The sequence below is a fragment of the Ambystoma mexicanum genome, chromosome 1q, assembly GCF_040938575.1.
Source record: "Ambystoma mexicanum isolate Mex_15411 chromosome 1q, UKY_AmexF1_1, whole genome shotgun sequence".
In the NCBI taxonomy this organism is placed as follows: Eukaryota; Metazoa; Chordata; class Amphibia; order Caudata; family Ambystomatidae; genus Ambystoma; species Ambystoma mexicanum.
The window spans coordinates 411,637,525-411,781,703 of record NC_090922.1 but is presented as its reverse complement, the minus strand read 5'-3'; positions in this window follow the sequence as shown (position 1 = coordinate 411,781,703).

The window sequence follows — 144,179 nt, the reverse complement described above, 5'->3', positions numbered from 1 at the left end:
GTCGTCTGGTAGATGGGCAAACTCTTCTCGTGGCGGGTGCTTGGGCCGTGAACCTTTAGGCCAGGCGCGAGAGGGGGAAGATGGGAGCCTGTTTTTCCATTTTCCCACTTCAGACTATTATAAACATAAGGGGGGGATATATATGTAAAGGGTATGACATATGGTAATTGACCAAAAAACTCAAATTAAGAGTCAAACATGTATTTAATATTTACTTTTTGAGATATCATAAAACTTACAAATTTTTTTTACCTTGACAAACAATGAGAATACATAGTCAACAAGGAAATGAATTACACAAAGTAGTCTTGAAAAAATTACTGATACATATGCATACAAAAATACACATTAAAAGAATCCAAAACAATTCATACCATGCATAATGAACTTGTGCAAACAAATGTACAAAATACAAAATAGAAGTAAAAGAAAGAGAGTGGTTGTATTCTTCTTTCAGTACCTTCCATTGTGTAGGAGAGGTTGTTTTAACCTTGTGCTAACAACTTATCCAACTGTCTCCTAACATCCACTCTCCTGTATTGATTTATTCAGGTGCTGGGCGACTGTAGCCTTAATGTTTGCCACAGGTTATTGATCCTAAAATTCTCTAAGTAGGATAGGGGAGACTGTTGAGAACTGTAACCTGTCTTAGTTGGTTTAAAGAAGGTTGCCTATATTAGTGCAGAGAAAGTTGTCCGGGTCTTGCTTTAGCCAACGTGAGAGATACGGAACATATCTAGTTGGTTGTTGGTGAGCTACGTACTCCTGTCCCCGTTTCAGCCGTCTATGGACGTTCTATGCCGCCTTCATCAGGGCTCCTAGTTCAAGACCCTGTAGAAAATAAAGTGTGTAATTAGGAGTATACTACATTGTGTGCCTGGAACTCCTAGGCACTCAAAGCAATTCATTGACCTCTGGCTGCCGGTGGTAAACTTACCCGACGGTACTGTATGCCATTCCTTGGACCCAGGCGGACAGGGGGAGGGCGCTGCAGCTGTGGGAGCCACAGTGACCAATGGTGCTTGAAGAGTAATATCTTCTAGTACAAATGGGTGGTGTGCCTCTCTGCTGTAAGGTATATGATGCTGGTAAAGATAGTCCCTTCTCTGTCGATCCGGTGCTCCTTTGGGGTGTCAAATGAGGAATTATATCGTGCCTCCTATTGCAATGAAATATGCATATTGGCCTACGCCAAGCTGCTTATAAGTCGCTTGTGAAGAAATCCGTGTTGCAAGGTCCTGACCTTAAAATCAATGCAAGCCGCCATTTTAGGACAATCCGCCAATTTAGGTTCGCTTTGTAAAGTCACCCTGTGAGTTAAAATGGTGGACGATGTCTTTCCAAAATACAACATGGCTGTCTTGACCTCTGTATGTAGCAAAGATGTAACTTGCCTACAGGCCACTTGTTGAGGTCATGAACTGAGACCTTGTCCTTCATTGACCCGTGTGTAAAAGGATTACTCGTGCAATGAAACTAATCCACGAGCATATGTTAAAACAATGTATTCAAATACTGAACGTAGAACACTTGTTTAGCTACATTGTATTAATGTTTGAGGAGACTTGCATAGGAAATCTCGGAATATACAGTTGCCGTATAGGCTTGTTGATATATGTATTAAAAGCAAACCAGTTATATGCGGATATGTGAGACTTGGCATGAACCCAAGATCAGTAATGTATTAGAGGAATATTAACCCGAAGTAGGGCTGGACATCGTGCTCACGAAGAGTATAAAAAAACAGTGAATTGTAATGTACAGTCTCTCACTGAACACACTGAACCACGCTGGAGTTCGTTGTGTTGCACTGAGGGCCGATAGCTATCTGATTTTTGCTCTGTTCTTAGTAACTGGATTCAGTATAAAATGAAGTACTTTGTATGTTCCTTTGTAACCCGTGTTCGGTGTATTTCGTTTTGGGGTACTCAGCCTCGATATTTTGATTTTGTTTTCACAGGGGTGGATCAAACAGAGGGATGGGTTGCCATTACATTTGGGCCAGAAATACACTGGTAATAGCAAGAATGTGTACAGTAAGAAAGGTGGGTCCGGGTGGCTATTTTTCTTATATTTTTGTGGGTCTTTCATCCTAATTGGTATCAAATGGGATGGTAAGTTAGTGAGGCTTACCGTACCTCTTTGATATTTGGTGTGCTTTAAAAGGTTGTATTTATCCATCTAGCTCCGATGTTTAGTGTCTGTGGTGCTTCTGAATCCTTCCCATATAGGTCATTGCTGTAAGAAAGAAATTGCTTGTTAAAATGACCGATCACTTCCAACATTTGTGTTTGTTCTGGGGAGAGAGAGAGCGTTTTTTGCCTAAGGTAACTTCTTGTCTCCGTGGGCTGAGACTGCCCTTGTGTCACAGCAAAAACTGTTGTCGGTACCTGGTGTGGGTGTCCTTACAGTGGGGGGGCAAACACATGGGTGCTGTGAGGGTTCTAACATTCATGTGACCTACTTGATGCTTTTAGTGCATGGTGTGCTCTGGTCCACCGGCGCTTGCTTGCAGTTACAAAGGGCCGTTACGTGCAGTATCTTTTGCTATTAGTGTCGTCCTGGAAACAGGCTGTACAGCACTGTTTTAAGGCTCGCCACGTCATTGCTGGCCCTGTTACTATCGAAACGCTGTAGTGCCGAAGCCACAACATGTGTCCTGTTCCAGATCACAATTAATCAGGTATTTTTGTATAGGACTAGATAGAGGCCCATGGCCAACTTCAAATCAGTGTTTGGTTGAGAGATCTCAAGTGTTTGACTCTGACAGGCCCTACTGCTCTGTTTCAGACTAGCCACATCAGCTGCCGGTCTTGTTGCCATGGAGACACTGCAGTACTGAAGCCATATTGCACGTCCCGTCTTGGATCATACTCTACAGAATATTATTATGTGGGGACCTCGTGGAGGCCCGTGATCAGTACCAACTCAAACATAGGTATGCCCATCAGAGGGATTCTCATGAGCTACTTCCTGACTTCATGGTGCTCTCAGGTACCAGACCCGTGCCATAGTATTTTATTAAATAACAAAGGGCTCCTAGCTTGGCCCTGATCTATCCAGGTAGCCTTAAAACTATATAACAAAATGATCAGGGTGACTGAACTCATATACACTCATAAGAGTGACCCCAAAACAAAAAACATTGCTCTAGTTTGAAGAATGAACAATTAATTAATGTGTCCAATTATTTTAATGGACAAAACATCATTATGGAATGTATTCTTCAGAGCAGCACACAAATTGATAACAAAACAATATCTGTGAACAGTACAGTTATATTTTGTCCAGTTACATTAGCTGGATTCAAGTGTGGATGAACATGTAGATCCCTTACAGAATCTAGGGATTTCAGTGAACAAGAAACGTGTGGGTATAGTACAAAACAATACACAACTGACAGTGTTGACATTACAAAACTGGGGGAAAAAAGGAGTTCAACACTACTGTGTTTTGGCCATTCATGATATGATATGATATGGCATTTCTAACGCGCATATACACAAGTGTTTCAAGGCGCGACGAGGCAAGGAAGGGGAAACAGAGGCAAGACAGAAACAGCAATCCTACTAGCCAGGTGACATTGAGATCGCGCAAGTCCAGGGGTGGGGGTAGGGGAAAAGTGCAGGGGGAAAAGGGAGGGGGCAGTGCAGTACATAGGATAACAGTAAAATAAATAAAGACAATAAATAATAATAAAAGTGCAGCCAACTGGTGGCAGGTGCAAGGGTAAGTGCAGACATCAGCTGATCCACAAAGCTGGCAAGTGGTTTGCCTTCATTAGGACTGAAAACAAGTTGGATTGGAGGTGTCCTACTGCTTTCTGTCATGAAAAGAGATGTGTGATTTAGAGTTTATAGTGGTTCAGTGATTGGTAAAATTAATTCAAGGATGCATTTAAATGCTAGTTCATTTTAGTAATAAAGCGCCCTACTTCTCATCCGAAATAGGTTACTGGTTTTACCGTGTGGTCAATTTGCCACGGCGGGATCGAAAATTGGTCAAAGACTCCTGTGAAATCTAGACGAGCTGGAGTTTCTTATGTACCCAGATACCTCTGGGCAATGAGAAACAATGTTGCTTGGGATGCTATGCTGACCCAAAAATGTTCTATGTAGATACTGTATGGAGAGCATATAGTTGTAAGCATACTAGTCTTGCCATGTAAGGAAGATGCCTGCGGTGCAGATCTCGAAGTCCTATTGATGAACATGTTTGGACATAAATCTGCAGTGTCCGTTACTCTGCCAGAGTGGATCCCAATACTGTGAAGGAAACAGAGGTATTTGAGGTCCCACAGGGTCTTGCTGCCAGACCGGCCTGAATGGGTGCCTAAACGTGAGCCTACTACCCTTCGAGAAGGTTAATTATTACCCTTAGATCGATACTGTCTCAGTATGAACAACCCATCTGCCCCTGTGCGCTAGAGGGAGTGGAGGGCCTTTGGACAAGGCACCGGGGGGGGGGGGTGAGAGAGCCCACGGAAAGCTAAAAAAAGGAGAGCTGACAGCCTTTCTCGTATATTCATTGTGTGTGTTGCACGTAGTTCAATGTACAGCATATATATGAATGCAACTGACCTCCCCCAAACTATCCGGTGTGCTACAGCAATATGGGGTCCCATAGGGCTTTTGGTGTACCCTGGTTAAATTCTGTTTTGTGAACAGTGTGCTATATTCATAGCTAGAGGCCCACGGTCATAGTTGAAAAGCTGGTGTCTCAGTGTTGGTGTTAGTGTTAGTTTTGCAATTCACAAGGTCTTTGAGTGGCCATTGTCTAGACCCTATCTGGAATAATTGCATGTTTGCGGTAAACTGACATGCTGCACAGCTGCCACAGGGGGAGTGTCCTTTGAGTGTAGGTAAGTTACAAAGACTGTTGTTCCTTGTGTCCTGTCAATATAGGGAGTGTGATGTTTTTAGCTTGTTCATACGCAAACCATGGTATGGATTCTTCTGATAGGCTGAGTTTAACGAGAAGCCAGTATTTCTGTATGATTTCTTTTACTTTGAAAGTATGAGTCCCATGTGTGATGACACATGTCAGGTGATCACTGGTTTTGGTGGTTAGGTCTTCGTCTGGTTGTAGTAAGTGGTCCCGGTTTGTAAATCTTGCCCGTTTCTTCTCATGGTCCAACAGTTGTTTCGTGTATCCCCGTGTCTTTAGGCGTGTTGTTAAAGTTTCTGCATCTCTGTAGTAGTCGGCAATTCCTACGTATACATACAAATTGTCCCTAGGGTATGTTTTCTTTAGTGTGGGTCCGGTGGTTGCTTGTATGGTGGGTTAGAGTGTTTTGATCTGTAGGTTTAACAGATAGGTTGCACTCCAGTACTCCATTGTTGTGCCTGATAATTAGATCCAAAAAGTTGATCTCCAAATGAATGTGGTCCATTGTAAATTCTATGTGCTTACTGCGTTAATTTATCCATTCCCAGAATGATTGTAGTTCCACTTTAGGTCCTTCCCAAATTGAAATGGCATGGTCTATGTACCTGTACAATGTCTCACATATTGTTTGTATCTGTTTATGTTTGAGAAAATGAAGTCATTCCCAAACTTGGCCATATATAGAATTGCTAAACTCGGTGCGAATGCCGCATTCATGGCCGTTCCCTTAGTTTGCAAATATGTTTGATTGTTAAACACAAAAACATTTTGCACAGTGTAATAGTCATCAATTCCAAATTTAAATTGGCTGGAACCCTGGTCTGTAACGGTTCACTCGTAAACCACTCCCTGATGCAGTTGATTGCTTCTTCCTATGGAATACTTGTGTACAGGGACTTGATGTCCATTGTCATCAGCTCATATTGTTCCGGACTGAACTTCAGACCTTCAAATACCTTGATCGGATGAGTAGTGTCACGCAGGTATGCAATTGTGCAAATACTAAGGGGTTTCAGAAATGTATCAATAAACATACACATTGGCACCAGAATAGAGCGATTGGTCTCCCTAGAGGATTGAGGGGACCCTTTTGGATTTTTGGTAAGACATAAAAGCGTGTAGTTCTTCTTTGCGCTTTTATAAGGAAATTTGCTTCTCTGTCAGTGATCCAATCCTGCTGTAATGCACAGTTGACGTTTTATTGGATATCCTGTTGTAGTTCTTTTGTGGGATCTTTGCAGAGAATATAACTTTTCCTGTCACTCAGTAACAACGTTACCATCTGTTTATATTGTATGTCAGACATGATGACTAACTATGCCACCCCCTTCTTATTGCCTTGAGTGATGAGTATGTTTCTTTCATTTCTAGATAGATTGTGACGTGTCCTCATCCTAGTAGTTTGCAGTTTGTTGAAGTCATGTAGGATACATTTTTCGAAGTTGAGGAGATTGCCCAGAATTTGATTATCGGTGGGCGCGAAGGTCGAAGGTGTGTGTAATCCTTCATCTTCCTCTCCTCCTTCAGTGACATGCTCCTGAAAGAAGGTACATAGTCGTACTGTACGCAGGAAGCGGCGGACCTCCATTTCCAAATCATACCAGTCTGTCTGAGTGGTCGGTACAAAGGATAAACCATTAGTGAGGACCAACGTTTCCGCCTGCGAAAGTTCAATGTTAGCTAAATTAAATATTGGAATCCTTTCAGGGTTTTTAGGTTTATTCAAGACCTCGGTCTCCTCTTGCAGGGTTTTGCTCCCTCTGCTCTGTTGCTTCTCCCATAGCGGTGGTCCCCAAGGGGTGCCTCCCTGACCTCCTCTGCCTAAAAAAGGAACCAGTTGGGGAGGTGGGTAGGGGAAGTTGGATTGGAATGGTCTGGTTGGTACCTGGACTAGTCATCCGATGATGAGCCCCTGCTTGAGCCAGGGAAGGTGACCCACTTTCTCCGGTTTCCTGTCCCTCTCTGTGCTGGTGGATCCTGATTGTCTCCTAGATTTATTGTGGCGTAATTATCCATTATATATGGATACATTATTTCTAGTTTGAATTCTCTGATGCATTTTTGCAGTGTTTATGTCTGTCTACTTAATGTTGTGGATTTAAACTCCTCAAATTGTTTTGTAATATCCCTAAATTGGTCCCTAACATTGGTTATTAGGGTGCTTGTTCTAAAATTTTCTTCCTCCGCTTAATATATTTTTGTATGATTCTGCTGATTCTTTGACCTGCATTGATCTAGAGGACCATCAGGTCCCTACTGCATTTAATGAAAATGTGACTAAAGTTTGTTACATATTCCTTGTCTTCCAAGAACAGACATGGTTTGTTCCTAACTACTAGGCCAGCTGGTATTATTTTTGCCTTTAGATGGTCGCGGAGGAAGTGTCCATGTAGTTCTGTCCTGAAACACCTCTTTTTCAATTTTAGGATATCATCCCCCATGTTAAATGAATTTGACAGTTGATTAGTACCTGTGGGGTCAAAGAAATATGAACCTTGAATAGTATCTAATATTTGTTGTTCTGTGAAACTAAGGGTTGCACTTTCTGCCATGTTGTGGTAATGGGGAGAAAAAGATGTGTATTGGTCGTCGGCTCTCAAGCCGCAGCGCCCCACCTGTATCCTGGGCAAGGATAATTCTAGGTGGGAGAGGTTCAACTAAGAAAACGGGGCATAAGTAAGTGTGAGTTCCAATTATGCTCTATACAGTTACCCAAAGCAAACAGGTTGCCATGAACAGTAATATAGGAGCATAAGGAGTGGGCTTCGCCTAAACTGTCAGAAGTACTTAGGCAATTGTAAACGCATCAACATAAAGATGTACCTCTGTGCGTTTCTCAGGCAAATATGCTCTGGGACAGACCATTCAATTATGGCTGTCTTGTTCTTGGTACTGGGTCTTCTGAGTTATACATCCCAGATGAAACCATGTGTATATACTCCAAAATTATAAGATTTAAGAAACTAGTCTAAACCTAAGGGGGATATATATATGTAAAGGGTATGACACATAGTAATTGTCCAAAACACTCAAATTAAGAGTTAAAAATTATTTTAATATTTACTTTTGGGATATCATAAAACTTACAAGTAAATGAATTACACAAAGTAGTCTTGAAAATATTACTCATAAATAAAAATGTTTTGATGATCATTTTAGTTGGTTGATTATAAGCCACAATGTTTTAGCACCTTATTTATCGAGGCACCCATCACACAAGTTTAGAAACTCCGTTCTGAGAGTTAAATTGAATCTATACCCAACAAGTGATGTCTTAGGAGCTAGACCTAAAACTCAAAAATCTAGGAGACTGTCGCTTTTGTCTCCTGAATATTTAGACACTAAAACAACGTTGTACTGAATGCCCCGGTTTGGCCGTAATTCATTATGAAATATGTGAAGGATTTGGGAATAGTTCAGTTGGGGCCTTGCCTATCTGGCTTAGGATGGTTCCCAGTGATAGCCTGGACATCCAAAGCATTGTATGCAAAAGCTTAGAAAAAAAATGCATCGAAAAAATGAATTATTTTTTAAAATTAATGAATGGGGGGTTCCACCAACCCTAGTTTTTTTACCCCTTACGCCCCATTTTAATAAAAAACAACTTTACCTACGAATTTTTTTTTTCGATGCATTTATTTTCGAGGCTTTTAAATTTGATGCTATGTATTCGAGGGAATCACTGGATACCGCTTTTGGATATGTATCTTGAATACCAATGAGGTATCATTATTAATTGATGTGTTGGAGTTTCTTAACGTGAATATAGGACTGCATTCGTAAAATTTGTTGAATGCATTGTATTGTGATGATTTGTATAGGGATATTGAGTTTATACAGATTATATTAAAATGTGTATTTCATGTTTAATTGTATTATAGCATTGTATTATAATGTTGTTTTTTCAAAAGTGTGAAAAGCTGCATTTAGAAATAATATCACAAAATAAATTATAAAAATTCAGGGACAAATTGAGTCAGTTTAGCTTTGGGTTATGGGGTCAGCATTATAATTAGCTATACCAATTAAAATGGTTGTGTAGGCGAACAGAATGATTCAATACAACTCAGTGTTAGGTGTTCAGTGGCATATATTACAAGGTAAACAGTTGTGGTGTAAAGACTGTGACCTCAATGGGAGTGTCTGCCCTATTGGGCACAAGGACTCCAATTTCAATAAGGAACTCTTAATCCAAACCACACTTTCTGCCTATATGGATGTTGAAAAGACTTTGGTATCTCCTGTTATGACTATAATCAACAAAGAGCATTCTTTCACTCAATTGGCTTCAGGTAATGCAGAAAGTCCCTGCATGTCATGATCATGGAAGACAGACACAATTCTGTTTGTTCCAATGACGTGTATAATAAGAGAAACTTCTACGGAGGGAAGAGAGTAACCGCTAGGCAATACAGTCTTGGAGGGGCGGAGCCATATAGAGCGGCAGAGCCAGCAGTCATGTGAGTCATGTGAGAGCTGGTAGCTGAAGACTGCACAGCGGGTGCGTTGGCTGAGCAAGATGCTCCGGTCAGGGGAAGAGATATGATGGAAGACAACCGTCTTCTCTGGTGGAGTGACCACTGAAGAGCAGTGAAGCGCTTCGCACCCAGCAACCAACACCAAGCCCAGAGACAGCAAAGGAGCCAAGGTGCCCAAGCTCCCCTGGGCAAGTGCCTTTTCTGCCTGAGAGAAGTACCGACGGGGGAACAGACACTTCCAACTTGTGGATGCTAGTGTGGCCTACAATTGTTGGTTTGCAGGAGTGCCCAAACCAACGTAGGTACAAGGAAAGGAGGGATTGGACAGGCACATGGCTATGCTGAATCAGAGAGAACGAGATACGGGTGCTGTATCCCAAGGCTGGGAAAGCCAACAAAGCTTCTAAAGGTGGACAGGCATACATCCTAAGTTAAATAGTGTGATTGAGAACCAAGACACCTAACAACGAAACACATGACTTTGGGGAGTCCCAGTGACACAAAGGAGGAATACAATGACGTGTCTTTTACTTAATCCTAGAGTGATTTGGGCATTTGAAACAAAATCTGACAACAGTAAAGTAAGAAACACTTTTCTATGTCAGGTGGAAAGGGAATCACATACAGAGGATAATTGTAATTTTAACCAAGAAACTTGATATGAAGATTATGACGACTATACTATTACATTCTAAAGGAACTATGAGACTGAGAGCAAGTCAATTATGAGTTGGCCCAGACAGAAGCCCATACCAAGGCTATTGTGTAAGCCTCCCCTTTTCCTTTTAGTTAAGTGTTTTCTAGAGTGGTAGGACCAGTTAGGGGGTTAGAATTCAGACAGAAGATTTCATTAGATTGGGATTGACGTGCACCCTTAGTTTTGCTAGGTTGGGAATTTCCCTCATAGCGATAAGGCTAGTTAGGCGTTTTATTTTTACTTAAATAAAAATCTTTAACCATGACCGAGTGTAGTCCGAGTCTTTCTTCTGGTTCACTGCAATACACGAAAAGAAATGAGTCTAAAAAGGCAATGGGCCTCATTACAGTTTTGCTGGTCTGGTAAAATTGCTGGTATAATTGTCGGTAATTTCAGCAGTGGCAATTTTACCAGACTGCCAAAACACAAGCTTGCCGGTGGGAACACTGATTTACCTCCAGCAAGGAGCTGGAGGTAAATCAGGCCCCTACCGGCAAATAAACGCCATAATTACCAGCACTGGTATTACTGGTGCTGGTAATTCCAGCAATCCCCTTCATGGAGCCCTATGGACACACCCACCAGACCCCTAAGGACAAGCAGTGGACATTGTCACAGTGTTCAACACCTAAACAAGCATGATCATTCTCATTTGGTCATTCGAGAGCACAGTGATCAAGGCTTCTAAACTTTTAACTTTTAATTCAAATGCTTGCACATTATATTTAGTTTGGATACAATGTTCGCCCAACCGGAAAGCTGTGCAATTGTTCTTTGTTTAAACTCTTTCAGGATTATTTTACTGTCTCTTTTCAGAGCTGGGGTGTGCTATTTCCTGCATCCACCCCCATTTGGCTAATCTGGGAGCATTTCTTTGAAGACTTATGGGGCTTACCAAATATTAAAGAGGTCTCTCTGTCACAATGTTGAACCCTTTGCGATCTTTAGTTTACCTAAAACCATCAGACACTTGGTTCTGAGTGGCACATGTGTTTTTATAATGTAATAGGGGCCATCCTATTCACATTCCTTTATCAGTATGGACTGCAAGAATATGGATTAGTGAAAAAAGTGCCAACATACAGGCTTACAAGTCAGTGAATGTCTGGGCCTATGGGTCTTGCTGGTGCACACTCTTGCAAATTAGCTCAGACTCCTGATTCCTGTTGAGAGTGGAACACTGCAACTCATAGTTTACAAACCTTAGACAAAATGTCAAGTTTCAAAGTCAAAGTGGTACAAGCTCAACTGAAAGCAATATTCCTTTGGCTGAGTCTGTGATCAGGACTCTCTCTTACTGCTTGACTAATTTTGGCTTTGGATTAAATAAGGACAGAAACAAAATGCTGGCGGCCTCCTGACTTGACCCATGTCGAGCTACACATATTTGTCTATTTGTAGTGGTGTCTGCATAAGATGGACAACTAATTGTCCAGGTCTCTCTAGGAATGCTGGGGAATTCAAAACTCCCTCCCTGCACAGTGTTTCAAGATTACTCATGGTACGCTACTTTTTCTGTGCATCTGCATCACAACGCACAACCAAGACTGCATCAAAGTCAATGTGGTGGGTGGGTTGCATCTTCTAGTAGCACAATCATCTGTCTGTGTGCAAGAATCTTGTTCCTCCACTTTTGAAAACTATTGATAGGCCTTGTAATTCCATGCCTCCTAGAAGCAACATAAAAGCAGGAAGCCATACTCCTTGGTATTTTATCACATCGTAGTTACTTCAAATAATATTGCTGTATTAAAGGAAAACATTGAGAATGCTGTATTAAAACCAGAATCTCTGGCTATGTCTAAGGAAGTCCACTTGTGTATAGGTGCGTTATAAATGCCATATCATATCATGTAATTCATAAAAAGAATATATGAAGCAAAAAGATTGTGTTTGCAAAAGCAGATCTCTTTGGCTAAAAATAAACCTACAGACCTATTTTAATGTAGCTGAACTTTCTCAAAATCCTACATTTTGTAATTATACCTTGGAGAAAAACTTTGACAGGGCTGAGGACTTAATCTCCTTTTTCATTTCTCAACTAACTGAGACTATTCCATTTGTGGCTGCACATCAACATGCTGAGATTACAGTTACTCCATTGTGAAGTGTATCAATCAATCATTCCAAGAAGTAGAAATCCCAGGCCACATAAACAGTCAATTGTAAAACTCCTACTTTTCCTACTTGAAGAGACCTTCCTTTATCTGACTCTCATAAGAAATTATGGCCCGTTGATCCCTACCATGGCCTTCAAAGGTCTTTGAAAAAAGTAGTGACTTGCCAGGTAAGAATTATGCGAAGAGCCTTGCTGGTATAGATATCCTATAATAATGGTCCATTAGTCTTTTTATTTCCTGTTTGTTTACAGGTGTGTTTTGTCTGTCTCCTGCTGGATCAAAAGCCAAGTTGATGGCCAGTGCAGGAATGAGCTGCCAGCCATTTCCCAGCATTCAACCCCCATTCGACAACAATAGTGCTTGGTTGGGTTGTTTACTTTTTAAAGTGTAATACTCTTTAACTAGAAAACGGCAGTTGCTGTTTTGACAGCCCTTCAAAATTGTAAAATAAAACTTGTATGAATTGTTTTTAGATATAAGTGCATACCCCTGAGGAATTTCCCTTTACAGTGTGTGTTTTGAATGAGTGAGGAATGAAACATGTTGGGTTGAATGGGACGTAGAAGTGTGAAATTTGGTGTTTAATTGAGTATCGTATGGTTTGAAATCGGTCAACTTTAGTCATTCCAGTTTGACCGTAGGTAGTGATTTTTGCACATGCTCTTGTTCTTAAACCCGCTTCGTTCTGGTTTATTTACACTATCCACCCCTATGTGCTTTTTCTTTAGCTTTTTGTTTTCTCAATTTCAATTGTAATTTTCTGATGAATTGTATCCATATTTGAAGGTGTTTTTGGTTGATTTTTTTAACTGATGATTATTAATTATTTTGCTTTGTAAAAAATAAAATTGATATGTGAATATTTTCGTTGGTTTTGTATGGTGTAGGGGTATGTTTTAGTTACCCCAATAAAGATTGCCCACGCTAATAGCTCAGGAAAGTCTTCATTCTATTAAAAACAAGGAGGCGAGCATTATGCTTTAACTTCCTTTAATACTGCCATATCAGCACTTCAAAATGTCAACTTTAACTTTATGTTTTAGTTTTTCTTTGCATGTCATTAAGAAAACAAATCAATAAGTTACAAGTTCAAAATCCCATCAAATTTAAACTAAAGTTCCAGGGACCATGATTCCCATGATCCTGAGGCCCTCTGTAGTCCTGGCCTCCATCCATCCACCAATCAGTGCCTAGGTCGGGGTATAAGCACTCTCCCCTCTAGGTCCATTCCTCTGTCTTTGCCATTAGAGTTCTAGATCCATAGTGAGTCCAGTATATGTTCAACACAATCCATAAGGTCTGAATTAATCAGCAGCTGGCATAACTGGTCGGTCCAACGTGGACAACTTGCCACTACATCACTTTTCCATCGTCTAACTTTCTTCACAACGCCTTCTGGTCATCTCCAGCGAGAACAGAAAAGGTCACATGAGGGCGGGAATGAACCAAAAGATGGCACACAGTACATCACAATATTAATCCCTTTTGTCATTTCGGGCGGGATATAATGCTCGCCTCCTTGTCTTTAATAGAATGAAGACTTTCCTCCACTATTAGCGTGGGCAATCTTTATTCTATGACAAGACAGGAGGCTTGCATTATGCTTGTTCAAAGCTTGTTATAACTCTATTTGGTATATCAGATACTGGCTTGAAATAAAACATTTTAACGGTAGACTCAGAGGACCAATCTGTTGATTTCATAATGTCTTGCAGAGAAACTCCTGTCGCAAATGTTCTAGAAGCCATTGCTCCTCTAGCAGAATGTGCACCAAATAAGGATAAGTCTATCCTTGCCCATTGCAACACCTCTTTTACCCATCTCGCAATGGTCACTGTTACTATCACATAGTGGGGCTTCCTATGCGCTATAAGCAACTGGGTTACGCCGCGCGGTCTAAGCCGGGCTGTTGCTGCTTCGTAATCTTTAATGCTCTTTGCCACACATAACTTCTTATTGTCCGTAAAGTACGGGTAGGTAATTACTCTGGAGTCAGTCTTTGTTCTTTTGGTGATAGTAATCGCTACCCCTTCTGGATAAAATATTTTTCTATCAATCTCTAATGCCTTCACGTCCGATACTCTCCGGCACGCTACAAGACATAGGAGCATAGCTAATTTGCCTGACAATTGTGAACGGAACAAGGTCTCATTCTCCGGCCACCTAAGGAATAGGTGAAAACATCTCTGACGTCCAATACAACTGCATACTTTGGTTCCGGCGGTCTTCTCAATTCAATGCCTTTGAGGAGACGCAGGACTGCCGGACGCTCGCCCACATCACTGCCTTCCACCTTGTTGTGCCCTGCTGAAATTGCTGATCTGTAAACTCCTACCATTCTGTAGGCACAACCTTCCTGAAACCTTGAACCTAAGAAATTGAGGATGTGCACTAGAGGTTCTGAAACAGGATCCATACCGTGTTCTGTACACCACCGCGTCCAACTGTTCCATGCGGTGTTATAGCTCCTAAAGTGGAATGTGGCCAGGAATCTTGGATACAGTCTGCAGCGAGGTCTGAAATTCCTGGCAACTGCCATCTTCTCCTGAAACCCTACAGGAAATCAACTGCAAGGAGCCAGCTTCTATCAGCGGATGGACTCCACTGGTCGGGTCCAGTAGAAGGTCCGAGAGATTCGAAACTATCCTCGGAAAATCCGTAGAAAGTTCCATCGCTACTGGAAACCAGGCCTGCGCTTTCCAACAAGGTAGCACCATCACCACTTCAGCTTTGTCTCTGCAGACTTTTGCTAGGGCTCTCCTTATCATTACGAATGGCGGGAAGGCGTACTGGACTGTCCCGCTCCACTGTTGCAGAAAGGCATCTGTACCCACAGCTCCCGGGTCTATCCTCCAGCTGTAGTACTTCTGTGTTTGCGCATTCAGTCTGGACGCAAATAGATCTATGTCTAGAGGTCCCCATATCTCTTGTAAGCGTTTGAAAATCAGAAGGTGTAGCTTCCAATCACTGGAGTCTACAAGATATCGAGAGTACCAGTCTGCTATACTGTTCTGACACCTGGGAAGGTATTCTGCGGTCACTACAATATTGTTCTGGGGGCAATAGTGCCAGAAATCCTTCACTAGTTCTGCCAGCATTTTGGATTTCGTTCCCCCTAGCTTGTTGATGTAGCGGACTGCTGAGATGTTGTCCATCTTGAGCAATACGCAGCATCTTACCTTGTCTCTCATAAGCGCTCGAACTGCGAAGGAGCCTGCTAGAAGCTCGAGGCATTTTATGTGCAGACTCAATTCTTCATCTGACCATTTTCCTCCTCTCTGAATCTGTTCACACCTGGCTCCGCAACCTGACCTGCTTGCATCTGATTATATGAACAGCTCTGGAACGTCTCCGAAAATCACTCGTCCGTTCCAGGCTTCCATATTCTCCAGCCACCAATGGAGTTCTGTAATGACTTCCTGATCTAGGTTCACTAGCTAATGGTATCCTAAGCTTCCGCAGAGATGCTTGATTTTGAGCCTCTGTAATGCTGGATAATGCAACTGTTCTGGGAAAATGGCTTGTATGGAGGCTGCTAGTAGACCCACTACCCTGGCAAGATTCCGAAGCGAAATAGTTCGCTTTGCTATCACTGTCTTGAGCTCCTTTTTTAACGCTCTTACTTTGTGACCTGGGAGCTCTAGAATTGCTTTCACAGTATCTATGGTGAAGCCTAAAAATTCCACTTTCTGAACTGGTGCTAACTGAGATTTTTCTAAATTCACCAAGAACCCCAGAGAAGACAGGAACTTGAAAATACACTGTCCATCTCTCGTGAGTGTCTCTTTGCTGGATCCCATCACTAGGATATCGTCCAGGTAGATGATCATACGAATACCTCTCTCCCTGATAGATGCGGCTACTCTCTTCATCACTTTCGTGAAAGCCCAAGGGGCTGACGCCAGACCGAACAGAAGGCACGTAAAGTGCCAAATCTCTCCTTTCCATCGGAACCGAAGATACTTCCAAAATGCTGTCGCTATCGGAATCGTGAGATAAGCGTCTTTGAGACCTACGCATGCTAGCCAATCTCCTGAACCCAATAGGTCTCGGAGGAGGTGCATGTCCTCCATCTTGAAATGGTTGTACTCTACCAAGCTGTTTAAGTTTTTTAGATTCATGACGGGTCGAATCTTTTCTCCTCTGCGCACTAGAAACATGTTGCTGAGAAAGCCTTGACCACTTAGGTTTTTGTGCTCTATTGTGTTCTTTTTTTACCAAATTGTCTAACTCGCTGTGAAAATGCGCGTTCTCCTCTTGTGGCATGCAGATGGGGGGGTGGCTCTCTCTCCTGCCTTGGAATGCCTATCAAATCTAGCTGAAGGCCCGCTACCACTTGCAAAACCCAAGCATCGCTTGATAAAGCTTGCCATTCTTTCACAAAGTGGAGAGTTCTCCCTCCGATAGGAACATTTGGTGTGCTCACCGCCTGATGCACTGGCTGACGGAAGGAGCCTCTACCTCTGTGACCTCTTGGATGCCTCCCTCTGGCTGGGAAAAAGGTGTCCTGTTGGCAGCCTTCCCAATATTGTGCGCATGGACCTTGAGTCCTTCTTTGGTAATTGAAGCGACAGGACAAGTGACCTCTGAAGCGTCCGGTCCCAGCAAAAACACATCCCAGAAATATCTTTCTTATGGAACTCTGTGGGAACATACTCAGCGCTCGAAAAAGCCCAAACTGGGACATATCCTTCGCAAAGGCTTCCCCGAAAAGAAGACCTTTGGCGCCCTCACCTGCCTCATAAGTGGCTAGGTCGCTGAGCTTGCTGTCGATCTTCAGGAGGACGCCTCTTCTCCTCTCTGAAGAGAGGGCACAGTGGGCATTTCCCAAAGGCATACTGCCCTGTGTGCCCAATTACCTAAAGCTTGAGTATCTACTGGGGTACCAGTGTTTTTCGACTTCTCTACTAAATCCATAATTTTAGCAAGCGGTCCTGCCAAGTCAAGGAGCTTGTCCTGACATCTTTCCAAGCGCGATCGACACCTTTTCTAATGTCTTGTGCAGATTTGGTAACAAAGGTGACAATCTTCGGGTCCAGATCTGGCGTATCCGCTAGCTTCCCAGGCAGCTCAGGCGTTGGGCATTCTGACCGCATGCGGGATCGAACTTCCCTGTCCAGAGGCTTCCTAATATGTTGTGATATATATAACGCCACTCTGGGCGAGGGCACCCATTCAGATGACTTTGGATGCCTAATGGCCTCTGGGTCAAGCATATCTATTATGTTGTCTTCCTGTATGGGAACATTCTGTGGAATGGGCTGAGGAATATCTTCTTCTTCGCCACCTTCGTCGTCGGGGGCATATCCTTCTTCATAATCCCCTAAATTGTCCACCGCTGGGCAAAGGGTCTGTTATGGCGATCCGCCACTTTCGCTAGAAAGGCTTCTTTCAATCTGGCAACTGGGTCGCTCTGACTTTGGGCAATAGAGTTAATCCTTTCATTTGTGCCAGAGGGGGTCAAAGAGTCTGCGCTCTTTCGGGCCTTCTTACACCCCTTTTTATCAACCCTGTCATGTACAGGCGTGCAAGCAGGGCTAAGCAACGGATGCATGGCCCTTTAAGAACACTACAACCAGGTGCTTGGAAGTTGGCATGGCAACGCTGGCGTCCTCTTGGTGTTTCCCACGGTCGACGCTGGAAGCCGCGGAACGCTGTCATGTGACCTCTCCTTCTTAGTCTCCGCCTTCACTTCGCATTGGTGCTTCTGATTGCGAGTGGTGTCCCCTCGTACCTAGCTCATTGTAGCCTGCTCCCTTGAATCCCGGTCTCTGTAACCCTTCCCCCCCCGTTTCCTCCTGTATACCTGATTGCCTCGTTTCCTCGACCCGGACCGTTACCTGGCCTTGATTTTGGACTGCTTGGTTCTTGTCTACAGCCTGCATCGTTCTTCGACCTCGGACTGCATACGGACTTCTAGCCTTCACCCTTCTGTTGTGGTTGCTCTTCGTTTTTGTCTTCTGGATCCTCACTCACCTGGACTGCGTGTGGTCAATATTGTGGAACTTCTGAAACTTTCGAAATTTGGATTCTTGACCTTGGAACACTTGGAGTTTTGGATTGTTAAACTGTGGAACTTTTCGAACTTCCTTGCAACGCACTCTAACAAGTGTGCCCTAGGCGTCCTCGTGCCGGCGGGATAGGTGGTTGGGTTCTTCTTGGACTTTGCATCGTGGACTTCGGAGTTCCTTCCCTTCCATGTCCCATCTGGTTCTCCCCGGTGTTGATTCGGATAAAACACGGTAAGCCATAGTCTCGTAGGGGAAAGGGGTGGTTATCAGAATTTGTGGAACGTATTGCAATTTGTCACTATTGTTCGGGTCTTGTTCAGGAGGGCGGTTGGTTATACTTTCTGTATTGTGTTAACTCCTCACTTGCAGATCCAACGCCTGTCCTCGACTACCCGTACCACCCATACTTCTGCATTTACAACTCCTGCGGCACGTGTCTACTTCTGGGTCATCTGGGTCTCATCAGGTATCCTTTCTTTCCTCTGATTGATCGCTCTGGCTGTCCATTTCTGGAGCCAGAGGGTTCCATCAGGTGGAAGAAGTCTTCGGCTACACGACGTGGGCAACTGGATTCTGACATAATCAGAAGCCTTTAATATGGATACCAATGAGACGCTGTCCACTATTTTACAATTGGTGGCCGATTTACGTAATGACATGACTGCGGCTCACTCAGCCACGCAGCGACGCATTGATGAGTTGCAGGCAGGGTTCCAACCCCTTGGGGCAGCAGCGCCTTCCTTGGCTAGTGTCTCTGGGGCAGGTGCTGGTCCACCCCAACAGGGTGCTGGACCGGTTTATATGACTGCCCAGTTCCCTTTGGCTCCGCCGGAACGGTTCAATGGAGACCCCAAGACTTTTAGGACCTTTTTGAACCAATGTAGATTGCAATTTCTGTGCCGTCCTGCTTCTTTTCCGGATTCCACTACCAAGGCGGCATTTCTGTTATCCCATTTAGGGGGTACCGCAGCTGCTTGGGCTAATCCGTTGTTGGAAGACGGCAGCCATCTTCTTTACAATTGTGATGCCCTAATTGAGGCTATGAGTCGTGTGTTCGACACACGTTATGCCACACAAACTACTGATTTGGAACTGCTCGGTCTCCAACAAGGCAGTTCACCTCTTTTGTCCTACCTAGCCAAGTTCAATCAGTTGGTGGCGGAAACCAGTTGGCCCGAAGAGAAGAAGGCCTCTCTCTTCTATAAAGGGCTATCCGATTCCCTAAAAGATACACTGGCCACCGTTCCGGTAATACCTACAGCTTTTTCGGAACTATTGGATTTGGTTCTCCAGATTGATTCCCGACAAGCAGCACGGAGGGGTGAGAAGAGAACGGCTCCCCCTGTTGCTCTTTCCGTCCCTTTACCTGCCGCCGGGTCTTCGGAGCCCATGCAGATCGGGGCACTTAGATCTCCTCTGTCGGCTGAAGTTAGGGAACACCGGAGAAAGAATGGTCTATGTTTCTACTGCGGAGGATCCGACCACTTACTCCGAGAATGTAGCAAAAAACCTACTAAGAAACAGGGAAACGCCAAAACCCGGTGACTGGAGGGTCCAGATGCCGGGTATTTCTTCAAGAGACCCCACAGGTTGCAGTCCTTATTGTCTTTCTGTTTCCCTGTCGTTCCCCGGTTCTGAGAAATGGGCCGTGATGATGGTCCTGGACTCAGGAGCCACGGGGAATTACGTGGATGCCGCCTATGCCCGGGAGTTGGGTCTGCCGGTTATGCACAAAACATGTCCTGAAGTGGTGAATTCGGTGGATGGCTCTTCCTTGGTCTCTGGGTTAGTGACGAAGCGAACTACTGACCTCACCATGATCACAGACTGCGGTCATCAAGAGGACATATACTTCGATCTCATCGCAGCACCACAGTTCAAGTTCGTTCTTGGCTTGCCATGGTTAAAGTTGCATAATCCCTCTGTGGATTGGCATTCTGGGGAGGTATGTTTTCCGTCAGAATACTGTGAAAGTAATTGCCTAACTATCAGCTCAGTGATCACCAGCCCTAGGCAGGCTCTTGCTGAAACCACCCGTACTGTGGGGGCAGTAGTCAACACTGTCCTTCCTATGGTGTACAGGGATTATCATGACGTATTCGAAGCGCGTGGGGCAGAGATACTTCCACCACACAGGCCCTATGATTGCCCTATTGAATTGATTCCTGGAGCCAAGATTCCGTCTGGGCGCATATATTCCCTAACCCCTCAAGAGGACGTGATTTTGAAGGAATATATTGACAAATCCTTGAGTACTGGCTTTATTCGTCCTTCTCGCTCACCTGCTGCCTCACCCATGTTCTTTGTCCCTAAGAAGGAGGGGGACTTGCGTCCTTGCATCGATTACCGTGCTTTAAATGCCGTCACGATCAGGAATCAATATCCGATACCTCTGATTTCAGTCTTATTGGACCAATTGGGTGCAGCTAAGGTATTCACTAAATTGGATCTGAGGGGGGCCTACAATCTCGTACGGATTCGCAAAGGCGACGAGTGGAAGACGGCCTTCAAAACCAAATATGGCCTCTTCGAATACTGCGTTATGCCCTTTGGCCTGTGTAACGCTCCAGCGACCTTTCAATACTTTATCAACAACGTATTTCATGACATGCTAGACCAGTATGTAGTCGTTTACTTAGACGACATCTTGATCTACTCTCCTTCAGTTGACACTCACGTCGTCCATGTATCTAACGTTTTGCAACGTTTAAGGGAGAACCATTTGTATGCCAAGTTGGACAAATGCAAGTTTCATGAAACCGAGGTGGAGTTCCTAGGCTATGACAGCACTAGCCGGGGAGTGCAGATGAGCCAGTCTAAGATTGCCGCGATATTGGAGTGGCCTTGTCCTAGTACCTTGAAGGCTCTGCAATCCTTTTTAGGCTTTGCGAATTTCTATCGGCGGTTTATCCAAGACTTCTCAGCCATTGCCTCTCCACTCACTAAACTAACCAGCACCAAATGTGTGTTTAAATGGAACAAGGACGCTCAACGGGCTTTTGAGACCTTAAACTCTGCCTTTACCACTGCTCCCGTCCTTCAACATCCGGATCCGTCTTTGCCTTTCATTGTAGAAGCAGATGCGTCAGATGTTGCACTGGGAGCTATCCTGTCCCAGCTTTGCCCAGAGTCCACTGGTTTACATCCTGTTGCGTATCACTCCAGAAAACTCACCTCTTACGAGAGGAACTATACGATCACCGAACGGGAATTGTTAGCAGTGAGGGACGCCTTTATGGTGTGGAGACATCTTTTGGGGTCCTCCGAACCGGTTCGAGTGTTTACTGATCATCGAAACCTCTTGGCGCTGCAATCGGTGAAGTGTACCACGGCGCGTCATGCCAGGTGGCATGAATTCTTTGCCATGTTCAACTTCACTATTACCTATCGCCCCGGTTCCCTGATCTCGAAGGCGGATGCTCTTTCCCGCATCCATGGAGTCCCCGAACCATCCGAGCTTAAGGGCGCTCTTCTACTGCCCAATCAAGTGGTGTGTGGGTGTACCTTGCGCCCCTCTCTGAAAACAAGGATCCAAGACTGGGTGAGAACCAACCCCTCCGAGATTGCTGGCCTGGGATTGGAGATCATCCATACATTGCCTTATAAGAAGGATAAGATATATGTACCTGATTCCGACACAAGACACACAGCCATACAATGGTGTCACGATTCAGCGATAGCTGCACATCCAGGTACTGGGAAAACTATTGACCTTTTGAGAAGGTGGTGCTGGTGGCCCTCCATGTCACGCGACGTTAGGGAATACATCGTTTCTTGTGCCACTTGTGCACAGTGCAAACATCAACCGGGCAAACCTGTGGGCCTACTTCAACCCATGCCTATACCAGAGAGACCTTGGCTTATGGTTTCTATGGATTTCGTAGTAGAGCTTCCAGTGGTCGACGGCTACGACACTATATGGGTGGTCGTGGACTATTTCACTAAATCAGCCTTGTTTGTACCCTGCCAGGGGATTCCTTCTGCTCCGGTGTTGGCGGAACTGTTCTTGAAGAACGTCTACCGAAGATTCGGTCTGCCCTCCATTCTCGTTACTGACCGGGGACCACAGTTCACTTCTCGTTTTTGGAGAGCAGTGACTTCAACGTTGGGTATAGACGGCAGGTACTCCAGTGCTTACCATCCACAAACCGATGGGCAAACTGAGAGGCTTAATGCCACCATGGAGCAGTATCTACAATGTCTTACCCACCAACGCCAAGATACGTGGGTTTCCGTTCTTCCTCTGGCTGAGTTCGCCTACAATAACTCTATGCACACAGCGACTGGTGTTTCTCCGTATTTTGCCCTGTATGGCCAACACCCCCGTTCTTTGCCCAGTATTGCTGATTGGCCGTTACACAATCCGGCTGCCTCTGGTTGTCTTAGGAATCTATCCGATACCCACACTATGGTCAAGAATCAGCTGTTACTGGCCCAGTCTCGTACTAAGTCTTCTGCTGATGCACATCGCTCCCCGGCTCCTAGCTACCGACCGGGGATGAAGGTCTGGCTGTCCACAAGGAACCTACGTTTGACTGGTCGACGAGCCCTGTTGCCGCGGTTTGTGGGTCCCTACAGCATCCTGCAGGTTATTAACCCTGCTGCCCCCCGATTGGCCCTTCCTGCTAAATGGAAGGTACACCCGGTATTCCATGTCTCTCTAGTGAAACCATGCCACCCATCTACCAGACTACCTGCTCGTCCCCCGCCGGTTAAGGTGCGCGGTTTTGATGAATACGAGGTGGGTGCGATCTTGGATACCAAGGTTCGAAGGGGCAGGCGACTCTATCTGGTCGATTGGAAGGGCTATGGTCCCGAAGACCGTACGTGGGAACCTGCGGTAAACATCCATGCTCCGGCCCTTCTGTCTCATTTCTGGTCTGCTCGGGGGGTGAGACCCCCTTTGAGGGAGGATACTGTCATGTACAGGCGTGCAAGCAGGGCTAAGCAACGGATGCATGGCCCTTTAAGAACACTACAACCAGGTGCTTGGAAGTTGGCATGGCAACGCTGGCGTCCTCTTGGCGTTTCCCACGGTCGACGCTGGAAGCCGCGGAACGCTGTCATGTGACCTCTCCTTCTTAGTCTCCGCCTTCACTTCGCATCAGTGCTTCTGATTGCGAGTGGTGTCCCCTCGTACCTAGCTCATTGTAGCCTGCTCCCTTGAATCCCGGTCTCTGTAACCCTTCCCCCCCCCCCCGTTTCCTCCTGTGTACCTGATTGCCTCGTTTCCTCGACCCGGACCGTTACCTGGCCTTGATTTTGGACTGCTTGGTTCTTGTCTACTGCCTGCATCGTTCTTCGACCTTGGACTGCATACGGACTTCTAGCCTTCGCCCTTCTGTTGTGGTTGCTCTTCGTTTTTGTCTTCTGGATCCTCACTCACCTGGACTGCGTGTGGTCAATATTGTGGAACTTCTGAAACTTTCGAAATTTGGATTCTTGACCTTGGAACACTTGGAGTTTTGGATTGTTGAACTGTGGAACTTTTCGAACTTCCTTGCGACGCACTCTAACAAGTGTGCCCTAGGCGTCCTCGTGCCGGCGGGATAGGTGGTTGGGTTCTTCTTGGACTTTGCATCGTGGACTTCGGAGTTCCTTTCCTTCCATGTCCCATCTGGTTCTCCCCGGTGTTGATCCGGATAAAACACGGTAAGCCATAGTCTCGTAGGGGAAAGGGGTGGTTATCAGAATTTGTGGAACGTATTGCAATTTGTCACTATTTTTCGGGTCTTGTTCAGAAGGGCGGTTGGTTATACTTTCTGTATTGTGTTAACTCCTCACTTGCAGATCCAACGCCTGTCCTCGACTACCCGTACCACCCATACTTCTGCTTTTACAACTCCTGCGGCACGTGTCTACTTCTGGGTCATCTGGGTCTCATCAGGTATCCTTTCTTTCCTCTGATTGATCGCTCTGGCTGTCCATTTCTGGAGCCAGAGGGTTCCATCAGGTGGAAGAAGTCTTCGGCTACACGACGTGGGCAACTGGATTCTGACATAATCAGAAGCCTTTAATATGGATACCAATGAGACGCTGTCCACTATTTTACAATTGGTGGCCGATTTACGTAATGACATGACTGCGGCTCACTCAGCCACGCAGCGACGCATTGATGAGTTGCAGGCAGGGTTCCAACCCCTTGGGGCAGCAGCGCCTTCCTTGGCTAGTGTCTCTGGGGCAGGTGCTGGTCCACCCCAACAGGGTGCTGGACCGGTTTATATGACTGCCCAGTTCCCTTTGGCTCCGCCGGAACGGTTCAATGGAGACCCCAAGACTTTTAGGACCTTTTTGAACCAATGTAGATTGCAATTTCTGTGCCGTCCTGCTTCTTTTCCGGATTCCACTACCAAGGCGGCATTTCTGTTATCCCATTTAGGGGGTACCGCAGCTGCTTGGGCTAATCCGTTGTTGGAAGACGGCAGCCATCTTCTTTACAATTGTGATGCCCTAATTGAGGCTATGAGTCGTGTGTTCGACACACGTATTGCCACACAAGCTACTGATTTGGAACTGCTCGGTCTCCAACAAGGCAGTTCGCCTCTTTTGTCCTACCTAGCCAAGTTCAATCAGTTGGTGGCGGAAACCAGTTGGCCCGAAGAGAAGAAGGCCTCTCTCTTCTATAAAGGGCTATCCGATTCCCTAAAAGATACACTGGCCACCGTTCCGGTAATACCTACAGCTTTTTCGGAACTATTGGATTTGGTTCTCCAGATTGATTCCCGACAAGCAGCACGGAGGGGTGAGAAGAGAACGGCTCCCCCTGTTGCTCTTTCCGTCCCTTTACCTGCCGCCGGGTCTTCGGAGCCCATGCAGATCGGGGCACTTAGATCTCCTCTGTCGGCTGAAGTTAGGGAACACCGGAGAAAGAATGGTCTATGTTTCTACTGCGGAGGATCCGACCACTTACTCCGAGAATGTAGCAAAAAACCTACTAAGAAACAGGGAAACGCCAAAACCCGGTGACTGGAGGGTCCAGATGCCGGGTATTTCTTCAAGAGACCCCACAGGTTGCAGTCCTTATTGTCTTTCTGTTTCCCTGTCGTTCCCCGGTTCTGAGAAATGGGCCGTGATGATGGTCCTGGACTCAGGAGCCACGGGGAATTACGTGGATGCCGCCTATGCCCGGGAGTTGGGTCTGCCGGTTATGCACAAAACATGTCCTGAAGTGGTGAATTCGGTGGATGGCTCTTCCTTGGTCTCTGGGTTAGTGACGAAGCGAACTACTGACCTCACCATGATCACAGACTGCGGTCATCAAGAGGACATATACTTCGATCTCATCGCAGCACCACAGTTCAAGTTCGTTCTTGGCTTGCCATGGTTAAAGTTGCATAATCCCTCTGTGGATTGGCATTCTGGGGAGGTATGTTTTCCGTCAGAATACTGTGAAAGTAATTGCCTAACTATCAGCTCAGTGATCACCAGCCCTAGTCAGGCTCTTGCTGAAACCACCCGTACTGTGGGGGCAGTAGTCAACACTGTCCTTCCTATGGTGTACAGGGATTATCATGACGTATTCGAAGCGCGTGGGGCAGAGATACTTCCACCACACAGGCCCTATGATTGCCCTATTGAATTGATTCCTGGAGCCAAGATTCCGTCTGGGCGCATATATTCCCTAACCCCTCAAGAGGACGTGATTTTGAAGGAATATATTGACAAATCCTTGAGTACTGGCTTTATTCGTCCTTCTCGCTCACCTGCTGCCTCACCCATGTTCTTTGTCCCTAAGAAGGAGGGGGACTTGCGTCCTTGCATCGATTACCGTGCTTTAAATGCCGTCACGATCAGGAATCAATATCCGATACCTCTGATTTCAGTCTTATTGGACCAATTGGGTGCAGCTAAGGTATTCACTAAATTGGATCTGAGGGGGGCCTACAATCTCGTACGGATTCGCAAAGGCGACGAGTGGAAGACGGCCTTCAAAACCAAATATGGCCTCTTCGAATACTGCGTTATGCCCTTTGGCCTGTGTAACGCTCCAGCGACCTTTCAATACTTTATCAACAACGTATTTCATGACATGCTAGACCAGTATGTAGTCGTTTACTTAGACGACATCTTGATCTACTCTCCTTCAGTTGACACTCACGTCGTCCATGTATCTAACGTTTTGCAACGTTTAAGGGAGAACCATTTGTATGCCAAGTTGGACAAATGCAAGTTTCATGAAACCGAGGTGGAGTTCCTAGGCTATGACAGCACTAGCCGGGGAGTGCAGATGAGCCAGTCTAAGATTGCCGCGATATTGGAGTGGCCTTGTCCTAGTACCTTGAAGGCTCTGCAATCGTTTTTAGGCTTTGCGAATTTCTATCGGCGGTTTATCCAAGACTTCTCAGCCATTGCCTCTCCACTCACTAAACTAACCAGCACCAAATGTGTGTTTAAATGGAACAAGGACGCTCAACGGGCTTTTGAGACCTTAAAGTCTGCCTTTACCACTGCTCCCGTCCTTCAACATCCGGATCCGTCTTTGCCTTTCATTGTAGAAGCAGATGCGTCAGATGTTGCACTGGGAGCTATCCTGTCCCAGCTTTGCCCAGAGTCCACTGGTTTACATCCTGTTGCGTATCACTCCAGAAAACTCACCTCTTACGAGAGGAACTATACGATCACCGAACGGGAATTGTTAGCAGTGAGGGACGCCTTTATGGTGTGGAGACATCTTTTGGGGTCCTCCGAACCGGTTCGAGTGTTTACTGATCATCGAAACCTCTTGGCGCTGCAATCGGTGAAGTGTACCACGGCGCGTCATGCCAGGTGGCATGAATTCTTTGCCATGTTCAACTTCACTATTACCTATCGCCCCGGTTCCCTGAACTCGAAGGCGGATGCTCTTTCCCGCATCCATGGAGTCCCCGAACCATCCGAGCTTAAGGGCGCTCTTCTACTGCCCAATCAAGTGGTGTGTGGGTGTACCTTGCGCCCCTCTCTGAAAACAAGGATCCAAGACTGGGTGAGAACCAACCCCTCCGAGATTGCTGGCCTGGGATTGGAGATCATCCATACATTGCCTTATAAGAAGGATAAGATATATGTACCTGATTCCGACACAAGACACACAGCCATACAATGGTGTCACGATTCAGCGATAGCTGCACATCCATTTACTGGGAAAACTATTGACCTTTTGAGAAGGTGGTGCTGGTGGCCCTCCATGTCACGCGACGTTAGGGAATACATCGTTTCTTGTGCCACTTGTGCACAGTGCAAACATCAACCGGGCAAACCTGTGGGCCTACTTCAACCCATGCCTATACCAGAGAGACCTTGGCTTATGGTTTCTATGGATTTCGTAGTAGAGCTTCCAGTGGTCGACGGCTACGACACTATATGGGTGGTCGTGGACTATTTCACTAAATCAGCCTTGTTTGTACCCTGCCAGGGGATTCGTTCTGCTCTGGTGTTGGCGGAACTGTTCTTGAAGAACGTCTACCGAAGATTCGGTCTGCCCTCCATTCTCGTTACTGACCGGGGACCACAGTTCACTTCTCATTTTTGGAGAGCAGTGACTTCAACGTTGGGTATAGACGGCAGGTACTCCAGTGCTTACCATCCACAAACCGATGGGCAAACTGAGAGGCTTAATGCCACCATGGAGCAGTATCTACAATGTCTTACCCACCAACGCCAAGATACGTGGGTTTCCGTTCTTCCTCTGGCTGAGTTCGCCTACAATAACTCTATGCACACAGCGACTGGTGTTTCTCCGTATTTTGCCCTGTATGGCCAACACCCCCGTTCTTTGCCCAGTATTGCTGATTGGCCGTTACACAATCCGGCTGCCTCTGGTTGTCTTAGGAATCTATCCGATACCCACACTATGGTCAAGAATCAGCTGTTACTGGCCCAGTCTCGTACTAAGTCTTCTGCTGATGCACATCCCTCCCCGGCTCCTAGCTACCGACCGGGGATGAAGGTCTGGCTGTCCACAAGGAACCTACGTTTGACTGGTCGACGAGCCCTGTTGCCGCGGTGTGTGGGTCCCTACAGCATCCTGCAGGTTATTAACCCTGCTGCCCTCCGATTGGCCCTTCCTGCTAAATGGAAGGTACACCCGGTATTCCATGTCTCTCTAGTGAAACCATGCCACCCATCTACCAGACTACCTGCTCGTCCCCCGCCGGTTAAGGTGCGCGGTTTTGATGAATACGAGGTGGGTGCGATCTTGGATACCAAGGTTCGAAGGGGCAGGCGACTCTATCTGGTCGATTGGAAGGGCTATGGTCCCGAAGACCGTAAGTGGGAACCTGCGGTAAACATCCATGCTCCGGCCCTTCTGTCTCATTTCTGGTCTGCTCGGGGGGTGAGACCCCCTTTGAGGGAGGATACTGTCATGTACAGGCGTGCAAGCAGGGCTAAGCAACGGATGCATGGCCCTTTAAGAACACTACAACCAGGTGCTTGGAAGTTGGCATGGCAACGCTGGAGTCCTCTTGGCGTTTCCCACGGTCGACGCTGGAAGCCGCGGAACGCTGTCATGTGACCTCTCCTTCTTAGTCTCCTCCTTCACTTCGCATCGGTGCTTCTGATTGCGAGTGGTGTCCCCTCGTACCTAGCTCATTGTAGCCTGCTCCCTTGAATCCCGGTCTCTGTAACCCTTTCCCCCCCCCCCCCGTTTCCTCCTGTATACCTGATTGCCTCGTTTCCTCGACCCGGACCGTTACCTGGCCTTGATTTTGGACTGCTTGGTTCTTGTCTACTGCCTGCATCGTTCTTCGACCTTGGACTGCATACGGACTTCTAGCCTTCGCCCTTCTGTTGTGGTTGCTCTTCGTTTTTGTCTTCTGGATCCTCACCCACCTGGACTGCGTGTGGTCAATATTGTGGAACTTCTGAAACTTTCGAAATTTGGATTCTTGACCTTGGAACACTTGGAGTTTTGGATTGTTGAACTGTGGAACTTTTCGAACTTCCTTGCAACGCACTCTAACAAGTGTGCCCTAGGCGTCCTCGTGCCGGCAGAATAGGTGGTTGGGTTCTTCTTGGACTTTGCATCGTGGACTTCCGGAGTTCCTTCCCTTCCATGTCCCATCTGGTTCTCCCCGGTGTTGATCCGGATAAAACACGGTAAGCCATAGTCTCGTAGGGGAAAGGGGTGGTTATCAGAATTTGTGGAACGTATTGCAATTTGTCACTATTTTTCGGGTCTTGTTCAGAAGGGCGGTTGGTTATACTTTCTGTATTGTGTTAACTCCTCACTTGCAGATCCAACGCCTGTCCTCGACTACCCGTACCACCCATACTTCTGCATTTACAACTCCTGCGGCACGTGTCTACTTCTGGGTCATCTGGGTCTCATCAGGTATGCTTTCTTTCCTCTGATTGATCGCTCTGGCTGTCCATTTCTGGAGCCAGAGGGTTCCATCAGGTGGAAGAAGTCTTCGGCTACACGACGTGGGCAACTGGATTCTGACAAACCCCTTTCTGTGGGTGTCCAGCTAATGTCCCTTCCCCAGGGCTGTCTGCCCGTCTTTTACTGACTGCTAGCTGTTCTTGCTGCTCAGCCATGCATGCCTCCAGCATTTCTAACCTTTGTGTCAAAGGTTGCACCCCCTGAGAGACAGCTTGTGTCAGGGAATCTCACAGTACCCTCTTGAAACTGAGGGACAATCAGTGTCTTGCCAGGAGGGCTCTTCCTCCCACTCTTGCTCACTCCACTCTGGTGTGGTGGATTGTGATTCTCTGGGGTGTGATGATTGAGCCATTGTGTAGTGTTAGCTGAGCTAACTTCTTGGGAGTCAGCTAATAATAGTGGCTCTGTAGCAGAGTTAGTGTCAGCTGAGCTCTGCACCTTTCTAACTGTGGTCTGTGTGAACTAATGCCAACGTTCACTGGTAAGTATAAAATAATATATATATATATATTTCTTTTCTCAAAAACGAACTGTAGAACACATCTCGATGCTCTGTTTTGCTATATTTTGTTGCAGAAACGAGCGTTGGAGAGCCTTGGAGGATGATGGGAAGATTCACAGGCTTCCGCGCCTCAGGGTTCTAAAGCCCTCCATGTTCGGCGGCGGAGATGCGAGCTGACTTGCCACACACACGCGGAGAGCGGGGCGGCTGCCTAAAGCGAGCAGCTTTGCTCGTGGCTCCGCCCCGCCCCTCCCCACTAAACTGCATGGATGAGCAAAACACCAGGAATACAGGTAATAATTATATCGCGGGCGCGCGCCTTATATAAATCACGTCAGTGTTTTGAAACGCTGCTAAAGTCAAGATAAACTGTTCAAGAAATACAAATCATTATAACAGCACTGATACAGTCAAACAACATTATAATAGCGCTGATACAGTCAAACAATCTATATAATCCTTTACCATGAAGGAAACCTGTTATAATATTAACATATTCATGAATCAAGTAAATGGGACTTATCTCTAATATGGCAGCAAAAAGAAAGAGGAATGGACCAAGAGGGGAGAGTGCTTATACCCCGACGTAGGCACTGATTGGTGGATGGATGGAGGTCAGGACTACAGAGGGCCTCAGGATCATGGGAATCATGGTCCCTGCAACTTTAGTTTAAATTTGTTGGGATTTTGAACTTGTAACTTATTGATTTGTTTTCCTAATGACATGCAAAGAAAAACTAAAACATAAAGTTAAAGTTTTGAAGTGCTGATATGGCAGTATTAAAGGAAGTTAAAACATACTGCGATCCTCCTGTCTTGTAAAAGAATTTCCCTTCTCTTTGCCTAGCCATCAACAGTAAGGGCTGTTGTAACCCTTTACCTTGGCTTGTTACAGTGGGCGATAGATGTCACACCTGTGACAATACACTGTTCACCAAACCTGTTGTTGTTTTGTATAGGTTTGCCTAGGTCAGGGGGCTAGTTTGGTTGAGCAGTATAAATACTTTTTTCCCCCCTTCCTCCCTGTTTGTGGGATGGTTCATCCAAAGCCTGGAATGGAATCCACCAAGTCCAGATTCTGGGACAGCATTTTGTCATACACTGATGAGAGGAGCTTCTCTTTTTTAGTGCTGTTTAACCTCTAGGCTAAATTATTTACTGTTACCACTCAGATTCTACTCTGTGACCTGGCCTGAAAGGCAAGTGTCTCTAACAAGGGGTTCAATTTGTTTTGATCCTAGATTGTTGTGTTTTGAGCGTAAGATTGGGTTCATTTTTGTCAGCCCTTGTTTTTATTTGCTTGAGGTGTTCCTCTTTGGTCCACATTGTCAACAGGTCTTTTTGCAATGTTTCTCTGTCCCCTGTTGTCCAATTTAGCAAATCTGAGTTGACACACCACTTTTATTTTGGTGGCACTCGGGTGTACCTTAATGTCACCAACAATGTTTTAGAACGTTTTTCCAGCTGCATAACTGTCCTAGGTTCTGGAATGTTTCATAATGGGTTGCAATTAATCCCATCCGAAACTAAAGCCATCTTGCTAGTATTTAAACACCTTCTTAGTTACCCCCTTCATCATCCACCTCCATCGCCTTTGCATAGATTGCTGACCTCTTATGCTTAAAAAGTCAGCAACCTAGAGATCCTCTGACAATCTGTCCTGGATAAGTGTGGGTGAATAAATGTGTCTGAACTCTGAATCACCTGAATTTTCACTGTATACTGTTGATCCAGGTGTATCATGGTGATTTGGGTTTGGCTGAACTTTTAAAGGGTTTAGGTGACAGTTTTGGCCAATAACAGTTTATGCTGATGAAATGCTGTGGTAAACACTGAGAAGAACAGGTTAGAAATGTTCCTGCCAGCACATATGCAAAGCAAACAAAGTTAATGGAATAGGTCAGAAGTTCAGAACCTTACCTGCCAGGGATGCTCTCAAAGAAAGCAAAGTGTCTACTTGACTGACGGGTTTGCACTTGGATATTTCTTAAATATAGAAGTGGTCGACAAGTGGCAGTCTGCAGTCGTGCTCAGTCTCGACTGGTTGTGTCCTGTGCTGACCTCACTGTTTCCTGTTGGTATTACCCAAATTGCCCCTTTACCCTAATTGACCTAATTATACTGGTCCTAATTGACCTTCTGCACAATTGACCTTTATATTATTTTAGTTATATATATTGGGTCGGTTTTGGATTATAAATAATATAAGGGGATTGGGTGGGGGGGTTGCAGTGTTTTTTGGACTGGGTAGGGAGTTCCAGGGGCTTTCCCCCCTGCATATATGTCCGAGGTCAATTGTGAAAAGGTCAATAAGTATACATCCTTCCTGTTTGCTGTCTACAGCGGCTTTGTTTTACAATTGTGCATTCAAATTCTTTAACTACACCTTTAAGTCCCAAGCTGAGACTGGGGACGCTGTGTGAGCAGACGAGGAGCTCCACCCCCCATTGCATCTTTAAAATCTTGCGGCTGCAAAGTGGTGGACAAGTGGCAGTCTGCAGTGCCTCCACAGCCACATCCCTATTTACTGCTTGAATGCAGCAATTTTTGCCTGGAGACTTGTAAGTACATTTAAGCTCTTCATCGTTGCCATTGTGGGGTCACCCTAAGTGGCAGGCCCTTGGTATGCGCCTTCCTCTGCTGCAACCACTTGCGTGTCCCAGTTTTTAGCCGAGAGTGGCTATCGGCGGAACTTAAGGGTGTATCGCGCTCTACCTGTATAGTTCTTGCAAGTGTGGTGTAGGGCATATGGCGGCACAGTTTGCCTTGGCCTAATCTTTGTGTATGGGCGTCGTACCGCCGGCTGGTGCGGATCCCTCTGCTAACCCAGCAAGATGATGGAGGCCCTTTTGACTTTGGGGGAGATCAGCGAGAGAGACCAGGACGAGTGCGGGAGGCTACTGCCCGATGGGCTTACACCGCGATAAATTGCTTCACCGTTTGTTGTTATTTTGGCTGAGGAGAGCCGGGTGAATAACACCAGTGGAGTTCCCACTAGGTCTCCTCCTAAAGATTCGACGGCCCCTAGGCCGGAGGGTCACCATATTGATGTCCGAGTACACATCAGAGCCTCAACAACCTTCTCTCTGAATATTCTCAAGAAAGACAACGGTGTGGGGGCGGGGATGGCGAGTAAATCTATGTGCACCGAATTGGACAAGTGGCAAGGAGTTGAAGGAGTCGCATCCCTTTCTGCTTTCCCCATGCTTACAATCACCAATACAAAGGGAGGGCTTCTGCGGGAGTTCAGAGTTTGGCCGTACAGTCGTCGGATGCAGTTTAAACGCTTAATAGCCCGATGGAGCACAGACCTCAATGGTTGACAAGCTTTCAGGGTCCCTATCATCAGACTCGAGGAAAGAGGTTTCGTCTACCAGAGTGTACAGGTTTGCGAAAGGGCCCACAAAGAGCATCACGAGAAAGCAAGACCAGCACACTTTGAAAAATTGTTGGCAGCCAAGAGGCCTGGCTACGAAAACCAGGCTTGCAGAGCTGCACTTCTGCTATCGAAAGACGAGTGATCCTGCCCTTTCATCGGTTTCGAGTCAAGCAAGTGGAGTGGCTCTACTTAGGGTGGATTCGCCCGGGGGAGTACTGCCAACAGAATGGAGTTGGTCAAAGGCAGTTGCCCTCGGAGCACTCCCACCGTGGTGGGTCAGGAGCAACAGAAGGGGGTTGTGTCGGTGGATACTGGCCTCCCGGGGGGCCCGTTAGTGGTAAGTCCACTTTTGAATAGAAGAGCCGTGCCATCTGAGGCCCAAACCCCCTCTGAAGCCAAAAAGAAGAAGTCGGACCAAATGGGACCAACAGGTCCCTCTATTGCCTCCCTTGCTTTAGTCACAGACAGTAAGTACAGTGACGCCTCTACTTTTTCCCTGACCATGGCCCAAACCTCATTAGAGAAATCGGTAAATCCTGCAATCTCTGATGAGGACTGTCAATCTGGAAAAGTGAATACCCTTGATTTGGATGATAGACGTATCTTGATGGCCGAAGGCCAACCGTCTTATGCACAGAATTATAGAAATACAGACTGCTATGCTTTACCAACAAGCGGCCATTTTAAACGTAGCAAGAATCGCCATTTTGCTTGTTAACCATTGCTCATTGCTTTCTGTCTAAACTGCTTTGCAGCTTGCAATTCTTGCGAATTCTGCTTACTCTGCTCAACTGTTAACATTGTTGACTGAATACGAAAGGGAAAGGCCGCGGGACTGAGGAGTTCATTGAAACTCCTCATGAGCAGCCCAGAAAGGAATGCCCACGCTCCCTCTCTGTAGCCTTGAGGGAGAGCTGCAGGGCATTTAATCATTTCACAGCTGCCAGCTAGTCTCGTATTGTGGTAGAATATGTTAGAATAAAGCAGCTAAAGGCTTGAATTATGCTCTTCTTACGGCCCCCCCTTCACAAAACCCTTTAGAGCGTGTCGGCTCCCAGGACACAAATAGCACCTCATAGATAGCAAAGCTTGGAATGTGACTCTTCCGCCGTGTGCAACTTGCTTCCAAGAACAGAAGCACCGTGTTCTGTTCAACAACTAGAAGATGCCTCCGCACTTTCTAAATTGCACATTGTTACTAGAATAGACATCGAAAGTGTCTTAATTGTCATACTCGTCGGAAATGTCCATCATCATCCTGAGTTCAAAGAAACTCAATAAAAGGGGGGTGTTAAACATGTCATAGCTGATTGTATGATATGCATTTTGTATATATGTAACTGATGTACGTAATTCGCTCTCTTGCGTCCCTCGAGGTCTAGAGAATGCACGTTGCGGGGCGTGAGACCACAGTTGGCCAATTGGGACTATTTTGCTTGCAATAAACCCTAGCATTGGGAATTTCAACCTCATGTCTGGCGCATCCTTTCATGTCGCAAGGGACCCCTAAGGGCCCCTTTCAAAATGGCGCCCGAATAGGGACCCTCCCCCACTTGCCCCTTCGTAGACGTTGTAACGGAGTAAAGGCGGAGAACGGCGGAGAACGGCGAGGACGATCGAGCCGGGATCAAGAGGTGTACGGGGCGCCCTGTAGAAGTGAGGAGAGATTCCTTCGCAGATCTGCACACATCTGATCCCTGATCGACGTACCGGGCCAGAGGGCAAAGGAGGCGAGGGTCCCGAAACGAGGCAAAAGCCAGAAAAGCGCAGATACGACGTTGGGAGGGGTTGCGTCAGGACACAGGTGACTTGTTTTATCAGGTGAGTCATTCCCCGATTCAACGAAACCCTGATTATTGGTAGAGTGTTGATTTTGCAAATTCAAACATCCAAAGTAAGGTTGGTTAACCAAGGGGAAGGTTAAAAACATGCCTGGAGTACTGTCCACTTTAGCGGGGCTTGAAAATGGCCAAAGTGCACCGCCAGGGGGAACGCCGGTTTATGACATGTATGCAAAATATGGTGTGGGTGCAGTAATATTTTGTGAAATTTGGCATAGGCAAACTAGAAAGCAACAGGACCATCAGTGGCCAATTAATGGTAGCTTTGAGATTGCGAGGATAGATAACTTAGAAAGGGTGTTGATAAGGGAAAAAGCGCGACCCGCAGCTTTTGAGACTATCAAAGATTGGAGGAGAGAAGCAATGCTCCGACTTAGTAGTAGAGAGAAGCATGCGCGTAGGCACAAATCGAAGCTTGAGGTAGCAGAAGAAAAGGAGGAGGAGGAGTGGACGGCAAGTCTAAGACGGGAAGGGAGACGTGAGCAAATGATCACAGAAGGAATATACCCGCAGCCGGAACTACACATAGCAGACGAATTAATGGAACATTTGTTAACCCATACGGGTCGAGGCCCAATACTAGGATCGAAACCAAACACGCCAGTAGTGACTGCGCAGGCCCAACCAGTAGCTCTCATACCCCCTCCCGCAGCCCAAGCACTTCCCTTCATGCAGCCCAAGCACTTCCCCTCATGCAAGCATTAACTCACGCCCCACCCACAGCTCGAGCCCTCCCACAAGCGCAGACTGCAGACGCGCAATTTCCCAGCACCCAGCAAGGCCCTTCACAGATGCCACCTGTGTCACTTGCCCCATCCGCACCTCCCACTCCAGAGACAGATTCAGCACCATCTGCCCCTCCCGAAGTCGAAATTGAGACCGGGGAGGCAAGAGGCGGGGCTGAAGGAACAGGATTTGGACGGGTAAATCGCAGCACGATCAGCAAAGAAAGAAAGGTTGAATTACAGCAAGAGGCAGAAATGTACATAGAAGGAAATGATGGGACGGCAGCATTGGCCTAATTATATGGGTACCGAAGAAGCAACGAGAGACAGGTAGTGTTGGAATACATGGGGACATTTTTGGTGGGAGAATGGAAAAAGTTACTTGGGAAATTACCGCCACAATGATTGTTAGATTTGAACCAATTAGCATGTTGTAGAATAAAAGATGAAGAAGTAAAGGAACATGTGAATGGACTTTTTGATCTTAAAAATGAGTTGGATAATGATTATGCTGAAATGTTTGCTGCACCTGGGCACAGGGGTTGGGATATTAGAAGAGATGGGAGAGGGACGGTAGAACCATACATACAGCGGAGACATTCAATGTCATCTGTACAGAGGGGCGACAAGCTGAAAGTATGTATACGGGAAACGATAAAGTGGATGTCGAATCCTAGTATCCCAACAATGGTCATACATGACATATTTGACGAATATCCCATGCCAATGAAAAGAAAGGCACTGCAATCGATGGCTGAACATTTAATAGACAAGGATATAAAAAACAATAAGGCTAGCCCACCCGAGATACTAGCGGTATACAAGGGAGCATTCGAGCGAAGTACAGGAGAAACGGGCCTATCACTGGACTTAGGAATACTATTGAACCTAAGAGAAGGGGGAGGGATCGTGAGTGGGGCATTTCCAATGAGAGAGGTTCCGCCCACATCTGTACCAAAAGTAGAGGTCCCTGCGACGGGTACAGTAGAAGCGCAGGTAGCACCATCCCATTTCATCGCCCAGTATGTGCATGTCCCCTTTTCCAGGCAAGAGGTGAATACTATAAAACAGACGATTCCCAATATAAGAAAGAATCCAGCAGGTTTCTACAAGGAAGTAGAGTCAACCCTGAGATCAGCAGTGCTTACTATGAGCTATATAGATATGATTTTCCCAGTCATATTGCCAGCAGATATATGGAAACAGATAAGGACGGTAGATGACGTGGGGGCTTTTGGCGCCACATGGGCAGAGTTACTATTGGAGGACAAAAATAAAAAAGTAGGGGAAAATCCGGGAAGCCGCATGGCAGATCTACCAGAACGGATAATGCGGAGATTGAGAGAAATAATTCCAGAAAAAGGATTCAGTGGGACAAATTAACTACATGTGTACAGGGCAAGGATGAGCCAGTAACGGATTATTTCAATAGATTTGAAGGAGTATTCACAGACTTCAGTGGGCAGGATGTGAGCACAGAGTCGGGGAAAAGGCTATTTGTTGATAAATATGTGAGGGGACTAATATTACCAATTCAAGATATGTTAATGGCGTCGGAAAGTGCCTGGGCAGCAAAACCGGTGAGTGAGATATTACACATAGCCCAATATTACGAGAACAGGGTAAATGTGGCGAAAGAAAGAGAGATGAAGGATAGAGTAAATTTAAAAACGAGGGTGTTACTGCAGCAGGTAATTGGATACAATAGAGGTAGAGGAAATGCACAAGGCAGGGGAAATGTGAATAATATGCACGGGGTGTCATTGGGATTAAATCAATGTGCGTACTGTAAAGAGGAAGGACACTGGCGAGCGCAATGCCCGCACCTACAGAATAGAGGTGGGTTTGGCCAGAGAAGGCCTCGTAAAATGGCCCAAGCAGAAATAGCATGAAGCAGCAGCAGGGATATACCAATGGAGGGAATCAAAACCAATCCCATGGTCAAAACCAAGCTCAACGGAACCAGGCATTGAACCAAAGTGTTCCGAACCAAAATCAGGGCGGGCAGGGTTAACAGAGAAATGATCAGAGTGGAGGACACCGAGGGGGAAATGGGAATATTTTTGATACACAGCCAAACACGTATTATAGCAGCAGCGGTGACTACACATCGGACGACGTGTTATTTTTGCAATAGGACAGCCCACGGCAGGGGTCGGAACCAATGTCTATTCCCGTGAATCAGAGAGGACCCTACGTAGAAATGAGAGTCGGAGGTAAGGAGCACCATTTCCTTGTAGATACAGGGGCACAAAAGTGTTCGATAGACCACCACTTGGTTCCGGAGATCCCACTGTCGGGGCAAAAGAGTGTTTCTGTAGGGTTCGCAGGTACACGAGTAATTAACCCCGTGTCCGAAGCTGTCCCAATTACAATAGGACCATTTACGGAACAGTGTCCATTTCTTCTGACAGAAAATTGTGGGGAGAACTTGCTAGGATTAAACTTGTTGAGAAAATTGGGGGCAGTTATACATTGTACGGCAGATGGGGTGTTCCTCACGATTTGGCCTCACGATGCACCGGTGACGGAATTTATGTCAAAAACGTTACCAGAAGAGCTAAGTAGAGTACCAACCTGTCTGTGGGCAATGCATGATAACGATGTAGGATGCTTGAAAATAGAGCCAGCAAAAATTATTTTGAAAGAAGGTGTTACATTACCACAAATTCCCCAGTATAAAATTTCTGTTGAAGGTGAGAAGGGGTTAAAGAGTATTGTTACTGACCTGGTGAGATTGGGGTGGTTGAAGAAATTGCAGGTAGCACGTGCAACAGCCCGATTCTTCCAGTTTACAAGAAAGGAGGCAATGAAGTACCATATTGTTTCATAATTGATCTGCGCGCATTGAACAAAGTGGTAGACCCACAATTCCCTTTGGTCCCAGATGTCACAACAATACTGACAATGATACCGGCCACTGCAGAATACTTTAGTGTAGTTGATTTGAAGAACGCGTTCTTTAGCATTCCAGTGGATAAAAGCAGTAGATATCTGTTCGCGTTCACTCTAGGAGGTCAATCATTCACATTCACACGCATTCCACAAGGATACACAGAAAGCCCAAGCATTTACAGCAGGGCACTAAAGGAACAGCTAGATATGCTAGAACTACCAACAGGTTGCGCACTCTTGCAGTACATAGATGACTTGTTACTAGCTGCTGACACAAAATAGATCTGCAAAGAAAGTACTATATTACTATTGACACACCTAGCGACCCATGGTCACAAGGCAAGTTTGAAGAAATTCCAGTGTAATCAAAAGGAGGTGTCTTATTTGGGTTACCTACTTTCGAAAGAAGGGAGAAGATTAACACCAGAACGCATAGAAAGTATTTCTAGTATGCCTATTCCAAAAACTCAAAAAGGAGTGAGAGCTGTAATAGGCATGGCCTCTTATTGTCGGCAGTGGATCAGTAATTTTGATTTGATTGTGAAGCCGATGATATAATTAACTAAAAAGGATGCAGTGATGCCTTTACAGTGGGATGAGGAATGTCAGAAAGCGTTTGAACAATTGAAAGTTGCATTATGTTCCGTGCCAGTTTTAGGCACACCAAACTACAAGAGAATATTTAGACTATTTGTGAGCGAGAGTGAAGGATGTGCATTGGCGGTTTTGACACAGGAACAAGGTGGAAGAAATAGGCCGTGCGGCTATTATTCTTCCGCGCTGGACCCTGAAGCGCGCGCACTACCACAATGTTTGCGATCTGTTGCAGCGGCTGCTGCGTCAGTGAAACAAATGGAAGGGGCATACTTTAATTCTGATGGTGCCACATGCCACAGACGTTCTCTTAAACAGAACACAGACGCAACACCTCACCTCTGCTAGACTAACAAGATATGAGCTCATCTTGTTTGCACCCCACATCCAAATTATGAGGTGTAGCGCATTGAATCCTGCAGAATTAATGCCACTGCCCAAATCAGAAATTGGTGACAACGAATCACCACCCCATGATTGTTTAATGGTCACTGAAGAAGAGACAAATGGAAGTGTTGATTTGAGCGACACCCCACAGAAAGAGCCAGATGGAGAGTTGTTTTGCGATGGCTCTTGTTTTAAATTACCTGATGGCACATCAACTGCCGCATATGCAATTACTACCCTAGAGAGTGTTTTAGAAAGCAGAAGAATCCCCTACAATTCGGCACAAGCCGTAGAAATAATAGCACTGACCCGAGCCTGTGAACTCTCTGAAAATTTGAATGTAAACATATATACTGACAGTCAGTATGCATTCAGGGTGGTTCATAACTTTGGTCGACTCTGGGCTGAGAGGGGTTTCTTGACATCACATGGGGCCAGGATTCAGCATGGGCCTTTGATTGTATGATTGTTGTCTGCACTCACGTTTCCAAAGCGCCTAGCTATAGTAAAATGCGAGGCGCATTAAAAAAGTAACATGTAAAGTGGGAGAGGGAAACGCATTTGCAGACAGGATTGCGAAACAAACAGCCACTGATTTGAGAAATAAAATGATGACAGTACAGACTGAAGAAGTACCTTGTATGATAGAGAATGGAGTTGCCACAGTCAAAGAAATGCAGGCTGAGGCCACGACCGAAGAGATTCAGGGGTGGGCTGAGGGCTCTGCTGAGTTAGATTTGGAAGGATGTGGGGTGGACAAAGAGACCAAGAACTGGATGTTGCCAAATTGTTACGTAACCGCAATGGTTACAATGGCGCATAGCCCTACCCACATTTGCGTGAAGAAGGTGGTACAGCATTTATCCACAGTATGGAAAAATGAGCACATAAAAAAGAATGCAGAAAGGCTAGTGCAGAATTGTATTACGTGCCTGCAACACAATGTAGGGAAGGGAACCGTGACTCCAGTAGGTAGTTTTGGCCCACCCTCTATGCCATTCGAGGTGATCCATTTTGATTTCATAGAAATGGAAAGGTGCCAGAACTACAAATATGTGTTAGTGGTGATTTGTGTATTTAGCAAGTGGGTGGAGGCATATCCTTTAAAAGACTGTACTGCCATGTCAACGGCAAAAGTAATGTTGAAGTAGTATTTCTCCCGGTTCGGGCTGCCCCGTGTCCTGTGGTCAGATAACGGCCCACACTTTGTGGGCGCAGTAGTACTACAGATCTGTGCAGGTCTGCAGATTGACAAGCGATTCCACAGCTCCAGGCATCCGAGTTCCGCCAGACTTGTTGAGAGACATAACGGTATCTTAAAGTCAAAGATAGCTAAAATCTGTGCTGGGAGCAAGTTGAGTTGGGTGGATTCATTACCCCTAGCGCTATTGTGCATGCGCACCTCTGTGCAGGCTAAAACTGGGCTCTCTCCCTATGAAATTATCATGGGGAGACCAGCAAATGTATGGTGCGCACCGCAGCCCAAAAGATTATGTGAGGTTGAGCATCCTGTGTTAAGCACGTACTGTGGCCTTTTAATGCAGAAGTTGTGTTTGATTCATCAGCAGGTGCAGGAGGCGTTACCAGTGCGATACACCAGACCGGGGCACGCGCTGGAGCCTGGAAGCTGGGTCCTGATTAAAAACTTTCAATGGGAGACGTCATTAGCACCCAGGTGGCACGGCCCCTACCAGGTATTTTTGGCGACACAGACGGCCATTCGAGTGGACGGTCGCAAGGCATGGATCCATGCGACACATGCCAAAAGATTCCCAGGACTGCTGACAACTTCTGACGACCAGAGAAAGGAAACGGTCTCGGAAACGATAGAAACTGTTGCCAGTCCACTGCCACAGCATCAGCCTGAGCGAGAAGTGAAAGTTGAAACAAAGCCTAAGCGAGAAGTGAAACTCGAAACAGAGCCTGAGGAGGCTGCCAGGAAGGGGAAAGGGCGAAAAGTGCCCCAACGTTGCTCAGCAGAAACAACATCACTGCCGAGCGACACAAACTCTGCATTGCAAACACGAGCAGAAACAAAGCGTGTACCCCTTTGGCGCCCACCAGCTTCTGCAAACGCACCAAGGCCAGAGAAAGAAACTACATCATTACCACGGCGCTCATCGCTACCCATCATTGTGCCACAGGCTGACACTGAGCCTGATACTGGAAGTGCAACGGCACTATTCACGGATCATACAATACCAGGAGTGAAACGGTATAATTTACGACCTCGATAGGCAAAGTGATCCACAGATCTTTGGTGCTTTTCTTTTGCCTTTGGTTCCACTCACGGACGGAGTAGGAACCAGGGGCGTAGAGGAGAGAAGTGTGAGAGTTGTGCAAGTCGGGCAATTCAAGACTCATGGCTAAAAGTACATGTGTCCTAAGCCAGAGCGGGACAAGCTGGATGCACATAGTACTCTGTCAATAAAGAACTGTTCAGAAATCGTCTGAGCAGTGGGAGAAAGAACAACTAATCTTGCTCAGACGGGATAAGTGATCTAGGCTGTGAAAGGGCTGGCAGAATTGAACTGTGACATTTTCATTGAACTTTTGGCATCAAGAACGAGGGACATTTGCGACGAACTTTGCCAGCAAGAAGAAGGACGATGAAGAACAAATCAAGACCGGTTTCAGCCTCCTCCTGCACCCCTGCTGAAAAGATGATAGTTTTAGAGACTGTACAATTAGGAAAAAAGCATGGTAAAAGGAATAAGGTACTGATTTGGACATTGGTCCTGTGTTCTCTAAGTATGGTAATACCAACAATAATAGCTATTACACTATGGTTCCTAGAGTCCGCGTACCCAATAGAAACACTTTTGCCAAAAGCAGCTACTGAAAGCCCGGTTCATGTAATCACTGGTACTTTGTCTCCAATGGAAGAAAGACATAGAGAAGGATATGGCAACAATACATTGTTGCTCATCATGAACATGACCAATTCGGTTTTAAAGAAAAAAGATTGCTGGGTTTGTGCCCATTTACCACAGCACGGTGGGAAAGGGATAGGCTGATATGTACAACCGTTATCATTGGTTCATTCATGTGAAGTATCGTTGAGTGCAATGTTCTTTGGGAAATGGAACAAGAGTAATACGGGTCAGCTAGATGAGACCAATATGAATGAATTTGAGGAAGTGATCGTGAGACCTGTGGGTTGTTCCATATTCCACAAAGCTTGCGTGTTTTCACCAGATCCCATGAGGAAAAATACACGAAAGACAACAAGACTAGATAGATTACATAGGCAGAATAGACCGACCCCGCAAGCAGAAGAAACATCACTAATGACATTTCGAATAAGGGATGAATGGAATAAGGATGCTGTGCCCCATGCCTATACAGTGGATTACAGCCCCAAAACTGCCCCACTAGGTTTAAAGAAAAAAGGTTCCTATAAAGTAGGAACGTCTAACAGCTGCCTGAACACAGTAGTTTTAAAGCACGAAATAGAACCCGTGTACGTAGGGGACCTTGTTTACTTTATATGTGGGGAAAAAGCATATCAATGGTTACCTAGGAACTGGGGAGGTACATGCTACCTAGGTCTACTGTTTCCAGGAGTGTTCCTCTTGGAAACTGCAGAAGTAGTGAGGCGATTAAAAGGTAGAACCCAAAGGAGTAGTGAAGATGGAATGATAGCAATGGATGTAGCCAAATCATTTATACCATTCTTGGCCCAAATAGAAAACTCCTATAACATAAGGAAACTGTCCAGAATACTAAAAAATACAATAGATACAACAACGGATATCTTATACAACATGACGTTGGAAGAAAAAGGAATTAGGCTAATGGCACTGCAAAACAGAATGGCTCTTGATATAATATTAGTTGATCGTGGGGGAGTTTCAAAACTTGTAAAAACTGCATGCTGTGTGTTTATAGATGATTACTCCCCTACGATATTTAAAGCAATCCGGAAATTACATGTCCTAAGTTCCACACTCTCTACTGAAGAAGGGGGTTGGGGGATAGGATCCTGGTTTTGGGGACTATTGCGGTCCTGGGGATGGAAGCTAATTTCGATACTAATGGTGGTACTTGGTATATTCATAACATGTTGCTGTTGCATACAATGCCTACCAATAGTTTGCACTGAGAGATGTACTAAGGGATGTATGCACATGGCTTCGAGAGGAAAACAAACCCATGGCCGAAATAACAGAGACACTGATGAAACAAAAACAGTAAAACAATTCATGGCTATAGACATTAATGATGAAGATGATGCTTATGATAGCATGAAAGGTTCAGACATAGATACCCCAGACTTATCCACATGGGAGGAGGATACAATGAATGAATAAGACATTTGGCATACGGCCAAAAGGAGGGTTTGTCAATCTGGAAAAGTGAATACCCTTCATTTGGAGGAGAGACGAATCTTGATGGCCAAAGGTCAACTGTCTTATGCACAGAATTATATAAATACAGACTGCTATGCTTGACCAACAAGCGGCCATTTTAAACGTAGCAAGAATCGCCATTTTGCTTGTTAACCATTGCTCATTGCTTTCTGTCTAAACTGCTTTGCAGCTTGCAATTCTTGCCAATTATGTTTACTCTGCTCAACTGTTAACATTGTTGTCTGAATATGAAAGGGCAAGGCAGCGGGACTGAGGAGTTCGTTGAAACTCCTCATGGCCGGCCCAGAAAGGAATGCCCACGCTCCCTCTCTAAAGCTGCAGGGCATTTCATAATTTCACAGCTGCCAGCCAGTCTCGTACTGTGGTAGAATATGTTAGAATAAAGCAGCTAAAGGCTTGAATTATGCTCTTCTTACGGCCCCCCTTCACAAAACCCTTTAGAGCGTGTCGGCTCCCAGGACACGAATAGCACCTCATAGATAGCAAAGCTTGGAATGTGACTCTTCCCCCGTGTGCAGCTTGCTTCCACGAACAGAAGCACCGTGTTCTGTTCAACAACTAGAAGATGCCTCCGCACTTTCTAAATTGCACATTGTTACTAGAATAGACATTGAAAAGTGTCATAATTGTCATACTTGTCGGAAATGTCCATCATCATCCCGAGTTCAAAGAAACTCAATAAAAGGGGGTGTTAAACATGTCATAGCTGATTGTATGATATGCATTTTGTATATATGTAACTGATGTACGTAATTCGCTCTCTTGCATCCCTCGAGGTCTAGAGAATACACTTTGCGGGGCGTGAGATCACAGTTGGCCAATTGTGACTATTTTGCTTGCAATAAACCCTAGCATTGGGAATTTCAACCTCGTGTCTGGCGCATCCTTTCGTGTATGGTTATTGCCTTGTTTCCATATCGCGAGGGACCCCTAAGGGCCCCTTTTAGGACCTTCTGTTGGACCTGGTAGCTGCTCAAATGGAAGATCAGGTCCTGTCTCAACCATCCATTGAAGCTGGGTTAATAGCAACCTTAACTTTGACCCTAGCGCCATGCATGAAACTCCATGAAACTATGAGCGATCACATTAGGGATCAAACCATTGATCAAGGGGTACCCTGTTGTACTCAACCTGTGGTGAAACAGCCAAATCTAAATGTTGATGTGAGGTCAAGGCAGCTAATAAGAAATGTATTACCATTATCCTCTTGCAATTAGGGCTAGTTCCCCTAAAGAGGGCGAAATTTGTCAAGTTCCCCAAAGGGGTGCTCAGGTGCTGAACACACCCTGTTGCTCCAATATTTCAATGGTGGATGACATGGAGAATCATATAAATGTGTCCACTAACATTTCTGAGGACGAAGACATCCAGAGTACTCTGTTGGAGCCCTTAGAGGGTGCCCTATGCCATATCTGGTCCACCAAAATGACGGGCATAGTTCCGGTGAGGGCGTACATCTGGACTCAAGCCAGCAGCGGGACCTTCCGCATGCTCACCCTAAAGGCCCACCCAGGAATGGTTTAACTAGGGTTCACTTTTGCCCAGAGGTGCTTAATGATCATAGCTTAGTTGAGATAACGGATACTGAGGAATTTACAGGGGGTGCCGTGAAGGAGGCCAAAATGGGCAAGGTAATGTTCACTTGTGATTCTCCATTTCAAACACTGGAAGATAAAAATCAAGCTTGCATGGACTCTAGAATTAACATTAACTCCACTAAAGGGGAACCTGTAATAAAAAGATCAATGTTTTGACAGGAGAAACCAACTCCAAATTCTGTTACTCATAGAAGGGAGTCAAACATTGGCTCTCATGGAAGGCAAAGTGAATTTGATGAGAGGTTCAGGCTGCCCTTCGAGTGAGAGTGTTTATTGTCAAGGACAACCTCATTTTGAATAGATTGAATGCAATGTGCCTCTTCCATACTATACCTGCTTTTAAACAAATTCAATCTAAAGGTCTGCTGTTCGTAGAATTCCCGGAGGAAGACAGACTTGATAAAATAACTTTGTATTTCTCTTCAACAACAAAGAAAGACATCCTCTTGAGAGGCAGTGAGAAATGACTACCCATGGGCTTTATGCTAAGAGACTATGATACGAAAATATCAGCCCGATGTAAACTCTCCCAGCGAGATCTTAGAGAGGGGCATCCCGGGGGTTGCCCGGAGAAAAGATCTCAAGGCCTTAATTCAGCAAACCGAAAGAAAATGATGGTTGACAGATTCTTGCCTAGGTCAAGAAGTATGAACTTGATAACCCGAAGAGCGCATTTTCTCAGGTCCAACAGCCATCAAAAATTTCAGCCAGTGCATGCCATAATTTGGACACAGAAGATTGGTGTTGGTTGGCTGGTGTCTTGGCAGCTGGAAACGCCTCAGAATAGTTCGGCGTAGGAAAGGGGGTGGCACTGACCCAAATCATCTGATACCCTGATTAGACTCTGCTGCTGGAATACACACGGCTTTATGCACCTGTTTGGAAAGGGTATTCCAAACGCATGCAAATTTGACATCGTCTACCTCCAGGAGACGTAGCTTAGACCCCCCCCTCTCTTGGCTGGCTTCACCATTTCTTTCAATCTGGCAGAAAAAGGCACAAATTGGAGGCCAAAGGCAGGTCTCCTGATAGCCCTAAAGCTGTCTAGGGGTTTTGAAGTAATTTCGTAAAATAAACCCCCTACCCCTGATTCAGGCCATAATAATTAAAGCCGATTCATCATCTAAGGGGCAAATTAAGAAGGTTTTGTTGATAAACCTTTATTTGAATGTGGCCTCTTCAAGGGGTAAGGGGTTCATGAGATCCGTACTATCACTGAACAACAAAGCAAGGGCCCTCCATCCCAACTTACAAATCCTCCTATACGGCGATCTGAACATATACTGCTTTGATGGAGCTTCAAACCTCATTGAGGATCGCACACCGTCAGCTTGCTCGAAAATGATCACTGGCCTTTTCTGGAGACAGGAATTGGCCCAGCGAAACATACATTTGGTACACGGGCATATTCCAGGGGGATCGCCCAGCCCAAGCAACATGGAAAGGGATCAAGATAGTAGTGATGGGAAGTTAGTCGCGCTCAAGTTACAACAAAAGGTCTTTCAGTGACCAGTAATTATTGTCCCAATATGAATGTTTCCAAAAGCAAATATTTAATCAATGAATATATTTATTCCAAAAGCTGGACAGCCGACACGTGTTTCGACCAGTGGGTCGTTTTCAAGGCTATATTACAAATATTGAAGAAAGATAATTACCCAAGCAGAATACATCATCCAATTATGTGCAAAAATAAAATTGACATCACAAGAATAAAGTTAAACAAGAAGAAATGAGTTAAGGTTAGATTACATAGGTCACCAAAATTGTTATTGCGAGAGTGAGCATCAATAATAATCAATAAACGCATACCACATTTCGATTGCAGAAGGGAGGATTCAAGCAAATGATGAACAGCGTTGATGGTTCAACAAAATAATAAATAAATAAAGGAGAAAAAAAGGGAAAATAAAAGAACCTATGTAAATGATGAAAATTAAAAATCCTAAGGCAGATATTGAGTTACTCATAAGTGCTTCCTAAATCATTTAATAGGGTATAAAATTGACCTTTAAAATCATACATATGAATGCAAAATATGTGTTTTGGATTTGGCCAAATGACCAAAAGACCAAAACCTGTGCCCGTCTAGGTTTGCCACCACAATTGCCCAATCCATTGTGCAATGAAGTGGGGATGACGAGATAGGTGCTGGTTGCCAGTTTATGTAAGTTACCGGGTATATATTCAGATGCATCAATGTCGCCCAAGATGGAAATCAAAGTTTCAATATAATAGTATATTCCTAAGAGTGTACCACTTCCTTGATGTGCAAAATGAAAGTGATGTCAAAAGGATGTGGACTTACCCAAATACTTGTTCTTGTGCAGCCAAGAGGAAGAAGGGCAATAAGACATAATGTGGAAATAGGATTTTCGATATAAATGACGGTATTGCATGCTCATAGTATACCTGAAGTGGATGTATTTCCGTGTTCCACAAGAGAACGAAAGCTGAGATCCTCGTAAGTGCATGAAAATCAAATCATGGGTTTGAAAGATATAACCCTGTATGGTTTCAACCTGACATCATTGGCTAACAAAAGATGTATTCCTAAAGCAAGAAATGTAACTTGTCCTAAATTAGGTGGCACGAGATGAGAAAAATCAAAAGTCAAATAGAGTTACTCGGTATGATATTAGTGCATCGCATAGCAGTTTGCTAGATTCGTAATTGTTTTTACATTCATCTATTCAGGGGTAACCTCAAATAGTTCAAACAGGTAAATATTAATTTCAATGAATTATCACATGCCTATCAGCGAAGAGAGTTTCAAAATGTTTAATGCCTCCATATTGAGAGCAATACTACACTTACCCCATAATCGGTAAAGCAAGAAGTAAAGGGACCAAATCCCTGCGATGCGCATTGAAAGATGGTGGATCAGGCTTCTTTCAATGCGCATCGCAGGCATTTGGCCCCTTTACTTCTTGCTTTACCGATTATCAGGTAGGTGTAGTTCTGCTTATAACTGTGCTCTTCTATTGCACCAATGCACATTGTAACACCTTTCAGTCATTTCAAGCATTTTGAAGTGCTATTTGCGGGCCCTGCTTATCAGCAATCGTGGATGGAATTTTGCAAGGATGACCCTTGGATGTTCTCTACTGAACAGAGTGTAATTCGTTATCTTATTTATAAGGCAAGTAACTCCAGGGCCTCCGGGCCCGACGGTATGACCAACTTGATGCTTAAGCAAGACCGTGAAAATTTGGCAAATACCTGTGGGAATGGTTCATAAACATCAAAGAGGCGAAAATATCCCAGCCTCTTGGACTTGTTCTATCATTGTCACGATCTCCCGATCTACAAGAAGGGTGATAGGGCCAATTCATGTATTTATGGGCCAACTGCCCTCTTGACCTGAATGAAACAACTTTGGATCACTCCTTCTTAAAGCCTTTATGAGGTGGGCGAAAGACCCGAGGCACTTAGACCCGTGGCAATCCGGGCTTATCAAGGGTCTGGGAACAACAGTGAATTTATTTGTTTTGAATATCTTAAAATCTAAAGCAAAAATGAAGACGGTTCAAGAATTGTTTGTTGCCTCAATTGATCTTGCCAAGGCATTCAATACTGTCGATAGAAGATTGCTCTGGGTAAAATTGAAATCATGGGGTGTCCTCTGGATTAAAGAGAAGCATTGCAACTACTACATGGAGACACTTCCTGCATGTTAGATTGGACAGAAAATGGCTCATGAGTGATGCAATACCAACATTTAATTGACTCAAACAAGGGTGCCCTTTGGCACCTGCTATTTTCAACCTCTTCCTTTCTGATGTTGATAGAGCGTTCAAGTCAATCAGATGCTTTCCACCTCACCTGGCAGGAATTCCTATCGGCCGACTACTCTATGCCGACGATTTGATTCTCCTTGATCAAACCCAGGTGGGCCTGCAAAGGTAGTTGTATGCTCTGCAGAGGTATGTAGATACAAATGGTTTAAAGATCAACGTAAAAAAAAATGAGAATCGTCATTTTTGGCTGCAAAAAAAGGAAAACCAATGCTGCACCTAAAGTCTGGCATATTAATGGAAAAAGATCCTTGAAGTGACTGAGCTAACATACTTGGGGCTATGCCTGAACGATAGTGCTGCAGATTTCCAAAGGGAAGTCACCTTGTGGAGCAAAACTAAGATCTTAGCTGCCCAAGCGAGCATAATCCAAAATCACAAATGTAAAGTCTCCTTGACCCCACTGATTGAGTTTTACTGCCTCAAAGTGGTGCCCATTCTGACGTATGGGGCAGAAGCTTCTTTTGCTCTATCAGCAGTAGTCTGGGGTCAATTGGAGGGTTTATTTTGCAGAACTGTCTTAAAACTGCCCAACTGCGTCCCAATTCAGGTCATCAGGGTCGAGTTGGGCCTAACTTCCCTTTATTCCTTCACAGTGTGGAAAACCATCTTTCTTCAGAAAATGTTGTGATCGGGACTTGGAAGGTGGCCTCGAAGCCATTGGAAAAGAATGTCAGGCACCTCAGACCACCTACTGATAACGTAGAGTTCAGCCTGTAGAGAGATTCTGGACGAGCTGGAGGAATGTGAAGATTCTTTATGGAACAATCCTGCTAAGGTCAAGAGAAAACTCTACGATCTAGACTGGATCCACTTGCTGGAGTTTATAGAAAAGGCAAAAATCTATGGCAACAACTTACGGGACATCAGAGCAAGGGGTGTGGTGCCGCCCTATATAACCAAATTCCCATGCAGTTATAGACGTGGCCAGTTTTTGAGGGTGAGGTTGAACCCATGTCCAACCAAAAGAAATTACTGAAGTGAGCAAAATTCCTGAACTGCGGAACTTTCAGTGTAGACTGTGCAATTGTAAATGTGAGACGCTCTTCCATCTAACCCTTTCATGCCTGGGGGTGAGGGGGCTGAGTTCAAAATGGCTAGACAAACTGTATCATTAGAAGATTGGTGGCCAATGCTGTTGTCAAGTAAACATGTTTCGGTAACATTAGCATTATTGGCCTTTCTAAAAGAAGTCTTTGACCTATTTTGTGAGAAGAAGTAGAGAATTCAAGCTGTTAACCATTGGGGGAGGGATTCTAGATACCTTCTTTAGTGTTTGGCGGAAATGGAGGTCTGGACCCAACTCGGGGGATGTAGTTCTTTTGTAGTGGGTAGAAAAGGTGGGTCGCACAATTCTTTTTTTTAATTATTTTGCTTAATGACTTGTGCTGTGAAGGTCCCTGGTGACTTCCCTGTATTTTATGTATCAATTTAGCTTCGTCTCCCTTTTTTTAATTTTTTTGTTTGTTTTATTTTTTGTTTCTTGGCTCTGTTGTTTCTTTTTATTCTCTTTTGTGTCCACTTTGTGTTTTTATTCTGTTGTATAGCTATAAGATTTTGTTAATGCTAATAAAATAAAATATAGACAACAAAATAACCCATTTGTTTGCCACTGACAAAATTGTAATCTTAAGAAACACTCAGTGACAAATTAATAATAAGTAATGCAGACAATGCACAGAAGATGATCTTTTGAAATAATGTCATTTTTTTTTTGTTGAAATATGCAGGTCACCTTATTACCGAAAGTGGCCTGCGTTTTCCAAGGGGGCTGGGCTGCAGTGAAAAAGCTGTGCTGGCTAGCCTCTTTGCATACATTAGTGTCAGGAGCATCTATGTCACTCCCTGCACTAATAGGCCTCTTCATGTAGATATCCTATGGGTGTTTTCCCAGGTACGCAGTTCAAAACATTGTAATCCCACCTGACTAAATACAATTCCTTTAAGTAACGTCAGAATCTAAATCATAATTGCTTGACCGGTGACTGCCTCTGCCTCGGATCTGCAGCTATGGACTCTCCCGATTATTAAATACATAATCCCAATAGTCCTCATGGAAGAAAACTCAGCAGGCTGAAATGTCATGCACCCCCAATGCATGGCTGACACTTCTCAAGCCTGAAAGGCTTTACAGGGTTCCTTTTCTGTTGTGAATTCCCTATATTCTAAAAGTATAGCTTCTATAATAAGACAGTGGGCCTCATTACAAGATTGGAGGTAATGAAAAAAGGAAGGCGTTATGGTAATACCGGCATCGTTAACGGGCCCGGGGCATTACGACCCAACAACCCGCTAATACCGGCATCGCCCGTACCATGCCCCAAAATACCGGCATGCGCGCGTACATGCGCCCCTCAGGGGAGTAAATATCGGGATGCCGGCAATAGGAGGAGATCACAACCCACGCGGACATGCAAATACCGGCATCCCAAAGGCGGTAATTAGGGGCTACACGATGGCACCCATACAGGCATCGTGGACCACCCACAAACAGCAATCAGCAATCAAGCCATCTGCCACAGGAGCACACAATCACCACAGGTGGAGTCAATGGAGCCTGGGCCAACACAAAAGGAGTACACCCACATACCACACACCCTCCACAGGTGGAGGCAATATAGACTGGCCCAGTACAAATGGAGCACACCCACACACCACCCCCCCTCCCCAGGTGGAGTTAATGAAGCCTGTCCAGTACAAAAGGAGTACACCTACACACCACACCCCTTCCCACACCAAAATGCTACCACTAGCTGTTGCAATCATGGCGCTGGAGGACATGCCTATACTGCTACAACTACAGCAACAACAGCAACTACAACAACAACTACAGCAGCAACAACAGGCAGCACAGAGGAGACACAGGAGGAGAAGGAGGGTGAGACAGGCCCATCAATTACCACCAGTGCAGCCAGCAGTGCCTTGTAGGCAGCCACCAATCCCTCGCATCAGACCCAGGCCATTCAACCTAACCCCTGAGCGGATCCACACCCTGTACCAGTTGGACCGGGACACCATCACCACCATAGTGGACATGATACACAACGACATTGCCAGCCTCATAGAAATACGCACTGCCATCCCCCCACTACTAAAGGTGGTGTCTCTGCTCCACTTCCTGGCCACAGGCACCTATCAACACACAGTGGGGCAGCTGCATGGCATTTCACAACCAACCACTATTTTCACGCATGCTGAACCAAGTGCTAGATGCCCTCCTGAAGCACGCAAGCACCCACATATCCCTACCACGGAGTGCCCAGGAGATAGCCAACACCAAAGTAGGCTTCTATGCACAATTGTGTTGGTGCCCTGGACTGCACCCATGTGTGAATTGGTAGTCCCCCATGCCATAGAGGCAGTGTACCGCAATCGCAAGCAATACCACTCCATCAATGTGCAAATGGTATGTGACTCCAACAAGATCATCACACATTGCTGTGCCTGATTTCCCGGACCAACACATGATGCCATGGTGCTACGCAACTCCACGCTCCCCCGTCACATGGAGAGACATGCTGGCCAGGGTGCCTGGCTGCTTGGTGAGTTGCCCAACTGGCCCATGGCAGTGCTTTGGGGTACTGATGTGTAGGGATGCATACTCCACCTGGATGGGAAAGGGGGGGTGCATACTCCACCTGGGTGGGAAAGGGGGGATGCATACTCCACCTTGGTGGCAATTGTCAGTGATTGGAGAATGCATGCAGAGCTAAACACTCCTGACCTGAGCCTCCCAAGCCGAACATGACACATCACTGGCACACATTTGACCAATTATGCATATCGATGACAACCAGTGAGAGTCACGAACAGGCCACCATGGGTATGTCAAGCAATGCATGACTGAATAGGATTGCAACTGTGCCAATGTGGCTAGTGTGACCATGCACAGTGTTGAATCCACAGCTTAAATGGGAGGCTAAACATTGTCATGCAACCACAGTACGTCTGCCTCAGCATGCATTATCACACCCTGCATCATCCAATGAACGCCATCCAGACTACCACACCTCATAGCAGTATAGTATGCATCTAGGGAACAATCTTGCATACGTACAGGGACATGTGCATTTCCACACCAAATAGCTGCGGCCATGACTGTGCTTCCTGAAGGTGGCAGCTCAGAGTGACACACACCTATTTGTATTTGCTTGCAGGTGATGGGGGATATCCCTTGAGGCCGTGGCTACTTACCCCTGTGCAGAACCCGCAGAACAGCCGTGAAGAGGAGTACAATCATGTGCAAACTCGTACCCGTGTTGTGATTGAGCAGACCTTTGGCTTGTTGAAGGCACGTTTCCGCTGCCTAAGCAGATCTGGTGGGGCACTCTTTATAGGCCTGAGAAGGTGGCAAAGATTACCGTGGCCTGTCTCATACTGCACAACATGTGCGTCCGGAAAAATGTACCACTGCCACCTGACAGTGACATGCATGAGGATGGAGACGGAGGTGAAGTAGCACCCCTGCCAGTTCGTGATGTACGGGATGGCCATGCAGTACACCAATCACAGATTCACGAATACTTCCGAACCACAGGGACTATGATAGACATGTGTCAGTGACACACTGGGTCCATGTGGACATGCACACAGGGAATGTTGGGAGTTGGGCACGGAATGGGTACACACCAAATACCAATGTCCAGCCATTATGTTGTTTCTCACAATGGGTGTATTGGATTAAACAGCATCAATGTGACAACCCCCTCAAACCCCAAGTGAACTCCCAAACCCCCCCAGTAAACTCCCAAACCCCCCCAATTAACTCCCAAACCCCCAATTAACTCCCAAACACCCCCAGTCAAATCCCAACCCCCCCAATTAACTCCCAAAACCCCCCAGTCAACTCCCAAAGCCTCCAATCAACTCCGCAAAATGCTCCCATTCACCCCCAATCATGTGTCCCACTCCCATTGTCCGGCCACACTACTTGCAGGACTTTTCGCTGTCCGGGGGCAGCATTTTGGCGTGCCTTGCACTCCTTCTGGTGGGACGCACGGGGCTGGTGGGGACTGAGGAAGCAGGTGTGGTGGCTGAAGAGGAGTCAGTGGCAGGGTCCATGGCTGTTGCAAGGCGTGGCCACTGCATGTGGAGCAGTATGGACGTAAGTACCTGTGTCACTGCCCCCAGGCAGTCCCTCATTAGCACTGCCCACGCATTCATTGCGGCTGTGTTGGCATTGATAGCAGCAGTGGTCCCCGCAATGGCAGTGGTGATTTCCCGCCTGGTGTCCTCGCCATCTGCCATGTACTGCCGCAGAATCTCCAACATGGACTCCTGTTGGGCCTCCACCCTCACCAGGCGTGACTCGAAGGTGTTGGTGGGAGCAGGAGTGGTGGGTGCTGCACTCACGGGGCCTTCTTCTTCGGTGCTGTCCTCCGGGAAGGGGCTTAGGTCCGAGTCATGGAGGCAGGGATCAGCACTGCTGTGGGTGGTTGAGTGCTCAATTTGGGGCACGGGAGTGGACACGGGGCTTTGGGTGGGTGGACATGTCACTACAGTGGCTTCCCCCTGGTCCACATTCTCCTCAAAGTCGTCCTCAGTGGCAGCCAGTGCTTGTAGGCACTCCCCTTCATCTGGTGTGGGTGTGGGCTGCTGGGTCTCAAGTGTGTCAGGCACACTGGCAGCAAGTGGTGTTGGCTGTGTCTCGGATTGGTCAGGCACACTGGCTCTGGGTGTGGCGTGCTTGGCTGCCACAGAGGTGGTAGTTGTGGGTGCCCTTTACTTTGGGTGGGACGTGGATGCCCTCACGGTGGTGTCTTCGCTGGCATCTTCGCTAGCGGTGCCTGGGGGTCAAAAGAGATGCAGGGCATCAGTGATGGTGTTACATGCCAGAAGCATACTATGGTGCTGTTCATTATTCATTTAACCATGCATTCATGTCTTGCAGGTGTGTCACACAGGGTAGTCTGAGGGGGCTTTTTGGGATTCGCTGCATGACAGGTGGCATGCAATTATATTGGGGTTTGTGTGATGTATTACATGGGCACGGTCCATGTTTGTTGGCTGTGTGTTGGTTATGGGATTGGCACTCAGCATGCATTTGTGTCTGGCAGGGTTTGGGCCACCATCTAGACTTGTATGTGTCCATGTGGGTGTTGGGATATGCATGCCTTGCCTAGACTCTCTTCCACATCACTTGTGCTACGTCATGGTTTCCCCTACTGGGATCTGCAGGGTCACTCACCTCCTTCTGGTGATGATGCCGCACCCGTCTCCATCTCCCCAAATCCCTCGATGGTCGCTGAACTGATGAAGGAGCTTGCAGTCTCCTCCCAGGTGGTCATTTGTACAGGAGAGTGGGCACCCCCTCCTGTGGCCATGGCCTCCCTCCTGTTGCTTGCCATGATGTTACGCAACGGCAAGCAGAGGTCATCCCACCGCTTCCTGCAGTCCTTCAAACTGCGTGGGGTGGTTCCTACGGCCGACACCTTGCGGGCTACCTCCTGCCAGATGTCCTTTTTCTGCTGCTGCACCTCACACTTCAGGCTGTGTGATTTTATGATGTCTGCGTGTGCAGCAAGTGCTTCAGCTAACATATTTAGCTCTGCGTTGGAAAAGCGCTGTTTCCGCAGCCGGGGGTGGTCTTCCTGGTTGCTTTGGACATTATTGAAGGATTGGCACAGAGCTCTCCAGGAATCAACTGGTGGGTTTGGAGGATTGCAATGGATTGTGTTTTTAAAGATGGCAGCCGGCCCATTTCCCATTCCGACGCGATGACGTTATTTCCGGGTCCGGGATTACGAGCCCGGTATTAGCATGATGGTATTACCGGGTCGGTATTTAGGGGTTCCTCCTAGGTGGTGGCGATATTTGCGGGTCCCGTGATGGTGCTATCGGGAGGTTGGAGGGCATTTTGCGGCATGCCGGTATGGCCATTACTGGCATTGGGGTTCGCGCATGCTCGCGTGCCCGTAATCACCCGCTGTTAGCGGGGTCATACGAGCACGGACCCGCTCGTTCCGCCATGCCGGTAATGACCCCGTTTTTACTGTGCTACTCGTAATGAGGCCCAATGTGTCAACCAATAAATGATGAAATGCAGACCCAGGCATGCCTGACATGTGACTGACTCTGCTGGACTGACATGCATTCTTACAATTGGAATTGACTAATTTGTTCATCTTTGTAAGGATGAAAGGCTGAGTTTTTCCTAACCAGATTCAAACTGGGGACGTATAAATTACATATATTAGGTGTGTTAATCTACTGATATTTACTTACTGCTCAGTTTATTATGCTGTGCTACTTATAAAACATTCACAGTTGCAAAGGTCACCATTTCCTCTCACAAACATCCCCATCGAACCCTCTCTTTACCTTATCTTTTCTCACACTTCGTGAAGCATACCAAGTTATTTTGGTGAATGTTTACCCATGTATCAGCTCAAATTTCTCCCAAACCTCCCTCACTAGGTGATTTGCGAGAGCCTATGGATCACATTTGAGAAAGTTCTCCCAGGCTTAGTCCTGGGCTTGTATCAACCAGTTAGGGAAGTGGCCCGAACTTTGTTTTTCAGACTTCAGCTTCTATACCATACTCTTCATATCTTCCTATAGTAGAGCATGTGGTGGTGGTTGGAGCTCTAGTCAGTTTTGAGTTGGACTATGCAAATGTCTTGGATGTTGAGATTTTACCAATTGTAACAGTAACAATATGTTCTAAACACAGCACTATAGCTGATTGTGTGGCTTACAAGGACACATTCAATCTCTGCCATTAAATGGTCACTACATGGTTACCTGTCTGGTATACAGTATTATGCAAGATCTAATGTTTCCTCATTAAATGTATTCATGGACTTACTCCCCTCCAACTGATACTTTACTGTCTCCCTGATACTTTACTGCCTCCTGGGGCGGCAGCACCTCCTGCAACTTCCCCCTGAACTATGGCGTTCCCCAGGGCTCCGTACTCAGACCTTTCCTTTTCTCTCTCTATACCTCCGTTCTCGCCCCCATCATCTCTTCTTTCAGCATTTCCCACCACATCTATGCGGATGATACCCAACTCTTTCTCTCCTTCTCTTACTTCACCTCTGACTTCCACCACACTCTCTCTCTTCCTGCCTTACAGCCATAAAAAATTGGATGTCATCCCATTTTCTTTCCCTCAATAGTGACAAGACTGAAGTGCTTTTCTTCCCTCCTACCACTCTCTCACCTTCCCTTCCTCCCTTCATCCAGTCTCCCCATCTTGACCCATGCCCTCTTCCTTGGCCTCCACATTGGCTCCTCTCTCTCCTTCTCCAACCACATCTCTCTAACCTCTCGTGCCTGCCGGCAGCACCTCTTCAACATCTGCAAGATCCACTCCTCCCTCACCTTTCATGCTTCTAAACTCCTAATCTCCTCTCTTATTTTCTCCTGTCTCTTCTACTGCTCCTCTCTTCTCTTTGGACTCCCTGTCTGCCACCTGACTCCCCTAAAATCCATCTACCACTCTTCTATCCACACTTTGTCTTCTTAGCCCTTGGAACTCTATTTCTACCTCACTCTCTCAACTCGGCTGGCTCACCTTCCTCTCACAATTGAAATTTCAATTCCTCTGCCTTGTCTACAAATCCTTCCATGACCTCACACCCCCCTCTCTTTCCTCCCTCCTCTCATTTTTACTCTCCCTCCCGCTCTCTCCGCTCAGCTCATCTCTACCTTCTAACTGTACCCCCTGCCTCCTTCCAACTCTTGGCCCCCCTCCTCTGGAACACCCTACCTCTCTCTATCCGCTCCTCCCCCACGTACTCATCTTTCCGCTCCTCCCTGAAGGTCCTTCTTCTTCACTCCCCCCAACTCTCCTTCCCTATCTCACTCCCCCTCATACCCCTGCCCCATTCCCCCCAGATGACCTCAAATTGGATACTTCAACCACCATAGTGAGTAGGATGTCACCTGCTGGTTCCCCCCCTTCCCCACCTAACCCCCCTCCCTCCTCTGAGTAAATTGTTCTAAATACTATACCACTGGTTTGTTTCATGTTGTAAATGATGCTTCATTCATTACTGTACCTGTTGTTATTCTGTAAAGCGCTTTGGTGTAAAGCGCTATATAAACTCAATAAACATAAACATAACTTTTTGCTCGCAGTATGGACTACTTTTGAATATTCCCGAGTTCAGTTCTGTCACAGGAAGCCTTATGTTTTGTTATGTAATATTATGTTATCTTGACTTGTAAAGCGCAGCATTCACCCGGAGGCATTTTGGCGCTAGCCCAACAGATAATGGCCAGGGAAAGCGGAACCTAACATTTCGAATAAAAAGGTGTTCAAAGCACGGCAGAAGGATGGGTGATTATCAGTTTCCCGCCATCTCAGTGGAGGAGAATTCTATGCTTTCGCTGCCACCACAGAGAAAGCACATCCACCTATATGACAATACATTACCCAAGGGACTTGGATATTCAAAGAGAATTGAGATTGAAGTGCTCTATGTGGGACATAAGGACAGCACTTATTTTGAATATATTCACCCCCTTGCTTTTAGAAGGCTGAATGCACAATGCACAAGTACTTACACAGCACACGCTTCTCAACGGGAAGCTAGTTTAGCTGGCAAAGAATTGGTGTCATGTGTGTGCCGAAAGCAGAGTGCAACACCACTCTTGCTGCCATATTCCGTAGCAACTGAAGGCAGTGAATTAAATATGCAGGCTGGCTAAGTAGAGTGTGTTGCAATAATCAATACCACTCATCACCAACGAGGACACCACAGGGACATGAAAACTGAATATAAGGTAAAACATTACAAAAAGTCATTAACTTATAATGGTCAGTTTGGCAGATGGAAGTCACCTGATCATTCGAGAGTGAGGCCGAAATATTTATGCCCAGATCTTTCACTTTAGTAAGAGGAAGAGGGAAAGGCCCACGAATAGAAGACCAAAAATTCCAAAAGATAGGGGATGAGTCGAACCTGCAACCAATACCTCTGTCTTTTCACCGCTCATCTTTAACCATTTCTCGGCCATCCAACCTCCCTTAATAATTCACATACTCAGCAGGAAGTTCCAAGGGTTTTTATTGAAGTCCAGCCTAAGGTCTTTTGACATATCATTGAATATACTTCCGGACATAGAGGTAGATGGCACAACCCAATACACCCGCTTGAGAAATGGGATTTGGGAAGTGACACTAGGGCCATCCCTGTTACTAACGCGGACATCCATACTCCCAGGTTAGTGCTACTGATTGGTGACCCCTACTGTCTAGGAGCTGACTGAGCTAAGTGATAATTTTCCTAAATGCAGGCTCACCCTTAGGTATTTTCCCATCTTCCCAAGGGTAGTGTTGTAATGGGGATTGGGGCATGCCTTGCAATAACTTGGTGGGATTGAGCTGGTCTCACACATTCACACCAGCACCCTATGCTTCTACTCTATCTACTTCTTCTCCCCTGACTCCTTCCCACTAAACTTCTCTTCTGTCACTCTGATGTTTCACTCTTCCTCTCTCCTTTCTCCACAATGTGTGGTTCAAGCAGGCCCTGGGTGGGGTCTCTATGGCCATGTCCATGTTTAGAGCTATACCATTGCTCCATTGTTGCAGTTGTACTAGGGCACGGCGGCCTCGGTTGCCAGATTCGGAATGGAATTGTGGGGCTATTCTAATGTTAGTGCGGTTTAGATACCGCAGAACCATTTTCTTAGGAAAGTGCTGGGTTTGCCAGCTAATGCTCCAAATACCAGAGTGCATGCAGAATTGGGCTGTGCACCGATTGGGGATGTGGTTTCCCTGCAGCCAATATTCCACTGGCTTGGGCTGTGGGGAATGAGAGAGCTATACTTACCCACAAATGGATTATCTCCAAGAGTGACAAGGACTTGGGGGGCAGGGTCCCATGGCTGTCTCATATTAAGGAACAGCTGATGGCGATTCATTTTATGCATCTGTACTCGCCTTGTAGTATGCTCTCTCTTTTTATGAGTTTGTGAGTCTGAACAGAGAGAGTATGGAAATACTGAAACCGAAGAATGGCGGGCTAATGACAATCATGTCCCCGGATGTTCAGCGCTATTAGTTGTGGGGGGAGTTCCCTGCGGATCGCATACTCTTATCTAGGGCACGGTTTAATTGTATACTTCTACTGGCAGTGGTGGCAGACTGATCCGGGGGATGCAGACCGGTCTTGCCCTGTGTGTGAGGTGCCTTACGAAGACTTGGCCCACCTGGTTTTTTTTTGTCCTGTTTATGTGTGGACTAGGGGATTGTTGATACGACCCTTACTGCAGGAATTGGGCTCTGTACAATACATGCCTGTCCTAATATATTTGCTGTGGGTGGACTCACCGCGTGTGGGCTGGTCTTTGCTCTCATATTTGAAATCAGCACTTTATCTTTGGAAACGATTGCAAAATAGAGCTCTTTGAAAGGAGATTATGCACAACTGTTAACAATCTGTGTCCTGAGTCTCATTTTAGTTGTTACTCTAGTGATGTTTTATGTAGCATTTCACTGTGTCATAACTGAACATTTTTTTTTTCATTTTGCATTGTTTTTATGGATTGTATTGTGCATATCCGAAATAAACATGATGTTTTATCTCCTAGCTTTCCTACCACTCTTACCACTCCACTACTACCCCACTGCTACTACTCCTCCTCTCAAAACTCCTCCTCCTCCCCAGTACTACTCCTTGACCATTACTACTTTTACTACTATGACTCTACTCTTCCTCTCCTTCCACTACTACTCCCCTTCTTTTACTACAATTTCCTACCTCCAACTCCACTACACAAACACCTGCCTTTTATCCAGTATCATTCAATTCACATCTTACCCTTGCACTCACGAGGACAATACCTTACCTTATAAACACCTCCAAACTCTGCCACTCCTTCCTTCCTCCTGATGGTTTCTTGGTCCTCCTCCTCCTCCTTCTCGACTGCTGACCTTACCTGCGTAACCCACATTTCCTATTTGCTGTCCCATGCTTAAATGTCACTCCCTTTTGCCTGATTGACCATGTTATCCTAGCCAATCCTGATCTATCTTCCCCTTTCTGGAGGTGTATGTGCAAAGGAAAAATGTACATGGGGGCTAAGCCCCAACCTGGAGGTAATACATTTAAACACAGGCATTAAATAGGGGGCTAAGCCCCTCCCACTTTCCCCATGTGGGTTCACTTTGTAACACAGAAATTGGCTGCCCGGAACAGGAAATGTTTGAGCTTGTGCCATGGGGTCTTGTAGACACGGCCCTACAGGTAATGTCTGGTGTGATGAGGGCTTGAATCCCTCCACAGTCTCTGGTGGTATTTGTGGCTTCCTGTGGCTGTGGAGGCTCACTGCTGATCCTCAGCACTGCTACTTGGCTTTGTTGGCTGCTGTCTGCAGACTTTCTAACAGTACTCATTCTCTGCTCCTTCTATGCCAGTAATATAATTGGGGAGTCGGATGAACTTCTTTCTAATTGCCGTGTCACGGTCTCTTTCACACTGGGTCTCATACGTTTCTGCTCTGTAACATTTTTGTTCCACTACCTCTTCCCTGCAACGAGAAGATAACGGCTGGTGAGCATCTTGGGGTAGATGTACGTGTGAGACAAAAATGTAATGCCAAAATATAAACTGGCACAAGGGAGATAGGTGAGCGCAGGGGCCTTAGGGCCAGGACTGGCTCTGGACTGTTTTGTGGTGAGCCTCCCCCTGCCCCTCTTACCAAGGCAAGGATACTGACAATTCATAGCATTCGTTTCATGATCCCGCCCGAAAAAAATTCCTAAAAACCTATTTGTTTTGTTGAATCGTAGATCTCATATTGGTTGACTTGATTATTATTGAACCTCTTTGGCCTAGATGCAGTTCGCTCTGTCTGGTAGCACACTATCAAATCAAAGAAAAAGAGAAATCTAAACAATGCAGTGGCCCTCACTTCTAGACATATTTATTCTGGTGGATCTGTGAGTCATGCAACCATGACATTAACATATCAACAGGTTTATGGAGGGACCCCAACTCCTATTTCTAAAGCAGGTGCAGCTCACAGTGTTAAAGAATTGAAACCCCTAGACCAAGGAGTTCATAGTAATGGGTTCCCCTTCCTTGACATCTTCTCTCTCAGACTTCACCTTCTCCCTCACCCTGTCTGCAGTCTGAATCGTTTATACATCTGCGAGACAGCTTTCAGTACACTATGGTATCTCATGCAATCTGGTGCAGTACTGCACTCTGCTGGGAATCATTCTATACGAGTATCGAATGAACTGACCACAAGGGGTGATGCCACTGTCCTGCAGGAGAAAGGACAAGATTAATCATTATAGAGTCAAAATCACTGAGAAAAAATAAAAACGATTTAGAAAGACTGCTCTGAGACCAGTCAGAGCAGTCTTTCTAAATCTAACTATTACACCGCTGTCGCACACAAGTGCACACAAGTGCATGCAGGGGCGGGTAGGGGAAGACGGAAATTGGCTGTCATGTGAGTTTGGATGTTGTGGGTTAGTGTGGAGGGGAGGGGGCTGGGGAGAAGGTGTGTGTTTCTTCGTGTGTTATTGTGTATATTTATGTGTGTGTGTGGGGGGGCGGGGTTTGTTAGGGATTGTTAGTGTGGGGAGAGTGCAGGATTAAAGTAGGGGTTCCGAGGGTGAAACCCTAATTTCTGAGTATTAAAGGCTGCACCAAATCGGCTGGGGAAAACAAAAATGTCTTTTCTGTGTGTGGCCTCACATGGAACCAACGATGAAACCTCTGCACGCAGGGATGCAGCCTGAAGGGGAAAACACACGAGCGAAAGATAAGCAAGCTCAAGTGCTGCTCCTAGTCCCAATGGGAACATGGATTTACATGTACACAGCAAATAACTCCCCATCCCCAACCTCGGCATAAACCGTTCTGATAGTCTACTGACCCCCTGGTATGGATGGCTCTTTCTGTGTGGATTTCCCTGCTTTTACCCTGGAACTTGAGATTAAATATTGAAACTTGGTGAGTGTTGGAGATTTTAATCTCCCAGCAAATGGAACAAATGTATGTCTGGAAGGAAGGTTTCTGTCCTTGATGTCTGATCTTGCTCTCCCTCGGCTGACTGGGGAGCCTACCCATCAAATGGGAAATATCCTGGATTTTGTCTGTGCCCCAGGCTGTCCACTATTGTCTCTTCTCCCAGTCCATTAGTGTGGCCTGACCACCTTTTGGTACCTTTCTCTAGCCTCCAGCTGCATCCCATCTTACCTGCAGTTAAACCCGCTATCGCCAAAGGTAGCTGGCATAGGGTTGCAAACCATGAGTTAGTGGCTTCCCTCCGATCTCAGAGTGATCAGGCTGTCTATTGCTCCTTGCCAGCACTTGCATGCTTTCTTTTCTGTAGCTGCTGATTTTCTGGCTCCTCTTAGGCTTTGCAAACAAAAACCTATCCTTCTGAGCCTTGGTTCTCTGATGAACTCAGGGCTGGTAAGCTGTTATGTAGGAAAGCGGAGAGGAAGTGGCAAGCAAATTATCTTGCTGAGGACAAAGCCGCGTTTCGCTGTACTCTGATACTTTATTAGAGGGCAATTCTATCTGCAAAAAATCCTTCTTTAGTCAGAAGGTGGAAAATGCTGTTAATCAACCTAGGGCTCTGTTTGAATTGGTTCAGTCTCTCTCTTCCCCAACAAAAGTTGTACGTCAAGCAGTACCTTCTCAGGATCTTTGTGACTCTCTTTCCTCCTCCTTTCTCACTAAGATATCAGCAACACGGCTGGTCAGTCTGCGGCTGCGCCTAGTTCTCATTCATTACCTGCAACAAACTCTTATTTGGTCTCCGTTTCCCACCTTTGCTGAGCAAGACATTCTCAGGGATATTCAGCAGCTAAAATCAACATCACCGACCAATTCTATTCCTGTGGCTCTTCTCACGGAAATCTCAAGCGACTTGATCTCCCAAATTACTGCAGCAGTAAATGCGTCGTTCTGTGATGGATGCATCCTAAACACTCTGAAACATGCTCTTGTGATACCTCTACTCAAGAAACCATCTTTAGATTCTGCAGTGCTTGCCAGTTATCGCCCAATTTCTCTCCTCCCCTTCCTTATGAAGGTGTTGGAGGCTGTTGTATCCTCTCTGCTTTCCTCTTTTCTGGAATCCTCTGTTTTTTTACTCTTTTCAGTCAGATTTTCGGCTTGGAATGGGTGGGGCACAGAGTCAGTCCTGAACTCTGTGCTGGATGACCTGTCCCGCCTGGGGGATCAGGGTGGTGTCTGAGCAGTATTATTGTTATATCTATCTGCTGCTTTCGACATGGTTGATCATCCCACCTTGATCTCCCGGCTTTCTGCAGCTGGTCTGTCTGTGGGGCGAAGTTCATGTATGGTTCTCTGCCTTCTTGGCCAATCGTTCCCAGTCGGTCTCTCTTCTTCCTTTCCGCTCCAAACTAGTGCTGCTATAGTGTGGGCTCCTGCAGGGTTTCGTGCTATCACCTATACTGTTTAATATTTACATCAGGCCACTTCTCCATCTCATTCTATCCCATGGCTTTAGGTACTATTCCTATGCCGATGACGCACAGATCTTGGTACGTTTGGATCTTACTCAATCTGATACTGCGGCACAGTTTAGGAGTTGCCTTAGAGACCTGGGCTCTTTGATGGGAGCAAATTGGCTAAAATTAAAAAGAAATACAACGGAGGTTGTGGGAACCTCCAGCCCTCTCTTTTTCTGAACAGCTGATTTTGGCCCATTTCTCTTGGCCCGTTCCCCCTACTGTCTTCCTTGGTAAATAATTTGGAGGTAAAATCTCTCTGTGAATGGGCAAGTTGCGGCTGTCTGCAAGGCCGGGCACTTTAAATTGAAAATCTTGCATACAATCCTTCCGGCTAAATTTTGAGCGCCGGTAGTTGCAGCCCTTGTTCTTAGCGTGGGTGACTACTGTGATTCGCTTTACTTTGGTCAACAATGCTATCTTATAAATCGTCTTCAGATGCTCCAAAATGCTGCTGCCAGATCCATCCATCACCCCCCCCCCCGTTTGGAGCACATATGTCTCCTCTGCTTGAACAGCTTCACTGTCAGAAGTGGATTCTCTTCAAATCTGTGTGAATTGTCCAACGCGCCTTCTACAAATCTGGGGCAGAATATCTTCAAGCAAAGTTTCCTCAGTATGTTCCTGCTCGGTCCCTTTGTTCTCAGTCGGCCTTAATGGTTTCAGTTCCTTGGGACAGACTATCCCGCATGGGCGGTCGAGCATTCTCAGTGGCAGCCGCTAAGGCTTGGAATGCTCTGCCTTACTCATTGCAATCTATTTCTTAAAACCTTATTGTTGTAGCCTGTGTGCCAAATTGCTGTTTCTCTCAGGGGGTTAGCACCAAGATGCGTTTGGGCGAACTTGCACTCTATAAATTTAAATAACATAACAAACATAACATAACTCATTAAACGTTGTTCCATGTTGATCAATGTACACCATGCTTTTCAGAGGTCATGCATGCCTTACTGAGCAGTGCCATGTGACTGTTTAATGTAAAAGTGCAGAGGTATAATTTCTAATCATCCCTCTGCACAATGATGACTCGGGTAAAGTTCGGTCAAGTTCCCAATGTTGGACTCTGCCGAAAAACCTCAAGCTTGGACCATGTGTTCTGCAGACCAAGTTATCATGTTCAGAAGGTCAGCCATAAGCCCCAGGAGCACTTCAGCCGGCATCTAATCATTTCAAATTACAATGCTGAACAAGGCTGAAATGAGAGTTCCGAGCACCAGAAAATGCGGAACAGACCACAATTAAACGAGGCACCAAGAGGAAGGACCCAGTGGGTTCCCTCCCCCCCAATCTGAAGGTTTTACTGTGGCCAATTACGGCGAAACTCGAAGACGTCTGTACAACATGCAATTTCACAAGCTGTCTGCTTTCCTTCATCATGTTAAAGAGCAGCAAGAGATGCCAAGCAACAGTGGTCGTGCCTGTTGAATTGGTACGTTGCATCGCGCAATCTTACCTCCTCAATAAAATTCTACAAATTATTCTTCATGTGGGAGCAGACTTGTTATTGGGCATTTCTGTTCAGTTGAGTGTGTTTTTGAAAAACAACGAACATTGGGAACGTTAAATTATCTAACAGAGCCGGGAAGATCATGCTCAGTGAATACGTGCCAAATAAAACAGCTTTTTGGCTTATGGAAGTTAGATTTGTTATGAAACAATGTTCACACACACATTAGCCACGCCACAGAGGAACCAGAATGACATTTAGCATATGTGAGAACTGACTGTCTCGGGATTGTTTGAGGGGAGTGGTTGAAAAGAATTGTAAATCCTCTCACTTTCCAGGTCTGTCATTTTGTTTTACAAAGTAATGGGCGTGCTATTTCACTCTTTTCCAACTTCTCCGCTGCTGTTCCCCTGTCGTTCAAAGAAAGACTGGCATGTGGTCATTGAAAGCAGATCCAGGCTTCCATCCCATTCTCTCCTGATAATTCCCCTGCTTATTGTAACATCTGAAATGCAAACGCTGTTGCTGTCTTAGTTTCACCTTGCTCGAACGCCGCAACTTAATCTGTATGCCTTCCCTAGAACGTGTCTAATTATTTTACAGCATTGAACAGTATTGTCTGTGACAGGCGAGTCAAGGTCTTAAAAAAATAAGAAACAGTCCCTTTGATATATTCATGAGTCAATTCCGGCCATATCTTCCTTCTTCATCATTTGCTGAGGAAACGTAATATGTAATGTAATAGTCAATTACACTGTGCTCCTTCCCACCACCGCCTCCCTGTTCTGTTAAGTATGCATTGTGCCCTGCCCTCCAAGCCTTGGGCAGCCAGAGCTGGGTTGCTGAGGGAACATGAAACTGGCATTGAAAAAGATGTGGTCCAACCTATGCCTGATATCCCATTCCATTCTGCATCTGATGTTCTAGTACTCCCTCCTCCTGATTTCCTACACCAACCGCCTCCAGCAGACTTTATTTCTTTTATATTTCTTATTTGATTGTTTTATAGCACTGACCTGGATCGAAAGCAAAGGAGCACTGTTCCGGATCTGGGTAGCCAGCATGTGGGCAGTCGACTTTTAACACTGCTGTGGTACTGTGAGTTGCGCTGTATCCTCTTGTCTGTGCATGCATCAGGATTAATCAATGGACATGTATTGTTGTTAATGTTAATGTTAAAGGATATTTGTACCGCGCACTATCACCACTGAAGTGGTCTCATGGCAGTCTGGTGGATCTGAAACAAAAAGGGGGTCGCTTAGTGCGTGTTAGTAGGACAACGTTTGGAGAAGAGCAAGGGAGCTGTGAAGTACTGTTGGCAGCTTCAGTTCGTTTAACACCGTTTGTTAAGCTTATTGGTGCAGTATTCGGTTCTGAGTCCATCGTGTGCTGTTTTGTGGTGGTCTGTTGCAGTGTGGTCAAGTGCGTGCGGGCTGCTGCGGTTTTAAGAGATGTGGTTGTGCTTGGTTAGAGTGTGAGAGGTGTGAGGAGTGGTGAGGTTTTTCGACATTTTGTGGGGTACGTTAGTAGCCTTGTTGTTAGGAGAAATGCACACTCCTATTGTGTTTCTTTAGGGATTTCGAGAAGGTTGTCTTCCTTTCAGTGAATACATTTCAGCATGATTAGGCTATCACATCTCTCTGTCATTATGCTAAGTTAGCTAGTCTTTGTGTTTCTCTCTTTGTATTTGGCCACCCCCTATATCCCAGTTTGTGGTTGCTGCAACCTAGTCCTTTCCGATCGATTTACATGTGACCTATGTCCGTACCCTATGCCCTTTCTGAGTGGGTAAGGTTGGTGGTATTGCCATTGCGTTAGGCATGTTTGCTATTGTTCTGTGTCCCCATGGGGATGTCCCTCGCGTTCTGTTCCACCTAACATCGTCTTTCTTGTTGTTGTGAGATTATGCCTTAGTCGGTCCTTGGTGTAGTCTGTATCATCATATGTTCTGTCAGTATGTTCTTTTGTGTTCCCTGTTTGATTGTTTCAGTTGTTTCCGTTTGGTTCTGAGGTGTTGAAGAGCCAAGTTTAAGAAGTTTTCTAAATTTTAAATGGTCTTCTGTGTTTCTCATTTCTTTCGCGAGGTTGTTCCAGGTCTTTGCGGCTAGGTGGGAGAAAGAGGAGCCTCCTAGTGAAAAGTCACATTTTGAGAGCTTTGCGAAATGGCTAATTGTAGGACATTCTGAGCTGATACATGGATGGCGTTCAAGAGGGTCAAAGTTTGACAAGCGAAGGATTGTTGCATTTACTCTATTTGCAGGCGAGCTGTGATTTGAGCCAGTTGGTCGATTTGCTGTGTGGGAAGTGTGTGCCACCAGATATGTGGAGTTTAGCCGCCAGGTATGCTAGTGTGCTACTCTTGACAGTATTGTAGATGATTCATGCAGTTTTGATCAGAATCCTGGGCTGGAGGCGAATCCAGTGTAGTTTTTGTGGGAGAGGGGTGACCTGGCCACATTTCTTTGTACCTGTTTATGAGGAGTTGTTGTGCTTCAGGTGAGCACAACGATGAAGAACTGTTAGAGTTATGCAGTTCTGAGCCCATGACCTCAGCTCCAACAGAAGATAATAGCTGTAATGCTGTTCAAAATAAAAAAAAAACTGCACAGTGGAAATCGAACACTGAGCTTGCAGAAAAAAGTGCAATTCTGCTGAATTGTTTAATGATGAAGGCCAGAATGATTTCATCCAAGTAGAAGATAGGTTTGATTGAGGTGTGTATGTTTAGGAGGCCCAGGGTAGATGGAGGGGAGATAATTCAGTCCAGAAGGGCAATGTGCATGCTGGGTTGCACGTTGGCTAAAGCTGGGAGGAAGTTGATTCAATGATCAGCCCGATTTTCTCTATTTCCTCAAATAAAAATATGTTGATTCTGTCACATTTTTCCTGAGTTGCTGCACGTTCGATTGAGGGCTTGGTACAATGCTTTACTTTTTGAAAAGGTCGTCACTCCTGTTAGAGGCTGCTGTGATGGTGGTGGACTAGTAAGGAGCTTTGGCCTCAGTGATCAAAATCCTATGGTTGGCACAGAGAGGTTAAAGTTCTGTGAGATCTCTACAGTTATGATCTTTGTGCGACCATTTCTCTAGGCGTCTGAACGATCATTTGTTGGAGGTGAGCTCAGTGGTGTCCTATGTCTAGGATGTTACCTTTGTTGTGCGTGGGGCAGAACATTATTTGCTTAAGGTCCAAGGATCTGGTCTGTGCGATTAGCTCACTTTGAGTGTGGTTGTCATTGTGAGACTCTGAGATGTTAAAATCTCCCAGAAAGGCATTATTAGTGTCTGCTACTTCAGAGAAAAGCAAACTTGAGATGTCTTCAATAAAAGAGTCACTCCTGTGAGGTGGTCTGTAAATGGGGTACAAGGTGCTGGATTTGATGTGTGATAAAGGGAACCCGAAGATGAGTGATTTAAATGAGCTTGATATGGAAGAGGGGATGAGTGAGCCAATCGCTCTTGTGCATGATTGCCAATCGGCTTCTTGCCCTTCCGGGCAGGTTGGCATGTTTGCAGAAGCTAAGGGTTTAGGAGGATATCAAAAACATGGGGGGAAGGATAGAGGAAACTATGTTTTGATGATGATGAGGGAATCAATGTGGTTATATGAGATGAGGTTGGCAATCTCATGTTTGAGCAACTGCTGAGGCAACATTGATCAGCATGAAGGTGCGTGTGCACATGGACCGTGTGTGACGGATGCAGGAAAGTTGGATGTTGATGAGGTTCACTACTAGGGAAGCTTTGCCCGGGCTGCCAAGGGCCCTTGGTCATTTGATCCATTGCATGGGAGAGAAAAGGCTGTGGAGGGAGGAGACACACAGCAATGTATTTGGTGAGTAATTGCCTAGCAAATACTTTGTATGTGAAGTGTGAGTAGTGATTCCTACCCTTTGCAATATCATGGCTGAATATGCACACACAGGCCCTGTCCTTTCCCTCTTACATCCTTAACTAACAATGCCTGGCTTGAAGGACACTGAGGGCTGGTCACAGAAGTCGTTGCTTCCAAGGTGGGTGGAGCTAGGGGCATGGCCACAGGAAGGTGGGAAGAATCCTCAGAGCAGGCAGCAGCAAGGTTTGGGGAACTGCTGCTCTACTATGTGTCTGGGGAATGAAGACGTCCATCCTCCTCTTGATATTCTGCACTAGCCTTCTCATGATAACTGCCAATGTACTCCTGATTTTCTGCACAACCCTCCTCCTAATGATTTCTGACCACTTAACCTTTTTTTCAGAGTCTTTTCTCCCTCTTGTCTTCCTCACAACTGGTGGTGTTTGGTTTCCTTCCCCCGTCCCCCCGTCACCATGTCACTTGCATTAATTATACTCAACCAATACATTGTCTGGTTTAATTTACCTTGTTTTGTGTTGAATGATATGTTACATTTAATTTATATCAGCCTCAGAGGAAGAGTAAGGACTGCTCCAAACACGTGTCAGGCTGCATTTGTTCTTATTAAATAATCCTGCAACTAAAGCAGTTTCCGCAACTTCTTTGGTGGCACAGTGAGGCTGGAACAAGTGTTAAATTGTGTTTTGTATATGCTTTGGTGCGGTCTGTCAACTTGGATTCCTTATTCACATCTGTTTATGCATGTGTAATGGCGCTCACTGACCTTAGTGGGGCTGCATCTGTAGAAGGAGCACTGGTGAGAGTCGCAAGTCCATCCAAATGATCACATCAATTTGTGGGAAGGGTGGACTCTATTTTTCTCCAAACGCCTCAGGGAGGGTGTAAACTTCACCTTGCCATTGCAATGTCTTTAAAGGTCTGGTTGTATTTTTATGTGACATGTAGCTCTGCCCTGAACACTGACAACAGCTAAGTGATGATGACAGGGGATCCTACCCACTCTGCTTCTGGGTCCTTCATCCACTAGCTTGGAGAGAACCCAGCCCTATTGGCCTCCCCATTAGATGTACCCAGAGTAAGGCAGGGGGCTTCATCACACAACCAATGGGTATGATCTGAGGGGTCTCATTGGGACGGTTTATTAACAATGTATTACTTCACTGGGCAGTTATAGAGTAGAATGTTGGAATTAGGCAGTTTCAGACATAGCAAAGAATACTTCAACTCCCAGAGACGGTTCAAAGGTTTTTATTGATTTATTCAGTAGGGCGCTACTGGCATCCCTCCATTTTCTTGTCTAGAAGTAGCATTTTCCACACTAACCAAGGCGTGCCTAGTCCCTGGGTTAATATGTAGAGGTTATTGACCCTTACTGCCTATTTTCTAGGATCACTGGACGGGGTAACCTAATGACAATGGCCTTCTCTATCTAGAATTCATCAGGAATGTTCTAAAATAGCCCTACACTAACACTACTGTTAGTAGCTACCAGAGTTCACGGTATGTGTCTTTTCTTCCTCTTATGCGCTGTTGGTCCTCTCCCTATTGCTGCATAATAGTCTCCTTTCCTTACTCTCCCGGTCCCAACTCCACCTACATTCCCTCCTTCTACTCCCTGCATGTTCTTACTCTGTCCCTCTCATGTCTCTCGATCCTTCACTACTTGCCTCCATCTTTCAATGTTACTAATCCCTCTTCCCCACTACTACTCACTCCAACATATCACTATTTTCACCTACACACTAATACTCCCTCCTCCACACTATGACTCCCTAGTCCAAACTACTAGTCCTTTCTCCACACCACTACTCCCTCCTACACACTACTCCTTCCTCCTCTGCCCTACTACTCCCTTCTCCACACTACTACTCCCTTCTCCACACTACTACTCCCTTCTCCAAAGCATTACTACTCTCCACACAAGTGACACTCCGATCTCATAATCACTTCCCAATCATTCCTGACACTCCCTCTAACAGTCTCACTCACTAGCCTTGCATGCACACTTACCACTTAGTGCCACTTGGTCTCACCAACCAATACCTCAACTGATCTCAAAATCACCTCCACACTCCAATCAATCATCGTTCCTTCTGCTGGTCTCTTGGTCTGCAACCACATCCTCCTCTGACAGCACTTGAGAAACCCACAACTTCATGCTTCCTGTTGCCCTTTCGTATCCTCCTACTCATGCTCTGATTGGTTTGCTGAAATTGGCCTGTCTGTGTATGTCGTCCCCATAACGGGAGGGGCTACAATCACAGGAGGTACAAAGAGCGGGTTAAGCCCTACCCCTTTTCTCCACACTGGCTGTACTCCTGCAACATTGTTCGCTTACGCTGCAAAGTGTCTAAGTTTGTGTTAGGGTTCTGTGGCATGGGTCCACCCAAGGTAAGTGAAGTCTCGTTGAGCGATTGCGCCTCCACTTTAAAACCCTTGGAATGTTTAAGGTGGCTGCAGCAGTTTTTCTTCCCTGGGCCCCGAGGCTGCGGAGCAATGTGTAGCATCAACAAAAGCTTCATAGGGTTCTCTCTATCCACGTTGGATCTGTAAAGCAGATCACGTTGGGCGCTGATGGGCTGCTGTCCTGAAAATAGTCTCTCTGTCTGGTTGATGCTTTTCTGACAGGTCTAGAAAAAGAATCGAGAACTTGGCCTGCGTTTTTATCAAGAGCTATGGGGATGATGGTACTGCAAAAGTAAAGACAGGTACTTGTTGAGGGGAGAGCAACTGGGTCCATATCCACTGCCACTGCCCCCCTCTATGGTAGGACTGTCTCTGGTCAATCACTAAAGAAGCACCTTTTTAGATTTGCCTTGCAGTGGGCAAAGTATTGTATTTGTGACAAAGTGTGTTCCTTGTGCTACTGGAGATTCCCGGTCAGCTACACTTTTTAGTACACTTTTTTGTTTGTCTTTCCCCTGTGCTACTTGGAATAAAAGGACACATAACACATGTGAGTATCGTAAAGGCCAGTGCATACATCTAATAAGCATGGCAAAATTCTTGTTTTTGCTAAGAACCATGTGTGATTAGCTCTTGTTCTTCCCTTCTCTGTGACCCTCATGTCTCCTTCCTGCACATCTCTTCCCAGCAACCAACCTGCTGGTGATGTTTAATGCCACCTGTTCATCCTCCCTCTTGCCTCACTCTCATTATTTCATTTGATGGTCTTGCATGTTAGTTTTTCCCCAATCGGCTGTAAAATGACATTTAGAGGGAACCGCACAAAGAAAGGAGTAAAAAGATTCAATACAGCAGTTTTTCTCATCATTCATATAAGCGGATATCTGAAGCCAACTAATATAGGAGAGCACAACCTCATCTTGATCGGACCACAATTGCCCCTCACCTAAAGGATTGAGCGCCTAGAGCCCACTACTGAGGAAGAGATCACTCCAGTCTAGAGGGTATGACTACATCCTGCCACTTTAAGAGAAAACCTGTTACCTGTAATGGATTTCTGCAACAGCCTTTTATGGTGGCAGAACACTCCATAAGTAAAGAGAGACACATGCTCAATCGCAGTTCTTTAGCAGTGCACCCACTCACCTACAGGAGGTAAGCACAGCAGCCTATTACTTTAAGAGTGCCCCTCACATCGTTGAGAGCGCCACAGCAGCCTTGCACTCTAAATACCTACCCTGTCACCTACAGAAAATAACCACTTCAAATGATGACAGTGGGTGAACACCAATCACTAATGGCAGCCCACCACTAGAGGCCATTACTGTAACAATGCATTCACCACTTGGAAGAGGTAATCCGTAACAACTGCTTCCCTGTACATATGTGACATTTTTCTTCTTCTCAAAGACCATCTCACTTCATAACCTTTTCTCTCTGTTGTCCCTTTCTACCACTTATCTGACCTCTGCCTTTATTCATCTGTGTGTTTGAAAACTGTTATGTGGAGGATACAACAGATCATACAACAGACAGGGATGTTTAAAAACTGTGGCGAACAGTAGAAGTGAAACTAGAGGTTAACATTTCAAGGGGTTTCATTAACTAAAAAAAGGAAAAGGCCTGTAATTGTCAAAACCAAAAAGTAGTCCTCAGTCCAAATGCATTCCACTATCTGACCCTGCCACTTTAGAAAAACAACATAAAGATGAGCAGAGCCGTAGCATCCCAGCTCTTGCTTCGTCCAGCCAATGTTAGTTGTATCCATCCCAAAGTACTGGTAATGGGACAACCTGTCCATTCGTAACAGTTCACAAACAAAGTTTAAAACTCTCTTTTTAATTTCCTCAGAAAAATGTGCATGTGTTTGTATAAACCAAATGTCTCAAGTTCTTCAAGGGGAGGGGTTACACCTTTAGTCCATTTCCATCAACTTGGACTTTTTCGTTCCATTGGTATTGTGCCTTGCATAGATTGATTGAACCCTTGAGGTTCCCTTCTGGTAACAATGTCTCTCAAATCTTTACGGCTCTCTGTGCCCATTTGGTCCTCTGGACTACTTTTTCCACTCTTTGTGTAATTCCGCTCGCCTCCCTCCACCCTGGGCAACTCTAGCACCTTCTCTCCCTTCGGATCTTCTCCAGCGGAATGGCACATCTCTGGTGTTCTCCTTTTCTTGCCCGTCTCAACAGTCTCTGTGATCCTCACAATGAGAGTGGAGGATTCTTTCCTCTGTTGTTCCCTGGTCTCGATGTTGGTTCTCAGGCTCTAGACCCACCATGGCTGCAGCGTGGTCACACCACCAGGTAAGATGGTTTGTCTCCTTTCTGTCTTCTCAGTTTCTGTTTTCATCATAATCAGAGTGAAGGGTTCATTCCTCCTCTGTGCCTTGGTCTCGGTGGCGCTTCTCTGCCCCCAGGCACACCATCGCTGAAGAGTGGTCATGACACCAGGTTCTTCCATTCTCTGTTTCCATTCCAGCAATATAGCCCTTCTCGGTGATGGTCTTCCATCGTCTTGCTTCTTCAGTTCCCCATGCTACCACTGGCTCTGCAGTGCAGCACGGCTCCACCCCTCCAGGACGTATGCATGTCAGAAACTCGCCTCTGCGTAGGATTCTCCCTCCTCCATTCAAGAGTCCTCGGCCTTTATTCTCGCCACGTTACTTTGAAGGCGTGTGTTGTTTTTCATCAGCTGCTGAGTTCAAGGGGATTCTAGTATTACCTTGAGCCAACAATCTGGGAATAGTGTCAAAAGGGTTGGAATGAAAAACAGAAGTAACAGCAGACCTTCTACTCCCTTATATTCAGAGAAAGTATACCTCATAGTGAGTTCCTTATCGGAATGGGAGTCCTTGTCCCCTAGAGCAAAGTAACTCCCAGTGAGGTCCTGATTTCCCAGACCCCTAGGCAGGGTCTTGCTCAACATGCTCAACTACCTAGCATCACAGGGGATGGCTCCCCCTAAGGGGGAAGTAATTCCCCAAATTCATCCTCACACCTTGATACATTCTATACAGGAATGGCTAGAAGGAATAATTATTGGAGTGGGAGATCAATTAAATAAAAGTCATTCTCAGGTCATAGTGTCATCCAATCCAATCACGTGAAGGGTCTATGCTTAGAGGACCTTATATCCTGATTCCACTGTTCAGTCACTATTACTATCCTCCTAAATCCATGTCATCCACACAAAGAAAAACATAATTGAATTGAAAACATTCATGCCCTTAGGTGGCTTTAAAAGTGCACAAGCACACATTTTTGCTTGACCTTGGCCGATCATCCCAACATGTGAGTAGTTTCTTGGGACTCTGAGCCACGATGCACTCATACATTGGCAATGCAAACCCAATTAGACCCTTGCTTTAAGGGTCTTCTGCTGTTCTTTTCCGAGGCAAGACCTAGCAATTTTCTTATCTTGCTCTAGGGGTATCCATGTGCTCTTCCCGGAGCATGCCCCTGCAATTTTTCCCTCTTGCACAAGAGGGCTTTTGGATAGGATTGTACCCCCACCCCCCAAACTGGGTATTTGTTAGGCATTCAGTACTTTCAAACCCCAGGCATAAGGTTGTGTTTTTGTGTTTGAGGCTACAAAAGACTCTGATTAGTCTCTAGCATATTGCAGAATTGTTTTGTTAGATCAGCTACCTTTGCAGCTACCACCAGTATCAAGGTTTTAGCCCCAAGCAGGTTATTCCGTTGATCTTTCTTTTTAAAGCCTTGCTACTGGAATCCCCCCTGCTTGAGCAGATTCATAAACTAAACTCAATGTGGGTTCTTGTTTTCTCATATATACAATCTTCTTTGGACCTGTACCAGATACTGATTTTTTTGGGGGGTTTCCTTCTATCCTTATACCATTGTGAATGGAAAACTGAAGAGCACGTCCCTTCACTTCTCAACCATTCTTCTCCTGATGAAACTTTTCTTCAGTGGATGGCTACAGATGGTAGGGAGATGGGGCTTCTATAGGGAGACTAGGTGAACTGTGTGGAATCCCCGATATACCACCTCCCGGGGTTGAATCTGGGAGCTGGTGGCTTCCCCTGCTCCCCAGGGTTATTGATTTCACCATACCCAGTCTCCCCAGATCGACTCTGTCACAGAATCCAGGAAATCTCTCCACTCTACAAAATTTGCTCTACTATTGACTTTTTCAATTCTCGATCAGAAAAGTGTTTTCACAATATTGTCAACTAGCAGAAGTACCCATTCCCCAAACGGGTTCTGTAGACAAACATGATAACACTGATCCTGTAGGTCACTGTTCTGATTCACTTATCACTTGATGTGTTTTGCACTATGAAGTAAACTGCACTGAGAATGGGCATGTGTGGCTGGCTGACATACCCAGGAGCAGACGTTGGGGGACCACGAGAGTTGGTGTGCTGCTGCATACTGGGACCTTCTGTGCTCTCTCCCCACCTGTTGCCTCACCCTGTTGTGGGGATTTTTGTTGCAGTGCATGCGATGCAGATATCTTGTGCATCCTAAGGGCTGGACCTTGAGTTTTGTTCTTCGTGTCAGGACTGGTTCTTCTATGACCACACTGATGTTTTGCCGATTTCATGTAACCATCTCATGTGTTAAGGTGCTGAAATCTGGTGAAAGGGGTGAGGTGTCCACATGTCATGTAGGTAGTAATGTCCAGACGGTCCTAACAGGTAACTATGCAGAATCTGGTGCAGATTGGTGAAACTGTGTGGAATTGTATAAGGGACAACGCTTTGTCAAGCCACAAACTGAGATATTTTGACTTGTGCTGAAATCCGGGGAACGGGTTGGGGTGTTCAAATGTCATGTATCCAGTAATGTTCAGAGGGTCATAATGGGTAACTATGCAAAATGATGTGCAGATTGGTGAAATAGTGTGGAATTGTATAAGGAACAACGCTTTACAGAGCCACAAACCCACAAACACTTTTTGACTTGTGCTGAAATCTGGAGAACGGGGTGGGGTGTCCAAATTTTAAGTAGACAGCACTGTCTGGAGGGTCCTAACAGGTAGCTATGCAAAATGTGGTGCAGATTGGTGAAACAGTGTAAAATTGTATAAGGATCAACACTTTTCCACAAACCCACAAAAACATTTTGGCTTGTGCTGAAATCAGGGGAACGGGATGGGGTGTCCAAATTTTAAGTAGACAGTAATGTCTGGAGGGTCCTAACAGGTAACTATGAAAAATGTGGTGCAGAATGTGAAACAGTGTGGAATTTTATAAGGAACAGCACTTCACAAATCCCGCCACAAACAAACCCATTTTGACTTTTATATATAATGATTAAGCACCCGCAAAAAAATCATTACTTTTGAAATATTGGAATTAATTGGTACAAGGCAGGAAAACACAGACTTCAGAGGAAATTTCTAGAACTGTTGATTCATCCAAACTCCAAAACTGAAAGCAGACTAGGAATAATTCTATGTGGGAGTTCCAAGAAAGGGAATCCAAGAATCATCTGCACAGGATGAGATAAAAGGCAAGCATGAACATCCCTAACCATGAAGGTTGTAAAAAGCTACATAAACCTGGCACTCATTCAATTGATAAAAAAATAATCAGGTACAAATGGAAAGTGAGATTATGGTCCTACATTCCAAGATATCCCAAAGAGGTCTTGCCGAGACAAAGTGGTGTGGACACACACATCGTTTCTACTCCTACATAGGAGTAAAGATATCCTAAATCTTTCCATCATCATGCACTGCTTTTTAACAACCGATGAACTTGGGCATATCACAAATATATGAAACACATGGTGGATGTGAAGATGCAGCAGGAACCATCACCAAACAGCCACAGTAAAAATAATTCACTGAACTGGATTTGAGCTATTAAGTTTTCAAGAAACTTTGGAGACGGATAGTAATGTTAATATTTCAACTAAAGAAGACATATCTGAACAACCACTGACAAACACTCTACTGAGAAAACTATAAATCTTACCAAAACAGACTGCCGAATTAGTGCTATGCCTTATAAAAACAAGACCATATCACCACTGCCAACACATTTTCTGTTGCATCCAATTTGAACAGTACCACTAGTCATCCTCTCTTGGGCACTCTTGAAATTAGGCCCAAAATAACTGGTGTCACTAGTGATTTCATAAATCACAAATGGGAAAAAAGAAATCAGCTTATATAGAAGCATTACAATCAACACATTTCTCAGAAAAGGCAAGAAATCATTGACGTAGACTAGTGCACAAACGTATTACAATCAGGTCTCCAGATAATGTGTGTACGAGACCTTTTTACACATGACAATCTTGTAAATACGACAATATATTCCTGTGTACATTTACACACACGTTTAGAACAGAGGGAAGTGCAAAGATCAGGTTACTTGACACAAACCAGAACACTTCTTTTGATTTGTATCTCCATTGATGTAATTGCAGGCCATGGACAAAAGCCTCTGAAACAGAATGTATGTCTCTGAAGCCTTTCAAAAAAAGAAGCCGCACACTCTGACAAAAGGAATGGTTTATTTCCATTCAGCTTCTGCTGTGTTGATGCTCATGGAGCAAACAGAAGCACAGTGCATATTTATTTTCCTAGCATTTTAGGATTGTATAATTAATAAAATGGACAACTATGTTGCAATTGAGGATTCATATTTTGTAACAAATTATGTTTTTTTTCCAGTGAAAGCAAACCAGTATTGCACAATTGTATTTTTCAGAGTTCCTGTGCCGTGTGCATAATCATGCGGAGGGAGATCATGTTTATACTTATAATTTAATTTACACTCTAATTATAAAAACAGTGTGTAAAATGATGACTATGCACGGTCTAGTTTACATCCATTGCAGTCATTGGGGTACATTACGTTAAGTGGTCAGTGGCAGCAGAGTCTGGTCAAGGGTGAGTGATGGTCATTACACCAATCACAGGTGTTCTAGTCTCTCAAATCTTCAAGGCTACAATTAAAACATCCAACACCTGACTCTCCAGGAAGTGCAAGCCTTGTTGAAAAACAAACAAATTAAAGCCACATTTGGAACTGAAATAGAAAGTCATCAAAACCTGGCCCTGTGATAATCTAGATAGGTATTTAACTTTATGCAGCGCTTCATAAATGGTTCGACCAATATCTAGGCACTGTGATTATTGTACCTCAGTTGACCGACCACTCAAGGATGTTGGCCAATAATATACCTCAGCCGTTTGAGCACTCGTTGCTGCAATCTGTGTGTGAGGTTCGAAATCTGCCAAGGCCAACTCAGCCTTTCATCCTTTCGAGGTTGATAAAGGAGTACCGACATCGGTTTGGTGATAATTGTGATAAATATGTTCCATGTATGGCGCTTTGCCAAAATAGCTATATAACTAACAATTTGACTGTGAGATTAGATATATAATTTAGCATGGAGTCCTTGCCTCTCTGCACTGTTGTATCATAATATTGGCATACCATTAGGTAGTAATGGCTCCAGGAAATGAGGACTTTTTTAACTAAGCATCAAAAGACAATTCTGCTATCGAACCTCAAAACACACAATATAATTCATGATTGCTTTACTATGTAATTGGCTAGGTTTTTGTGTGTTCAACATTTAAATATAGTTACCAAAAAGTGCCAACCACACATGGGTATCCTGTCTAATAGTCAGAAATTACTATGATCCTCAAAAAAATACAATTTTTATTAGTTGAACCAAAGTTCATTAAAAAACATCATTAAAAATGATCATATCACATCACATAAAATAATCTGGTCTGAAACCCACACAAGTGAAAACAGCTTAAATCAAGTTTAAGATTCAATTCAGTGTCTAGTCAAACCCATGTGGTTTAGTCACACTAAGTTTCCTTAACTCATGATGTCATTCTGATTATTGCACATTTTGATTTATCAGATTCCCAACTTGTACAAGTTTCTGTCCCATTCACACAACAATGTAGGACATTCTTCAGGGGCAAGTAGTGTCTTGTGTCGATTCTGTTCAAGATGCAACCATATTATCAAATTTCCGTCTTCTTTGAAAAGACGATGTACCCTGTTAAAATAAAACAGGCACTCTATTACTCTCTTATATCACAGTTCTAGTCCTATACATAAGCTAGCTGTGTAACCCTTATCCCCATGAGGGTGAGACATATGTTTTTTAATTACATACCTCTCTGACTCGAGGGTTCACTATACTGGAGTCCTTTCTAACCGTGAATGGTTAATTTGCTGGCAAAATTCCAATTTTTCAGAACTTGATGCCTTATCTCCTCTCTCTTCTGACCTAGTATACAATATATGTCGACATTAGATTCATAATGACTTAATATGATGTGTTATCATCTCTTATATTCTAGGGCCATGAATCTTGCCCTATTGTTATGGACTCATGACCACATCTTTGTTCCATAATATCTTGTTCGATTCCAACTTTTCAAAGTATTTTTAACTTTTCCAACAAACTATCTTATCCCTGAAAGATATAAATATGGGAACTAAGTAGCCCTCAGAAATGTGTCCGCATACTTCATACAAAGTAAAATATACTCAACAACCTCATCAAAAACAACCACTTACTTATGTGTCTGAATTAGGGGAAGGACGATTTCTATCTCCAATGCGTCTTGCTCAAAGACTCGTAGTCCCTTCCCATCCGGACCCTCACTAAATGGGATATCTTCTTTACTTTAGTAGCTGAAAAATAACAAATATCTCATGTAGACCGCTAATCTTTCAATCACGAGGAAGATATATAACGTTATACAGTTACTCACTCAGTCAATATCAAGGTCATCCTATTGTACGATGTGTCTCTGAATCGCTCTGTTTTTAATGTTTATAACCCGAGTTCATTTACGCAGGAAATAAAGTGCCGTCATCCCGTCGGCACATACGCCACATAAAAGCTGACGTCATCACGTCATCCCACGTTCGTATGCCCGAACTACTCATTTCTTATGGGTAATGTAGTGCAGGGAGCATCTAGTGTCTACCTATGTCGGATACTGAGCACAACTGACATGCGGGCATTCAAGTATTGACAGACCCTGCCATTTCTTCACTATCCGATCCATATTGTAGCAATAGGGCAATCATTCTATTACGTTGTAAATGCAGTCTGTGAAACAAAGAGGGGAGAAATGGATAACCCCGTACGTTTGTAAATACTACCATCAATATACAGTTTGTTCTGACGTGGCATATACTCACATATTCACAGTGTTTCACGGGAAGATTTCACATAGTAACTCTCTGCATATTGTACAACTTATTCATATATTCTACATCACTTTCATAGACAAACGGGTGTATTGTAGAATCCTATGTCCATACTTCATACACAAACCACTATCTAATGTCACCGTGTGTATATATTTGCAACATAGTTGGGTGATACATCCTTACTTTACTCCCAAATGGCAAATCCAAGAACCATATGTAGTCGGTTGGAAATTAATTGGGTATTCTGGCAATAGTATGGTTACATTTCTCCAAAATCCTATTCATAACATCGATGATCGAATCAAAGTGAAGTTGTCTAGGCATTGTGCCACTCTACCCCTTCACTCAGACCGTGGGTATGGCTTCTAGACAGGAAAATCAGTTTTTGTTCCAATTGTAGTAACTTTTTGTTAATCAATTCTTGTGTCTCCCCTTTAATTTGTTTCAGAATCACCCATTCAAATTCGTTACTAGTGTGTTTCTTTTCCATAAAGTGTTTCACCATTGGTGCTTGTTCAATGCTGTTTCTAATGCAACTTCTGTGTTCGATCATCCTTGTTTTACATTTTCTATTTGTTTTTCCTATGTATATGAGTTGACAGGGACATTTAATTAAGTAAATAACATTACTTGTTTCACAATTTGTATGTTCTGCAATTTTCCACATTTTCCCAAAGCCCAAATCAACAGTCGTAGTTTTTTTAGTTTGTATACACATTGTGCAATTACCACATGGATGGTGTCCTGATACAGGTGGGAGACCCCATAGGTTCGTCTGTTGGCATACTCTCTTCTTGTTTTTAACATCATTTCTCATAACTAAATTGCGTACAGTAGTGCTCTTTTTGAAAGCTACAATGGGATTCCCAATTTCTTTAGTCATGATTTTCTTCCAATTTCTATTTATAATGCCCTTGATCTTATACGAGAGATTACTGAATGTGTTCACAAAAACCAGCGGTGTCTCTTTCGTTTCTCCATCTCTACGTATTTGATTATCTAAAAGAGCTTCTCGATTGTTATTAAATGCTCTCTTAGCAGCTTTTTTAACTAGAGAAGTGGGATATCCTCTATGGACCAATTTATCAATGAGATCATTGGCCCCATATTCATAGCAAGCATTGGTGCTGCTGTTTTTCTTCAACCGGAGAAATTGCCCAAAGGGCAGATTATTCTTCACGTGTTGAGCATGGTGGCTAGTATAGTGCAATAAGGCATTTCTATCAGTTTCCTTAGTATAAGGTTTCACCAGTAGAACCCCTTGGTCATGATAGACACAGATATCAAGGTAATGTATCTGTTCATTACTGATATTACAGGTGAATTTTAAATTTCTGTTCTGTTGGTTCAGCCATTGCATGAAGCGTTGTGATTCCTCCTCACTCCCTTTCCAAATGACGAAAACGTCATCTATGTAGCGTAGCCAACAAAGGATGTTCTCTTGGAATGGATTACGGTTAGTATACACCACTGTTTCCTCAAACATGTTGACGTACAAATTCGCCACGTTAGGTGCCATTGCCGCCCCCATGGCAGTACCTTCTATTTGTTTGTAGAACTGGCCCATAAACTGAAAGGAGTTATTTGTAAGAGCCATTTCCGTGCACCATTTTATGAAAGAGCTCGAGACTGGATTTTGATCTTCTCTATTCAGTAGAGTATATGCCACGTCAGAACAAACTGTATATTGATGGTAGTATTTACAAACGTACGGGGTTATCCATTTCTCCCCTCTTTGTTTCACAGACTGCATTTACAACGTAATAGAATGATTGCCCTATTGCTACAATATGGATCGGATAGTGAAGAAATGGCAGGGTCTGTCAATACTTGAATGCCCGCATGTCAGTTGTGCTCAGTATCCGACATAGGTAGACACTAGATGCTCCCTGCACTACTACGTCATTTGGAAAGGGAGTAAGGAGGAATCACAACGCTTCATGCAATGGCTGAACCAACAGAACAGATATTTAAAATTCACCTGTAATATCAGTAATGAACAGATACATTACCTTGATATCTGTGTCTATCATGACCAAGGGGTTCTACTGGTGAAACCTTATACTAAGGAAACTGATAGAAATGCCTTATTGCACTATACTAGCCACCATGCTCAACACGTGAAGAATAATCTGCCCTTTGGGCAATTTCTCCGGTTGAAGAAAAACAGCAGCACCAATGCTTGCTATGAATATGGGGCCAATGATCTCATTGATAAATTGGTCCATAGAGGATATCCCACTTCTCTAGTTAAAAAAGCTGCTAAGAGAGCATTTAATAACAATCGAGAAGCTCTTTTAGATAATCAAATACGTAGAGATGGAGAAACGAAAGAGACACCGCTGGTTTTTGTGAACACATTCAGTAATCTCTCGTATAAGATCAAGGGCATTATAAATAGAAATTGGAAGAAAATCATGACTAAAGAAATTGGGAATCCCATTGTAGCTTTCAAAAAGAGCACTACTGTACGCAATTTAGTTATGAGAAATGATGTTAAAAACAAGAAGAGAGTATGCCAACAGACGAACCTATGGGGTCTCCCACCTGTATCAGGACACCATCCATGTGGTAATTGCACAATGTGTATACAAACTAAAAAAACTACGACTGTTGATTTGGGCTTTGGGAAAATGTGGAAAATTGCAGAACATACAAATTGTGAAACAAGTAATGTTATTTACTTAATTAAATGTCCCTGTCAACTCATATACATAGGAAAAACAAATAGAAAATGTAAAACAAGGATGATCGAACACAGAAGTTGCATTAGAAACAGCATTGAACAAGCACCAATGGTGAAACACTTTATGCAAAAGAAACACACTAGTAACGAATTTGAATGGGTGATTCTGAAACAAATTAAAGGGGAGACACAAGAATTGATTAACAAAAAGTTACTACAATTGGAACAAAAACTGATTTTCCTGTCTAGAAGCCATACCCACGGTCTGAATGAAGGGGTAGAGTGGCACAATGCCTAGACAACTTCACTTTGATTCGATCATCGATGTTATGAATAGGATTTTGGAGAAATGTAACCATACTATTGCCAGAATACCCAATTAATTTCCAACCGACTACATATGGTTCTTGGATTTGCCATTTGGGAGTAAAGTAAGGATGTATCACCCAACTATGTTGCAAATATATACACACGGTGACATTAGATAGTGGTTTGTGTATGAAGTATGGACATAGGATTCTACAATACACCCGTTTGTCTATGAAAGTGATGTAGAATATATGAATAAGTTGTACAATATGCAGAGAGTTACTATGTGAAATCTTCCCGTGAAACACTGTGAATATGTGAGTATATGCCACGTCAGAACAAACTGTATATTGATGGTAGTATTTACAAACGTACGGGGTTATCCATTTCTCCCCTCTTTGTTTCACAGACTGCATTTACAACGTAATAGAATGATTGCCCTATTGCTACAATATGGATCGGATAGTGAAGAAATGGCAGGGTCTGTCAATACTTGAATGCCCGCATGTCAGTTGTGCTCAGTATCCGACATAGGTAGACACTAGATGCTCCCTGCACTACATTACCCATAAGAAATGAGTAGTTCGGGCATACGAACGTGGGATGACGTGATGACGTCAGCTTTTATGTGGCGTATGTGCCGACGGGATGACGGCACTTTATTTCCTGCGTAAATGAACTCGGGTTATAAACATTAAAAACAGAGCGATTCAGAGACACATCGTACAATAGGATGACCTTGATATTGACTGAGTGAGTAACTGTATAACGTTATATATCTTCCTCGTGATTGAAAGATTAGCGGTCTACATGAGATATTTGTTATTTTTCAGCTACTAAAGTAAAGAAGATATCCCATTTAGTGAGGGTCCGGATGGGAAGGGACTACGAGTCTTTGAGCAAGACGCATTGGAGATAGAAATCGTCCTTCCCCTAATTCAGACACATAAGTAAGTGGTTGTTTTTGATGAGGTTGTTGAGTATATTTTACTTTGTATGAAGTATGCGGACACATTTCTGAGGGCTACTTAGTTCCCATATTTATATCTTTCAGGGATAAGATAGTTTGTTGGAAAAGTTAAAAATACTTTGAAAAGTTGGAATCGAACAAGATATTATGGAACAAAGATGTGGTCATGAGTCCATAACAATAGGGCAAGATTCATGGCCCTAGAATATAAGAGATGATAACACATCATATTAAGTCATTATGAATCTAATGTCGACATATATTGTATACTAGGTCAGAAGAGAGAGGAGATAAGGCATCAAGTTCTGAAAAATTGGAATTTTGCCAGCAAATTAACCATTCACGGTTAGAAAGGACTCCAGTATAGTGAACCCTCGAGTCAGAGAGGTATGTAATTAAAAAACATATGTCTCACCCTCATGGGGATAAGGGTTACACAGCTAGCTTATGTATAGGACTAGAACTGTGATATAAGAGAGTAATAGAGTGCCTGTTTTATTTTAACAGGGTACATCGTCTTTTCAAAGAAGACGGAAATTTGATAATATGGTTGCATCTTGAACAGAATCGACACAAGACACTACTTGCCCCTGAAGAATGTCCTACATTGTTGTGTGAATGGGACAGAAACTTGTACAAGTTGGGAATCTGATAAATCAAAATGTGCAATAATCAGAATGACATCATGAGTTAAGGAAACTTAGTGTGACTAAACCACATGGGTTTGACTAGACACTGAATTGAATCTTAAACTTGATTTAAGCTGTTTTCACTTGTGTGGGTTTCAGACCAGATTATTTTATGTGATGTGATATGATCATTTTTAATGATGTTTTTTAATGAACTTTGGTTCAACTAATAAAAATTGTATTTTTTTGAGGATCATAGTAATTTCTGACTATTAGACAGGATACCCATGTGTGGTTGGCACTTTTTGGTAACTTCTTTTTGTAGATAACAGATATTGCTCCACGGAGTAAGAAGTTTGCATATCCCCACCTGTGGCTTAGAGCCGTGTTGAGAACAACATTTAAATATATACAGGAGAGATCAAATGGCCAGACCTTAGAGAAATAATGAAAGAAAGCTGTCGCATAGTAATTACTGCCATACAGTTTTTGCACATGTTGGCTGGATGTCACATACATTTTAATGCAAAGGAGAAAAGTCATTTTTACTCTCTTAAAATCACATTTACTCTCAAAGTTTAAAAAGAGGGATTAAAATACTATCTGGATCACTGATTACAATGTACCTAAAAGTTAATAATTTACATGCTTGCTGGGATATTGCTTAAATGAAGAGAAAAAAAGCAGGATACCAGTTCCCAAACTGTGACAAAATAACGTCTGCTCTGACACAGGGACGAGTAGTGGCTAAAGCAGTTCCACACTACTATTAAATGAGCAGTGATCAAAATCAAAACGGTGAAATGGGCACAGATGACAGTTATACCTCCTTGGCTGCTTTTGGTAACATGGGCCAAGGGCAAGATATACTCTCGGGAGGGTGAGAGCTTATACAGAAGCAATCCAAAGAACAGTAATACTGTTGCACCAAAATAAAAGAATGTCCAAACAAGATTCTATAAAAATAGGATTTTTAATTTCACGTCACTAGGGCTCGGTATGGTAGACCAGGCGACAGGGTCTCTTCAAATTCTTCAGTTTCTTGTCTTTGGGGCTTAACAACATTGAGCCAGGCTTCTAGGCACCTTAATGCAGTGAGCTGGTATCAAGATGGCCGATTTGTGCTTTCCCAATAGCAGGTCTGTGTCAAGACGGTTTCGAGGTGAGGCCACCAGGGGGGGGGGGGGTCTAGTCATTGTTTAAAATGTGTCGAGTCTTTGTCTTCCAATGTGTCAAGTCCATAGTAGGATCAGCGTCGATATGATACGTCTGTTGGGATAAGTTGGCATTAGAAACAGGAAAGGCATGGGCTTCCAGCAAGTCGAGTTTGCCATCAGGTTGAGACAATATTTCCATTGTATCATGACAGCTGTCGATATATGGGGATTTGGTGCTCCCAACCAGATGAGCTGGAAATTGGGTCGAGTCAAGACAATCTGATGCAACAGGTCACCAACTGGACAGGCAAGTAAGCGGTTTGAAGTACTTAGAGTTCCAAAGGTAATGCTGCAGGTCCTGTGGTGGCTAGAAGGGAGTCAAGCACATTTGAGGTGACTAAGAAACCATCCAGAAGTAGACAATAGACTTTGGGCTGCTTTCTGAGCTTTACGGTCGATGGGTGACCCAGACCAGGGTCTCAGGGGCAAGGTGAGTCATTTTTCTTTGCCCTTCCCTGACATAAATGTTTATACAGAGCACTTTCAGGGCTCTGTCACCTCCAGTAACAGGACCCTGGATATCAGTGACTCAGTTGCAATCCTTTTGCAGCCAGTTGATCATCCCAACTAGTCAATTGGAATAGTCAGTGAGAGGACATTGCCCCCACCCCCACAGAGTTTCAGGTGAATCCTACTTCTCGAATGGTAAAAAATTCCTCCCACTTATATAATTCTACACTGGTTTAGCTCATAGCAATATAATTAAACAATAAAACCCTCTGGTATAGAATTTGTGGTTTACGGCAACACACAGGCAGGGCCTAAATTAATAATGGACACTGATCAAATATAGAATTCAGGAATATTTATCCTGGTTTGACAATCATCAGCAGACCACGTTAAAAAATCTTTAATCAACAAATATAGTTCTCTAAAAACATTTTTTTTCCAATTGATCCAAAATGACTAGTGCATCCCAAAAGTGACTTGTGCATCAGTTTCACAATATAAATGAATTATAAAAAAGATATTATATGGCAAACATTTTTGATTGTGCAAAACCACTATATTGCAAAATATTTTGAGAACTTCTTCAGGGGATTTTAAATACAATTATGGCTTAGCAAACTTTAAAAATCTGTCGGAGAATATATTCCCCGCCAAACAATTATTCACTTGGTCTTTGTCTGGTTCTCGATATGTTAAATTGTCCAATTGACTGAAACACAATGAAAAACAGCCTGAATTAGTGCTATATTTATTACTAATTTGCAATCCTCTAACTTGGATCATGCTTAATTTAGTTTAGTTTTAGTTTAGTTTATATAGCTCACCGAACCCAAGGGTATCTGGGCGCTTATGCTTGAGGTTATTCATGGAAATGCAAATATTGGTACAGGCAAGGGAAATACAAAGAGCGCAAAGTGGAGTCCCAACATGGGAGGCCAATGTACGTAAATAGTGATGTAAAAGGTTAATCAAAGATATGGTAGGCAGCTGTCCTGTGTTACAAATCAGGACGCACAGCTTCAGAAAGCGTGAGTTTACAAAGGCATTCGACTAGTGTTACAGATCTTGGTGTATGTCGTATTGAAGGCAGGTTGTTAAGCATTCATGAAGAAACAATGCTATGTTGGAGACTCTAGTTGAGCTGAGAGAGTAGCCAGGATTTGACCTTGTATCTGAAGGATGGAAAGGAAGGTTCAACTCTGAGAGCATGGGGCAGAGAATTCTAGGTCTTGGCTGCCAGCAATGGGACACTAGATCTGCCAGCTTTGTGCTGTTTGAATTTGGGAAGGTAAAAGCAATGAGAATAGTTCATTCTGGTAGGTCTGGAATATTGTTTTCTAGAGAATTTGTCGACTAGATACTTAGGGGCCAAATTAGCGAGGCACTTATGGGTGATCATTAGTGATCTGAAAGTGATCCTGCCTTGTGTAGGGAGCCAGTTGGTATCACGTCTGGCTTTTGAGATATGATTTGAGTAAGGGATGTTTAAAGCCAATCTAAGGGTGTTATTTTGCAGCACTTGTGATTTGTTTAGGTTGTGCTTGCTAGTGCATAAGTATAGAGTGTTGCAGTAAGTCCAATTTAGAGAGTATGAGCGATCTTGCTACTGTGATACAGTTGTTAGTGGACAAGAAAGGTCTGCAAGCATTGATAAGTTTAGCGGTGTATGCTGTGGCTGAAGCTGTAGCATTTACTTGTCTGGAGAGGGAGAGGGTGGAATCCAAGTAGACACCCAGTGTTTTGGCATCATTGGCAACTTTGATAATGTTCCCATCAATGTTGAAAGAGGTGTATGGTTTGTCTAGTTTGTTAAGTCGTTGCCTAGAGCCGATGAGAAGGAGCTTGGTTTTGTCATCATTGAGACAAAGGCCGTTTTTAGCCATCTATGCTTGGAATCTGGTGTATATTTTTCTAAGAGTGGGGAGTCTTTGTTGTAAGAGCCTGATAATGTAATGAGAAATTGTGTATCCTCTGCATAGTTTGTGTAGGCTACAACCAGGTCATCAAGGCGGACAAATAGAAGCTTTGTGAAGAGGTTGTAAAGGGTAGGGGAGACACACATACCCTGTAGTACCCTGCATGTGATTGGTGAATGTTCAGCTGTAGCTGAAGGGGCAAAGACCCTCATGGTTCTGTTTTAGAGAAAAGAGTGGATCCAAGCAGCAGCTTTTGTGGAAAAGGCGACAGCTGTAATTAGATGATTTGTAAGGATGTTGTGATTGACTAAATCGAAAGCTGCTGATAAGTCGAGCAGGAGGAGTATGGCCGGATCTCCATTGTCTTTGGCAGCATCCATCTGGATTTTTAAATCCAGGAGGGCTGTTTCTGTGCCATGTCTGGGTTTGAACCCGGATTGCTGCACGTCCAGTAGATTATTGGCTTTGAGATGGTTCTGTATTTGGATGTAGGCTATTTTGTCTAAGATTTTCAAAAGGAAAGGCACAGACTGTAGTTGGTGGGAATGTTGGGGTCAAGATTGGGTTTTTTGATAAGAGGCATGATCCAAGCGCCTTTGAGATTTTTAGGGACAGAGCATGAGGCGAATGAAGAGTTCATGAATGAGGTGATAAAAGAAGCAAATTCTTTAGCACCTTCCTTTATGATAGTGACCGGTCACATGTCACCCTGGCCAGTCTGTATTTCCAATCAGGTGTGTCGAATGCCTGTTAATTAGGCTTTCACCAGAAAAAATATAGAGCCAAGCTTAATATTTTCACTACAGACTTAGTTGTATTTTCACCTCATTGAGTATTATAGCAACACATTAAAAAACTTAATTTATAGTAAGTACAGGAATTCCAGATACTTACTGGTCTCATTATCTCCCAAATCAAGATGATAATTCTTATGTCAACACCACTTGAAGATTCTAGTTATACAGGGTGAGAGTTTACATTCTGTGCCCGAGACTTCTTGCTGCCTTCTGCGGTAACAGATGTGTAAACAGTGCAGTCATATTCAGTAACTCTTAAGGCACTCATTTTCACAACCATTTACAAAACACAAAGCAACGCTTGGTTCAGTTGCCCGTGTGCTACCAATTGGTAGTATCATTAGTTACACGAGACAACAAAGCAACAGAGACAGTGTATTTCTGCTGTCTCAAACAACATACCCAGGTTCATTTTGGGCAAAGCATCTTCTCATCCAGACTATCTCTGAGCTTGGTTGAATGACGCGCAGCTCTGTGATGTTAGTTGTATAGAAGCTGTCTCTGTATCCGTAACATTACGGGTCACGTGTATTATTCATGTGCCTTCATTATGAGTAACAGGTTTCTCAATTGAACCTGTGTTCATTTCTAACACAAATGGTTTTAGGTGGAAATGAGCAAACTTGGATAATTACTAAATGTCTCCTATGTGTGATGATCTCAGTTATAAAGTACAATCTACATGCTTTTGTAGTTTATACTAACAATCGATATTTTCCAAAAGGCGACCATATGTTAATTGATGCGGTTACATACTGATGCCCAAACAAAATCTCTAAAATGATATTGCAATAAAAAAACTTCATATGTAATAAGACAAATCTCATAATAAATTGAACAACCATAAATCGGTGGGGTGTGGCTAACTAGCCATGGAGTAGGACGTGCTGTGGTACTGCAGCTCCGGCGATCCGACGGAGATCTGTGATAATGCACCTTAATTGCCTCTAAAGTCCCTGGAAATATCAGCAAATACGTCGGAATGTTTGCCCTATGACATCACCTAACTATGAGCTTGTCGGCATGAGCATGCCGAAGATATGGACTTTTGTGTGCGGGACTTGAGTGAGCTGGGAGCCCCACAAAATGGCGGACAACAAAGATACTGAGGACCTGTTCGCTGTAATCGCGGAGCAGAGCGCAGTACGCGAGGAGCGGGCTTCAGACGGGGTGCCCGGTGAGGAATTCTCCTGCTGCAGTATCGGCTCGCAGTGAGCGGAAGGGCGCGGCTAGCAGGATTCAGTAGTTACAGTAGCCGCTCCACCGCGGGGAGCGTACTGTGCAAGCTGACGTGGCTGGGCGCCACGAGATAGAGAAAAACAAAAGCGGCTGCCCGAACGCTTCCCCCGTGCGGCGAGCAGGAGCCGCGTGCCAGAATTTACAGATACATTCTAGCCGAGGCGGCGAGTGCGCTACAGTAGCACATTGAAACAATAGTGAAGAGGAGTTCGGTACGGCCACTAAGTGGATGAATGTGAGCGGAATTGAGCTGTAAAATACATCACAGAGACTCCAACGGACAGATCAGCTGGTACAGCCGCACTTTGACAGTACACACAGCCGCTCATTGGGAAACAGATACTTTGAGAATGCATTAACATACAAATGAGCTGCTGCAGATGGAAGTGATCCTGTGTAACTAAAGGCAACAGTGGTGTGATATTGGGAGCAGTGAGCACTCTGGGAAGCAGGGGATAAGCAGACGACCCCGAGGAATGGGGGAGTCAGAAAGTGAACGTTGCCAGGGCAAGGCACAATATATGGAGTGGGCCTAAGCTAGGGAGGCCATAAGAGTGATAGGTGCGGATACAGGCGGTGACCAGAGGAGTGTACAGAGCTCGAATACTGTGGGATCACGCTATTGCTGAAGAGCAGTTCCCAAGAGGCAGCAAGGCCATCTGAAACGTGGGAGGACACAACCCACTTGATGAAAAAGCCCAATAAACATAAACCTATACAGGGACTCTTCTGAGATAATGGCCTGGGTCATGGAGCAATACGCTGGTGCCGCATAGTAACAGAAGGACAGGATTGATATATTGGATACTAAGTAGCCCCAAATACATAACTTAGGCTGCATGATGACAGGAAGAGGAGCAGTCAGCAAGAGTAAGAACAAACAGTCCACAATGGAAGTGTTTGCGAAAACGCAGCACTCTCCCACGCCCGTAGCTCCCAAGGGCACGACAGCATTGGGGGAAAGCACCGTGGTGACTGAAAATCACCAGATACTAGGGGCTATTTCGGAGCTGAGAGACTCATGGGGAACAGCGATGGCGGGTCTGCGCACTTCCCTGGAGGCCAAAATAGACGCAGTAGGCATAGAAGTCACCCTGCTGCGACAAGATGTTAGGGCGCTGGAAGAAAGAACGAGCAGCCTTGAGAGTGCGGTGAAAATCAACACGGACACTAGCACCAACAACGCACATCAGGTCCACGTACTGAAGCAACAGGTGGCTAACCTGGTGAACCGCGCAGAGGAGGCGGAAGGTAGGGCAAGAAGGAATAACATCCGCGTGGTTGGTCTGCCAGAGGGGGAGGAAGGCCAAGATCCTACGGACTACATTGAGAACCTAATCTTACAAGAAATAGGAGCTAAAAAATGTTTACAAGGATTTGTGGTGGAGTGTGCGCACAGAGCCCTCATGAGGAGGCCGAAGCCTGGGGCTCCTCCCCGGGCGATAATCGCCAAAATATTGAACTATAAAGATTGCGAGAAGATTCTGGAATACTTTCACAAAGGGGGAACGATCGAAAGGGCTTCAAGCACCATCACGGCGTATCCTGACTATACAATGTTGGTCCAAAGACAACGGTATAGCTATGTGGCAATCAAGAGGAGGTTACATGCGGCCGGAATTAAATATATGCGCTTATACCCGGCAAAGTTGAAAGTGATGCACAATTGCAGGATGCACTTTTTTGACACCCCGGTAGAAGCAACGACCCCTTCAGGGTTGCCCGGAACGAGACACGGAGCAGACTCAAGACTAACACGATAAGTGACTGAGCTATCGCAAGTATATTGGTAAGATACAGTGCGGGTGTCCCAGCAGAGACTACGATAGAGACTAAAGGGGAAAAATGGGTGCGACCGAGTAAAGCTGACATTTGGCGGTGATGCCTTTGATTGTGTTGCATCTAAGGGACTGGAATATGGCAGGTCGCATAAATGCTGAGTAGCAATGTGCGTGTGAACTAAAATAAACAGGAGCAGCGGGACATAAGCAATTTACCCCCCGAACAATAGTGGTAGTAGTAGTAGGTTAGCCAATAGGGCGACCTCACCCTTCGGAGCTTCGAGTATAGGCAATTGCCAGAAAGAACTAGATGCGGGGGAGCCTGAGATCCAGGGATGGAGCTGGGCAACAGTTGGGGGGGGCTATGTTGGGGATGGGATGGGAGGTGGGAGGGGAGGGGAATGGGGAGTTTGGTAGGTATATAGTCATGGGGAATTTAAGTTTGAATTTGAACATGAGCCAATATAGAATAATTGGATGGTTGAATCTGTATTACGCGGGTGGAAGGGATCAGCTGGATGTAGAGGAGAAGATCTTTAATGAGCCATGGGTGATCTTAAAATAATTACGTGGAATGTCAGGGGACTTAATAGCTATTTGAAAAGGAATAAGGTCATGCTGTATCTGCGAAGGCAAAAAATAGATATTGCACTACTGCAGGAGACGCATCTGACACAGGAAAAGATGGAGTTGGTTGTTAAAAAATGGAAAGGAGTTGTGGTGGGCTCACCATACTCTGCTTATGCTAGAGGAGTACTTATATGGGTGGCACCGCACGTCCCGTTTCGACTATTACAGGAAGTGTTTGAGACGGATGGGAGGATGGTCATATTAAAGGGGCTTGTGGAGAATAAGGAGATAAACATTGTAAATACATATGGCCCCAACCAAAAACGGTAGCATATTTCAGGACGCTGTGCACCAACCTTAGTATGTGTGGGGGTAGTGTGGTGATCTGGGGAGGGGGTTTTAACTGTGTATTGAACCCCAAGGTGGATAGATCTGATGGCAAGATAGATAGGCCTGCCCCAGCAGCTAAAGCATTGCAGACACTCCTAGATGATTTTGGCCTGGTAGATGTGTGGAGAACAGAATACCCCCAAGAAAGACAATATTCACTTTACTCCCCCCTCAGCAACTACATACAAGACTGGACTATGTCTTTGCCATGTCGGATGTACTTACAGAAGTTACTCAGATAGAATATAAAGCGAGGGTCCTTTCGGATCACTCGCCGCTGGTTCTCGGGTGGCAATACTGCCCCCCGAGAGCACGGATCCCGACCTGGCGCCTCTGTGAGGAGGCACTTAAAGACCCAGTGTTTAGAGAAGACATAAGGGAAGATATTACTAATTATTTCGAGGTGAATACAGGTAGTGTTGACTCGGCAGGCACGTGGTGGGAAGCCTTTAAGGTAGTGATGCGGGGGGTTGCCATAGCAAAATCGAAAGGCCTGCAGGGCGGGATCCTGGCTAACCTACAAAGAACAGAAGGGAAACTAGAAAGATTATTACAGGGTGGCAGCGTTGATATGGAGCTGGTACTTAAGCTACAACAGGAATGTGCGGAACATTGGCAAAGGATCTGCAACCTTAACTATAAAAAGTACACAGAGGGATAGCATGCGGGAGGGGACAAAACAGGACAGCTCTTAGCATGGCTGTACAAGAGCGAAACTCCCAGACCCCCGATCAGTACGATAATGAGGGAGGATGGTGGGGTAGTGGACACTCAAGAAGGAGTTAATAAGGAGTTTGCGGACTACTATAAGGTGCTGTATGGGGATGGGGAGGAAAGCAGTCATGAAGAAATAACAGAAACACTAGAGGATATAGGACTACCTAAAATAAGTGGGGAGGAACGAGAAGAGTTAGATGTGCCAATCACTCTGGAGGAGTTAGAAGAAGTGGTGAGGCAGTTGCCCACCAGCAAGACCCCAGGGCGGATGGGTTCCCGAGTGAATTTTAAAAGGTGTATAGGGAGGAAGTGCTCCCCCCAATGCTAGAAATGCTTAATGAAGTGTTTGAGGTGGGACAGTTGCCAGAGTCGCTTAGGGAGGTGATCATAATACCGCTTCCCAAACCTAATAAACCGGGGCATAGCTGTGGACCTTACAGACCTTTGTCGATGCTGAACCAGGACAGCAAGATATTGACGTCTGTCCTGGCAAACAGATTGCGAAGAGTAATTAGTAAATTAATACATCCTGATCAGATGGGCTATGTCCCGAACAGGAACATAACTTACAATCACAGGCGACTCCAACGGGTGGTCGAATGGAGTAATAAAAATGGAGGCGAAATGGCGATTGTGTCTCTAGATGCTGTAAAAGCTTTTGATTCGGTCAAGTGTCCATGGCTGCTGGCGGCCCTAGAAGGGTACGGAATGGGGCCTGGTTATATTAGATGGGCGAAGATGCTATATGGTGAGCCGCTAGCCAGAGTCCGAACAGGATCAGTGATATCCGAGAGGTGGCTACTTAGTAGAGGTACCGGGCAGGGGTGCCCTTGGTCCCCGATGCTTTACATTCTAGCCCTGGAGCCCCTGGCAATATACCTCAGGCAACAATATGATATGATAGGTATTGAGAGAGGGGGGGAACGACACCTGATATCCTTATATGCAGATGATTTGTTACTACACTTGAAGTACCCAGAAGAAAATCTCCAGTACATTCTGGAAGTGATGGAGAGGTATGCGGGGTTGTCCGGGATAGCAGTGAATCCGTAAAAATCAAGCATTTTTCCGCTGGGCAGCTATAAAGGAACCCCTGTGAGAAGGTTACCGGTTTTACAAATAGCATGGGCGGTTAGTTCTTTCCGATACCTCGGGATAGACGTGTACCACACGCCAGAAGAGGAACATAGGCACAACACCGAGGTAGCTATGGTAAAAATCGAGAAATGTATGAATTTCTGGGTGAAGTTGCCCCTAGCAATGATGGGGCGAGGTGCAATGCTGAAGATGGTGGTCCTGCCTAGGCTCCTGCATTACTTTAGTAATCTATGCATGATACCCAAGAAGTTTTTTACTAAATTGAACAGTGTGTGTAGGGACTTCCTGTGGCATGGCACCAGAAATAGAGTGGCGTTATGGAAGCAGCAGAACTTTTATGAAAAGGGGGGGTTAAGCTGCCTAATTTTGAGGTTTATTGTGTAGCAAGCCAGCTGCAATATGTGGCCAAATGGCTCTCAGATGAAGCGACCCCTGAATAAAGGCTGTTTGGGCAGGATTGCGCCCCATTTTACCTAAGAGAGATGATTTGGCTGCCTGAGTCAGTAATGAGAGGGTGCCCCGGGATGATGATGCTTGGTTGGAAAATGTGGCGACGGGCATGCCGGCTGATGGAGGACTCGTTCCCATGCTCCCCGCATATACCGCTAGTCGCATTGGCAGGGGAAGATATGCAGCTAAGGGTGATTATCAGGACCCAATGGGAATCGGTGGGGTTGGTAACGTTAGGGGACATTTGGCAAGATGGGACCATTAAGGATTTCGTAATGCTTGGAGGAGAAGCGGGGTTGCACACGGGCCAATATATTACGTATTATAGAATGGTACAGAGAATTTGGAAAATGTGGCCGGAAACAGTATTGGAAGGAGAATCAGATGCTATCATTGGGGCAATATATGACATATCGGAGGGGGGGGGGCATGAGATTTCTAGACTTTATGAGATGGTGATGACTAAGTTCGGGAAGGACCTGACACAATTGAGACTAGACTGGGAAGCGGAAGTAGGAGCCTCGATAGAGGATGGGATGTAGGAACGTGCCCTGGGATACAACAAGAAGGTGTCAAGGAATACGAGACTAAAACAAATACAATTGTACATAACGCACAGAGCATACATGACGCCTCTGAGGATATCCAGGTTTGAAAATGCGGGGCGACAGGCATGTCCCAAATGTGATGAGGAAAATGCTGACATGACACACATGTTTTGGTCATGCCCAGTAATTGAGCATTTCTGGGGTGAAGTGGCACAAAAACTGGCGGAGAAGGGGGTAATGATCATCATAGACACGGCCTGAGCCTGCTTGCTGGGAGGGTTCCCTAGATCGCAGAAACTTAAGCATGTTGGGAAACTGAAAGATTTGGCATATGTGCTTGCAAAATGAAGGATTGCCATGGGATGGAAGACGTGTCATAAGCCAAGGGTGGAGGTGTGGAGGAAGGAGTTGCAGAATTGGGCAGAGGCTGAAACAATGGTATGGCAAGAGGTGAGCAATATAGGGTGGAGGAAGAGGTGGGAACCCTGATGGCATGGAAATTATTAATAGCTGAATTGTTTGGAGCACAAGATCCGACAGAATCCGCGGGAAGCGAGACCCCGCCACGTGTAGTGGATACAGAGTGAAAGGAACAAATAGGCTCATGAAGGGGGGTGGGATGGGAGGGAGCAGTGACCAAGATTAAGTAGTGAACAATTGAACTGTTGTATATTGGACTGCATGTTTGATTTGTATTGTTGTTTGGTTTGAATAAAATTAATAACATTTAAATAAATAAATAAATAAATTGGACAACCATTATTCAAAAATGTCTTGTGTCTCAACACAGCAAGATCTTGTGATGGCCTTATGGTATTACTGAAATCTGTATCTCTAACCTCGTCATATGTGTCTAGCGATTATTAAGCATATGTTGGCATGTGGTATGTTTCAGATTTTATAATAAATCATACTTAGCTTTCCATAGACGGGCATTTTCACATTTAACATGTTGCAGGGTTTATCTCCAAATGAGGGCGGTAATCTATTGACAGCAACAACAAATCAGCTGAACTACATTCTGGAGACTGAGAGATTAAATATTGATCGGGACCAGTCTAGTATTATTAACATATAAAGTAGGTCTTGCGTAATGTGTTAAGATATTTTATTAGACCCTGTCGGGCAACATATATAGAGTCTGAATAACACTAAAATCTGGACCACTCTATGCTTTTATTTAAACCTACATCATGACTTTTGGTCAGGAAAATTAAGCATTGCTCCTGTTCTGAATGGTTTTTATTTACCCTTGGCTGTGTCACCGTTGGAATGTATCTTCATTAATATAGTCCACTGTAACTGTTCACATTTGTGTTCCATACTAATGAAGTGTCCAACAATAGGGGCCGTCTATAGCCGATTACGTATGCAGCTTTTATGCTCACTTATTCTGATTTTCACCTACCGTTCGGTTGTGCACACATATAACTTATTGCAAGGACATCTAATGGCATAGATCACCATTGATGTGTTGCAGTTTGTAAATGTTTTTTGAGTCCATGGACTATTTAAGCCCAAATCTACCATTAGGCTTCTTTTAGTCTGATCACAGCTGTTACACTGGCCACATGGTGTGAGACCTCGAGGTTTTTATTTTTAGTTAACATTTCTTTTAGATTATTTCCCCTCCTAAAGGCGCATTTTGGTGGGGCCATAGGACTGTTACCACCCTGTAGAACTCTCCAATTTTTCTTAATGATGCTGTTAATCTGTTCTGACACGGGATTATATGTACTGACAAATACAATGTTATCCTGATCCTTGTCTTTTTGTTTATATTCTAACAGTGCTTCTCTGTTATTGTTGCTCGCTCTCCTACATGCTTGTTTTACTATCTGTGGGATAGCTGCTTTGTACTGAGATTCTGCTACATACAATGTTTTATTAGTGCTGTTTCATCGTATGCGTAAGAACTGCCCCACTGGTAGATTCACTGTCGTATGTTGAGGATGGAAACTGGACAACAATAGCAGGGAGTTTCTGTCTGTAGTTTTATGATACGGTTTAACAAATAGTACGTTATTTATTGTATCAATCTCAATTGTGATATCCAAGAAATTAATTTCACTTTTACTATGGGTGGATGTAAAAGTCAAAAATTGATTTAGCCTATTCAACCAATTGAAAAATGACTTGACTATGTAATATCACCATGTCGACCAACAGTATACCGCCTATGCAGTGTTTCCATACTTTGATATGTTTTGCAAATGGATTGCTATTTATCAATACCTTGTTCAACTCAAAGCTTCCTACATAGAGATTAGCGAGGTGGGTGCTACAGCTGACCCCATCGCTGCTCCATGTATCTGGTGATAATATTTATTATTGAACGAAAAATTATTTTCTGTTAAGGCTAATTCAGTTGACCATAGTATGAATGAGTCTGGTGTGGGACTTTTCTGATGTTTATTGAAGAGTAATTCTTCAATCATCTCGAGGGGTGCAGTCTGGGGTATCCGAGTGTATAAGGACACAATATCTAGACACATGAATATGTCTTCCGTTGCATCAAGGGGCGTCCTTAGATCAGGTTAATCACCTCCTTGGTATCTTGAATAAATGAAGTCATTTCTAACACAAATGGTTTTAGGTGGAAATGAGCAAACTTGGATAATGGTTCAAGGATCGAACCTGTCCCTGACAGGGGCAACCTGAGCGGTTCTCCGTTGCTTTGTATATTTTTGGTAGAATATAAAATGTAGGTGCACTGGGATTGTCTGCTATCAGATATTCAGACTCCTGGTTAGAGACCCACCCTCTCTCAGAGGCTTTCTCAACTTTCGTAGAAATTAATCTTTTTTTTTGCCGATTTGTAGGGTCTTTGTCTATTTCTTCATAGAATGTTTGGTCTTCCAATTGACTTTCACATTTGGCAATGTACATTGATCTGCCTAGCATGACTATGGCCCCTCCCTTGTCAGTCTGTCTCAATAAAATTCTTTTGTTGTTAGCTAGATTTAGGATTGATCTATGTTCTTCAATTGAGAGATTTTGGAAAGTAGTTTTGTACTCTTTAGATTCCAACTCTGCGATTTCTTTCAATACTTGATTTTCAAAGACAATTGCTTCAGGGGAGCGGCTAGTACTCGGTGGACAGAAAGTGGACGGTTTTTGCAATCGACAGCAATTTTCTTGTACATTCAAATTAGTATGCATGAAGTTTTTTTACATGGATCTTACGCAGTAGTTGTTGGATGTCTGATCTTTGTTTAAAGCTATGGTACAATGTTATACGTACGAAACCAAAACCTTTATTGAGTACTTTGATCTTATCATTATTAGGTATATATGTAGATAAATTAATCAGTAGTTTGGTCTACTCCTGTTCTGTCATGGTTCGTAGTGCCCGTCTGTTCTTGCTGGGTCCTTGTCAAAGCTTGACCAGAAGCTAGGGAGTTGAACTCGGAGTGTAGCCGTAGAGTTCTTCCTACTAATTTATCCCTTTGTACCAAAAAACTTAAACACAAAGGAATCAATTAGTTGAAAGATGGAACACACCAGTGGAAACACCGGAGGCTGTTAGAGGGAGAAAGATCAGGATCACTTACAATACTGAATCATGAATATCTGCTTTAAATTGTCTACAAGGTTAGACTGAGGACTGAACCAGCAAATGAACAATGGAAGGCAGAATAAAGAATAGAGACAATGAATTGCAAACACAATACTTGACTTCCCAAAGTTAGAGGATGGTGGAGTTTCAACCAGGATGACACTCAACCCTAACTCCTAACACACGATGGCACGAGGACGCCTAGATGGAATGCAAGGAGTCTCTAGTCCAAATGACTGTCCCGACGAAACAAGGACGCCTTTCGTTCTATGTGCCGGATGTCAGTCTCTAGTCAATGTGCAATTTTTTGGGGTCATGCAGAGTCAATCCGGGTAGGGGCTTTCCTTCCTCCAGGTAAGGGAATTCTGGTGTAGTAGTAATCCTTTGCTGGAATTGGCAATAATTGAATGGAAGGGGCTTTCAAAGAGTTACTTTCAGTTTTCTCCCGAAGAGAGTATCTTGGGGAGAAATGGATTCCCAGAATCCATGGAGATTCGATGTGGCGGTCCGGGTTGTTACCGTGCCGACTTCGCCTTGTTGAAGTAAGTAGACAGAGGGATGGTCATTGAAGCGGTCCAGGTCATTACCGTGCTCACTTTGCCTTGTTGAGGTGAGTAGACAGAGGGATGGTCGTTGAAGCGGTCCAGGTCGTTACCGTGTTGACTTTGCCTGGTTGAAGTGAGTAGACAGAGGGTTGGTCGTTGAGGCAATCTGGGTCGTTACCAAAGGAATCTTCCAAGAGTTGGGGACAAGGACAAGGAAAACAGGAGAATCAAGAATAAACGTACCGAAGCAGTACACAAGAAATGCTAGCCTAGATTCAAAAACGAAATCAGAAGCAGCGAGTGCGGCAAACCCAGAAGCATTATAACGGGTGGCCGCAAACTGGCCTAGCCCTGCCTCTCTGAGGCAGCGTTGTGAAGCGGGCATAGAGAGGACGCCATAATCGCTGTGTCAACCCTGCAGAGATTAGCTTTTGGAGAGCAACAGAAATAGAAAGAAGTTACACGCTGTGTGTGATTCGTACGAGCGGAAAGAGCTTTCTTTTGGCATCTCATAGTTGATCCACGCTTCTGCCTATTCAAAGAAGGCACAACAGAAGACCACAAAGGTGGAACTGTTGCTCTATTCCTGACAGTCCTGTGCTAAAACATGTTGTTGACCATTTCCCCTGTGTCCTTTACTTCTCTGCATATTACCTCTCCTGTTATTGTACCTGCCTCTATTTCTTAAGCGAGCCTGTCCTCTCATATTAGGATTCTGAAATTGTGTGTCATTATTTGTACTCATCACTGGAGCTAAAAGAACTATAGGATGCATTTCCAAATGTCACCCTTTTATTCTTTTGTTGGTGTAAATGTTGTTGTGGTTGGTTGGTGAATGGATCATACCCATCCTTGGTGTATCTGAAAGCCTTTTCATGGCTGAAATTGGAGAGGTCTTTCTTCATTCCTCTGATACTTTCTTTCATGGTTAGTTCTTTAAATTCATCCATATCCTTTATTATTTTTTCTAGCCTTTTGAAAACATTGTGGGGTACCAGTTGTTTAATTTCGTCCTCTAATTTTGTCAAATCACTAGGTATTTTATCAGACATCTCCTTTGCGGTATCTTCACGGCATCTGATTAGTATGATCCAATCACGACCGCACTTGTTAGCTATACAGCTCCATTGTATAATAACATTTCTTTTGTCTAAAAACACATCTTGGTTTGTTCTGCTCTATTAGTCCCTGTGGTATGGCCCATTTCTTAAATATTCAATCATAATGGACCCATGTAGCTCTGTTCTGACCAAACGTTTTTTCATTTGCTATAATTCATTCCAATTACTGAGATTATGAACTAGTCCATAGAAAGCCTGTGGTTAAGGGTCCGATCCTGGTTTCTGTAAAAAGTGTCATTTGGCTACTGATGGCATACTCTGGGTGCCTTGTCTGCAGGAAGTGGGTAGGGTACAGGTGGTTTGGGATCTATAGCAAAAACCAAGTTGGTAAGGCTCATCTGTTGTGTGACCCTTGCCTCTGGGGTATGCTATCTGTTGTGCACCTACATCAAAAGGTCTCCAGTAGTGAGCACTGTGGTGTCAGATGGCTATTGTGATGACGAGAGTGGCTTTGAAATACCCATTCCCAGGGCACCTCCTAAGAGGGTTCCTGCTCTAGGGAGGAGGGTGTCAATCACATCAGGGGATTTAAAGAGAGGATTCCTGAGTAGGACCCAACATGATTGTTGTGGGTAAACACAAGCTAGACAGCCAATACACACCAGGCACTGTAATGCATGAATCACTGCTCACCAAGCTGACAATAAATAATACCAAATAACTGTGAATGTACAATTGTGTAATCTCATTAGCCACTGCATCAAATCCAGGCATGGCTTATATTTAGATAGTAATCCCTTCCACCAGGCTCCTGGGGAATAAAATGAAAATATATTGCACTGGAGGTGCAGACAATTAATAAACCATATCTTCCTGTTGGAACTCTGCCTGTTGGAACTCTTTGTTTCTGGCAGCTGTTCTCTGGAAGGCATGTGTGACCTTTGGCCCTGCCCTGCTGTGTAACATACACCTTTGGTACTGTAAGACACAGGAATCTGACTATCACACACTGGTTCCACTTCCTCAGCTCCCTTAACCTCCTCCGACTCCTCACCTGTACTGCTGGAATCTGATCAGTAGATGTCTTATCTGGTTCTGTACCCATAACTCTCTCCATCCTTCTGCTGAGGTGGTCTGCCTCGGTGGGTGTTGTAAGTGGGAAAAGGACAGAGCCCCTTTAAGAGGAAAGCCCAGGACTAATGGGAAGGAGTGGGAGGCAGGAGGAAGAGGAGGAGCAAGGGAAGGGAAACAGCAGTAAGAGCATGGAGGAATAAAGGGAAGGTTGGAGGGGTAATGGCTCCTGTGTCTGTCATTCAGTGTGCGTGTGAATGGCTCACCTCAGCAGTATAACAACTGGCGACGAAGGGAAACGTCCCGCGCTGCGGAGGTAAAGGTGAAAGAGGAACTCCATGCGGAAGATAGAAGGGCCTGTGTACCCAGCAGCAATGTGGGCCTATGTGCCCAGCCGTAACAGGGGGCCCGAGAGCCCGCAGTGAGGACGGGCCTGTGATCCCAGCAACCAAGCTTGGCCTGTGTGCCATGCAAAGGACCGTGTGCCTGGTGATGACGGGGGGCCCGTGTGCCCTGCAGTAGCAGTGGGCCCGTGTGCCCAGGAATCACAGTGAGCCGACGCGCCCAGCTGAAATACGTGGGCCGTGCGCCCTGCAACGGTGGTGGACCTAGCAGAGCGGTGGACCTGTGTGCCCTGAAGGGGGCCCGTGTGCCCAGGAAAAACAGTGGGCCGGCGCGCCCGGCAGACCGAGGAAGGCCAGTGCGCCCTGCGGCAGGCCTGTGTGCCCAGCGTCAGCGGGCCTGTGTGCCCTGTGGAAACTGTGGTCCTGTGTGCCCTGAAGAGGGCCCGTGTGCCTGGGAGCGTCGGCGGGCTGGAGCGCCCGGCAGCAGTGAGGAGGACAGCGTGCTGGCAGCGGGTATGTGTGCCCGGATCCGACGCCTGCGGTGGGCCCGTGTGCCCCTAGGAGAACAGGAAGAGGAAGCGAAGTGGACTGCATGCCTACAGAGGGCCCGTGTGCCCGAGAAAGAACACAGCATTACCATGTGGACCCGTGCGCCCGGCATCCACCAGGAGGATTGTGTGCCCCGGAGTGAAGGACCAGCGACTGTGGAGCCGCCAAACTAGGAAAGAAAAGACCGCGCCTGCAATACCCGCAGCAAGCCCAGCTGACCCACCGCTTCACGCCATCGACAGCAGGAGAAGAGGAGACAATGGACCGTTGCAGCCCCACCCTCATCAAACAAGGTACTGAGCCGGGGGTCAGGAAGAAAACGAGCCGCACACAAGGGAAACTCTGTGTCTCCCACCACGTTCATTCAGTGTGCGTGTGAATGGCTCGCCTCAGCAGTATAACAGTGGGAAGCCACAGTGGCCACTGGAAGACAGTGGCCCCTGCGGCCCCGTCACTGAGACCGACCGCAATGGGGAAAAAGCTGAAGGCAGAAAAAACCCCACAAAGAGTAGATGTCACAGTTGTTGCCAGTTGTTCCTGAAGAGGCTGGATCAGAAGACCAATAGTGAAGACGGTTCTGGTGGATGCTGAGAGTTGAAGTTTCCAAGCAGTCTGGTAGCAGGATAGACACAAACAGACTCCATTTGGCAGGAAGTGTGGAAAGAACAGGATGAGTTCCACAATGGGAGGTAAGCAGCAGAATAAGCACAAGAATGTATTGACGGGAGCGGGAGATCCGTTCGGCGGAACTGAGCAGGGATAAGGAGCGGAGAGAGGGCAGCAGGAAACGGGAAGGGTAAGAAAGGGAAGGTAAGCAGAGACACAAGGAGCGTAAGCAAACCGAAAGCAACAGCGCTTAAGCCGTGAAGTTGGTTGCAATGCAGGGAATGCTGGGAGGAAGCAGAATAAGAACATCCCAGCCACCACAGTGCAGAAAGAAAAGACTAGACCGTTACCAGCCCGTTAAGAGAAACGTGATGGAACCATTAATGGCAGCTCCATCGAAACCTGTTCCAGAGCCTGCAGGGAACCGTGCACATGACATGCTGCCCATGAAGGTGCAGCTGCTGGGGATGTCAGGAGACTGCCACAGCAAGGTACACGTGTGCATTGTGCTCTTTGGAATGGAGCATTATGAAAATGAGATCTAATTTGCAGATCTCAATTTCAGAAACAGTATTACCCACTTCATTGTATACTAACACTCAAGAAAGCTCAATCTATCCTGCCCTCACGAGATGGCATTCTTTCAAACATACCTACACTTACTGCCAGTAAGAGAATATTGTTAGCTTAACATAGGTGGGCAAGTTATGTGAATAGGATAAATGACCCGATCACCTGTGAATTGGCAGTTGTAGACCCAATAATTAACATTACGGGTATAAGCTGTGGTTGGTGTACTCAGTTTTGGCAAGATGTATAGTTGCTTGAGTGGTTTGTTTGAAAGTTCAATAACACATGCTTTCTGGATGGAATACTCTTTCAGTAACCATTCTGGCTGTCCCATGCTTGGTAAGAGGACCTGGATCAGGGTGCACCTTGAAGAGGGTCTATGGTTCAAGACCTAGGAAACCAATGGGGGCCTAAAAAGGCAAGGAGGTATCGCACATTGTACGTGGAAAACCCAGAAATAGCTAAATAAATGTTTCCATCTGTTGGGCAGTATTATAAAAAAAACAATCTCTGGCTGGATTTGCACCAAGTTTGTGAAAACACAGTTTTGAGAACAGATGCCTACTTCTCACAAATGATTGACGCACATCTACCCAGAAGTTGTCTCTGTAGGTGAGGGACTAAACCTCCAATGGGAAATTCATGGAAAAATGTACTTTTTAGGTTCCTCGATAGCTCCATTCTCTCCCATTGATCAAACTGGGAAATCTTTCAAAAGTTAAAGCCTGGTCTTTAGAATTGGGAATGATTTTTGAAGTTTTTTTCAATGGCGCAAACACTACAAGCATCCTAAAAGTGTTCCTTAGAATGGGGAGTCCCACTTAACTATAACAGTAGAGCTGCTATCACTAACTCTGTAATGTATATTTTGAAGTAGGTAAGTTGTGGGGAGTAAGACTAGGAGTAATGAGAATTATTGATAAGTAATCGAGACACAAGGGTGTATTCGTCTTTTGTTTCCCCTACTATGTATAACCTTGCCTTGATCCACTTGGGCTGACCTCACCTGTTGATTCTGTATGTCTTGAAACATACAAAATGCTATGTAACTCCATTTTCTATGCACTTACTCTATCAGAATTGTCCCTGGACCTAGTATGATAGAAACAAATGTTTGCCCCCCGCCCCACCATCTCCAGCACTATTTGAATTGTTGTCAGGCCTAGTACGATAGTCGCTTGTTTTGTTCCTCGCCCTCCTTTCTCCTCCCCCTTCCCTCACCTCTTGTTAATCTCCAGTTCTACCAGAAATATCGTTAGGCCTAGTGCAGTAGTCGCCTGTCTGTTTCCCATTTCCTTCCTATCTGTGTTTTAGCTCTTGCACTAACCGAAATGTCGTTAGGCATACAATACAATAGTTAATTTCACATTCTTGTTGTTCATGGCCTGTAAGAACGTAATTGTATTTTCCCTTCTTCCCTCCCTTGCCGTGAAGTGCTTTGAAACACTTTGTGTATAGGCTCTATATAAATAAACTATCATATCATATCCACCAACACTGTATACTTACATACATGTATGTTCTTGTGTTTTTTTTCCAACAAATGGAAGCAGTTATAAAACTGGATGAAAAAAGCAGAGAAAACTTCAGCCTTTGGGCCACATTACAAGTTTGGTGGTAAATCCACCAATTTAATGCCAACATTATTTACTGTTACCACTCGGTCCCATAGGCTTACCATAGGATTAGGAGTGGTGGTATGGTGGTGGAGTCCCTCAAACTTCATAGTGAATTTTTCAAAAATGCTGCATGTGGTAATTCTGATGATTTGCGTTGGCAACGTGGATGAATTGCTGTCAGGATTTTTTTGCTTCTACCAACTTACTAACAAAACATTTTGTATGGCGTTGCCATAATGAGGCTGGAAAGTGGTGGTCATAGAATTACTGCCACTTTACCATCATTTGTCCCCGCACTGCCATACTCTTAATGAGGCTGTTGAAGTCTGAAAAAATAGCATGATCAGAAGGAGCCTCTATAATGTCCTCATTTCTTAATCTTGCTTACTACTAGTCCTGCTCTTCTTTGTCGCAGAACTGACGTCATGAAGGTGAGAACATTCCAAAATAATTCCCATACAAATCTGTGCATTCCTTTTTTTGCTCCCTACCCCCATCAGGATAATGGGGTATAAATAGAGATTGCTAACCCATAATCATCCTGTTCTTAGCGAAGGATTCAGGACAATCTGCTAACCTAGGATGGCAGAAAAGGGTGTAAGTTCTGTGAAAAGGAGAGAAGGACTAGGAATTGCACTGCTCGTGTGAATTCTGAAGATGAGGCAGATCTTCAGGAGGACTGCCTCACGGATTTGTGTGTTTTGCCCTGTTTCCCTTTCGGAGTATTAGCTTGATCATAGAGTGTATCTTGTAAGTTAATTCAGATGATTAGAGAGCTGGATCGCTGGCTCTGTGTTGCCTGCCCCTTTTAAATTTAGGAGAAGTGCAACTGGAACAAGGATGTTTGATCAGAATATTCTTCACTGCGTTTGTGCTTCTTGTATGCCTTCAATGACCCATTGTCGCTGTTCTTGGGATCATTCTGAGCACACGTGCTTATGTCTATCTCTATAGACCTGATTACTTCTATTACAACGGCAGTAAATTTGGCCTTTCAAGAGGGGCTCATTCCTAGTTCCTTGAAGCATGCATGTGTGCTCCCTCTATTGAAGAATCCCTCGCTGGATCCAGCCGTACTGGCAAACCTCCGTCCTATCTCTCTTATTCCAGCCTTGATGAAAGTGCTGGAGGCTTTAGTCTCCCCCTCTTGTCATCTTTCATGGAAACCTCTGGGTTGTTTGATACATTTCAGTCCGGCTTTCGTCCAGGGAACTCAGTCAGTTCTTAATTCCGTGCTCGATGATCTTACCCGCCTAGTTGATCAGGGCAGTGTGGGAGCTCTCCTGTTGGATCTCTCAGCCGCGTATGACACGGTAGATCATTCTATTTTGATCTCCCATTTGTCGAGCCCAGACCTTGGTGACCAGGTACTGAACTGGTTCTCAGCCTTTCAGGCAGACTGGTCCCAGTCAGTTTTTCTGCCACCTTTCTGCTCTGAATTCATTTCTCTGTTCTGCAGAGTCCCACCAGGATCAGCGTTGTCACCAATTCTCCTTAATATTTACATTTGCCCCCTTCTTCTTCTTAGCCTGTCTTATGGCTTCCGTTTCTATTCTTATGCGGATGACACGCAGATCCTGGTACGCCTGGATCTCTCGTCCGGAAACCACGGTCCGGCTAAGGAAATGTCTAGCGGATCTGGGTGCCTGGATGGCAAACAATTTACTCAAACTAAATGGCAGCAAAACAGAGGTCCTTGTGGTGGGTACCACTAGTCTGGTCACTTACTGGACTCCTGATTTCTGGCTGGCTGCTCTTGGCCCATTCCCCTCCCCTTCTCCGGCAGTGAGAAATCTGGGGGTTAAGTTTTCATCTTCCCTTGCAATGACGGAGCAGGTTGGTGCTGTCTGCAAATCTGGTCATTTTAAATTGTGTACCTTGTGGAAGGTTCTTCCCTTTATTCCTGATCATCTCCATGCTCCTGTGGTAGCAGCGTTGGTTCTTAGTACGGCCGATTACTGCAACTTGCTGGACTTCGGCCAACCACTCTATCTAATAAACCATATTCAAATGCTCCAGAATGCAGCAGTCAGAGTAGTCGTGCACCCCTCGGAATGCTGTCACATGTCACAGCTTCTGAAACAACTGCACTGGCTGCCGATCAAAAAACAGATTTTGTTTAAATCTATATGCCTGGTGCATCGAGCCTTCTATAAGCTAGGAGCTGAATATCTCCAAGAAAAATGTGTTCATTACGTTCCTGCTTGTCCCCTTCGCTCTCAGGCTGCACTACTTCTGTCAGTCCCCCGTGTTAGACGGACTAGGACCGGTGGTCGTGCCTTCTCTGTGGCAACTGCAATAGCATGGAATCAACTGCCTTGGTTACTGCGTGCAACTTCTAACCACTTGGCCTTCTTGCGTGCTCTGGAGACCCTTCTTTTCTGATATCCCTTCTCTTTAAAATGTATGTCTGGCTCCACCTCCATCTGCTCAGTGCCAAGATGCCTTCTGGCGTACATGCGCTTTACAAGACTACATAACATAACATATGGTTGTGACGAACATGCGCCAACCCCTCGCTATTACAGAGCTGCCTGCAACCAGGGACCCCTGTGATCGTGATGCACTATGTGAGTGCATCAATATTTCAATCTATCATGATGCATTCAACATCCCTCTCCCCTGCAGACCCTCCAGAAGGGTAGAGTTGTGTGGCTAGCTCTCCTCGAAACCAGGGAGTACACACTCAACATGACACAGCTCCTACTGTGCTTTCAACTTCAGCCTGCGCAAGGCTCGGCAGAACTTAAAGAAGCCAGGCACATTTTCCTAGAATTACTGTCCAGGGGACAGAAAATAACAATTGAATCATGGATAAGGAATCTGAGGCCATACCACAGAATTGGTGTGGGAAGGAGGACCTTGGAAAGAAATAAAACAAACATGGGCAATGCTAATAGCTTTGGCTTTTGTGTAGGCATGGTAAAGGCATTTGCCAGGTACTTTCATAATGGTATTTACTGGCCATTGATGATCACAGACACCAAATAGTGCGAGCAGCTGGTGATATAATAGGAGTGCCTGGCAAATGTCTAATACTTTTACACAAGCCAAAACTGTTGGCTTTGCCAATGCTTGATTTCAATGGCTTTATTGCAGCACACGCACAGTGCTTATACATCGATTGGCTGAAAGCAGACCTGGTTAAGACACGAGCAGAGCGTTTACAGCTTCAGTTACGTCTTTAACTCTCAGACGACCGTTTTGAAAAAAAACTATGCCGGGCAGGCACTTTCAGCACACAGTTTGATGGTAAGGCTCGAAAAAGACAACTCAAAGAGATCCCAGGAAGATATGTTTTGGGCGGGGAGAGGCATGCAGTGGGTGGGAATGGTCCTAGGGTTGTGCATGGCCTGGGGTATTCAATTGGCAGGTAAATAACCAAATACCACCTACAACATGTGTAACCCTCCTCATATGCCATTTCTCCCTAGCTGTTGTCTAATGCAATAGTTTCTGCTTATAGCGCCCCCAACTAGACAAAACTAAAAAAGCAGGATTATGGTGTAATGGCAGATCATCTCTTCACGAAAGAAAGGACTTCGATGAGGAAGAGGCGTTGGAGGTTAATAATAATAATATCTAGTTTTATATAGCGCTAACAGCCCACAGGCATCTGAGCGCAGAGATAGCAGTGGTGTTATTATCCCAAAATGTGGTATTGCATGGTACTCAATTTACCGACCTTGGAAGGATGAAAGTTTGAGTTGGATTTGAACCTGCATCAACGGGCGCTCAGCTTGCTACGCTATCTGACAGGCTAATGCCAATGCTGCATGTGTTCACGCCTATGGGTTGTCTGGGATGCTGTTCATGGATGATGTTTGTCGTTGGTTTGATGATGTGTTTCATTTTTGATCAATTATGTCTATGAATTTGAAACAAAACTGATGTTTCTTAGCACATAAAACATATGATCATAATTCAAAGAAGGCTATAAAATGTGTATTTTCACTGCCATAGAATCTGCCACAGAATGAAGCATGAAAGTCACCGTGAAGCTTTCCAAGCAATGCAGGCAAACAAATTTCGAGCAGAACTATTTGTACTGGCACCAGATTTCACTCAGCAACGCACAACAAGGAGCAGATGTTTGTACTTCCGGAGAGAGCGATAAAGAAAACAGTAGGAACAAGGCCATCAGAAGCAACCACCACAACTCCCTTATTTCTTCAAGATTACAGACTTGCTCCTGTTTACTTCCGTGATTAGCTTGTTATTTCATGTGCTTGTCAGGAATACTCGCCTAAATGCCATGTAACTCTCTCAGCGGATCTTCTAGCTTCGCATGATTTACGCAACCAGTGCCAATGATCTGCGCAGTATTCAGAAAAGAAGACACACACTAAAATACAAATAAAACATTGATAGACAGTCCTAAGAAACGAAGCACACAAACACAGAAGAAACAAAGACAGAGAAGATGCAATGATTAAAAAGATGCAATGATTAAAAAAAATCTACAACACTTATTTAGTTAAATTGGCAGAAATACAGCTCTGTTCACCAACACAAGGAATGACAATGCATAGTGGCATGCTGGTTAAGAAACACATTGCATTAATGTATCACATTTATACAAACAGAGCTAACATTGCATTCTTAGTGTCCATATATATTTTTGTGTGGGTGTCAGTTGCCGCCCTATGGTTAAGGTAAGTCGGAGTTGCATAGGAAATCGAAAAAAGGAATTGCTAATAACATTTCACTTGCATGTTTGCGAAGGATTCTTTAAGCTATAAAAACGTTATTAAGAAAAGAAAAATGGGCACTTTAGGTCTAGTCCCCATTGATTTTCCCATGGACAAAAAAGGTCCAATTTTGCTCTACCGGACAGCCAAATCCGCTGGACAGATTTGGACCAGGTTTTAAACAACACGAGAACAAAGAGTCAACTAAAGATCCCTTGTGGTTTGGAGCTATTCAGTCTAGTCATTTTTAAATTATTTGACAGAGAGGGCAGTGCCACCTTCCCAAAAATAAATAGCAATAGCTATATCTGCCCGGATACATTAAGTAGTTGGGTGTTTAGGGTGTTTATAAATGAAACAGCTATCATCTTTTTTTTTATCGATGCGAGTGATAGCCGTGTTGACACCTCAGGTTATACCCCAGGTCATAGGAAAATGAAACGCATATAAAGCCCATTTGCATGTAAAAAACATGCAATTGCCATCAGCCTAGAAGTGTGGAGGGGGGCAAGCAGACACCAAGTGCAATTTGGGAGTTGGAAGGGGGCTAGCGACCAAGTTTGCAACATGAGGCTTAACACATTTTCACAACCCCTCGGTTATAACCTGGGGTATAACTGCGGCCACCCAACATTTCAACTGAAACTGCGTCACGGAAACTACAAGTGTTGTGGGGGGAATGGGAGAGGGCAGGGGAGGTGAAGAGGCCATCAGGGGGTGTAGGGGAGCAGGCACATATGAGGGGGCACTTGGTGAGTGACTTGGAGGGTAAACAAGCATTTTTTCTTGATGTTCTCGATAGCCGCTGGTGTAAGGACTGCAAATAACCAAAGTGTTACCTGGAATACACGGGGCCCTAATACTTTCACCTCGAGGAAAATGAAAGATTACTTATTTCGGAATGTTGATATCATAATTTTACAAGAAACATGGTTGGTTAATCCCATTGCAATAGAAGGATATACTCTCTATTGTCAACCCGCCCTTCAAAGAGCCAAAGGCAGACCATCAGGTGTTTTGCTGATGGCACTTAAAAATGTTACGATAGGCGACTCCACAGTGATCGTTGAAAACAAAATGGGCATTCAGGCAAGTAAGATCACAATAAGAAATTCAAAACTGGTCTTCGAGGTGATTCTTGTAAATGTTTATTGGAACCCTGCTTATTCCAGTTTCCAGGCTTTTCTGGATATTTTATCCACATTGCTAGAAGAAATCAAAACAAGAGATGGCTGTGCCCGTGTGATTTTGGCAGGGGTTTTTAACACACAATGTATTAGATTAGAAAAGAAGTTGGGAAAACATGGTTCCTGAGTGATCTCGGGGAAGAGAAAGGTATTGGTGGAGTTTTTGGGGTTATGGGGACTGAAAATGGTGAATGGGAATTTGCCAGGGGACATCCCTGCAGCACCAACATGGCATTGAGGCATCACTGCTTCAATGTTAGATTATCTCGTCATGACTGCTGACCTTTTCATGTACAATGTATCCATGAAGATTGAGCAGGAAGGGGGGAGCGACCATTCTAGGTTGGAGTTTTCTATCTTGGATATTGCTCCGGGACCATCAGACATGCAGAGTCAATCCTATTCGATTGATAAGAGCAGAATTCGTTTGACTAAGTATAAAAGAGAAGAGGAGGCCTTAAACTGTAGGCTAATTGATACCCCGGAGCATATCCAACAAGAATTCTGCCATCCAGAAGTGTTTGTGAAATCTACTGGTCCTTGTGTCCACCGAGTATAGGAGGAGGAGGGGGAAGTAAACAAAATCATTGGCACTCATTCGATGAGGCAACAGTGCAAGAAACAAAACTGTATAAGCAGAAATTAAGATCCCTAAAGAAACAGGGACTGAGTTTGGAAGGTTATAGAAGGGAATCTAAGAGGTTGTCATTATGCTATAAGCGGTGGTCGGTGGTTAGGAGGATGCTGCGTTTGCAGCAAGATGGAGAACGCATGTTGAAGCTAATGGGAGGTAATGACTCCATAAATCTCTGGTCAGTGATCCACCAGTTAGAGGGAAACCCAGCTACAGCATTATGTAATTTGGTATCAGAGAGGGTGTGGGTGGATTACTTGTCGGACAGTTTTAAAAATCCTGTGGGTTCAGAATTAATTCCAGATAGAAATGTTAGCTGGTATCTCCCTCTGGAGGAGAACACCCTGGTTGAATTGATTGGGAAAGCCTCAATCTCCAAAGCAGCAGGGCCAAATGGCCTAACTTACCAAGTGTTGAAGAAACAGCCCTGTTTATGGGCAAAAATACTATTTTGGCTATTTGGAGAGATTCTTGCAGGACACAGTTTCCATCATCATGGAAATCACTGACTGTCATTCCATTGTTCAAAGGGGGCGATCGATTGCAACCTACAAACTATCGGCCAATCGCCCTCCTTGACACTGACAGCAAGCTTTTCATGAGGGTCCTACTGGGGAGTTGGAAAAATGGGTGAAGGAAAATCCTGTCTAAACATCAAACGGGATTCAGAGGGGGTCACTCCACAGCAGTAAATGGCCTGGTATTGAATGAATATCCTGAGTGAAAGAACAAGAAGCAAGGGAGAACATCCGTTGTATGGGGCCTGGTTCAACTTCTCAAAGGCCTTTGATCAGGTGAATAGAAACCGATTATGGGCCAAGCTGAGAAGTTGGGGAATTCCAGAGGGCATCCTTGCCATGGTTTCTGAACTCCATAGAGACACCAACATTAGAGTCCGGCTGGACACTGAAGGTCTTCTCACCAGTCCAATAAGGGCGGAAAGGGTAGTCCGCCAGGGTTGCCTGGAAGCTCCCCTTTTCTTCAACCTGTATCTTTCAGATATGGGAGAGTTTTTGGAAGAATCGGCGCTAGCAAGCCCAATAATCAATGGATGTAAGGTCCATTGGCTTGCTTATGCGGACAACGTGGTCCTACTGGACAGAACACCAGTGGGGCTGCAGCGTCTTCTGGACAAATTAGATGTCTATGCAAGGGAGAATGATTTGGCTATCAATCCAAAGAGAATAATGATATTCAAACATGCAAATTAAAAGATAGAATATTCTCAGTGGAAGTTAGGAGGGCAGAGTATAGAAAGAGTGGAAGATCTGACATACTTGGGGTACAAGATCTTTGCCTCCCCATCATTGGGTAAGGTGGAACAAGATGTAGAAATGAAGATTTCTCAGTTGGTCCCACAGATGAAAAAGATCCTAGTGAAATTGTGTTACTTCTCAACTCTCCCACTAATTAAATTCTACTCAGCAAAAGTAATTCCGGTGATACTTTATGGACTGCAAGCAAAAACGTGCTTGTGGAGTGTGGATTGGCAAAGGTTGGAAGGCCTTGTTTGGAAGAGTGTTTTTGGCCTTCAAATGAGCCTATGAGCTGTCTGCGATTCGAATTGGGCCTTCGGTCTCTAAAATCGCAGGCAGAATGGAAACTGACGTCCCTTTTGCGTTCAATCCTCACTGCGCAAGAAGATACCCTGTATTTTGACATAAAGGCCCACTTACGAGCAAAAAAATCTAAATTGCTGACAAATCTGGAAGAAAGGGTTATGGAAGAACTGAGTACAGCTGGAACCAATATAGAAACATTAATCCATAATCCGCTAAAGGCAAAAAAGGATCTGGAGGAGCGGGATTGGATAAATACAATCAACAATGTGCAGTCCCTTTTACCTGAAAACCTCTTTCTGAAAGTGGATAAAAAACAAGGGGTCATTGCAAGATATATGATAAAGTTCCCTGATTGGAGGATTCGGATACATTTTCTCAGAATCCTATTGAACATAGCACACACAGGAGAGGTCCTGTCGATAAGGGGGAAAGAGGAGGAAGCCAATCCTTTATGCAATGTGTGCAAAATCCCACAGAAACAATCCTTAAAACATTTACTGCTGGAGTGCGAAGGAACTTGGCCCGCAAGACTTCTACTATTTGCCAGATTGGGCGTAGGGGGGGGTTGGCTATATAGAGGAGTTTTTCTGGGACCGCTTGAGCGCTGGACATTGGAATGACCTGACAATTGCGGTAGTACAAGTCCTAGAAAGGTATAACATCATGACTTCTAAAAAGATACCATAAGAGGACATCAGCGATTCTTTGCTTCGACTCAATTGAGATCATGTTTAGTTGGGAAATGTTTTTTTGTTTGGTTATTGTCTCTGGTTCTAAGTGATTTTACATCAACCCGTTTAATGGATAGCTGTTCTTCTTCTCCTTCTCTCTCTTTGACAGTTTTTTCCTTTTTTTTCTCGCTCATCTTTGTTCCTTTTTTATTTTTATTGAATGAAGGGTGTTTTCTTAGTTTAAAAGGCGAAAGTGAAATTCCTTTTTTAATTTTCTTTTTCTTTCTCCCTATATTGGTTGGTTTTATTGAATGATTTGTAATAGAAGTAATACGTTTTTGTAAAAGGTTTTTTCTATACCCAAATACAAAGAAAAAGAAATAACCGAAGGTATTTGTATTTCATTGCAATGTACCCGTGGTTATAGAAAAAAGATATATACAAAAGAAAATTATATATTTGTAAAGCTAGAGTGATGATGTGGGCCATGACTATGATAGCATTTTAAACAACTGAAGGCCTGGTATTGTAAAATATAAAGTGCCCATGGCCAAAGGCACCAAAAAAAACAGTGGGCACGGCCAAAGGTAATAGAAAAAATGATATAAAAATAATATATACTTTTGCAGCACAGTGACCTCGGGGGTGAAAAATCATTGGCCATGGTCATGGCCGGTGGCATGGTTGAAAAAAGTAGAGAGCAGGCATGGCTGGAGGGGTGAGTGAGCGAGCACCGGGGGTGCTCATTGTGCAGAGGTTGAAATAATGATGGGGAAACTCTGGTGTAGCGGGGATCTGATGCAGTGGAGATAGTGTGGTGAAGCAGTAGTATAGTGCAGGTTTCCGGTGTGGCCACAATCAATCAACTGGAAGGTGGAACCAAAACTAATGTCTAGGAATATATAGGGAGGGGGAGGGATGGTGGAAGACAAAGGAGAGTGCCAAGTGCCTGGGTGTGAGGCAAAGAAGTGGTGCCTTGGTATGAAGGGAGGAGAGAGAGAGGTTACTGATGAGAGGGGGAAGCAGTTTATGGCGTTGCCATGGCAACACAGTGCTCCTAAGTGAAAATGCCACCCAGTCCTGTTTTCTTCCCTTTCGATTCTAGGCTTGTTTTCTACACCCTTTATTCCCCAACCCACCTTACAAAAGAACAATGAATTAAATATATATATATACCCGCTCATCCTACCTCTTACTTTATTTATTACCCTCTCACTCTCACCCTTTCTCTCTCGAATTTCGTCTTGCTCATAATAAATGGCACCCTCTATCACTGGCTTCCTAGCTCACTCTGTTCCCCTTCTCATTCTGCACCCCTTATGACATCATCCTCTGAAACTTTGCACTCTCCTCCTTGCACCCAGGTGCCTATAAATGCAACATGCAAATAACCTCAGTAAAAGCCAAAACTATTGCCATTGCCAATGACCTGTACATCTCAAGAGGCAATGACTTAAAGAGTAGTGTTGGATGAACCTGGAATGAGTAGCCCAGGGATGTTTTTTTTTTTCTAAAACTGAGGGACATCAGCCATGTGTCCATTGGATGACCAAAGATTTCATCTGGCCAGATGCCATTCAATCCTATCTTTGAGATTTATTGATCCATGACTGTTCAGTGCTTTGTGAACTAAAGTGAGCGCCTTGCACTTGATCCTTGTGTGTGGACTTTTATAAAAACCAGATGTATGGGTGCACATCTAGCGGTGTTATTTATGATACTTGCTGCTATACTGAGTGATACTTGGGGACATTGCATGATGTCCTGATTTGCTCCAAGAAAAATAAAGAGTTGGCGAGGAGGAGGTGGTATTCCAGAAGCAACAGGGAGATGTAGCAACAACGGTGCATGGGGTCAAAGGGAAAAGAGGAGAAAAGGTGGTTGTGCTGCTGTGAGAGACCAGGTATCAGGCGAGAGGTGACCCCCAAGCAGATTGCTCATGAGGACAAGACTGCAGACACAGCAGAATTGCCTGCACATGCAGAATGGGCAAGTCAGCTCAGGCTTTCCTCAAGAGGGTTAAGTAGGTTTAAAAGGCATCCTCAACTATGACAGCACCTACCATCTGCTTATGGATCTGGTGACTACTTCAGCTTGCCATCGGGTATGCCTTTCAGGAAGAGGCAGTCAGTGTGATATGCAATCTCTACCAGAAGTCAGATCATTGTGGGGGGAGGGTAACTCAGGAAAGGGTGCTTTGACACCTCAACAATGTCAAAACACTTTAGGATGCAGCACAAGGATGTGTTCAAGGAGTGTCATCACATGCCCAGATGCAGTTAATGCTGCACTTTCCTCCAGTGGTAACAGTGGTTGCAAGAACATTTCAGATGATACTCCAGGACATCACAAGTTGGGCTCTAGCAAGCGACCTCCAGCACCCCTGGCCCACCATGTCTGGTACAGTACAGCCTGGCCCTACTGGCACCATCGACTAGCAGGGCCACTTTACCACCACTGGCAGCACATCCTCCTGTTGACGGGGAGAGAATTCAGGGTGTTGTGACGTTTGCAAAGAACAGGCGAGAGAGAGAGACAATGCAAAATTCAGGTCCATACTGCATACATTGAATGACCTATGCCGGTCACTGTGATGAAGATGATGAGATTGTGGATGTCACGGAAAAGCATATGCTCCTGCACAAACCTATGCTCTTCTAGATGCCTGATCAGGAGGGTAGAAAAGGAGGTGCATGAGACACTGGCTTTGTGAGTATGGTATAAGGACTGGCTCTGCTGGTTGGTAGAGCACAATACAATTAGGCAGAACCACCACTGAATCCAATGTTGTTGTTAGCCAGACTTAAGAAGTGAAATAATTTTGTGTGGCTTCACTGGTTGGCAGAAATGGAGTTTGTGAGTTTGGTATTAGAATTCAGAAAGTGGCTCTGCTCATTGGTAGAGCCAAATACATTGAGGGTGAAGAAAAAACGAAAAATGTGCTTTTATAATGACCTCAACCATTACGGTCAGGGTGGACGTCTCCACCACCTTTCTTCATGGCACTAGATAGCTGGCATATACATCTTCAACATTTGAGCAGTCTGTTGTGTTTTATACCAAGTAATGGGCCTTGTGTTTCCTCCCATGTGTTCTAAGGCAGAAGATTTGATAAAAGTAAGCGTTTTGAGATGTGTGGCATGATCCGAGAGAATAGTTTTAGCAGTGCCAGAAACCCACTCACAATGTACAGCATCCAGGCAGCAGATTAGGTATTTCACATCAAATTGAACAAGTGATATGGCCACACTGACCTCTTGCCAAACCAGAATTGCAAAAGATCATCATCACTACTCCTTTGGCATATGTCAAAACAAAGGCATTAACCAACCGATATGCAGTGAGTCTGTCCCACAGCATGTTATATTTATCCATTTGATGAAAGTTCATCTTGGTGCCTCCTGAACACATTAATACACAATAACTAGTACTGCTACTTGGAAGGCTTCATCTCGATTATGTGTCATTGAATAAAGCATGACTTAGTTTAAGAAATCAAGGAGCCTTCCCTGTTTTTTTTACTAATGGAATGGATCATAATTGAAGTATTTGGCCCAGAAAAAAGATAAGTCCAGAAGAAAAAACACCATATACTCACTAGGGGTTTGTGTAAATATATAGGTTGTATTAAATACACGTATTTACAGTTTTGTGTGGAACATAAAACATTAATTGTGAAAAAGACTGAACCATAGTGTTTTTTCAAATAAAGAAAAAATATACAACTTGAACATAGTGTGCTGAAGAGAAAACAATAAATTGTAAGACATAAAACAGAAAAAATGTTGTTGCTTAATCAGCAATTTGAACTCTTCATGAGTTTTCACATTGTAACAGATTCATAGGTTGATCCAGTGGTCTAAGCGTTGTCCATCTGGGTGGATTGCGTATAACTCGCAGTGGTTGAAAGTTAATATTGGGACAAGTTTGTCCCGGCTGATTGAATCTCAGACAGTTCCAACTGGATGTATGCCAACGTTGCAGGTGTTAGTGTAAGTGGGAATCCCACTTTCTGTAGTGTTGCAATCTGAGTACAATATTGTATCACTTGACCAAATTGAGTTGGTGCAAAGGACCCCCTTGCTTGCAAAATGACGTTTCGGCGGCCTTGGCATCCATCTTGTATCTAAGGTTAGAGGGACGTGGAAGCTGCCTTCTTCAGGGCGGTTGGGTGACCCCTATGGAGGAGAGACCAAGAGAGAAAAAACATTGTTCAATTTTTCTCATGGTACATTGGTGTTTCTCTGCTGGACTTCCAAGGGCGGATTAGTAAAATGTTGGCTGGATCAGAACTGAAGGGGAAATAAATCCCCACATATTTAAAAGTTTTTTGGGAGGGAAGGAGGAACCTTTAATGGAAAATAGAGTGAACTAGGTATGGACTCTTGTCTCTATAGGTCTGTGGTGGGCTTAATAAATGGAGATCTCTCCACAGGCTCCTTGTGGACGTTCACTTAATATTGCAGACTCTCCGGACTGGGCGTAGCTGGATGGAGAGTTGGTTGTAGTAGTCGTAGTGCGTGGGGAGGCAGGTAGAAAGAAAATGTGTTGTTGTAGCTGCCTTGCTGGGCTGCTAAATGTAGCTCGCACTCACGTGAAAATGCTCTATAAAAGTTGTTGCAGAGAAAGAAATAGAATTATGAATTTGAGGAGAAGCAAGAATCTCCTAACGTGTGGGCCTATGCCTATCTTGTGAAAATAAAAAAGAATGAGTGTAGCACAGTACCTGGATACGTAGATTCATTAGGTATTCCAGGTCTTTCTGTATGTACAGAAGTGCTCCCGAAGTTGGGGAGGATCAAAAGGTATGTGGCCGTCTGTTTTCTTTATTTCTGTAACTGGAGGCGAAGAAAGAGAAAGCTATTTATGAAAATTGAAAAGAGGCCGGGATGCATTTAAATGTAAAATGCAAGGCACTGGAAATTAGTCCCCAAACGCTGTTAGTCTGCCACGGGGTTCGGGCAAGGCTTACCTAAGCTGGGGTGGTGCTGGGCGCCGGGTCAGGACTCGAAGGACAGCCTGCTGCCGAAAGACATGCGTTCGGCAAGTGCAGGGCTGCTGTAATGAAGACAGGAACTGGGCTGGGGGTGGGTCGGGGGTGTGTGGGTCTCTGGACCAATCAGGATACGGGAAAGTTCAGAGTCCTGATTGGCCAGAGCCGGTGCAATGCGGAACTGGACCTGAACAGGATGATAGTGGTCTTTGCGTTTGACTTAGTTAACACAAGTAATGCAGAGACACCCGTTAGATTTAAGAGCGTCGGAGTCAACGCAGGTGGGCCATGCAGCTGTAGACCGCGATGTAGGCGCTAAAGGTAAGTGCAGCTAAAAAATAAAAAAGGGGGGGGGATTTGTTTGTCGCGCGAGCTGGAATAGCTCGAAAGTCTGGATAGGAGGCTTGACTCCAAGAGTACTGGGGTGTGCCTGACTGGAGGTTGAAAGTGAAAGTACGGGTCACTCGATCTAATTTGATGGTGACACAGAGAAGATGGAACCCAGTGCGCTTCCAGAGTGTCGGAGGCAGTGACCGAGCCGTTACGTGTACGGGGCTTTTTGTAGGCTGTACACGGCCGTGGGGTGTTGATAGCTATGACCCATACGGGGACAGATGTAGTGAATAGAGTCTCCGTGTATGGGGGGACAGAGTGCTATGAGTTAACAGGAGCACTGGAAGGTTGTGGCGGTAATCTTGTGGTGCATGATGGCCTATGTAGTAGGAAACCATGAATACACTCACAACAGTAGTGAATTATCTTTGAGGGAAGAGTTGTTGTTCGTTGAGGCCGTGTGTGACAGAATCCATTCTATGTATCCAACGGCTTTCAAGGTCTAACAGGCGGCCCTGGATGTTGGGTCCGTTGCGAACCCGTTCAATGACCCACCATTTTATATCCTGAGTGTTGTGTTTCTTCTCCATATAGTGCTGTACTAGTGGAGATGTCATGTTTTTGCAGCGGATTCTTGAACGGTGTTCAGATATTCGTATACCGACATTTCGCATAGTCTGTCCAATATATCGTAGATTGCATGGGCATTCTATGAAATATACCACTTGATTTGTTTTACAATTTGAGACATCATTGAGGATCCATGTTTTTGTTGCGACCTGCAATTGTTGAAGTTTCACAGTAAATTGACATACTGAGCAGGTACCACATGGATAGTGCCCTTTGAGTGGTCGGAGATTCCAGATATGGGTTTGGGGAGATATTTTGTGTTGTACATGGAATGTACCAGGTGTTCTTTCAAATTGCGTCCCCTCTTGAATGCGAATCTGGGTTTGTCTAGGTCGGGGAGGCAGAGTCTAGCTATGGGCCAATACTTGTAAATGATTTTTTTAATTTGAAAGGCATGTTGTGATAGTATCGTTTTCTGCATCTCGGCTTTTGGGTGTGAGATGTGAGTCGCGACATGTGAAGCAGGCTCTTTTGAGAGATCTTGACACCAATTTTTTGGGGTAGCCGCGTTGTTTGAGTCTGTCACTTAGAAGGTTGGCATCTTGGTAAAAGTTGTCTAGTGAGGTGCAATTCCTGCGAAGTCTTAGGAATTGCCCATATGGTAAATTTTCCTTGATATGTTGAGGATGATCGCTTTGGAAATGTAAAAGAGTATTCCGATCGGTAGGTTTGCGAAAAGTGGTGCATGTTAATTTGCCTTGGTCGTGTTGGATTCTTAAATCTAGGAAATGGATGGAGGAATTACTGTATTCAAATGTAAATTGGATGTCTTGGCTACATGTGTTGAGCCAGGAGCTAAATTCTAGTAAGGCCTCTTCTGTGCCTTCCCATAGGCATATGATGTCGTCTATGTAACAACGCCATTGTTTGATGTTCTCTCTCCATCTATTGAGATGGCTGAGGACAAATTTGGCCTCAAAGTTTGCCATGAATAGAATGGCCAAACTTGGGGCAAATGCTGCCCCCATGGCGGTACCATTTGTTTGTAGGTAAAATTTTTGATTAAATTCAAAGAAGTTTTTGCAAAGGGTCAATGTCATGATTTCAATGATAAATTCTGGGGGAGTTTTTGTGTCGATGTTGGTAGCAGTCAGATATTCATACACACAGTCAATGGTTGCTTGTTGGGGTATACTGGTGTATAGTGCTTTAATATCCAGAGTGACTAATAACTGTTGTGTTGGTCAAAGTCTAAGTTTTCAAATAGCTGGATAGTGTGCATGGTGTCTCTAATGTATGTGTCCGTTTTGATACTTATGGGTTTTAAGAAATGGTCAACAAATTTACACAGGGGTTCAAGTATGGACCTGCAGCCCGACACAATAGGTCTCCCTAGAGGATTGGTTGGATTTTTATGCATTTTGGGAAGGGCATATAGGCAGGGTGTTCTGCCTTGGGATGTCTGGAGAAATTTGGATTCTTTTTCGGATATCCAATCTCTTTCCATTGCAAATGCTACCATAGCTGAGATTTCCGTTTTCAAGTCTTTGGTGGGGTCTTTCTTTAGTAATTTGTAACTCTCTGAGTCATTCAGGAGTTCCTTGATCATGTGATGGTATTGATCTGATTTCATAATTACGATCCCGCCCCCTTTATCTGCGGGTTTGATGATAAGCTCCGACTGTTTGGATAATGCAGGGCTTCTCTTTCTTGTCTGGTAATATTTTGTTGTTTGAAGGCGCTATTTCTCTTACTTAATACTCTGAGGTCACGCAGAACGCATCTTTCGAACGTAAGGAGATCATCTGGGACCTGATTGTCAGAGGGTGTGAATGTGGATTTAGGATGTAAGCCTGTGTCTGGGACTGTTTCTGTGTTTTCATGCTCCTGAAAAAACGAGCGTAGTCTCACAGTTCGGAGGAATCTTCGAATCTCCATCTCACTGTTGTACCAATCTGTATTGCTGGTAGATACAAATGATAGGCCTTTAGAGAGTACTGAGATTTGTGGAGCTGTGAGTGGAACCTTTGCTAGGTTGAAGATAGGTAGTTCTAGCTCTGGTTCTAAGTTTGTCTTCTCCTGCGTCTCGGTCGTCTGCGTTGGCCTTGGAAGGCCGGGTTCCATGGTGGTGGGCCCCAACCTCCAGCAATCCCTCTCCGGCCTAAAAAAGGATGCGGGGGAGGTGGTGCGGAGTTCTGTGGTTGTGAGTAGCCAAATTGGTTGGGTTGAAATGGGTTGTAGCCCCAAGTGGAATTACCACTTGATGAGCTACTGCTCGACCCTGAGAAGTTAACCCTTCTCCTTCTCGGTCGTTGCTGACCAGACTGGGGGTTGCCTGTCTGTTTTATATTTTTGGAATATTCCTCAGTTGTGTAAGGATATACCAATTCTGTATTGAACTCTTTAATATCCTTCTGTAATTTATTAGTTTTCCGAGTTAGAGTATTGGTTTTAAAACATGTCAGGAGTTGCGGAGAATGAGTGTGCACTGTCAGAATAAACTCTGCAGTGGCGGCATCCTGCACTTGGTTGTTGATCTCTGACCTTGGGCATTCGCTTTGTGTTGTAGCCAGGCTTTTTTTTTGAAAGATCGATTTAGTGATTCCTTACACATGGCTAGCATTTGTGAATGACAACCCCATGCATGTTCTCATTCTTACACATACTGTTTAACAGTTGCCAATATATTCATGTATTATATTGGATAGTTCTAATTCCAACAGGTACACCTTGTTCAAAGGGCTGCTGAAAGAACAAACAAGTCCAATATTTGCCCCGGTGTAGGTATTAAGTAGGCAATGGACCTGATTATAAGTTTGCTGGTCCAGGAACTACAGTACCGGTAAGCTTGTTGGTACCATAGTTCCCGGAACAGCAAACTATGAGTTCTGCTCGCGAGTGCCTTTCTGCCCGCCAGGTCTGACCTGCGGGCAGAGCGGCACCTGCGAGCACAGCATGTCGGATGCAACGGCACCATTTAGAACAGTGCCAGTGCATCTGGCTTCCCCATTCCCATTGAGCCCTATTGGGCTCAAAGGGAATGGGGAAGAATATTTTCTGGTGCCCAGGAATGGCCAAATACCGGGTCCGGCAATGCCGTAATTACACAGTTATTGCCCATTCCTGGGTGCCGAAAAAAGAAACTACCGGCAGCAGCCGTGCCTGTATTACAAGCACGACTACTGCTAGGCTCCTAATGAGGCCGAATGTCCAGTTGCCAGTTCTGACTATTGCAGTAGATGGCCATTACATTGTTCTTTTCTCACAGACACGTTTGCATATGGAGGGTCTAATTCTGTTGAACCTGCGTTTCAGTTTTCAGCTGGTTGTAAAGAAGATGGTGGCATGACTGCAGCTTGCCTAACATATTCAGGGAGCTGTAGGAGCAGCTAAAGTGGGTGCATAATTTCTTGTCCATCATATCTAGTGGCTGGTACTGGCCTCTGAAGCAGGTGACCACACGCACACGGGCAAAGCAGGGCATGTAACTGGTTTTTCATATCCTGAGGGCAGGTACACCATTTGATCTGTCAGATGCCACAAAGCGAACCTATAAACCATAAGTAGTGTGCCAATGTGCCTCAACCTCTTTTTTCTTTTTTACCAACAGGAAACACCTCTATGGGACCTGCTGTCAAACCCCCACCATAAGCAAGTTGATCTGCTTGCGAATGAAACTTAGTGGCTTCTGTCATGGCCTTTACTGAGGAGAGGTATAGCTGAAGATGAGTCAGTGTCCAGTGAAGGTAATGCAATATGTGCCCTGAGCACTAACCCACATGTGCATTCTTGGGTGGACGTTCGTACCCATAGTTAAGCAGATATTCTTAGAGTGGCCAGTGCCATTCCTGCTGCGTCCACAACATGGTTATGGAGGCATGGACCTAAAGTTTTTGTGAAGTAGTGGCAACCCAGAATTTCCCAGTCAGGATCAATGAGGTCAGCAAGCCATCTTAATCCATCATTTACTACAAAGGAATAGGGCAGTACATCTATTACCAAAATTAAATTAAGTTGTCATTGAATAGATGGAGCTTTTCATATATTTTCTGATGTGTTGAGGCATACTTAAAGCCTCAGTTAGGTGACATACTATTTGGGCAAATAACACGTTTCTGTGTGCCATGGGATCTTAAGACAAACATGGTGATCCGACAGGGCTTCTGAAAATATGTGAATCAGCAAGATTCTCTAGTGTAGAAGTGCAGAATGGTCCCATTACCTAAAGTAGAGGGCTGCTGGGAAGCTGGTTTGTCTCCCTTTCCTTTTTCAAACCATGTCCATGAAGGTGTCTCAAGTGAGCCCAAAGAGAAGGTTTGCTCCAATGGGACTCAGGTGGGCCTTCTTCTATCTTCCATCTTGGTATCGGCTCATTGTACTTTGCAGTGTATTCTTCGTAGGTGCTCTTGACCGAGGATCCAGTGCTGTTAATGTGACTGAATGAAAAGTTGTACTGTCATTAGCATGTGTTTTTTTAGACAAAAAAAAAAAATATATATATATATATATATATTCCTTGTTATTTGTGATGTCATCTTTGATGTCCTGAGCGTTAGTCTTAGCAGTGCACAGTGGTTGGCGCGAGTCATGGTTACTTAGCTTACCATAACTGGTGAATTTCTGAGGTTTTCCGTTTTTCCTTGTAACCATAACGTCCCTTTAACAACGTTTTTTCATTGAATTTCATAGGTTTCTATTAATGCAACTTAACCATAACGTCCGTTTAACAAAGTTGTTTCAGTGAATTTCATGGGTTTTCACCAGTGCATGATCATTTTCTATAACTTACTAATTTCATGCTTACCACAATACAGCAACATTTATGACCAATTTAGAAAGTTTCACTTTCACACTGCCATTTCCCACCTTTGAGCATCATTTTTAATACTTCTATACACTCTTTGCAACTATTTACACTTTTTTGTGTTTGTCGACGTCTGAGAACGTCTGACGTCATTGCAGACTTTCCGGACAGTCTCACGTGACCTCGCGCGTGCGGCATGATGATGTGTCCATGAACGCGTCCGCACTTCTTGATCAGGTACGTGCTTCGTGGACAGTTCGGAACTGCACTTTCCGCTGATGTAGAAACTTTCAAGTTCAAAATGTACCCTTGCACAGCTCCTACACCTATTCTTACTCATTATCCATTAACAATCTAGTACAGAGCACATACTTGGAAGAATATTAGCAAAACTGCTATTTATTTTAAAAGTGGCATCAGCTATTGCTATCCCTCCTCCCCAAGAGCCACCATGACCACCCGCTGGAGGAACTACACAACAAAAAAAGTGCAGTACTTCTAAAGACAATGAAGAAAGCCAAGAAGATGAGGTAGAGGAAGTGCCTACCTCTAGCACCCAGAGATAATCATGGGTGTGGCAGTTCTTTACCACTAAAGCCTAAAGCTGCCAAAGTGAAATGCACTGAATACAACGTTGTATTCAGTCGTGGACTACCTGGACAGTACTCTTCTGGGACCACCTCCATGCGCTGCCACACCCAATCAAATCACTGCTATGGTCTCAGAAAGGTTGTTCCTTTCTTAGCAAGTAGTAGGCTGTCTTCCTCCACCTCATCTTCCTCAACCAATTCTGTAACCACACAGCATACTTCTGTGGGACACAAAATCCCACCAGCTACCTTTCAAGCAATAAAAGAAAGAGGCTGTTGATCCATATCTTTCGAAGACAGCAGTCCTCTGTATATACTGCAACACACCACTGTGCAGGGGCAAGCAATTTCGAAGAGCTTTTGAAGTTGTAATAAAGGAGCATGAGAAACACTGCCGCTGCCTTAGATGTAACACGCACAACATATTTCCTGTGTGCACCTGCACCTCCATATTAGTGCTTGCTGCCTCTTACATCATTTCCCTCCCCACCTTACTTTCAAACCCTCTCTTGCAAAAAAAAAGATGAAAGGAAAAGGGTCCTTTAGGAACCACCTTTCACAGTTAAAAAATAGAACAAAATAAATCATTTTATAGACCACATCTACTTTGCTTTTCTCAGTAAAGTACATAGACTCAATAAGTTTTTCCAACATTTCCTTTAACATGTTGTGTTATACTAATGGGAATAATGTGGCATTGATCCCAGGGGGATGGTCCCTCGGGGTCTTGCCATGACACGAACAATCTAGCCACTGCCCATGGCAAAAGGCTATAGCCCTGTCACCAAAGGTATATCACTATTTTTTGTGCCTACATTATGACACTTTGCTCCTTTCATGGGTTTGCTGGAAATCTGCCCATGTTTTATTTTGTCAGAAGTGTCAAAATGTACATACATACAATAGTCCTATAACTTAGCCCCCACTTGACAAAATCCATTCAGACTTTGCCCAAACATTCAAGGTTGAATCCATACTCTTTCTGAAAACCTTTGTCTACATTCGCCAAACGGCAAAAAGTTATAAGCCATCTAAAAATGTTGAGACCCCACTCTAATTTTGCCCCCTCTTGACAAAATCCCACCAAACATTGCACAAACATTTATATCTATATCTAAAACCTTTTTGCAAACTGTAGTGCAGATTTATGAAATGGCACCATATTTATACGCCTTTGCAATATTTCTGGCTCCCCCCTCTAATTTTGTTCCCTCTTAACAAAACAGCACCAGAACCATTCAGTATGATGTCTAGGATAACATTCCAAAATTTCATGCAGTTTCATTGAGTGGCGCGAAAGTTATAAGCCATACAAATCAGCTGTTCATCAACCCTGTACAAATAAGCATAGCCTGTACAAATAGCATGTTCGCAAACATCACAGGACTGCCCCGGACATTTTGCAGACATCAGAGAAGAAACATGCCAATTTTCTGGCTTTTTAAGGCCATATCCCATCCCATCCTCATCACCACTCACCTATCCAGACATAGTTTCATTAGTTTGACAAGTACAATGTTGTGTTTTTGAACATGTTTTACTGCGATGTTCGCGGACAACACGCGCTGTCCATGAATTCAACATGGCGGTCGCAGTTCCCAAAAATATGACGCACTCCACTCTTTTCACCATCTAATCAGTGGGCACATCCAATGCCCACGAACCTCACTTCACCCTTTGGGCCAATCGGAAGCCTGACTGCTGATTGAACAGGGAAGTAGGTCTGTGTACCAAACCCAGATAGCACTAATTTATTGTGAAATACGTTCCGGTCATTTAAAAAAGAAATGACTGGACGGATCTTGACCAAATGTCCAAAACCACGCTTTCTGGACCAAGCCGCTGCTCCTGCCGCACATGTCATGAAAATCTGTCCAACAGTTTGTGCTGTAGGCATGAGCAAAAATGTTTTCCATTACATCTATGGGAAAAACCACACATTTTGACACCCCCTTAAAACTTTGCCCCCCTTGACGAAACCTCACGATACTTCGCAGGATCATACTGACGGGGCCTTATACTTTTTTTGCAAAGTTTTGGTAGGATTCGTCGAGGGTTGGGTGAAGTTATAAGCCAACCAAAAAGTGCACTTCCTATTGGTTAAGCAACCTAACCATAACTGTAGGGCTGCTGCCGCAGGCCCTCATATATATATGTATATATATATATATATATCAGGGCAGCGAAAGCCTCCATATTGTTAGGGTGAGTTTTAAACACATAGGAACCCCTCAAAATTCTATTGTTAATCATTTTGATTTGAGTAACGGATTTGGCCCAAATTTTCGAAAGTGATTAAAAGTCTGCTGGGCTCACTGACTGCAAAGTTTTGTAAAGATTTGTTAAAAAATCAAAATGTTATTAAGCGTGAAAAACATTTTTTTTATCCAAAAGTGCAGCCTACTTCCCATTCATTTTCCCATAGACAAAAAGGTACATTTTTGCCAAAGCGCACAGCCCAAATGGATTTGGACCCAGTCCTAAATAACTTGGGCACGAAGCGTTGACTCGCAATGCATGCATGGTTTGGGGTTATTCTGTGCCTTGGTTATTTTAAAAGTTGATGCAGAAGGGGTGTCCCACCTTCAAAAATTATAGTTAAATCTCACATGGTGCATTGCAGGATGATGGTTTTCAGAAATGAAATGCCTGCCACCTTGTTTTTCTCTGGATGCAAGAGATATTCGCGTCTGTAGCTGAGGGTATGGGAAATTGAAATGCAGTCAAATGCTATTCGTGGGTAAATAAATATACAAATGGCAACATGGTTAGAGTTGGGGGGATGGCTAGAGAGCACTAAGTGAAATTTGGTAGTTATAGGAATTTCAGGTACTGAGTTTGCAACACAAAGCTTTCTGTAGCCTACATCTCATAGCAAACTGTCTCATAGAAGCAGCGTGTGTTATGGGGGGAAAGGTAGAGGACAGGGGAGGTGAGGATGACATCTGGGGAGTGGAGGAGCTGGAACAGATGAGTGGGGCACTTGGTAAGGTGCAGGGGGGGCAGGAAAGCATTTTCTTCTATCCATTTTGCCAATATTCCTGGCTATATCCCAGGCCACAAAAGACTACAAATAGTCAAGGGTATGTGTGGTATGGTAATCGCGGCTATATAGTTTGTTTAGCTATAGTGATGTCAGGGGTGAAAAGTCACTGGCCATGGTAGGTTTTAGAGAGGCTTCTTTATTTTGGATGTGTGTTTTGTCTGTTGAGCACGTAAGACTTAGAAAGATAGAAGAAAACAGTTTAACAAAATTAATATAAAATGGAGCATTTGCAGTCTAGTTTTAGATGTGCCATACAATGTATTTTAGGTTATGTACTCTCACCTATGGTATTATGTTGTGTGGGTGAGCAATGTTTGCCTATCTAGTTTACTGTAGTTTATTTTTTCATGTTTCTTATTTTTCAGTTACTTTACACAATTACACGAGTAGTATTGTTCTGTATTCATCATTTAAGCTGGATTGTAGCATAAATCGTGAAGTGAGTCCCCCTTTTAACTGACTTTTTGTAGCTGCGGCTATGGTAAAAGTCAATGAAGTGTAGCTGCGAGTATAATAAAAAAAATGTTGTAGTTATTATTTATTGTGTTTGTGTATTTATGTATGATGAGTAGTCCTTAAAGGGACTGTTTTGGGTTACTCTCAGTGTAGAACTTTAGCACATCAGGAGTACTGTGTGGATGTTGTGAAGGAACACTGCATTTCCTTCATCGGTTAGGTGTCCTCCGTCATGTCTATAGAAATTGGCCATGTAGAATTGTATGTTGTTGTTCGCAATCCATAATTGATTGTGATCTGTCATGAATGATAAAACTGCTTTATTAACATTGCTCTGGGAATTCTCAATTTACCATTAAATCTGGTGGCCCATCTCCATTTATGCATCTGAGTGAGATTGAAAAAGATAAAGATTGTGTGAGGAAATAGTTCCATTAGTTTTCCCATGTCTTGTTTCATCATTAAAGTAAGGGCCACCCCTCGTACATTTCCCAAATCATTGCCTCCACAATGAATGAGTATGACATCTGGGTGATCTGTACTTCTCAGACTTAACAATTTTGGAAAAACCTGAAACCAACATATTCCCAGGAATCTAAACCATTTAATTGTGAAATCTCTCAAACCTAGGTCAATGTTAATATTTAGTTTCTCTCAAAAAGCCAGCAACCAAAACAGCCAACTGCCTCCAATCAGCCACACAGTTTTCAAACCAGCCATATCATCTGTAGTATTTCTCTGTTTCCTAAAAAAATATTCCTAGTTTTAATTTCTAGTAGTTTGTATGAGCGGGGTATGTATGATGTGTGTGTGTTGCACTTTCTAATTGGTCAATAGTGCTATTGTTAGTATTTGTGGCTATCCAACAACTGCCCAGCAAGCAGCATTGCCAATCGCGGGTAGATCCTCAAACACATACCTCCCCCATTGCAGGCATGGCTATATTTGTGCTAGTGACATGTCGTGTGTTTGTGGACTTGTGGTAGCCGCGACTATCTGAAATTTTGGGTGGCATTGCATCTTATATGCATTGAGTGTTTTGGGGGATTGTACGAGACAAGGGGCATGGAGGAGGACCATGAGGTGTGGAGGTGGGACTGGTAGGTATGTTGGGAACAGTTTTTGGATTTTGGTGCAGTGGAAATGCAATTTTGAATTTGCAGTTTTTGTGAATAGTCGCGTTGCCAGCAATTGTCTAGGAGGGGCTCTTGTATAGCTGAGTTTATAAAAAAGCACGTGTATAGGCATAGCAATACTATCCTGTGTTTCATTCATTATGGCTGGAGCCGTGGGCATATTTAAAGCCGCGTCTATAAATATGAATGTTCTGTGCAATAATCAAATATTCATGTGGATGATATAGTTCATAATTTTATTTGTGTGTCTTATTTTATGTACTTAGTTGTTCACTTATTTGATTTGAAGGTTTGACGGCCAATTTAGTTTGATTTGGGGGTTGCAGGAAAATGTGCATGTAGCCAATGGTACAAATCAGGATCTGTAGCCGCGTCAAATAGCCACAGCTATGAATGATGCTAGGTGGAGTAAAAATGAATTTGTGTCAGTTTCATTGTTTGCTATTGGTTGTTGTTACTTTTGCATTTGTGTAGGGCTTAGTGATAGGTTGTGCTAAATATGTGTCATCCATCTCAGTAGTATTTTTGGTATGTAATCCTCTTTTTTGGTGTTTGTTTTGGAAAGTATAAAAGCCACCATTTCCTGCAGTTTTTCCCTTTTGATTCCTGAACTCTGTGCACATGGCAGGAGTGTGGCTGATGTGTAACTGTTTATCTTCATTTGAAGGTTTATTTGCAGTGTGTGTGGGTTAGTTGTAGTGACCATTGCTATCAGATGGTGTTCATTATGTTTTTCTTCATTTGCTGTTCTTGTATTTTTAATGTATTTTGAGGTATGCAGTACTTGTAGGTTTTTGGAGTGTTTTTTGAGGTAGTTCAATTGCTGGTGTTTTGTTTGTTGTACAGAACTCCCATGAAAGTTCAACCTATATTCAAAAGATAGTGGTTTTGCTGCAGATGGATGCAGGGGATCTATGGAAATCTTTCTTAGTGTCCTTTGCAGTATTTATTATGATTTTTCACATGGACTGGAATCTCTCCCATTCCTTAACTGTGGCATCTGCCTTGGCTACCTATTTGAGGTATCATCCACACAGTACTTTCATCACTGAATTTGTGAAGAGTTATGAGGCAGTGCACCTGGTAAATGCGCACTTGGTTATGATACTGCTGTTGAAGTTTGGAACAAAAAGCGGGGAAAATAAATTGTCACTTAAAAAAAAAAAAACTAACTATGATAGGTAATCTGGTGTTCTGTGATTAAATTCTTCCATTCGCTAGATCTGGCATCTGCCTTAACTACCCATTTGCAGCATTTTATACACATGACTTTCATCATGGTTAGATTGGGTGTCGTTAAGAGAGGTGTTTGTGTACTGCATAACACTGCTGATGTAGAGGCTTCATTTTCAGTTGGAGTTGTTGATGCAAAGGTGCATGGAGGTTATGTAGTTGGTGCTGATCACCTTCAATGTAAGAAATGGGCCCCATGCATTTTTCTTTTGTGATGTTTATGTGCTTTATGACAGTCATCATCGACTGCATTCCAATGGATTCACACTAGATGGTTAATCATAATAGATGGTCCCAAGCTTTGAGATGGAACATCTGAAGGCCCACAGCATAGAGTTGTATTGCAGAAGGTGCACAGTACCTACTGTGGCTCTTTTCTGGAACAGTGTTCCTTAAAGAAGCGCCAACTGTCAGCTATTGTTTTCATTTTTGTGTACTTCTTCCTTGGTGGTGAAGGATTGTCTACCCAAATGAGGATGTCGTCACTACTCAAGTTCATGTTGGAATGTCTTAGTTTGTAGGAAAAAGTAAAATATTCAAAAAGACAAGTGAAAAAAGACAATGCTGAAAAACATGGAAAAGTAAAAAAAAAAGGAAAAGTAGTTTGATAAACATGATCTGTTTGATGACTTGTTCTCCCTATGTACTTAGCCTACCCTATTTTCGCTTGTTCTCCAAGTACTTATTCTACCCTATTTTCTCTCGTACTCCAAGTTTACTTGACCTTCCCATTCTTTGTCCTGCATGCAGCTAGTATAATGTTAGTTTATTTTCACCCAGTTTATATTCCTGTTTCTTTTTTGTAGTGGTAATTTCTTATAGTTTTTATTATATTGTTGTATGTTTGTTTTAATCCAAGTTGGATCTTTTTCCCAATGACCCAATGATTAGTATGTGCAAAGAGAACAACAGTGTACTATGCACTAAAGTTGTATCTTTTACATAGTGCATGTGATGCACTGCATATAAAATATGAGGGTTATACAAATGTGTATATTAAATTGAGTTTACTAAAGTTTGTGTGTCATTGAACTGATTCTGTTTTCTTTTTTCAGATAGAAGGATATTATAGATATCTTTTTTTTAAATAGATGTATAGTCCCTGCCACGATCCAGCCCAATGATCCTTTGGCATTTGGAGGTAACCACAGCAATGTCTGGGGGTGTCATAGGCAAGATTTTGATGACTCATACTCACGGCTACAGCTGTTTTGTGTGAAAAGTGCATACCTCATGTACTTCCTTTTTACTGTGTCTTTTGTTATTAATATTTTGCATTACATTTATCGAAAGAAAGACATGCAATCACAGCCGCAGTTATAAGATTTGGAGCGTACTTGGATTCTTTGGTAACCGCAGCTAAACATATTTTCAAAAAAAAGAATTAAATGTGTATTGAGTGTAGTGTTTACAAACAGTGCAACATTTGAAATATTTTGAATCCATAATAATGCACATACGTGTACATACTTGAAAAGGGCAAATAAATATTCAAACACAGTTTGTTGAAAACAGATTTATTTGGGAAGGATGTGGTTGTGGGTTTTCTTTCTGATTTAGTTAGAACACATGATATTTCGTGTTCTGTAGCCACATTTTCTGGATCCTTACTGTCCGTGTTTACTCTTAAATGTTCAATGTCCTTTTTCATTGTTTGCATGTCATTTTGAATATTCATAAATAGGTTTTTTAATTCTGTCAAGGAAGCCATAATTAGATTGGTGGGTCCTTGTTCTGGTGCTTCATATTTGAATCTTATCACTTCATCTGTTTGAAAATGTTTGAAATATTTTCAAACAATTGAAGATATAATACACTTAAAAAATGTGTGTGTTGGTTGTGTACACATTTGATAGTTTGATACTAGGTAGATACATTATATGTGTTTAGTGACTGATATGTGTTCCTGTAAATATAATTATTAGTCTCATTTTACATAAATATATAAAATGTACTTACAAAATCCTGATTGTGGTGTATTTCTTTCTGGACCATTGTTTTGAGTGTCTTCTTTTTTAATCTCTTCCTCTGTAGGGTAATTCTCCTCCAGCCATTCTTTGTACTGTTCCATTTTAGTAGCGGTACAGAGAATCACTTCTTGTGAGTTCAGAGTTCGAATTTGGAATGTAGGAAGATTAATGTGGAGAGAAGGTGGAATGTTTGTGTTTGCTTTGTGATTGGTCGTTCATTTTTTGTGTGGTGGGGGCTGCCAATAGGATTTCAAGTACCCAAGATGCTATTGAATTGTATAGAGCCTTTGAGAGAATGTATTTTTTTTGTGATGTTTATATATGCCAATACAATTGTACATAATATTGTATTATTATATTAAGAGTTTTTGTACATATTACATTTTTATTGTTTGAGGGTGTGGTGTGCCCTTAAGAAATACTGCTGTTTTTGGGATATATGTATTGTTTCATTTGATATTTCAAACATTGAGCCAATTTCAGAAGGGGCGGAATCTCTATGTCCAGAAGATTGTGGAAAATCTTCTGCAAATGGGGTTAATAGTGATTTTGAGGACATAGGCGATGAGTTTCAAAGTATTGGTTCACAAGGTTTTTTGTTTTATAATATTATTTTAGATGGAGTGTTTGAAATGAGAGGTATATGCTGCGATTGTCAGGGAGCACACTTTGTTTTCTTTGTGAAAAGACAATTAATCATCTAAAAAATGAGCACATAAGTTCTTCAAAATGTGTTGAATCATCATAGAGTTGAAGAGTAACCCAAAGGCTCTTTTAAGAGCCACCCAGAGAACATTTTAAGTATACTGGAAAAGGAAAATAAGTGTGATGCCCTTTTTTAAAATAGCTGCGCTTACGGTAGCAGCCAATGAAACGTTGTGTTCTGTCAGCTGTATTGCAGCCGCGGGTACCAACCATGGGACAGGTTATAGAGCTGTGAGTACGAGTAAGCAAGTGGCATGTTCTGTATTTTTGGCGGTGTAGCCGCATCTATAATTATTGCGTCTTAGCCGCGGGTGTAATGACTCTATTATCTATGCATTGATCATGATGTTCCATTGATTTTACACCCCACAATTTCTCATGTGTTTCTGATTTCATGCCCTCATGTGTACCTTTATGTTGTTTGAATTGTTACACCTTGTTAATATGTCTTTTTGAATCTCTTAAGATGGTACGGGTAGCCGCGACTACTGGTGGTTGGCGCGATTCACGGCTATGAACAGTCCAACCGAACATCATGTTTTTGGCGGTCTTTGATTGCTGCGGGTATGAATCGCAAGATGGATCATAGCCTTGGATACGGGCGGGAAAATGGCACATTGTGTATTTTTAGCAGGTGTATCCGCATCTATAACTATCGCGCCTTAGCCGGGTATAACGATTGCACATTCTATGCATTGATCATGATGTTCCATTGATTTTACACCCTACAATTTCATATGTGTTTCTGATGTCATGCCCTCATGTGTACCTTTATGTTTGAATTGTTACAGCATCAGCATGTTATGTAATTTTGAATCTCTGAAAATGGTACGGGTGGCTGTGAATATTGGCGGTTGACGCGATTCGCTGCCCTGAATGGGCCAATCGCACATTGTGCTTTTTGGCGGTCTTTCATAGCCGCGTGTATGGATCCTTCACTATACCTGCGACTATAGCTGGCTGTATTTTGGTGCAGTGATCATATTACATTATGATGTTTTTGCTAAGACTTGTACATGTATTTCTGTTTGGATGTTCTCAACTGAAGGCTAATGTGAATTGATTTTGAAATCTTTGTAATATGTGTTTTTGAGCGCATCTGAAAAATGTTTGTGTAACGCGGCTATAGGTGGGTATCATCATGCAACTGTGGTCATAGCCGTGCTTATGCATTGGGAAAAATTAGGAAAATAAAATATTTTTTTAATGTAGAGTGTAAATATTGTATAAAGTATGCTTTGAAGGATTGTGTTGGGGTTAATTGATTGATATAGCTTGTAATAGAAATGTGTCTGTCATTTTACTTGTTTGCTTTCTACAGTCCTCTTTATGTGCTATTGAATTGTGAAAACTTTGAAAGTGACATTTATGTGAACTTCTGACATTATGATTCGAGAACTCCGAGTATACACGTGTTCTGTGTTTGGCTCTGGTGAAGATCTATTCATTATTTGGAGCAGCTGAAGGTGAATGTGTGTTTTTATATATTGTATGTACAGTTTGAATTATTGTATTTGTAAGATAATTGAAGTATGTTTAGGTGTCTCATTTGGTCAGGTTCATAAGTATTGTTTGCAAAGTAGGGTTTTCTATATTTTACTTCAGTGTTTTAGTAGAGTGATGAAGAGGTATCATATGGTATGCTATACTTGTTTACCAGACAATATATTTACAAATAAAGGTTGTTTTCAGTGACATAGGAAGATGTGATATGAATGAAGGTGCATAGGAAGTCGTAGTGTGAAGCAAGCAGTATAACTCTTCGCTTGACAACTATTGTGGCTGAGTGTGTGCTTTGTAGTTGGATATTAAGCTGTTTTTTGTGACCCTGTATTGGTGATTTTCTACTGTGTTAGAATTGTAGAAGTTTGAAATTATGAAGTGAAGAAGGTGAAGTTATAGTGGCTACGTGGGTATGGTTTCATAGTATATGGGACATTTTGTTATGCTGTCATGTAATTAATTGTTGGTAGCCATTTAGAAATAATAAAAACCTATTATATTTGGCATTTTTCCAATTTCTTACAAACGGTGTGCTTTGGAAGTACAGGAATCTATTTGGGTTCCATGCTATGTAATGCAATATGTTGTTATGCAATGCACTGACATAGCGAGATGTAAAATGAATAGGGGTGCATAGTGGGTTGGGGAAACAGTAGTATGGATGAGGTTTGCTAACATGGTTTTCTGGGTCTGCTTAGGTCACATGGCCATTGCAAGTTTAGTGCAGTGGGGATGGGCAGTGAAGGGAGCACATATATGTTGATTTGTTATGTTAATTAGTAGTATTAGTGATTCGTTTATAGGTGAAATGTAGCATAGTGGGTCTGGCTGTTGGCCCAATGATTGTTGAATCAATAGAAACAGGTGAGGCATTTGACTGTACATGTTATTGGATGAGGATGACTACGAAGGACCGATTAAATGTGTGTTAGGAGCATGAAGCTTGTGACAGAGCACAGTTATGTGAGTAGCCGTAGAGTGAGTGTTGTCTATCTGGAGTTGACCTACAGTCCTTAAGCAGAGGGTTGTGACGTGTGAAAATTGGAGCTGGGTTGAGTAACTCAGTGCCTGTGCATTATTTTTCAGCTTTTTGTCTCTTGATACCTTTATCATATATGGTTTATGTATATATTACTTGTATTATGTGTATGCTTTATTAAGAATTATGCTATATAAGAAATGGGTAGTATGGGGTATAAGATTAGCTCACTTTTCATTTAGGTTTATCATTGAAAAATATATGGTCCCAAGCACAGATATATTAGAAGTTGGCAAAGTTAATGGCCAGTTGCACCTCTGCTTCCTTTCAGAGCATATGGTAGTCATGCTCACCTATTTAGTGGTGGAGGTTATTTTGGTGTTTTAATGTGATATATTTGGCATTGCAGGTAGACCAAATGGCTGATTTTCCAGCATCTGTTGTGTCAGGTTATCTACATCCTGTTATTTTCTAAATCCTGTTTTCTCTATTATGGCATGTATTGGGTTTCAGCATATCACTCCCTTTTTTCTGGATGTGGTGTGGATGTCGAATTATTGTGGTATGTACGAAATGGGTAATGTGGTGTATGAGATATCAAATTAACGGGGGTGCATAGTTGGTTGGGGGAAACCGCATTATTGATGAGGTTTGTTAAAAAATGTTTTCTGGATCTGTTTAGGGCATATGGCTATTGAAACTTTGCTACAGTGGGGATGGACAGTGAAGGGAGGACATACATACTGATATCTTTTTGTTGATTAGCAGTAGTAGTTATAAGTTTGTGGGGGAAAGCAGGATGTTGTGTTATTATGCTGAAATGGGTGGAATCGGGAGATGTAGTTAATTGTGCATTCTTTTTGTTGAGGATGGCTAAGGAGGAGTAATTAAATGGGGGCTGGGAGAAGCAAGGGTGTGCAAGGACCTAGTTATGTGAACACTAATATATTGAATGCTCTGTACTTGGAGTTGTTGTTTAGCTGTGAAGTAGAGGTTTGTGAGGTGTTTTTATGCGCTACTATGGGACTTAGTCATTAAAACTGTAGTGATAGTGGGGATGGGTAGTGGAGGGAGGGTGGACATGCTGATATGTTTTGTTGAGTTGTAGTATTAATTTTAATTTAAAGGTTCCTTTTTTAACTATGGTGGCCAATTTGGAAGTTTTGTTTATGTTTGCTGTCATCTGAAAAGGGAGCAAAGTCTTTTTGATTTAAATCATGGTGGTATATATTTTTTCTGCTGGGAGGTGTACTCACTTTAGAATATATCTTGTCAAGAATTATAAAAAAAAAAAACTCTCCTCACACAAGAAAATTCCCAGGGTGTGAATATCTATTACACTTGGTCTTATGAGCAGACACAGGCTTTTCTGCTCTGCAGCTTTGAGTGAGTCTCTTGTTTCGCTTGGCCTTACAAATCCCGGGTTGGTGTGCCGTTAAAGTCCATCTCCAGTTGTTATCCTAGGCTTGAAAGTTACATTTTATTTTGAAAATATAAAGAAACACAATGCGTGAACTTAATCATTTCAATTTTCCTTATTTATACAGCTTTTATTGTAAAATGCCACCAAGAAACCAACAACGAGCTATAAGAAAGGGTGGTCTGCAGGGAAGTAGAGTTAAACAGTATCATTTTTTTAAAGTAGTGTTTTTAAATCTGTACAGACAAATCCTGTAGATAATGCAACAATTTCTAGAGTTGAGGATAGTTAGATATAAGAAATATGCCAACACAAAGTTTTGCTGGAACCGTTAATGTTTTTATTGAAAGTAAAAAAAAAAAAGAAAAATGTTTCACATGTGTTACTAGCTAATAAAAAAAGAAAAATCTTTGGGAAAAATGGTAGCAAATGTGCTATCAATTTGAAACAGTGGAATAAGGCTATATATAGGAAAATGTATCACTCCCGAGTTTTTACCAATCTTTGGAGAAGCTTGAAACCAAAATCTAGATATGTGGTAAAATGTTTTTTGCAAAAGAAAAGGGTAGAAGTAATCATTAAGAAAGCTTTTGATATCAAAAGAAATTGTTCATTTTTGTATTAAATAAACTTAAGAAATTGCTTAAGGTGACTACACCATTCTATACAAATATGCAAACAGTTCAAGTGCTTAGCCGTGACAACTTTTGTGACATCTTTGGTGGAGAGTGGAAACACACTTCTCATACTGAAAGATTTTTAATGAGTAGAGTTACATTCAAGGAAAGCATGTTCCACTGGCTATTGATGAGAGTGGACATGGCTATGAATTCTGAAATTATGTGATTTCTTTGTTTTTGCAATTTAAACTTTATTAAGCATATTGTCAACATACTTCACTGACCAATGCCATTCGTCTTCACCAAGTTCAACGACAGGTGCTACATTTCCTGTTTGGTGCTTCATTCTAGCTTATAGCTAAGCTGAAATACCATATACCAGAAATCTTAGCTGCGCTTCGTTCATACAAAATGGTGTGATTTCTAAAAAAGATGAAATCATCGAGTGGAATATTACGAAAATGGAAACTATAGGTCAGTCAAAAATGAAAGAAAAGAAGGATTGTCAAGTGTGGCCTTGCAATTTTTTGTGCAATATTGATAAGTTTTCTTGTACAGTTTTAAAGAGATTTTTGCTTCTATTGCACAAAAATGATAATGTTCAAAGACAAATCAAGATGCTACAAAGAATAGATGACTGTGAAGATTGTAAATCAACAGGACTTTTGGGTCACTCTCTAGCTTGTCTTGATAAAAGTAGATGTAAGGGTCAGTTTCATCATATACGGATGCTGGCTGCACATCACACTAAAATCAGATACCTTCTAGTTAAACTGTATGAGTGCAAAACACCAAGTATGTCACTTGCAGTTTTAAATCAAATATCTTTGACCTGAACTGTAGAAAGTTTAGTTTCTACAATGCAAATGATAAATATGATGGATTTAAAACTATGGGTACATAGATGACACACATACAAGTGGAAATGATGATCCTATGCTTTCAAAGGATTTTTCAACAGTATAAAATAAGTATTGCAATATTTGAGTTGTCTAATACTGAAAGACCTGACATTGTTTGTGTATCTTGTCGACACACTTTTTATGAGTCTCAAGTGCAACTAGTGTATGTTGAGAACAAAATTAAACACACTGTTAAAGATGTTTGGAAATAACTTTATCTGTATTTGTTTGTAGAAGAAAGATTTGACACAAGTGAGGCACTTTATGTGTGTAGACACTATTGTATTTTATAATCAAACACGTATTCTGCCAAGACATGTCTTATATGATGTGGTAGGGCATGATATCCCTCTTGTGCTTCAAAAATTGAACATGTTTGAAGTGATTGCATTGCAAACTCTACATCCTTTTCAAGTTGTTGTTAGACTGCAAACAAATATGTCAAATCTGCAAACAAAGTAATTAGTGCAAGGTGTGAGAGGCAAAGTTGTGTATTTACCCCTGAATTTGAAAGAACATGTTAATACTCAAGAAGTGAAGCACGACATTGCAGCTTCTTTGTTTGTTTTTCTAAATGGTGTTGCCACTAAAGATATGAGAATTTGGCAACAGCTTATAAATATTGGAAAAGTGAAAAATGCATTGGCATTTCTATTGGAGCACAACAATTTATACAAAGGCAGTCTGACTGTACCAGACTTGTCTATGCTTGATGTTGAGTGAACAAACAAAAGCAGTGAAGGTCAGTTTCAGCATCTATCTGTTGCAGAAGGGAATAGTTTGTATGAACATGAATTAAACTATTCATCCTCTACACTCATATGAAGTCATGGGTGACAGTTTAGATTTGTACCAAATGAAAGCGATGAAAGGTGCACCAATTAGTATCTGGGAAAAGACATTAGAAGCCCGTTGTTTTCCTATGCTTTTTCCAACTGGTACTGGAGGGAGATTGGATGAACGAAAGGTGCAAATCTCTGCTTCAGTGTATCATTCTACAAGAATGTATTCAGCATTGTTGAATATATTTTTGACTTATTGTATGAAAGTGAATTTTCAACCTTATGTTATGCTGTTGCTCATACACTTCAGACCGGAACTAGATATAAAAATATTTCTGCATGTGAGATGCTGCAACAGATCAAAGAAAAAAATTAGGTTTTAGAGGGCAAACTTACAAATATTCTTGCTACAATGAGAGGAATGAGAGGAACTAAAGAATATTAGTATAAGAGACACTATGAGGTTAGATGCATGTTCAGAAAAATGGGCTCTCCAACCTGGTTTGTGAATTTGAGTTGCACTGAATATGGTTGGGATGTTCTTGCAGAGTGGATTCAGGAAACTAATGCAGAGAAAGACAACATAGAACACATGACACCAGGAGAATTGTCTTCTATGGACCTTCTAAGTGTTTCACAGTTTTTTTATCACATATCTTTTGCCATGTTACACTTTATATGTAATAAGGAAAATGGTCCACTAGGCACTGTAGAACATTTCTTTTCGAGAAAAGCGTACCAGGTATGTGTGGCACCACATATACATATGCTGTTGTGGATAAAACATGCTCCTCAGTTTGGTAAGGAAAGTGATGGATGTGTGATGGAGTTCACTGAAAAATATGTTACTTGTTCTATTCCAGCTCAGCACGTGAATGCTGATCTATGGAACAAGGTGGAAAGGTTTCAAAAGCATTAATTTGGAAAGTACCATCAAAGAAAATACAAACATAAACTCATTGCATATTTGGCTTTCCAAGGCTTGTGACACCAGTTGCTCGAGTGACTAGTTTAATGTCATCTGTTGTACACCATGTTACTGGTAAGTCACCGAGAAATACTGATCGTTTAAAAAGAAATAAGGAATGCCAATTTATTAATGATTACAATCCTGGCATTGCTCAGCTCTGCAATGCAAATACTGATGTACAGTTTATTGCTGATAATTGAACAGCTGTTGCTCGTTATCTTACAGGAAAGCAGAAAAGAGCAATGCAGCTTGCATATGGGCAGATTTCTCATCAGATAAAAGTCTGTCAGAAACCTTTAAGCTTTGGTTTGAAGATGCTTTCACATAAAGAGTGTGGTAGCTATTAAGTTGCAGAGCGGCTAACTAGTTTGTCTCTGTATGGAAGTAGCGTTAATGTAATTTGGTTAAGTCTTTGGCCAGATAGTACTAGAAATATTGTATTGAAGCCTTTGACTGAAATTGAGAGATATTAAAAACCAACTTTATGAATATATATTATCCAAATTGATATGAATTGTTAGAGGATATTTGTTTATATGAAGTAGCACAATGCTACTCATATCAAAACATTGAAGCAAACAGTGACAGAGGATGGTTTAAAATGTACGGATGTAGTGGTTGTCTAGTGAGATATGAAAAGGCAAGTCTTATTAACCACATGAAACTGTCTTGCCAAAGTGCAGAGAAAAAGGAATTATTTTAGTTTTGTATTTTGCAGTTGTTCTTCGTATGGCGTACAGAG